The sequence below is a fragment of the Spea bombifrons genome, chromosome 2, assembly GCF_027358695.1.
Source record: "Spea bombifrons isolate aSpeBom1 chromosome 2, aSpeBom1.2.pri, whole genome shotgun sequence".
Lineage (NCBI taxonomy): Eukaryota > Metazoa > Chordata > Amphibia > Anura > Pelobatidae > Spea > Spea bombifrons.
The window spans coordinates 123,343,244-123,487,422 of record NC_071088.1 but is presented as its reverse complement, the minus strand read 5'-3'; the positions used below and the strand labels follow the sequence as shown (position 1 = coordinate 123,487,422).

Genomic DNA, 144,179 nt, shown 5'->3' with positions numbered 1-144,179 from the left:
AAACTTTATTATTATTTAGCCAAAAAAAACAGTTTCGTACTTTCTATATCAGAGCATCATTCACCAAGCGGTGAATTCCAGCTATTACATCTCTAGGGACAGAGAAATCAATTTTTTTTTGGTTTTCGGAGTCTCTGAAATCATTCAAATGGCTTTGACCCTATTTATTGGGACTCCAGATACTGAGAAAGAAACTCCATTAAAAAAAAAATAATTATAATTTATCAGTGGTGATTTCCTCTGAAATTCCTTTGAGATGGAAGTTATTTCTAAAAGATCTTTCTTCAAGTTCAGATATCTTGCCTTTTGATATTTTGTGTTTGAAGTAATTTAACTTCAACTTGTGTTGTTCTGAATTCTTTATCTTGCTGAACCATAATGTCTGATAATATCGAAATTCAGCTGTGTTTGTTTTAAATTCCATTTTCATTTTGTCATATAAATTATCCATGGCCCCAGTTAAACTCTTCTGTGTAATTGCTTTGGGTGCTGAAAGCTCAGATACTCGATCCTGTACTTGAATATGAAATATTTCATGTAGAGTTGGTGAGAGTGATCTTCTTTGAGGTTTTGTGGCTACTTTTCGGAGAATAAAATGAATTTATTGATTTATGGATTTATTTTTATCATGCTTTTCCTCAATTGTGAGTTTTGTCTTTTTTTGTAACCACGATCTCAATTGTTTCACATGTCACCAGATCAATGGCCCATCTATTGTTTTAGATTAACCAGTATAGATAATATTCTCTGACCCAAAATTTAATTCGTAATTCAATTAAAGTAGTTTGGTTTCAAATGCAGGTGAGAATCTTTTGCTAAATGATTCAAATATATTAGCCTTTTTTGTCTTATCAAAGTAAATGAGAGAGCTTCTGGACATTATCACTGTTTATCAGAACATATAGTACCTACAAGGCGTTTTATATAATCACTATTTGTGTGTGTCAAATCATAATTAGCATCCTCCTCTTACTTTCTCCATCTAATCGATGTATGTTCTTTAAATATTTGTTCTTTATCCTCCGGTGTGGAGGAAAAAAACTGCAGTTATATTCTATTACCGTATATGCAGTTATTATGTTTTACACCTCATCAAACCCGTGTAGTGAGAATAAAAATATATAAATGAAAACCTATTGTATAATATCAGATGGGGGGAACTCATCTTAAGTTCCTTTTCCCAGGACCTGCATGGTGATCATCTTGGTAAAGGAGGAGAACAAGAAAGGAGAATTGTGTCATAGCAGGGGACTAATAGATATGCTATTTATCCCACATTTTGCAACAGATCTCATCTTCCCATAAATTTAAACCCAATATTTACATAATGGCTTCTCTAAGCCTAGTAAATCTAAAGAACAGATCACTGCCCTAATGCCTCAAATGGTTCATGGAGCATGCAATCTAATATGGCCACTTGCCACTCTTGCACTAGAAGGCTCTGTTTGCTAAAGGGAGTTGTGGTTTCAACTCTGTCACTTAGCTATTCATTGTGAAGGGCCAACACTGGCAAGTTTCTCCAGCAAAAAGGGCTGAGCTGGCCCTGCATAATGTATAAAGCACTATAAGGGGAACAATTGAAGCAGAATAATGAATACGGATATGCGGAGAAAGAGAAAGCATTTTTCTGTGAAACTGTCTGCATTCTGACCTCTTTATGCACTTCCACAAAAAGGTGTAGCCGGGCAGACAGCCTCTTTCCCTGTTCCTCCAATAGAGAGGGTGTGCCTTTTGAGAGAGAGTGTGCATGAGAGTGTAAGAGAGCCTGAGAAAGTGGAAGAGAACATGAAAGAGAGTGAGAGTATAAGAGAATGTGAGTGAGAGTGTGAGAGAGCATGAGAGTGAATGAGAGTGAGTGACAACAAATTTTGTTTACAAGCGGAAAAAGCCTTCCATATTTCATCCAAACCAAAAAGGCACAAAAGGAAATTTGATGTCTGAAAACGTATGGACCAAAAACAAAACAAAAAATGTGTCTGAATAGTTTTGGTCCATTTTCAAAAGTCTAACGGTCATCAATAATAGGATCAAATATCATTAACCAATCTGTCTTTTCAGAAGCACCATAAAAGCTACATAGAAACATAAAATGTGATGGTTGATAAGCTATCTAGCCCATCTAGTCTGCCTATCTTTCCTAATGTAAATATTTAAATACCTCAATCAGCTGGTCTCAGACCAGTGTCGCTCCACTTATATAGAAATCTAACCATGGGGTCCTAATATATGCCGGTACATATATATATATATATATATATATATATATTTATATACATACACATATATATCATTTGTTCTGCATCACTTCCCATGTTGGCAAGATCTAACCATGTTTCTGGGTATTGACAAATTGCTGGCCTGTTGTCTTCATAGAGAGGAGCTGCAGGGAAATAACAAAAACAAGATTGTTTATCATTTAAGATTAATTTTTAGTTACTCTGAAAACCACTGTAGGTTAATAAACTCTTGACTTTGGATGCTGTGCCAACAAAGGGCCCTTTTCACCTGTTGACTCATCCCCTCGTAATTTGGTGAGGTCTTTACTATATCCCATTTTCCCACGATCTCTCAGCAAATTCAAACCCTATTAAAAAAAACACATAACACATGGATAATAATAAAAGTATTCATGCCAGCCGTAAGCCAAGGTGGCGTTGCCAAATTCTGATCTTTGAAAACCGCAAAACAAGGTATAATTATTTTTTTTTTTACATTTGGCATTAATCAAAGTATTCACAGTTTTTCCGCCCCTGGAGGTTTTTCGCCTTGCCAGATTCTGATCAGGGACAGGCAGGCTATATATATATAGCAGCCATAGCCCCTGCAACCTGTGTACTCAACAGCCGTCTATGAGACATTTTAACAAAATAAAGCATGCAAGGCCATATTCCGGGAAGACCCAGTGTCAGAAGTGAGGAAAGATGGTCTTAATTAAAAGCCTTTACGAGGCTCTCAGTAGCTCATGGCCAGTTTATTTAGCCATTTTGTTTATAAATGATGTTTTCTAAAGAGGTAGATCTTTGCATTGCTCTTTGATCAAATTTAGAATGCATCTTCACATCTTTGTGTTTAGTGCAGAAATTATATCTGTGCCCTACACTATCTTCAACTTCTTGAGAAATTGTGATCCAGACATTCATCATTGAAATCCTAAATGCCTGTCTGTTACTGCTTTCCTAAACCAATTACCTAGAAGTATTGGTTTGTCAACCTATCTTTAGGCTGCTTTATGTGACAGGTAAAGTACCTCAATTCTAGAATTATTTTCTGTAAATCAGGTGGAAAAAAAATGGCACTTTACCAAAAACATCATGTACAATGTGTACTTTGCCCATGGTACTTCGGGGAAAGTTGAATCAGATCTTGGACTCACCATTATTCACGATGGAGTTAATATTATACCTAAATGGATTATCAAGTGATTAGTTTACGTTTTGAGCTTCACCCACGGTATTGGAGGTGTAGAAATGAATCTACCAGAGGTCTTTTTCTCGTTTCTTCAGACGTGTCACCTGCAGACGGCATAAAAAACTGTCTACGAAACGTATTGCGTTTAAAATGGTTCAGTGGTTTTAGATACAATTGGACACATTGCACAGATATTGTGGTTACAACATAACATTTGAGTAACTCACATGACCATACAAAGGGGACTTTCTCCAGGAGCTGACCATGAGTCTTCTAAATATTAACCCATTAAAAGCGTGTGCCAAAATTTCTGTTGCAGTGATTTGCTGATGGCGGCAACCAAGTTCTGCTGTCTTTTTGAAATCCATTAAACATTCCGCGTTCACAGAAATTAAAAATCGTTCCGCTTAATATCTCTACATTTACTATTATCTTTTCTTTATATAATGCCAACTTGTTACACGTTGCTTCTTGCAGTACTTGTATTGAAAGGGTTTGACAAAACTAGAATTGACAGACCCAGACACATCGATATATTAGGTAAAGAGGTCCCTGCTCACAGGTTTACAATCTAGAGGGGATGTATTGTATTTTTATGGAAGAAAGAGATTCTAAAACTGGGGAACTTCAAAAAGCAAAAGACATTAATACACAAACATTATGCTTTTTGGGATATTGGTACTTTTGTGGATGAAGTGCAAATAATAAAAAATACCGTATTTGCTCGATTATAAGACGACCCCGATTATAAGACGACCCCCCAAAATCAAAATATTAATTTAGGAAAAAAACAAAAAGCCTGAATATAAGACTACCCTATAGGGAAAAAGTTTTACCAGTAAATATTAATTAATGTAAATTATTTTCATGTTTAATAAAAGCTATGATTGAGAAAAATATATTTTTTAAATTTCCTTTTATTTGCCAACCTGCCCCCCCCAGTTATGCCACTCTGCCCCCAGAAATGCTTTATACCCCCCTATTTGCCACTCTGCCCCATGATATGCCTTATACCCCTGTATGCCACTCTGGCATATAGGGGGTTAAAAGGCATATCATGGGGCTGAGTGGCATATAGGGGGGTATAAAGCATTTCTGGAGGTATATAGGCATATCATGGGGCTGAGTGGCATATAGGGGGTTAAAATGCATTTCTGGAGGTCCAGAAATGCATTTTAACCCCCTATATGCCACTCAGCCCCATGATATGCCTTTTAACCCAGCATGTACTGGCTGCCTTGGCTTGATAGGAGTGTGATTGCTGTTAGCAGTTTGATATATATATATATATCAAACTGCTAACAGCAATCACACTCCTATCAAGCCAAGGCAGCCAGTACATGCTGGAACCTGGGGATGATAGCAGTGGGATTACAGCCTCCATATGCCATGCTACAACCCCCACCCCCCTTACACATCCATGCTATCACACACACACTCACACTCATTCACAAACATTTAAATACTCATTCATTCCCTTAATCACACACACTTCACACATACTCAAAAACCCTCCCCCACCCCCTCACCTGAACTGCAGATCTCCCACTCGAAGACTTCTGCAGGGGACCGGCTGTAGCAACTTCTCTGGCCCCGCCCTCAGAGGAGGGAGGGGGGAGATAGAGTTCTGTGAGGACGCTGCAAGCTTCCTGCCCTGCTTCTAACAGAAGAGACGCTGCTCGCGACCGGTAAGCAGCATGGCGCCAGCATTTTTTTGGGGTCTGATTAGAAGACGACCCCGATTATAAGACGAGGGGTATTTTTCAGAGCATTTGCTCTGGAAAAAACCTCGTCTTATAATCGAGCAAATACGGTAATGCTAAACCTATGGGAGTCACTTAAACGTTGCAAGACCAGTTCTAATCATTTCCCCTGAGACAGCCTAATATGATCCCCAAATGTAAAAATGTGTATAAAATGTTTATAAAAGCACAACACCTACTATGGCCAAAACATGATTTGCACCAGAGCGAATTTCCCCATAAGGCAGATTTTGCATGTGATTGGAGTGCTGTTTTAAGGCTAGGTTTCCACTTGGGTTTTTGTCCGGCGTTTTTTTCTTGATGAAAAACGCCAGGAAAACTGCCAAGAAAACTGCCACTGCATTTACCTGCGTTTTGGCGGTTTTTCTGCAGTTTTTTCTGGCGTTTTAGCCTTTCTGTGGAAATTGCTTTTTTTGACCTTAGGCAGTTTTTCCAGCCTTTACAAGTTAGAAGTTTCACCCAGCTAAAAGGGATTAGGATAAATGGCAAGTATCTGCCCTCTCCTGATGTCATTTACTTGGTAGACCCTTTTGTCTCTTTTCTGTGGTTTGTAAGGCATGCTTTATTTCGAATGTCTGCTCTTCTGGGAAGATTGGCCCCAAATGATGGTGCAAATTGTTTGCTGTTGCTTTTGGCACGCAGGATCCGGTCGCGTATGTTTGTTTGTAATGGCATGTTTGTTCCAAATGGTGTAAAATTCAATATGAACCAGTCCAGGACTTTGTTTTGTGTGAAACTGTTTGTTTTCAGCCTATTGCTCGTAGGACACACAGATACTGGGTCCATCCTCTGCATTGTAACTGTGGAAAAAACGCCATAAAAAACGCCAAGGCAATAAACCCACATGGCTTTTTCATGGCGTTTTTTCTCTCCCATAGACTTCTATTGGAGAAAAAAAACCAAGATTTCTTGCAAAAAACGCCAGAGTGTCAACATGCTGCGATTTTGAAAAACTGCCACAGAGCCCAAAAAAGCAGAAAAACGCCAAAGAGGACTGAAAAAACGCCAAACAGAAAAACGCCAAGTGGAAATTGCATTTTGCGATTTCCTATTGAATTACAGCTAACATGTCGCTGCAGCCGTTTTTCACAAAAAAAACGCCAGGTGGCGCTATTGGCGTTTTTATAGGCGTTTTTAGCAAAAAAAAACCAAATGGAAACCTAGCCTAAGGGGAATATTTACGCCCTTCATGCTTCCTACCTTGGATCGTCCCTAGTTTCCCACAGCAATAAATGATAGTGTTGGCATCACACAAATGAGGGGGAAGAAGAACTTTGGAAAGCTGCAGCAGAGAAATGATACTTCTTTCGCACATAGTGCTTCACCTGGCAGGTATATCTCTGTATAAGTCATTAGTTGAATCTCATGATAGGTCCTCTTTATTTGTTCCCTGGATAAACCTGTAATCATTGTGTCTAGTTTTGGAATACAAATCTTACCCTCTTCAGTGATTCAGACATCACTGAATGTCTTCAATTCTGCCAAGCAAACGGGGGAGGGCTGGGACTACTCCATGCCAGAGCAAAATACGCAATAATATAGTGTCACAAAACATTTGTTAAGCAAGAGCAACAATGCTTATGCTCGTGTCCATTGCATATTTGTCAAAATAGGCTGCATACAAGTAGCACAGTAAGGATACGGCCATATGGCATAAATGCTGCCTAAAGCCCTGTTACTCTAAAATGTACAACGTAAAAAGATTTCTGCCGTGACCCAAAATCCTCAAGACAGAGCAGCTGAGTCAGCGTTTTGCCCCCTCTTACCAGCCCTTCTATGCAAACAGACAATATCATGTCTAATATTTAAATCATATTTCATGGTAGGTTCTGCAGTGTGCATGCGATATGTGCACGTTTGATCTACAGCAACATAATACCGGTATGTCTCTTCCACAGAGAAATCACTCCAAAAATTGTCTTTCTAAAACAGCATCAACCTAAAGTATGTCTGCCATCCGGTGGTGAAAATAATGAAGTGTACTTTTCACAGACTGGGGTACAATGGATAGGGGAAAGCAGGATATATAGTATGCTGCTGGAGACAATGGCACAAAGATTACTACCCCTCAGCTCCAAATAAAAGACACTGTGCACTTCTGGTGGAACGCATTTGTTGGGTTTTCTGTGGCTTAAGTTTTAAGGGTGAATCTAATGGAATCCGCACAAGTGTCTCTAGCTACTACATCTCTGAAGCCTTAGTGTTGAATATCAAGCTTATGTTATCACATGGACTTTAAGTAAGGATATTTAACAAACATTTACCTAACCATAGTCTCTTAGTCTCTTGTGGCTCTCTGTGGTGCTTATTGAGCACCCACTCTGTATCCATTAATTGGAACTCTTTGGCTCTGAAAGGCTTCATAATAAATCTTTAAATACTCACAAAGTATACAATGTATCTTCTTAATATCTCATAACTTGTATTCTCAACAGAAACTATATGCTTTCCCCAACCTTGATCCTTATCCCATGGACGTCACTATTTCTTTTTTGACTATAATGAAATCTACCATTACTCCATTTTCTTAATCTCCCTTAACCTTCTAACAGATTTAGGCTGGCAAGAGCATGGCCTTCTTCTTTACCAGTAGGTTCTATGTTTGCTCATGTTATTGTTATATTTTTTTATTTTCTCTTCGTTGTAATAGCACTACAGAATCTGCTGGTATACTCTAACTAAAATGTCTAATAATAATAATAATATTTCATATTAAATAATAATGTTTTTTTGTTCCTACAGGCACATGCCGCAGTATGGCATCTCTATGATAAACACTTTCGCTCAGTACAAGGTGGACAGCTGTCTATAGCTCTGGCTTCCCATTGGATAAAACCAATTAACATGACAGAACATTTCATCAGAGAGTGTCAAAAGTCTTTGGATTTTGTCTTGGGATGGTTTGCCAAACCTATATTTTTAGATGGCGATTACCCACAGTCGATGAAGAGCAATCTTTCCTCTCTTTTGCCCGAATTTACGTATGAGGAAAAACAATTCAATAAAGGCACAGCTGACTTTTTTGCTCTTTCATTTGGTCCTAATCTAAGTTTTCAGTTGTTAGATCCAGATATGAAATTTCGACAAAAGGAGTCAATAGACCTGAGGAAGATCCTTTACTGGATTCACATGGAGTACAACAAACCCCGGATATTTATTGTTGAGAATAGTTGGTTACTCTCAGCCATTACTAAAAGGGAGGATGCAAAGTATATGTATTATCTAAAGAAGTTTGTCATGGAAACGTTGAAAGGTATGATACGTATTTATGTGAAAATACATAGTATTCAAGTCACCTACTGCTGTGAGTAAATCAGTACTCTAATGGAGTCAGGGGACACTGGAGTGTAAGCCACTTTCCATCTTTACTCAATTATCAGTGTTCTGCATCTATAATAGAGTTTAACATTCTGCCTCTTTGATAAGATCCACACGGCCTTCCAACATTTAACACAATTACAATACCAGATGGTTTGTCTGGTGTAGAACTGGTATTCTTGGCATGGATTTTTTGCCAGCAATACTTAATGAAGGAGGGTTGTACCAATTGACCATACATCCTATCTTTATTGCATAAACCATTGTATAGGCTCAAACATTGAATGGAGACCCTCTAGCGTTACATTTGTTATACTCTCTAACTAGTTGTTGTAACTCTGGGTCCATTGGTGTTGTAGACATTCTAGTGGCTGGGCATGCCAACTCCCTGCCACATTCAAGGCAATTTAGAGCTAGCCCTACCATATGCACATCTGACTCTGCCTTGTTGCCTCATACACACCACCTTTCCCCTGCCAGAGGTATCCTCAATATTGATGAATATCTAATTGAGATGTTTCTACTGAATCTAATTTAGTTTGAGCCATTTATACGTTTCATTTAGGGGGGGGCTCCATTAATCAAATGCACTTTAATGCATTTGATAGCTGCATGGTCCATTTAGATTTTCATGGTATCTCCCCCTTGCAAATGTATGGAGGGACTCTGCAGAATATAAATATTAGTAAATATCAGTTTATAAGAAATCTATATTAAACCTTCCCATAAACACACAGGGACCTCTTAGACCAAAGGGAGACAATAGGCATCTTTTTAATCTTCTTATAATTTAGTGCCCTCTCTGCCAAAACTACTCTATAGTAACCTTTGATATATAAGTGACAAAGTGACATGAGAGCTATAGCTTCAAACTCTATAAAATGATATTTGAACATATTTAATATTTTGGTAATACCTAAAGTTGTTTCTTTTATTTTTTCCTAGCAATTAAGTATGATAAGGTGAATGTTACTGGATACACTGCTTGGTCCTTAATGGATGGTTTTGAATGGCTCAGAGAATACAGAAATAGACGTGGACTGTTTTATGTGGATTTTATGAGCCATAACAAGAAACTTATGCCCAAATCATCAGCATTGTTTTATCAGCAACTTATTAAGAAGAATGGCTTCCCACCGCTACCAGAAAATGAGGCACTACATGGTACTTTTCCATGCAACTTTGCCTGGGGGACGTCAGCGTACACCATACAGGTATCTCGGAACACAAAGCTGGCTTAACATCATCAGACATACAAAAAATGTCCTCAGTATAAAACCGTGGGAAGATTGCATACTAACTACAATTTTGGTAATTCGTTAGGTTGACATGCTTTTTTGATATTAAATCACGGGAATTAGAAAAATAATTTAAGGAAAAATCATACACCATTTTAAGTAATAATAATAATAATGTACCATTCCAACATCTTAGCTGAGCAGCCGCTTCCCCTCCATTTGTTAAGGACTAGTTAGATCTTTGTTAGCATAGACATTTCTGATTTTTTCGGCAGACCTCTTACTCCCTAGGATTAGTCAACTAGGGTTTAGCTAGCTGTTTGACGTGTATGGACCTCTACGGGATTACATCTGCATTTCTCCCTACCTATTGCTTGTATTTGGAGTTTGCCTTAGTAGTCTCCTTCTAATAAAGTTGGTTTTGTTATTTGTTATTTTGTATCTTTTCTATGGAGATTTGCATTCTTTCCCAATTTGAGTCACTAGTAATCATTGTTTTTAGGTTATTTTGATACAATCAAAGTTATAATATATTTTATATTTTGCATAACAGGATACGCCATAGTCAGATATCAAAATCTAGACTAGAAGTATGGCAATAGCATTCCCTAAAATAATGTAATTACCTGAAAAAAAGAAAGCAAAATCTGAAAATATGCTGTCTCTAAGTGTTTATTATAAACTATACAGAATACTAAAAATCAATGTCACATGTTTTTTTTTTGTTTGTTTTTAAAAAGTTTGTTACCAAGGCAAAAAAACCCATGCAATTAATGTGAACAAAACATTACACAAAAAGCACTAAAAGTAAGATGGGGCAATGGGTAAAAATGACTGTGTCAAACATCAATAGTGCATGAACCAAGCCATCTGGAAAAAAAAACTCAAAAACTTTATTATGTAATTATGCTGGTGACATATTAAAAAGTTGCACAAACATACCATTATTAAATAATATTGTGTTATGTTTTAGCACAGTAATATTTGTATTCATGCAAATACACACAAGGTGACATAGCTGTTTTATTTGTTTAGTCTTGCTTCCCCCCCGAGCAGATAATGTTCTGTGTGCATGTCTTAAAGAACACACAACCCCAAACATTGGCACCCAGGGCGGATTCTGGATGTGGCACCCTGTTTGTGTTTTCTTTGATCTCCCCTTTTCTCATTATCTTTCTTTTTTCTTTATCTCATCTCTCCCATTTATTTTTATTTATCCTCCTATTTTACTCTGTCTCTCCTCCTATATTACTTATTTCTTCCACTCCTCTTTATCTTTCCCCTTCTCTTAATTGTCTCCTTTCTATCCATCACTCTCCTTTCTCCCCATCTCTCATCATTTGTCTCCTTTATCTTTAACTCATGCATCCCTTTTCTATTTATCTCTTGTTTATCTCTCCCTTTTCCACATCCATTTTTCTCATTATTGCTTCCTTCTCACTATCTCTCCCCTTTCAACCCACCTTTCCTCTTTCTCATAGTCTGTTCATGCAGTGCTCTGTTTCAATGGTCCATCGCATGCGCAAGGGAGTAGTAAAACAGAGGCCTGTATGAACAGACTTTATGCTCCCTTTATTTTGGGCAACTTAGAGGGAGATCATCAACTGGCCCTGCTCCTCCAGTCCAGTCCACCTCTGGAGAGAGCTGTCAGGATGGAGGTAGGGTGGCCACATTTTTTCTATTAAGGACAAACTGTGTCCTTCCCAATGTTATAATACACATCTCCTGTATACCACGGGGTATTACCATCTCCATATCTCCTCCAAAATGTGCAAAAAAAAAAAGGAACAGGAGCTCTTCTTCGGAGTATAAAATGTAAGCATAAAATAGTAAGGACTCATAATCACAAGCACATGGGTTATAGTGGCTCAAATATTCCAACTGTCTAAAGCGTTTCGTGCTGAGAGGCAATCACTTACTAGTTTATGTTTGAAGTAAAAAAAAGCTAACATTTTATTATTATAAGAGCTGAAAAAGTTTTTTGCACATTTTATTGTTGCCATTCAGGGACATGCATGCAGTGGATGAGACACACGGACATATCTATAACTGATTCACATATGCACAGTCACATACATATTAAATACATTTTATATTATTATTATTTAGTGTTTTCTATAGCGCCATCATATTCTGTAGCGCTGTACAATGGGTGGACGGACATATTGATTTCTGATTTAATAAATTTAGAATATAATAGGCTACAGCCATTGCAGTCAATGACCAGACATTACACACACAGTCACACAAACAGACAAACTCAGTTACATACACACATAGTGGATTTCTTACCTGAGCTCCAATCAGGAGAGGCTTCTAAACTCAAATCAGGAGAGTTGAGATGTCGCCCCTGATTGGCTGAGACATTCAGTCAGAACTGTCATTGTCCCCTGTCCAGCTGCCTGTCCCACATGAAGAGGGCTGGTGCGGGGAGATAGTTTCAGTTGGGGGCATATGGTGGGGCAGAATATTATGTAGGGGAAAGCAACACCGCTGTTGCTGGCTTGCTGCTTGCCCACATATTGATGCGGCCCTGACTAGTTTGTACCATATTAAACTTGCCTTGTAAAATATGGCAAATCCCTAATCTTTCATTTTCTTTTGCAGGTGGACACTACTCCATCACAGTTCAATGACCCTAGTGTCTATGTATGGGATATGAATAAAACTAAAGGCCTTAGAAAAGTAGAAGGGGTAAAAGTACCAAAGAGAAAAACGCATTGTGTTGATTTCGCTTCCATAAGACTTCAAATATCCATGCTCCGTGGAATACACGTCACTCATTTTTATTTCTCACTCATGTGGGCTGCCATACTTCCTCATGGAAATCTCTCTCAAATCAATCACAAACTCCTACACTACTACCAGTGTTTTGTCAGCGAACTTGTACGAGTCAACATCACGCCAGTTGTGGCGCTGTGGCAGCCAATTGCAGAAAATCAGGGCTTGCCTTTAAAGCTTGCTAAAAGTGGTGGCTGGGAGAATTACCACACCATTCATGCCTTTGTGGATTACGCAAGACTCTGTTTTAAGGAACTTGGCGATTTTGTGGGCATGTGGGTAACCATGAATGAGCCTTCAATGAGGAACTTGACCTACACAGCGGGCCACAACCTTTTGAAAGCCCATGCAATGGCCTGGCACGCATATGACAAAGAGTTCAGAAGTACGCAGAAAGGAAAAATATCCATAGCCCTTCAAGCTGATTGGGTAGAACCAGCTTGCCCCTTTTCAGAAAATGATAAAAATACCAGCCAAAGGATTCTTGAGTTTGAGGTTGGACGGCTCGCAGACCCAATTTTTCTTACTGGGGATTATCCTAAATTGATGAGAGACTGGCTGATGAAAGGAAGCAGCCTTGATTTGTTTGAAGTTCACTTGCCTTATTTTACAGAAGATGAAAAGAAAATGATTAAGGGAACCTATGACTTTTTCGCTTTCACCCATTACACTACTGAACTTGTGCATTGGGAGGAGGAAGACGTCGCCAAGTATGACCACAGTCTTAAAGTACAGTTTATCACAGATAGCACGTGGATACAGTCACCTCACAAATACGCCGTCGTTCCCTGGGGACTCCGGAAAATTCTGAACTGGATAAAATCAAAGTATGGTAACGTCCCAATTTATATATTAGCCAATGGTATTGATAACAGTCAGGATCCAGTTGAAGACAAACTAAGAATCTATTACATGAAGAACTACGTTAATGAGGCATTAAAAGGTGAGATTCTGATATTCATTTTCTTGTTTTTTTTTTTTTTTTTTAAATTCACTGAAGGAGAGACAGATTTAAGATTTGGTATCCAGGACACTTTCTTTAGACTGGGGAGAAGCAATGAGGTGCAATTGGTCATACTTACTCCTCATCCACTTCCCCTCCTACTTAACACAACTTTAGGGTTCAACCCCATCCCAATGTATAGTCAGCTAAGCCTCTGAAGCTGGTTAGGCATGCCCTTTTGACAAAGCTACTCCCCCCAGAAGAAGAAAGAAGTCCTAGTCTATTCTGGGAAGTGCCAAGGTATGATGAGTACATATTATGCACAAAATTTACAGGAGTTGCTGTCATAACTTGGCCATGCAGAGCGGTTGGTACTCCAATCTGATTGCCCTTATCAAATCAGGATGTTAGAAACTATTCGAATCAGGCCTGGACTTGCCATCGGGCACATGCCTGTTGGGCCAGTGCCTTGTAATGCCTCCAACTCTGCTCCTGCACCTGAGGCCACCAGCTCTGTAAACGTGGCCACGTGCTGAAAAGGTGTTTGCGGGTGATGTAAAGGTGCAGCAGCCATTAGCATTAGCATGATTTATCGGCTGCTAGCCAGTGCAATTCTCATGCAAATGATTCATGTAAACCTTTGTGTTTTTTTTTTATTTTTTTACTTTTTTAATTTAAATGACAGACCTGTTTTAATAAGAAATTACAATAATTTATTCTAATGAGACTTGTGTTTAATTGGTTACAGGGCACAGTAATCATGAAATGCTTAACTATGCAATCCCTAAAGAATAAAGGTCTGCAGTAAATAAGATCTATTATTATGTTAACTCATTCCATTTCCAATTATATCTTTTTCAGCGACGCTGATTGATGGAGTCAATCTTCGTGGGTATTTTGTATATTCCTTTAATGACAGGACGGACCCTGGATACGGCTTGTACACCTATCTTGCAAATCAGTATGAGGCCAAGCCATCAATGAGACAGTATAGAAAAATCATTAATAACAATGGATTTCCCAGCGTAAACATGACTGCTCCAACATGTCCTGTGGAGATTGATACATGCTTAGACTGTCACTTCTTCCAGACAAGAAAATACTTGTTAGCATTTGTTGCCTTTATATGTTTTATTTTTATTCTCTCTGTTTTTATGATTACATATTATTCAAGAAAAGGTAAAAGAAGATATAAGTAGAGGGTGTGCTTAAAATTGGTTTTGCACAATCACATGGGACTGTCTCCTTCACTGAACGAAGGATGTTACCCACCGGTAATTATTCTAGAACAGGGGCCCGTTTGCACTGTGTAATACTGTGAACCCTTGTACTGGAAAATCCACTTGTTGTGATGCAATAGCTGGCTTTGTAGAGAAATCTATTTTGTAATCTCCATTGTATTGTTTTATTGGGCCCTTTTTTTTTTTTTTTTTTTTTTAGAAATTCTACAATATAGTCTATTTTAATGAATCACAAGAGAGAAAGGAAATATAAGAATCTATGTAAGATTTGCTTTTTTAGAGCAAATTTTTAGGAACAAAATCATTTACTGGCTGATATTTTAAATATAATATGCAAGGATTTTAGGATGGCTTCTTTTTTTGAAAAGCGCAAGTCTAGTGTTCTGGAAGATGTTTTATGACATGCATTTTAGAGGAATTAAATGAAAATTTAGCTCATTTTAAACTTTGAAACAGGATGTTTATGTAGATAATGTCCCATTTTAGTGTATGGACTGCAAAGACTGGATTTCATGTAAGGCTGACCAAACACAGCCCTATATAGTGGGGAGCACAATGACCAAAACATCCCTCTAGATCGGTGGTTCTCAACCCGTGTATCCTCAGGACCCACATTTGTCTTTGGTCATTAAGTCGCGACCCAAAAATAACCTCAGAAAAGATGAGGGAGTGGAAAGGCTGTCCGCGGCTGCAGCAGGAAGAGGAGCAATCAGAGAAAAACTTTATTCAGCCCCCACTAGGAGCAGACAGCGACTGCAAAGCAATCAAGCGACTTGCTTTACGGTCGGGGAGTAATACTAAAGTACATGCCGGACCGGAGGCTGCCTGATGGCCCTGATTATTGCGGCCGCGGTCCTGACAGCCTGCGGCTCGCGGATTGCCGCTAGAATGTGTAAGGCAGCCCCAGGAAAGTGAAATTTTCCCGGTATGCCTCCACTCCGGCCCTGACCCTCCGCGACCCACTGAAGAAAGGGTCCACTTTTGGGTTGCGACCCATGAGTTGAGAACCACTGCTCTAGATCTACCAACAAAAATTGAAAGATACCCTTTGATTTACATTTTATTATTCAGTTTTGCTAATATATTGAAGAGTATAGAACAGTACATCTGCTTACATGAGCTATAACGTTACTAGGAAATCAGAGTCAAGCATTAAAAAGTGTCCAACATAGTGTCATAAACTCAGGCTGGATAAATAAAAACGGTTTATTCAATTCATATAAAAGTTAAAGTGTGAAAAGGCCATTTCTTTTTATCTTGTCGGGGGGTTCATCCTGATGAAATGTGTCAGGCTGTTAAATTTGTTTTGTGTCTACACACATGTGATTAACTAGTACCTGGTTAAACTCTTATATGGATTAAATAAAGCTTTTTGGATTTATGGAACTCCATCTGTCTGTTGGAAGTATTTTCATTTTCCATAGTGGATTGGCCCCAGTAATATTCTGCTCTCCCAGTGTAAATATAAATCAGTAAAATAAACTGTATTAGGTATATCCCTAAGTGCCGCAACATAACTATGGAGAAGAGACCCATACCCTAAAAAATATGGTTTCCTTATTGTTGCTCTTCCTCCTCTCGTTTATTTTTCTATGCAAGAGGTGAGGCGGGTGTACATGGCTAATCTTCTAGACATGGACCTACATCACCACGGTTCTCTACGGGTCAAGGTAGGGCTGGTGTGGAGGCAATCACCCCCTGGACCTCTCTGATTTAAAGATTTTGGGCTACTGTCTGGAGTATTATTGCGTGTAGTATTTGGAATTTCACCTATAGCCACCATGAAGTCTAGAGTAACAGTTGGGGCTTTAGGAGGAATTTACTCATTGATTAAATCCTTTCTGTAGCCTGTGTTTTTATGCCTTATATTTGTGTTACTGTATTTTGGACAAGACTAAATAAACACATTGGGCATGTTGTCTTCCAAATGTTCCATGGTCTGTTTAATCACTGGTATCTCGGGCTGGAAAAGCCACACAAGCCTTCTCTCTTATGGGTCCCCACCAACCTGCACATTAAGACTACAGGGTGTAGAGCCAGGGACAAAGAGTGTGGAGCATGAAAACATTAGATTTGCACGCAAAAATATATACCTATTACATTAGGCTTTGTCTCAGGACACTTGTTCTTGTTTTACCCCTGTGCTGTATGTAAACATCTAAAGAAAATCACAATGTGTTTTGTGGGAAGAAAGAGATTGCTTACTGAGAGCCCCATGTTTCAGTTTTGCTACATACTCTGCAAATTTTAATGGGGATCTCCCATTGTTGTTTTTATTGCAGCTATCACATTAAACATGTTTTCCCCCAGAAATATTGTATTGCTTCCTGTTTTTAGATAATACAGTATTTTCAGACACATGGTATACTGTAGAGTGCTTGCTCTGAGAATGGGGGTCTAATCATATACCACATGCATTTGAACTGAAAGTGATCCCATTATTTCAATGGCAGCCGCTTCATGCCATTGATTGGCTGCTTTGTTAAACGGTGGAGGATTGATTTTAATCTGTGTCGGTGAGACTGCATGGAACACTAAACTGTACCTTTGAATATGTTGAGCAAATAGTAATCACTTTCTACCTACAAATATGTACTGCAGTGAAATTGGTGATCCCCATAAGAAATGGCTCTCAGCGGTGGAGAAAGTCAAGGTTTAGCTTGCTAGAATTCACAGTCTCTTCAGAGGTTAAACCGCTCCTAGGATGAAGCCCCCTATTCCATTCTTTCCTAACTCTACTCCATCCTTTCTTACCTCTGTCCCATGCTTTTGTTTCTCCACACCTTGGCTCACAGGGCATGCCTTTGAAAATAAAACAATGGCTATTCTAACAACAGAATAGCTCACAATATCAGTGCAAGCAACACTCTTAGACCTTAATCTTGAATACCAGGAAATGTGATTAAATTCCTAGATCATTGTAAGTTCAAACAAATCTGTATAGCTTCCGGAGAATCGTGCAACAAGATTATATTGTAAATAAACTATGTAGCCTCAATTCGGTTACCTGTGAAAACCTGTGAAGGCTTTGTGGTAAAATCATACACAAGAGCAAGCAACATCCAACATCCAAATCCTAAAAACAATGGTGAAATTCATTAATTAATATCTGATTAATCTTAATGCAGGTTTTGGCCACAAGAGAAGCTCATTACAGCTAATGCAGTACAACCAGTAGGGGGTAATTTTACATTTGTGGATGCTTTTTCAATGTATCATAGTGCCAAAAAAACAGCGATTACTATTATATTGCGCATATTCACCCATATTTGTTTTCTTTAAGTTGTTGCTATTAATTTTTTGATGTGAGTTTACCTCCTTCTTATAGCTATATAGTTTTTTAAATATGCAGTGGTATTGCTCCTGGCTATAAATAGTAATTTATGGTTTTATTACATCATTTTCTTTTTTTTGCTTGATTATGATTTGTATGCAACAAATATAGAGATGAAGATGAATTTGTTTGAGTGACAAATTTTCTGGATTTTATATATTGTATATTTTGCGTATATTATTTAGAAATACTTACTGCTGGTTGAGTTTTTTTCCTTTTTGCCTTAAGTTTTGTATTTTTAAAAGTGAAAACATATGTTTCAATTTTGGAATTAATATTAATGTGGTGTGGTAATAAATCTATAAAACTCCAAATTCAGTGGTATATAATTAAGTGTATGAGAAGCATAGTGGCTGTCTTTTTTATTATACAGTCATGTACCTGTTTACACCGGTACATTGCGTTTCAGTCTCACTGTATATACGGTATGTGCATGGTGTTGTTGCAGTTTTTATGCTCATTATATTTCTTTAGAGGTGTTTTGGGGGTTGTAGACACATTTGTATATACTCTAGAATGTACCAGGGGCAGATCCAGAGCCTGACTTTAGGAGGGACACTCACACTAACCCACACACATTCAGACACTCTCGCTAATGCAACCAGACGCTCACACTAGCGCACATGCACCTAGACACTCAACACTAACACACATAAACACACACAGACACTTACACCAACACATACATCCACTCATATTAACACAACTATTATTATTATAATACCTAACGAGACATTCAACACTAACACACACCTAGACCTCAAGACTGGATCGGGGAGAATCGCTGGATGTCGTATATCTTGATTTTTCCAAAGCATTTGATACGGTGCCACATAAAAGGCTGGTACATAAAATGAGAATGCTTGGGCTGGGGGAGAATGTGTGTATGTGGGTAAGTAAATGGCTCAGTGATAGGAAACAGAGGGTGGTTATTAATGGTACATACTCTGAGTGGGTGACTGTTACTAGTGGGGTACCACAGGGGTCAGTTTTGGGTCCTATTCTTTTTAATATATTTATTAATGACCTTGTAGAGGGATTGTATAGTAAAGTATCAATCTTTGCAGACGATACTAAGCTCTGTAGCGTGGTTAACACAATAGAGGACAGTGCACGATTACAAATGGATCTGCATAGGTTGGAGGCTTGGGCTGGGATGTGGCAGATGAGGTTCAACACGGATAAATGTAAGGTTATGCACATGGGGAAGAAAAATCCAGGCTGGGAATATGTATTAAATGGGAAAACACTGGGGACGACTGACATGGAAAAGGACTTAGGAGTCTTGGTTAACAGTAAATTTACCTGTAGCGACCAGTGTCGGGCAGCTGCTGCTAAGGCAAATAAAATCATGGGGTGCATCAAAAGGGGCATGGATGCCCATGACAAGGAAATAATTCTACCATTGTACAAGTCACTAGTCAGACCACACATGGAATACTGTGTACAGTACTGGGCACCAGTGTACAAGAAAGATATAGTGGAACTGGAGAGGGTTCAAAGACGGGCAACCAGAGTAATAAGGGGAATGGAAGGACTGCAGTACCCAGAAAGATTATCAGAATTAGGGTTATTTAGTTTGGAGAAAAGACGGCTTAGGGGGGACTTAATAACTATGTATAAATATATAAGGGGGCAGTACAGAAATCACTCCCAGGACCTATTTATACCCAGGACTGTATCTATAACAAGGGGACATCCTCTACGGCTGGAGGAAAGAAGGTTTCTACACCAGCACAGACGGGGGTTCTTTACAGTAAGAGCGGTGAGACTATGGAACTCTCTGCCAGAGGAAGGGGTAATGGTAAACTCAATAAAAGAGTTTAAAAGGAGCCTGGACGTGTTTCTTGAAAGCAATAATATTACAAGTTATGGATAGTAGATTAATAGGGACAGAACGTTGATCCAGGGATTTATTCTGATTGCCATATTTGGAGTCGGGAAGGAATTTTCCCCCTGGTATGGGGCAATTGGCATCTGCTTCATAAGGGTTTTTTGCCTTCCTCTGGATCAACACGGTAGGGACACAATATGTATATAGGTTGAACCTGATGGACTTTGGTCTTTTTTCAACCTTATGAACTATGTTACTATGTTACTACTATGTTACTAGACACTCACACTAAAATGACCAGACACTCACACTTACACACAAATCCAGACACTAATACACATGTACACACTCACTCTAACATAGCCAAGCACTCAAACACAGTCTGTCACTCAAACTAACATACAAGCACATAGACACACTGACACAATTGGACACACTAAAGTAACCAAACATACACATATTTACACTAACATACCCAGACACACACACTTACACCAAAATATCATGAAACACACACCCATAAACATACTCTGGAACACACATTAACATACCCACACACATACACCCTAGCAGACACACACACACTCACCAACATACTCAGGCACACACACTAACATACACACAAACATACCTTACATTAACCCAGACACACACCTATACACATACTAACATACCCAGAGACACACCTATACACAAATTAACATCCCTAGACGCACACACATACACACACTAACATACCCAGACACACATAGGCTAGCATACCCAGACACACACAACTCACATACTCAGCAAAGCCTCGTCCTGTCTTCAGTGCAGCTCGCACTCCCACACTACTATTGAAGGGTTACACAACATCATGTGACCTCACTGAACACTGTCTCCTTCCTGAAACTAGGGAGATAAATAGGTAAGTCTAGGACTCAGGACTTCACTATTTATCCCTACTGCCACAGAACCACAGAATGCTGCCATTTTTCTCAACTGGTGTAGCTCCATCGCCCCCCCATGTAAAAATGGCATTTAGGTTGTTTTCTATTGAGTTCCATGTAGCTCTTTTTAGCAGTCACAACCTTAAGCAGGGGGTTGGAGTCACAAACAAATCATTTTCAAACCACAGTTAAGACCATTTAAGGTTTAGAGGGGTCATTGATTCAAGCCTCATCTGTGTTGGTCTGAGTAAAGTGTCAGTGCTATAAAAAGACCATATGTTATTATTACAGCTGGATGGAGTGGAATTATTTTTAGCCCTGATCTCTCCCAGTTATATATCTTAGTAAACAATGTTAACAATCTCTGGGTTCCTGATTCTGCAGTTCCCAGGCAGGCCATTCAGACAGTTTGCATAGTCGCTTCGAAATGCAAACTGTTTGATTACATTAGTTTTAGTACAGAGTATAAACAATATGTATACACGGCGATAAATCACTGGATTTCTGCAAGTGTATGTATCTATAGCGTTATAAGCAACAGAAATCATGAGAACAGTAAGTAAATTGTGTTGCGGTCAACTACAACAAAACTGGTGCAAAGGATATGAAAAGTACAAGCACCTCTAAACATGTGGTGTATAAAAGTAAACAGGATTGTGAAAGAAAGACGGCTTCTTTACACTACACTGCTTTGTTAAGTATTAAGAGTGTTTCTTTAGAACAAACACAATGGAACCATTAATATATAACATTTCGTTTTCTAGAGATACAGCTAATTTCTGTTTCCTGTACACACCACAGGTAGTTGTGTTACTGGTTACTGGTTACTGGTTAGGCCCTTTCTGTAGGGGCTTAATTACTGTCCTTTATCATGTGAAGCTGTAGGATGCTTTATTTGCCCTTGATGTGGTAGCAGTCAAGTATGTTACAATTCAACCCCGAATCAAGCATCTCTATGGATCAGCTAAGCATTTGATGTGAATGATGAGCCAGACCCAAGCAAAGCCTTTTCTATGTTGGTTATAATAACTGACTGTTATATCCAGCTTAATGTCTTCTCATTGCTCCTTGAGTATCAATGAGAGGATTAAAAACAGATGAAATCTGTACTCTTTTGAAACAGTTTTGCTTCCTCTTTCTTAGTAATCTGGTAACTAAAGCCAAACCCTAGCTCAGCTTTGCCTCTCCTCCACCTTCTTCGTTAAGGCAAGGCTTACCTGATGGCTGTCATCCAGTTTTGGTGGTACAGTGAATGAGTGAATGGGGGAATGAGTGAGTGAATGCTAAAAGTGTTTAGGGCAGAAATGGGACAGGCAGGCTGTTAAAGGGGCAGTGGTGGCCCAGGCAGACTATGTAAAGGGCAGGGGTGGCACAGGCAGGCTACTTAAGGGGCAGGTGTAACACAGGCAGGTTGCTTAAGGCGCAGAGGTGGCACAGTCAGGCTGTTTCAGGGGCAGAGGGGGCACAGGCAGGCTGTTTCAGGGGCAGAGGGGGCACAGGAAGGCTGTTTCAGGGGCAGAGATGGAACAGGCACATGCAGGGGCAGAGGTGGCATAGACAGTCTGCTTCAGGGACAGATGTGGCACAGGCAGACAGCTTCAGGGACAGAGGCCTACAACGTCAATGTCTGGCTTAGTATATAGTGGTGGGGGTTATGCTACACTAGTTGACATACAATTTACAAAAGTGGGGGTAGGTGCCACATACAGGATCTGCCCTGGGTACCAAATTCTCTAGGTATGCCCAACTGGTATCTACATTATCAGCAATATCCTCTATATCATTATTACCAGTATATTCTTTAAGTGACTGCATAATCTTTGGCGCAACATAACCAGCCCCTGTTGCTAATTCCCCTTGAAGATCTATAAGGCATGCCAGATTCAAAAAGGAAGAAACTGTAACCCAGCAGCCCGCAAGACAGCCAAAGTGTAAGGCATCCACCCATCAGGTCGGCAGGTTGTTTACAATATGCCCTGATAGTCACAAAGGTAGCACTGACAACCTTAACTAAATCTCACAGAGGAGGTTAACTACAACCATTAATGTCTGCCACTCCGGCACAACACATAAATACACAAATACACTAACTGGCAACACTGAGATCTATTGACAACTTGGAGAGGAGTCTGCTGCTCACTGAGCAAGCTCTCTCGCGGGTAGAGGTGGGGGAGGATAGCGGGATGGAGGTACAGGACAGTCAGGCAGCTAGCTGGGTTACAGTTAGAAGGCGGGGTAGGGGGAAAAGCGCCAGGGAGGCTAGTCCTGATCTAGCACACCCCAACAAGTTTGCCCGGTTGGCAGATGAGGGGGATGTTAGTTCAGAGTTAGCAGTACTGCAGCAAGTCACTGCCTCTGACCTCCAGAGCGGTGTCTGCTCCAGTAAGGAGGGAAGGACGAGCACAGGGCAGCCCAGACAGGTGCTGGTAGTGGGGGACTCTATTATTAGGGGGACAGACAGGGCGATCTGTCACAAGGACCGGGATCGCCTAACAGTGTGTTGTCTGCCTGGCGCTCGAGTTCGGCACATCGCGGATCGGGTTGACAGATTACTGGGATGGGCTGGAGAAGACCCAGCTGTCATGGTGCACATTGGCACCAATGACAAAGTAAGAGGTAGGCGGAGTGTCCTTAAAAATGATTTCAGGGACTTAGGTACCAAGCTCAAGGCGAGGACCTCCAAGGTAGTATTTTCTGAAATATTACCTGTACCACGAGCCACACCAGAGAGGCAGCGGGAGATTAGGGAGCTAAACAAGTGGCTCAGAAGCTGGTGTAGGAAGGAGGGGTTTGGGTTCATGGAGAACTGGGCCGACTTCTCTGTCGGATACAGGCTCTACGGTAGGGACGGGCTGCACCTCAATGGGGAGGGTGCAGCTGTGCACGGGGAGAAGATGGCCAGAAGGGTGGAGGAGTGTTTAAACTAGGGAAAGGGGGGAGGGAAACTACAATATAGAAGGGGAAGATAGTATATCTAGAGAGCTGGGGCTTATAAATGTACCTGGGGGTGGAGCGGAGAATAGCTAATAGGGATAGGCTTCGTAGGAGAAAAAACCATACACCTCTAAATTGTATGCTTACTAATGCCAGAAGTCTGACCAATAAAACTGGCGAACTGGAGTTAATAATGTCTGCAGAAAATTATGACATAGTGGGTATAACAGAGACATGGTTGGATGATAGCTATGACTGGGCGGTTAACATACAGGGTTATAGTCTATTCAGGAAGGATCGAAAAAAACGAAAAGGGGGAGGAGTTTGCCTTTATGTAAAGTCCAGCCTAAAGGCCACACTGCGGGAGAATATATGTGAGGGAAATGATGATGTGGAGTCATTATGGGTAGAAATATATGGAAAGAAAAATAATAAAATACTGATCGGGGTTTGCTATAAGCCACCAAATATAATTGAAGCAGCAGAAGATCAATTATTAAAGCAAATAAACAAGGCAGCAAATCACAATGAGGTGGTTATTATGGGGGACTTTAACTATCCCGACATAAACTGGGAAACCGAGACCTGGGAATCTCATAAAGGAAACCGCTTTCTGACTATAAGTAAAGATAATTATCTGTCCCAAATGGTACAGGACCCAACCAGAGGGGGCGCTCTACTGGACTTAATATTAACCAACAGACCTGACAGAGTAACTAATGTGCAGGTCAGAGGGCACCTAGGAAATAGTGATCACAATATAATACATTATAACTTGTCGTTCAATAAGGGAATTCTTAGAGGAGCCACAAGAACTATGAACTTTAGGAAGGCAAAGTTTGATCAACTAAGAGAAGCCCTTAACACTGTAAATTGGGAAAATGTCCTCAAAAACAAAAGCACAGATACTAAATGGCAGATTTTTAAAAATATCTTAAATTCTCACTGTGAAAAGTACATACCATATGGGAATAAAAGTGTCAGGAGCAAGAGAAAACCAATGTGGATAAATAAAAATGTAAAGGTGGCAATAAATGGGAAAAAAAGGCATTAAAGCTACTAAAACAGGAAGGCAGTGAGGAAGCACTAAGAAGCTATCGGGAAAAAAATAAAATATGTAAAAATCAGATAAAAGCAGCAAAAGTGGCGACAGAAAGACTCATTGCCAAAGAGAGTAAAACAAACCCCAAAATGTTCTTTAACTATATAAATAGTAATAATATAATATAATAAAATGAAAGCGTCGGCCCCTTAAAAAGTAATGAGGGAGACGTTATAGACGGGGATCAGGAAAAAGCGAATCTATTAAATATATTCTTCTCTGCTGTATTCACAGAGGAAAATGAAATGCCAGGTAATATACAGCAGGATGAGATAAATGCCCCAGTACATGTCGCCTGTCTAACCCAGGAAGAAGTGCAGTGCCGCCTAAAAAAAATCAAAATAGACAAATCACCAGGTCCAGATGGCATTCACCCCTGCGTTCTAAGGGAGTTAAGTAATGTAATAGACAGACCCCTATTTCTAATATTCAAGGACTCTATAGTGACCGGGTCTGTTCCCCAGGACTGGCGCATAGCAAATGTTGTGCCAATATTCAAAAAGGGGACAAAAAGTGACCCGGGGAATTATAGGCCTGTTAGTTTAACTTCTGTTGTATGTAAACTGTTTGAGGGTTTCCTAAGAGATGCTATTTTGGAGAATCTCAATGAAAATAAATGTATGACTCCATATCAGCATGGGTTTACAAGGGATCGGTCCTGTCAAACTAACCTGATCAGCTTTTATGAGGAGGTGAGCTCAAGACTGGATCGGGGTGAATCGCTGGATGTTGTATATCTTGATTTTTCCAAAGCATTTGATACGGTGCCACATAAAAGGCTGGTACATAAAATGAGAATGCTTGGGCTGGGGGAGAATGTGTGTATGTGGGTAAGTAATTGGCTCAGTGATAGGAAACAAAGGGTGGTTATTAATGGTACATACTCTGAGTGGGTGACTGTTACTAGTGGGGTACCACAGGGGTCAGTTTTGGGTCCTATTCTTTTTAATATATTTATTAATGACCTTGTAGAGGGATTGTATAGTAAAGTATCAATCTTTGCAGACGATACTAAGCTCTGTAACGTGGTTAACACAATAGAGGACAGTGCACGATTACAAATGGATCTGCATAGGTTGGAGGCTTGGGCTGGGATGTGGCAGATGAGGTTCAACACAGATAAATGTAAGGTTATGCACATGGGGAAGAGAAATCCAGGCTGGGAATATGTATTAAATGGGAAAACACTGGGGACGACTGACATGGAAAAGGACTTAGGAGTCTTGGTTAACAGTAAATTTACCTGTAGCGACCAGTGTCGGGCAGCTGCTGCTAAGGCAAATAAAATCATGGGGTGCATCAAAAGGGGCATGGATGCCCACGACAAGGAAATAATTCTACCATTGTACAAGTCACTAGTCAGACCACACATGGAATACTGTGTACAGTACTGGGCACCAGTGTACAAGAAAGATATAGTGGAGCTGGAGAGGGTTCAAAGACGGGCAACCAGAGTAATAAAGGGAATGGAAGGACTACAGTACTCAGAAAGATTATCAGAATTAGGGTTATTTAGTTTGGAAAAAAGACGGCTTAGGGGGGACTTAATAACTATGTATAAATATATAAGGGGGCAGTACAGAGATCACTCCCAGGACCTATTTATACCCAGGACTGTATCTATAACAAGGAGACATCCTCTACGGCTGGAGGAAAGAAGGTTTCTACACCAGCACAGACGGGGGTTCTTTACAGTAAGAGCGGTGAGACTATGGAACTCTCTGCCAGAGGAAGTGGTAATGGTAAACTCAATAAAAGAGTTTAAAAGGAGCCTGGACGTGTTTCTTGAAAGCAATAATATTACAAGTTATGGATAGTAGATTAATAGGGACAGAACGTTGATCCAGGGATTTATTCTGATTGCCATATTTGGAGTCGGGAAGGAATTTTCCCCCTGGTATGGGGCAATTGGCATCTGCTTCATAAGGGTTTTTTGCCTTCCTCTGGATCAACACGGTAGGGACACAATATGTATATAGGTTGAACCTGATGGACTTTGGTCTTTTTTCAACCTTATGAACTATGTTACTATGTTACTAAAGTTGTATAGAGTCAAGGGTTGCCAAGAGCCCAGCCAAGCAGTAGTTCAGGGAGAAGGCTGTGCTTTGACACCCTGGTTTTCCCTTTGACAGTAGAAGACTTATATCTAGACTTTATATATATATATACTGTTCAAAAGTTTGAGATCACCCAGAAATTTCCTTGTTTTGGAAAGAAAAATACATTTTAATGGAATATCTTCATAGGCGTAAAGGGGCCCTTTATCATGATCCAGGTCAGAACAGCCCTTTCTAAACTATTTTGAATCGGTATTAGAAGACAGGAACAAGTCTGTAGTTAACCCCTGTAGTTACGCCACTGAGCCAAAGGGTGAAAATATAAGTATCATTTATGTCTTTAGTCCTCTCTCAAACTACTAGGAATATATACCCATATAAATATGTTCATCATCTGCCGCTCCACTGGCCCCCCTTCAGAGCCATTAACAACTCTGCGCCCCCTTTACATCTACCCTCCTGTCCAAATACACCCCTAACCTCTCCGTTCCTCTCATGACCTGCGTCTCTCTGCTACCATCATTACCTCTTCTCACTCCCAGCCATCATCCTAAACAAGCCATCCGAGAGATCAACAACCCTTAACATATCATCTGGACTCAACCCCATCTCAACTCAACCCCATCCAAGCAGTCCTCTCGCATTGTTTCACCTCCCCTCAACCACCAACTAGACTGGGGCAGTCTTTTTTTTGACAGCATGCTATTGTGTGTGATTTAAAATGATTCCACCGATTGGAACAGCACTACGGAAATTGCAGGCACTATATAAATAGATGTAATGTAATGAAGGATTCATAGAATAAGAATAGAAATGAAAAGATGTGTTACCTTCAGGTTCTTAAATGTGTTCTAAGAAGAACAGAAAATGATGCATACTCACGTACAAAATTTGCTGACAAATCCATCAAATTATACTCTGCATGCTATGTGTCATTGTCATAGTAACATGTTCCAGAAGATCCCTTCTGTGCTATATTAGATGCTTCACACATTAATCTGGTAATACAGCCAGTTAAGTTAATAGCAAAAGGAGGAAGTGATGTCCAGTATCATTAGGTAGACACAATGTGATGTGCAAATGGCCTGGATGAGCTCAGTTAATATGGTTAATGAGGACACCATCTGTGTGTTTTATACTAGAGCTGTGTGCTGTGACTTATGGTGCCAATAAGGTTTTTTTTTTGTTTTATTTCCTAATGTGTCTTAAAAAAAGATCTGTCGCTTTCCTATATCCTTTTAGCAACTTACATAATAGATAAACCCTATAGGAACCAACATAATAAACCTACTTTTTAGTCCGAATCAGAGAGGGTAAAAGACTTGGGGGGGAAACAAGGGGTGGTTCAAGAAAGCGGTAAAAAAAGAAGCAGAGGTTAGTCAGGAAGGAGAGGTTGCGAGGGTGAAAATGGAAAGAGGTAGGAAAAGTCAACAGATACAGAGAGCAACAGCAGATTATAGGAGCTAAGGACAAAAGACAAAGCACTTCAAAGGGGGCATTAAGAAAATGCATCTTAATGAGAGGCTGGCACACAGTTTTACTCGCTTACACTAAACCTAAAAACCTAACACTGAAACTCTCTAAATTACCTCTAATTCTCCCACAGAAGTGACCTGATATGGCTGATCACTGTAAGAAGCACCGACCAGTGGGAAAAAATGTTCACTAGGGGGACTCTTTTTAGTCTCACTCCGCTTACCTGTTAGGAGGTACTACTACGTCCCATATAACGTGGTTTAGATGACCAAAGGCGTAATAATATGTCCTATGGTTTTTGCACAGGCGATAACATTTCCCTGTCAGTACCTCTGATGAGCCCCCTGCAGGCTGATCGCAGGTACTGCTCGGCAGACATGTAACTCAGCTAGTCAGCTGAGACTGAACAATGGTTTAGTAATGTTCTCTTACTGGTCCTATAGTTTTGGTTGTTCTGATTCCCAAGCCGTACAGGGAATCTGGTTATGATCCCATATATCGACCTTGGTGAAAATCTCATAGCACACGCTGAGTGATAGTCCCCACAAACTGTTCTCACAAAGATGGAAGCAGAGCTTTGCTCAAATTGTCTTGGCATGCTGTAGTATTAACATTACCCTTTTACTGGGACTAAGAGACCTAGCCCAAAAACTGCCATGTTTAAACTGAGCTCTTCGGTACAACCCATTCTACTGCCAATGTTTGTCTATGGAGATGGCTGCCTATGTGCTTGACTTTATACACCTCTTAGCAATGGGGGGTGGCTGAAGCAACCAAATTCAATAATAATAATAATTCAAGTCAGCAACATGTAAAATGTATATGTGGCAACCCCTATGGCTTAGCCACTATGCATCCACCAGCTAGCTTCGGGGTACATCCACAGATCGAGAGCCAAATATGCCCAAGGCTATTTAAAATGTAATATTAATGTAAAACTAAGGAAAAGTCTGCAAGGACTCCTTCAATCCACACAATGTACGTAATGAAACAGAGTATATCAGCAATGGTTTGATATTTAGTAACAGTACTTGAGTGTGCATGAAAAAAAGAAGTTTGTAGAACAGCACTGTTTTATTTAAAATATAACATTTATTTATTTCAATACACTCATAATTGTGACAGTATACTACTACCAGACCCCACTGGGCCTATTGTTTCCATTGCCATCATCACCAGGATGGGCACTGGCGCTCCCCATTACACTAAGGGTCCAAATGCCCCTCCACCTTACAAATTAAACAATAGCTCACACCCCCTCCGGTACGAGGAGGGAGACGAAAGATTGACTTCATTGATATGCACAAAAGGGCAATAAAATACATAAACCCAGATAAGCAATCAAATGAGCCTTTCAGGGAGGGAGTCAATCAAAAGGATGAAGGAGATTAGGGAACCAATCATATTAGACAGGCATTAGCCAGACAGTCAACATTTTGGCATTCAATGGCTGCTGCTTCACAGGACAGAGGCATAGTAGTCTTTGGCTGCTGCAATGACTAGCCACAGCAGGGGACACTCCATGAAAGAGCTCCCTTATTACACCTATGCCCCCTCTTGGCTAATATTTTGACCCCTGGAAAAAATGTCTAGAAATGTGGGTCTTTAGATACTACGGCCTCACAGCAATATAAGCTGCTTATGCATTGTTATGGATGGTTGCACACATGGGAAACTTAGGACATCATACCCATGGCTCACAAACCAAAGCAAATCTGCCTGTTGTGCTCTATGATCACCGGTTCTACTCAAGCTTTCTATAATGGGTTTTTACTTGGTTGAGTATTCTTATGGCTCTCGGAATTGCATTAATACCACATGCGACCACATGCGACATGTACATTGAGAACATTTAACATAATAGCATGCCCATGTAATAACACTGGGACATATTAGCAGAGGGGTTCCATAGGCAAGGATTTTATGTCCATGTCATATATAATAAGATTTAAGGCAACAACTGCTAAGCATACAATCTTTCAACCTAAGGTTTTTCTTTGTAAAAAAAAAGACATATGTATATGATGAAGACCCATATAGAGAATTGTATTTATTTTATAGGAAACATACTCCAATTATGTTTTACTCCATTGCAATATATGAAACAAATGTTAATTTGTTCCTTAATAAACATACATTTGTATTTTTGGCAAACAAATTATAAATATTTATCATTAACTATATATATATTACTAAGTACCATCTTCAGACAGTGCATCATCAGTAGAGCTAATGTATGCAGTCCATATTATTGCTATAAAGAGACAGCCCGATTGCAGTTGCCCTGCTATAATACTTGTGGTCACATTTTAAAGCATTTCTACATGAAAACCACATGAGCAATGTAAAAAAAAGAAAAACTGATACAAATGGCTTCCATAGAAAGCATTAAATTATATATTCATGATATAGTCATCATTTACATACACTGTTTTGCCATATAATCTTATTAAAATATACTATACATACTTACAATAAATATTTACATTACAAATTAAATTAAAACAAAGGACAAGGTTTAGTAATAATATATTCCCAGGGAATGTCCGAGAGGTTGGTAAAGTCATAGTGCTGTCTCCGAGAAGAGGTAAAAGACCGTTGGTATTGAGCTATATTTTGGTTTCTGGCCCCCCAGCAACAATCGGATGAAATGAATTTCGGATCCTTAGTGCTTCAGCTGCAAAGAGATGTCCAAAGCATTTGTTGTACCACTCAGGGCAATGCCCTCTGGAAAAAAAAGAAAGAAGATTTAATACCGATACTGCTTTATTTTATCTAGTTGTTGCACTTATTAACGAGAAAACATATTCACAGAACAACAAATAGAATCCAAAAAGCTCTCAAACCCTCAGTGGTTCCATCCTAAGGAAAGGACAAAGAGGTATTTGAAAGCTTATATCACACTACCTTTTTTATCAAAAGTAGAGCTGGGTTCCAATGCTTTAAAGAGGATTATATCTAAGCAGCTACCATCTTGACAACCACAGTATTTAGACATATGTACTTACTTTAGATCAACTCTACAAATGCGTGTCATCCGAGACTTTCCAGATCCACAGGGTTCTATAAGATAACGTTCATCTAGGATGGCTGCTCTCACCCCTCCTACCAACTTGGCTTCTTCATGTTCTACAGATGAAGCTACCAAGGTGCACATGCCTTTGGGCAAATCCATTCTCCAGCTCCTGAAGATGCAAGACATAATTAGTTGTGAAATTAACAATTTAGTTGTGAAATTAACAATTACAACATTATCTTTAAATAAAGCAATACATAATAAAACAAGGACTACGCATGTTCCACTGTCAGAAGCACTGGAACGGCTGCATGGAGACAAAAGACACCTCAAAGGTACAGCTAGACCTTTCGGCAGCACTTATAACCTTGTTTGATTATGTCTGCACTCTCTGTATTGGGTATAAATCCCCTTCCAGTCTGCATTAACATACCTTAAAACCACAAAGTCTCTTGAGGGATGAGGAGCCATGCTGTTCTGCACATACTGATAAACTTCTGTTTGACTATCAATTGTCTCTATCACTTTCGACTGCAGATAATCATCATCCCAAAGGTGTTGCTCCCTCAGAATACGATTAAGCACAATTGATGGTGGAGCCTCAACCTCCACGGCCACCTTCCAGAATCGTAGAGGATTTCCATCTCCAACCTAAAGAACAGGTACACTTATTAATCAAACATGAAATAATGCAATGGGATGGAATAATACAAGAAAACCCACTAAGAATCCAGAACGAATGGGGCACTCATTAATGTATTAGCATACTTGTCATGTGAATGCTAATTAGCCAAGGTGTAGAAAACAGCAACTAGCAATATTTTGTTATATTTTTGTTAACATAATAAATATAGTATTTACAATTCTTACGAAACATTGATAGGTGATTACGTTAATGAATGAAAATGGACAGTGTTTTTCAAACATAAAAGTTACCTTTTTGTAAGCAAGGTCAGTGTTTTCTGTGCTGGATAAAGACACCCAGCCCTTAAATTTATCTTTGGCCTCTTTCAGAAGTCCTTGGATTATATTCTCAAAGTATGTGCTGAAATTTCCCCCATCTTTCTCCATCTGCTCTCCAATCTTCTCCATCGTCATGATGTGGACATCAGCTTCGGCGTATGAATTTCTTGACTGGGATATAATCTCATGTGGAACCTGTAAAGGATGCTAAGTCAATGCACATTCATTTCCAACATACATTAAGTCAAGCTACCTGGTAGCTTGAAGACCACCATGAATAAAAATGTTAATATGCTTACATAGTAATTCAATGTTTCTCACTCTATTACAAAGGAGTGCAATCCTACTTCTAAAGATTCCATCTATGATTAAATTGAATTACTGCAGCTTGTTTAATAACACTTCACCTATCCTGAAATTATTTCCTGGAGAAGCAGTTTCAAAGTTTTACTCCTCAGGAGTTTGATTAGATTTCCTACATCAGGGATAGTTGCTGAGATATATGTATGGACGTATAGCGTGAAATGCCACTGTCATATTTAAAATCAATCAAATTCTTGGTAGCATGCATTACAAATAAAGCTAGGGGAACAAAATGCAATTCGTAGTATAAATGAGAACTTATATATATATACAGATAACCCACCTCAAACAGTTTGTTGCACTCCATTATCATGTGTGCCAGCCCCTGGGTTGCTGCTAGATTTTCATTCAGGTCCTTTTGATCTGGTTTCCCTGTGTTATATTTCTTCTGTATCGCTCTGGAGTTAAGGAAGAATATCAAGAAGAAAATGAATCATGAGCAAAATATTGGTTCTGGCAACATTTGGTTCGGACCTTTTTGTGTAAGGAATCTTTATAACTATGGGCAACGGCCAATTATCAAGCTCAATATACGAATAATGTGTTCAGAACCCTGATCATAAGACATGCAGGGTATTAAGCCACTTCTACTTAGAGCCAAATGTCTCAGACAATATTCAGTTTAATAATGTGGCTAGCATTACAAGATTGTAAGGACTGTATTCTTTAGTAACTCTAGTTAGCGACATGTGTTCAAGATATATCGGTGACATTCATGCCAGTTCAATAGCAGCTCACTTGCCGAATTAGGTGACGATCGTTAAATAACCTATGAATCAGAATTAGAAAAAAAAAATAGTCACCTTGGAGAGTTGTCTTTCTTCAATAAATTAAGGTGGAAGAGAGATGGCGCCAAACATACTGCCAGATTCATCGGGGTCATCTGATTTTCCTCTACCGAGGTCACGTCCCTGAGGAAGCACAATAGAGTCTGCAGAACTTCTCTGTTCTCATCTGACATCAACATGATGGCTGACTGCAGAGCTTGGAGACGCTGGTCCTTGGGGACATCTAAAGAAATTCATGATATTACAGAAACATATTAATATCGTAAACACAGGTGCGTCTCTAAGCAAAAAGTCTTATATTGCCTCTCCGCTTTAAATCAATGGGGACCCCAAAGCAGCTGCTTACTTGACCCATATGGTAGCTTCACCCCTTTGTACACTCACCCTATATGTGACTGATTTATCTTTCATCAAAATAGATGGATTTATTTTTATTTATGTGGAAGGAATCAGAAGCTCTCACTGAGATGTTTCCTTTGAGAAAGACAAAATTCTAACCCTACTATTTTAAAATGCTTTATGTTATTAAATACAGCATTTATATAAGCAAAGAACAAAACCAAGATATTTTTTCCAGTGACTAGAACAGTCTAGAGCAATCCAGAATTAAAAAAAAAAAAAAAAACAGCCATGGAAATGGCTTCCTTTTCCGAAGTGATCCTAACCACGTGTTGGTAGACGCATTGTAACTCTAAGGACAGAGAGTATTGAATATAAACGACTGGACAAACACACACCCAGTATATTGTGATTTCCAGAGTTACTATGATAGAGATAATGCTCCTCAATAATAACCACACTCCGTGTCTAAGCTCATTGTTAGAACAAATTGATGGAAGACTTAAACAGAGGACTTGAAACAATGTACAAGACGCTGATCATGGCCTGAAACAAATCATTTGTACAATGAAGGCTAATACAATTAATTAAGTCAATACAGACAGCTTTGTGGCACAGAACGCTGAAAGAAGAACCGATAACACTGTCCTTTGTCTGTCTGATTGATCTCTTGCAATGGAAGAGAAAGTGGCTGAATTTCACCAAGACTATTTTGCCTTGTCGCGTATGGCAGCACATATAACCAAATTTGCGTTAAATGCTAGTATGGAATGCTTTTGAAACAATAAAAACCTGAAATTCTTAGCCCTCTTCAATATGGAATTTGACATTGCTGCTACCTTGCTTTGTAGATTACTTACATGTGGTGCCTGCTCGTTGTATGGTGGCACAGATCATGATTTATGAATTAAAAATAACAAAAGGGACGGTATCCCCAGATTTTCTAAAACAACTTCCTTAGAGAACTTACTGATATGTTGACGCGTGAAAAGAGTAATAGTTACTTCAGGGCTTTTGTCTGCGTACTTACATTGATATATGTGGAGGAAGGTCTCTCCTAGTTTACTTGTAAGAAGAGGCTCTGGAAGATCCCTGAAAAACTGTTTCACCATATCTGCCACGTCGTACGCGCAGTGTTCCTCGTAGTTTACGTTTTCTGGGTAGGTCTCGTTCATCTGGCGCAGAGCCTGTATTCGAGACTTAACGCCAGACTTTCTAAACAATCCGACCTGTGGAAATAAAATGTTTTAACATTGATCATCTGGCATGGGACGTAGTTAGCACTTGGCAGAGCTTCCTCTCATGCAAAGGTCAGAAATACCCGTAAAAACAAAAAAACACAGAGAAGCAAAGCTCAAAATCCCTGTAAAGAATGTTAAATTATTTATTTTTACATATCTTTAGTTGATCTGTATATCAAACTATTAGGATGTTTTCTATACCACTTTTTCGCAAAAAAAAAATATTAAAACCCTGAGAAGTGCTTTATGCCTGACATTTTAATTTTAAGTGCAAGGAAGAAGACCCTTGTTTTTTTGGCATATCAGCAGCTCACTTTCTCTTTAAAATATATGTAGGGATAATAAATCAGACTTCGCTTCATATACTCACGCCGTCATGGAGCATTTGATGACAACAATGGGAAATCTCCCAGGATCACTGTGATCTCTCTCAAGACCTTAGAGCTAAAATTAGCCCACAAGGGAGCATGGTGAACTCCCAAATCCTCGTTCTAATTATCCTGAGATGGTTAACATGTATATTGTGACAGCGGAAAAGCTAACAAAAATGTTTGCATCTCCTTTTTTTGTGTTATCGTTTAAACCCTTTGAATACCAGAGGGATGGACCGTGTTCTAGAGCTTGAATTTGTATCTCATTGCTTTTGTTAAACTTATCTAATGTCATCACCGCAAAGATATATTACCGCACAATAAAATAATATCTGTCCCAGCTATGAGCCAACTCTAACTGAAAACTCCCATATTGTGCAGGTCAATAATACTTTGTATATGGACTATAAGATAATAATAAATATTATTAATTTCCCTCTGCTTTGAGTATTATAGCTCAACACACCGATGTGTTTGCATTTAAAATAGAAAGCAGTTCAAACAACGATAAACCAATACAAATCCTTTTCTGTTTAAATGTTCTGTTTACTCGTCTGTTTAAAGTTAATCCCTGTAACCTCTAGACTAGCAGCAGCTGACTGTGAAGGGTGAGGATATATATATATATATATATATATATATATATGATATTGTATGTTTTGGAATGTAAGGAATTATTTACCTGATCTAAGCAATTGCTGCGTAGAAACTTTAATGCTTGTTGGATGCACTGCGGAAGGGGCTGTCCGGTTCTCTGTACGTGAACCATTAGAGGCACACCAAATACATTTTTATCCTTGTAATCAGGTCCCTTCATCCGCTTCATAAATTTCGGCACAGACCTAGAGTTGAGATGAGAAAATCATACAATTATTACAAAGCAAAACCTATCACCATGCTCTCAAAATGCTCTTCTATATATATATTACAATTTGTGAATTAAAAAATCATATAAAAAATAAATAACTTTATGATTGACTTTATGAGATCCTGTTAAAATCTGGAGGTCTCTATCATATGCCCTCATGCCTTATCCTTCAATGTAGGCATTTTATGATTATTCAGTGCTCCATTTTTCTTTTTTGTTATGTAGGCCATTGTTGTCCACCTGAAGGTTTGTGAGATGGATGAGGCCTTCAAATGTTTATATGTGACCCTATCTTTTAGAGTAAAAAGTTATTCTCTTGAACATCATGTTCCACTGAATTCCAGAAGACTTGTCGGTTTAGTTTTTTTGTGGGCAATCTGCAAATTACTAAATCCTAAATATTTCATTTAAATAACTAATGAAAAAGTGAACAATGAAGTTTATGCCATCTGCAAAGATTTGGCTTGTTGCTATATGATGTACTGTTCTCCCTCTTAATTCTTTAATTAGTAAATGCAATTTGCTATGTAACTTACCATGTCCACCCATGCTTGTTTGACATGGAATATTTTTCCATTATCACTGTCAAATGGAGCAGTGAAAATTTCTGCAGTAAGTTGAGTTGCCCAGCAGTCTGGTGGCTGATCTGTAGCGAGGCTGAAGTTCCATTCAGCTGATCGGAGATTTGAAAGCTCGGCCGCCGTAAACGCCTTAAAAAAACAATTGTCATGTGTGAAAAAAATGCAATACAATTCTACACAGCCCCCTATTTTTATAGAAGACAGACTGCAATAGTCAAACATTTGATGGGCATGTTGGCTTTGAGGAATACAAGAAAACAAAAGAAATCTATCAGCAGGCAACCAAAATGTTAAAATGTGCAAAAATATGCTACATTTCAAATTATAAAAAGTGCAGCTACGCCTTACTATGGGTTTAAACTATGTGGGATTACTTTAGCCATTTGCATATTGAAATGAAGAAGACCAACCAACTAAATAATAAGTTTATATCTGAATTCCATACCCATTTGTTCTAGTAAGCGATGCTCCAACTCCAGAATCTCTTCTCTCTCTTGAGCCATTGGTTTCGGATTCATTGAGTGATGCGGCATCTCTCTCCAGATCACTTGGGGTAGTCCTTCCATCGGAAATAGAGTTCCCTTCAAATTCTAATGTCAATGTATTAGGTGATAGAAACACTGATGTTCCCGATTCACCTACTGATAAGTCATCATCTTGTAGTTCTGGCATTACATCCCTAGACCAGTGGTCAACAGACTGCTGAAGTCCATTAATGTGTTGTAATACATCATCTAAATGAGGAAAAAGATCATCCTTTTCTAAGTCCATTAGATCTCCGGTGCTGGCGTACAAGTGAGAACCCGGAACATTGTCATAAACGCTAATCCTACTGCTCCTTGGGCACCTAGAAGACACCATATTGGGTTCTTTTGTATGAAGATCAGCTTGCCTGGTCTGAGAGATGCTCCCAGCCTGCCAGTTTCCGCTACCACAATTTTCCGTAGGGGAAAGGCTTTCAATTGAAAGTGCTTTGGGAAAGGTTCCAGGTTTGTAGTCCTTTGGAATATGTACAACCAAGTCTTCTTGCGAATGAAATTCATTTTTGTGAATCTGACCTGCTTTTACTCGGGACCCTACAGGTGCAAACAGGTCGATGTCTCCCAGATACATGCCGCCACGTTTGTTGGATTCAGGCCCGCTCTCAGCCCCTGTTCTTATTTCTGATCTTGATCCTAAGCTTCCAGTTGCTTGTAAGTCCACAAGTGAGTCCCTCATTTGACCACTTCCTACATGAGCACAGTTCATAGTATTAAGGGATGCATGCTCCAGTTGCAAGACAGGGTCGCTTATGATTAATCCTCCAGTTTTTTGTGAACTTTTTGATTTCAGGAGTGTTCCTTTAGGTCGGAGCGTTTCCATGCATTTCAAAACTGTTTTTATTTTAGTATGTGAAGGTTTCTCATGTTTAACATCTGCAACATCTTTTGGCCAGTAAGGGGGCACTGAATTAGAGTCAGGCATGCACATATTTTCAGAACAGTCAAAGGTTTCCCTGGAAGCACTATTCCCTACATATGAGCATCTACAGTCACTGCCACCACTACTTCCACTGTGGATGGAACATATTTCAGGTTCACTGAGATCAGTCAGAACACTTTCACTACTTGTAGTATTTTTCATGTCCCCAGTCGATCCAAGTCCTTTAGAAGGTCTAAAGAGTGAATCAATGTCCTCCACCCGAGACCATCGACGACTAAGTCTTTGGAAGGTCCATTTGTCACTGATAGCACAAAGGTCTTCTTCATCGGAATCTTCACTCTAAAATGGCATTAAATAGTTTATTACATGCATCTGTCATTGATCCCAGAGTTGCAACACCACAATAACAAGCTCAGTCCTTCTTGCACGGCAGTTTGCCCTAGCTTTCCTACCAAACCAGATTAGCGAATAAACCAATTTGAACCATAAATTTAGTTTTAAGACTTGCATTTGTATATGTATTTCTTAATATGTTTAGGGACTAGTGCATGTTAACCACTGAGCAGTGTCCTTACAGCTTGTTCAGAATACTTTTACTGTTGGGGACATCCAGGTAAGAACAGAAGTAATGTATTTCAAGACACAAGGCTGTGAAATGCTAATGACTATTTTTTGTCAGCATGAGGACAATGTCTGTTAATCAGGAAATCAGTCAAATTACACAGCCCAATATTAACACGGTTTGGCTAACATTGCGGCATAATTAATTAGTCAATTAAAACGCCAGACATCCCCAGTGTCCTGAAAACAAAGGCAATGCTTAAAACATGAGCTTAATCTTTAATTAAACGTTTCAGTAAGTTTTGCTACTGGAATAAAAATATCTCTTTCTTGCAAGTAGTGCAAAAGATGTTACTGGTGCTTACTTTATCCGATTATTTGTAATGCACCAACATATATAACAACATATCCCAGTTATCCTAAAGAGTTTTAGTTCTGTCTATAAGAACTCCAGAAATAATGGCAAGAATGGGTTTGATCGTATTGCATTAACACAACCTGGGTTATATATTAAAGCCACAAAACATTCGAAACATTGTTTGCTTTCATTAAAAAAAGGGCTTTAAGTTATTTTAAAGTTGTAGTTATAAATGTTTAAATACACAGTATATTTTTCAAGATACACTACATGGAGACATGTCAAAATAAATCACAAAAATCTATGTGAACGGAATAAAATGTGTTTCATTGGGGGGAAAAATACTGTATATTAGGTACATCTTATATATATATATATATATATATATATATATATATATATATATATATATATATATATATATTCTATATACACATTTATTTAACCGAACCGACTCTAGGTACATAATGACATTATGCTAGTGTTAACGTGTTATAACTTATTTTGCATTCCCTTTTCAGGATGCTCGGGGGCACAGTTTTCCTGCGTCCTCTTTGTTCCCTACTGTGTCCTACAGACGTCTGCTGATCAAAACGTGAAGTTGAAAGGGTTGGTGTGAGCAGTGCAAAGGAAATAGCTTCCCCCAGGCTGCTAACAATTAGGACATCACATTTTAACTATATTACTTTCTACTTACAATAATAAGTTCTAGCAAATACATTTTGAAGGTTGACGTATCCCTACATAGAGAAAACACTTTCATTTTGCCTAGAGTACTGCTCTAAGGAGTTTAACATATGTTTTGTATGAGGACGATTTATCTTTCTTGTAAAAATACAATTTGCACTGTGCCAAATACAGAATTAAAGATTCAGGAAAATGTTCTATAATTATATGTTATTTTGTACCAGTGTATAATATGCACCCCCTCCTTCTATGTGCCCTACATGGAAGTTAAAAATGACAAATATATATATATATATATATATATATATATATAAATATATATATATATTATGGACAAATTGTGTCTATTAAAATAACATCAAATGGATCAGAAATACAGCGGAGATGTTCATGTTGTGAATGACTATTGTAGTTGGAAACGACTGATTCTTAATGTATTCTCTCCATAGGCATGCAGAGGTCTTCTATCAGCAACCATCAATCCAAGTTTAAGTTCAAAAGGCTAATTGATCATTAGAAAAACCTTCATCGATTATGTTACAAAGCCCAAAATTTCTTTCTAGCTGCTTTCTATGAAAACAGCTAAGTGACCCCAAACTTTTAAATTGTAATACATATAATATATCATTTTACAGAATTATTTTATTAGAATATGGATATTTGTAACTAATTATGTAGAAATATATTTTTTGCCAAAAAAAAAATAACTACTACAAACACCTTGATGTTTTACATCTATCTATATTCACTTCATTTTAGAAAGTTACATTTGTAGATACCCTATGGTGCGGCACTTGCTATGGACCATTCCAATGGCCTGATTTGAAAGCTACAATAAAAACATGTTTCATGTTCTGAATACACTGCTTACCTTCTTCCTTTGGAAGTTGACATCGAGTTTCATTGAGGCACACTTGTTCAGTGTGTTCAGCCGTCTGGAAGTAAAGACATACCCTTGGATTAATAACTGGCTCACTGATGACAATGATCTTTTGGGCTTCTTAGTCCTTCCTTCCTTCCACGCTTGTCCTCCCATTTTCCCAGAAAAACACTTGCGAATAAAGCTGGTATCTCGTGACTTTACAGTAGTCTGGCTAGATGCGGCACTGACATTTAGCGAAAGCGTCTAACCCAATGTTGATTTTGTAACATTGTCTTGAAAAGCATTAACTACTGAAGCGGCAGTTTGTGAATGTATAGTGTATTCGGCATGAGCACCCTTTAAATGTCAATAGTGGGAGGTGACTTGATTTGCATAGCCTCCAATTAAAACTGCGCTTGGGCCAATGGTCACTAAGTCTCCGCCCCCGTAAATGAAGATTGTGACATACACTTAATGTACTTACAATACATTACAAGTCTGAATACACCGTACAAATCCACCCCCATCTCCCATCAAAAGATTCCTAATTTGATCACAGTTTGAGGGTCATTATTTATGCTTTTCTAAGCCCGTTATTTTTTTCTCCCCTCCAAGAGCACTTCAGGTAGTAATCTCCGACTACTGTACTGATTAATCCACAATCTCCAGTATGATTACAGCTGCACAAAACCCACCGCTTAGCTTGACACTCATTTAGCTTTTTAACTAAATGGACCCCAAAATTCATATTTTTCCTTTTGGCCCTTTGAATCTGCCGCTAATGACAATTGTGGCTACTTATTTCTGTAACTGATTTTTTATAAAGAATCTGATGGCACTTACGAACCATTTGGCCCATCTATCATGCCCATTATTCCTGCTGTAAAAACGTCAGATCTTATGATGTCCTTGGCCTTGTCAGATTCAGAATAGTCATATGCCCATCCGATGCATTAAATTCCACCCTCTCGGTAAAGTAAACCTTTCTGACATTAAATCTAAGTATCTGACACTCCATAACCCTCTTGCACTAATGTTTCTCTTTCTGTAAGGTATATATGGGTGTGAATACATGAGATATGGGCGAGGTTATCATATCAGGGTCTTATTTTGTGCAAAATCAATACTTTTATTTTACAGGTCCCAGAATCTTATCTAATTAACCTCGATAAAGTGGGTAATAGGTTTTTCCTCTAAAAATGATCTATTCGGACAAAAGCGCTTTCATTTATTGTTACATAGTAACTAGTTGTTATCTAATAAAAATCTAGATTGTAAACTTCTTTGAGCATTGCTCAAGTTGCCCTTTGTCTCTGTAAGTCTACATTATAATGTTGGGTAGTGTTTGCCCACAGTGCAGCACCGCAGAATATGGTGGTGCTATAGAAATCAATAACTAATGACAGATATTGATGCGCTTAATATATTCTTGTATTTACAATGAATGATATGGAACTCACACAAGAGAGAAGTTTTTTATGAACTAGGAAAGCAAAAAACAGCCCCATCCAGCTCAGCAAAGCTGGGGATAATGAGAATAGTAGTCCAACATCAACTGGAATAATCAACCCTGATATATTCCTATAATGAGTTTAGGAGATTATAATGTAGATGTTAATAGGTTTTACTGACCAATATATTTTAGTAAATGCATTACCAGGAAATCCCTTGGATTTGGGAGACTGTATATTTTTTAAAGGTGTAACTAACATCATCCTAATTGTTTTGGCTGCAGATCCACTTTGCATTACATTGTGTCATATAAGAACAGCAAGATAGAGTTTTCTTTTTTAAAACAGATATCCAAGATCAAGGGACACAATCTTTGGCAACAGAAAGACTAACGTGGATAATAATTTTCATTTTGAGTGAGGCCTGTTGTCTTGAATTCTCTTATCAAGCCCTATTTTTGCAGGTGCCCTTATCAATAAGACGTTAATAGTCCAGATAAGGTGATTGTGTGCACACACAATGGTGAGGTTTAGCAAAGTTTCACATTAATTTTCTATCAATGGACAACTTTAGGATTGGATCAGGAATCAGATAAAATTGTTTCTCCTTCAATATTACCCAACATGTTTCATTTGCCCGAAGTGAACAGAGGGCCAACCGTGCCTGGGATACATATACAATAGATCGCAAGCTCACAAGACCAAGACCTTCTTCTCCTTCAATATGTGTTAAAGTGATTGTCGATTTTAAATTGTATTTGTTAAATATATTCACTGCCCCGTCTTGTAACAGTGCTATGGAAACTGGGCAAACATAGAAAAATGAAGAGTCGCGTAAGCTTTCAGGACCTCAAGGTGGTTTTTGTATAAAGAAGAAACCTCTGAGCTCCTGAAAGCTTATGTCACTCTTCATATTTTCATACTTTGACCCAATAAAAGCTATCACTTTCAACTAAAGACTCCAGTACAAATAATACAAATATTACTTTTTATAAAAAAAAAGTGGGGAACTGCTGGAGATAATTTTTACTCTGGCTGTTAAAATGTATTTTCCATTTATCAATGCAAAAGAAAGGGTTCAACTTGAAGGCCGCTTTTAATGTGGTCCTCAAGGTGATACGAGGAGGCATAAAGAGAAGGTCTTTAAAGAAAAATGTATGAGGACACGGAATGGGGGGGGGGTTTCTTAAAGCAAACGGTCTTATCAGAATAATTTTTACATGTAATAAACTATTGATTTCCATTAGCAGAGTATATTGTTTTATAGTAAAGACTATGATTTATTTCTAAGCTCCTTAGGCACAGTGCTGACTAGGTTCAGCCACAGGAGATAAGTACACATGAGTAAGCATTCCATTTCCCGCGCACGTGCGTATACCTCATCATACACACATCAGCGGATACCCAGCGCTACTGTCTGATTGACATCAGGTGGCAGATGCTGGAGATGTAACCAGGCAGCATTTCTCAATGACACAGTGCTCAGTTTAATGTGTCTTCTGATCCATGAAATAATCAAATGTTCAATTCTGCTATTGTGTTACCTTGGTATTATCTTTTTTGTGTTACATTATAAAAAGCTGGCCCTTGGACTAAATGCTTTATAGATGCAGCTTAGGAACCCCACAGAAATGCTGAGATCACATTAGAAGTGCATTCAGATCCAAGCAGGTGGGACAGATTTGTCACAATGTTGCATCCCCAATGTACGTGAGAATGTATATATATATATTGTATGCATATAAATTTGGATGTATGCATATAAATTTATTATGTTAGATGGCTCTTCTAAAGGGCTTAATAAAGCAGAACATGTATTGGTATTTGGATTGTCATCATATAAAACCATCCACTTTCTCTCTTGGAGCTAAACATAAAAAGATGATATAAATAGCTTTGTGCTAAATATATATAATCAACCGACAGAATTCTACGTAATTTGGGATATACGGCATTAGGTTCACCAAGGGATTTAATTTTAAGTAAGTGAATTCAGTACGATACACTGCTAATGTATGCATTATGGCTATATGGCCCCTTGTATACTTTAGTATAACATTATCTAGTTATGGACCGGTGGCTACAAATAACCAAGACAGGTATGGAATTAGAACACTGGATTTTTTTGCACAATATACATTTCTAACATGTTTTTGGTGCCAAAGAAGCATTTAAACCCCTGACACTCAAAGGGCTATTAAGAAGACATCATCATCAATACAGGAAGCCGGAATGTCACTATTCAGAGCCCACTGCAGGTTCTTGGCTGTGTCCGCACCACAGGGGGCAACTTGACTTGTGAGAGTCAAAAGGAATTATAATGTATGCAGACATCTGTCTACCACCATGGCTGACTTAAACCTTCCGCTTCATCAGGAGCAGGAAGCAGTATGGAAGTATGCTTTTCCATAACTACACATACCAAAAGAAAAGAAAATTCAATTACCGGTATATGGAATGTATTTTGCATACCCTGGCTGGGTTAACATACACCTAAAATATTTAGGTACTCAGTACAAATATATTTTGAATAAATAAAATGTAGCTGCCAAGTGCAAGATTTTTAAGGCCATTACATCTCGAAATCCTCAAAAAATGCTAAAAGTAATGTTTATATAGATTTGTAACTTGTAGCACTGGAGATTATTATTGTGTGAATCTTCTGAAGCCATGTGATAAGAGCAGGAATAGATTCTTTAGCGCTGTTACAATAGGCAGTAAAAATATTTCACAAAGTCAATTTAAAATGACAATAAAATTTACAAGGAGAAAATGGCAGTGCTCTTGGAAGCTTGGGAACCTCTCATTTATATTATGTTTATATATTTGTTGCCAACTTTATTAGGGTAAGAAGCGCAGACAGTTTTTGTTTTTTGTATACATTGTACAGCCAATACACTGTTTCTTGCAGCATGCTTACACCTGTTTGGTAGGCCTCGTATTATACATTTGTATTATTTGAGCCTGTGACTAGCTTAGCGCACCGACATTTTTTCTTTTCCCTATTGGGAATTTGTGTTTATTAATGAATTGGGAATGTGGCCCTGGTTTTAGGATAAAGGGATCTTGAAGTGTTTCAGATACTTGTTTCTATTTGACGAGCAGTATAAGGTCCTTTAGTTCTTACAGAAAGCATGTAGAGTAAAATCACTGGCGCACACAATAGTTCATTGGGCACAGGATATCTCTGAACCAATGAAACAAATAGCAGATAAAAGGCAAATACACTTCAACAAAACATTGTAGAAAAGGGTTCATGGTAGAAAATCTGATGAATGCCCTATATGTCACCAATGTCTACCACGTGCTCTCCAGATATGGACACTTTGCCTACCCCTGATTGAATGCTTTATGACAGAGACCAAGAACTGAATAAGACTTTTGAGTTTTACTATGGTGGGCCTAATGGGTCTTATCTGCTTCCAAAATCCTGTGTTTCAATCACACTCCGTGAAAGTGGCCAGGACTGCCTCAGGCAGTGACATGTGGGGCTTCCACCATGGGCCCAGTGCTGCTGCATAGCACTCGTGGTCTCTGTGTCACTGAATGAAGCAGAACTCTAAGGTATGACATCATATACCAACATTCCACTTCTCCCAGGGATGCAGGGACCACATACATTTATATGCAGGACTTTATCTCTGAATATTATAGCCAGCTTGTAATTACCACTACCCCTACAGTAACGAAAGTCCACTCACCAGCCGAAGTGTCATTACACCGTATTTGCCTACAATTACAGGACTCAAAATCACCAAAATATGACTTTTGCTCTAGTCTATAAGGTTGTTTGAGCAGGCCTCTCATCACCTTTCATTTATTGTTATGTGATGCACTACTTGTTATGTTTTGCTTGCCAATTGTACATTGTGGTAGAATATTATGGCACTGTATACATTAATAATAACAATAATAATAATAATTAGACACATAGTTTGATGACAGACATTATTTATTGTTTTATATAGCGCCATCAAATTCCGTAGCGCTGTACAACGGGTGGAGAGGACACAACAAGTAGTATGTAACATAACAAATTGACTTACAGAGACAACAGGTGAGGAAGGCCCTGCTCAAACGATTTTACAATCTAGACATAAACCTAGTCCTAAATCTTAATCAGTCCTTGGTCCCGTATTAGATTCACGGTAACCATATACTTATCCAATGCATGCTTAAATTCCCTCGTTGTATTAGCCTTTAACACTTCTGCTGTAAGGCTGTTCCACTTATCTACTTAGCTACATGTGTGTTGTTTAGGCTCTGCTGCATTTTTAGTAATAAAACCACTTTACTCTGTGTAAACTCTCGTCATTTTCTTGACGTGTAAACTCTTAAGTTAATGGACCCGTGTCAGAATTAGTCATTTTTATTTTTAAAAGGGCGTGGGAAGACGATTAAACAGAAGCAATTTTTAATTAACAGAAATAGGTTAAAAATTTAACAGATCCCACATATTTATTAAATGAAAAGGCAATGATTTAACATTAACAGACTACCTCACAGCTATAAATCACATTATCTGTTTGTTTAGGGCCCCTGAGTATACTAAGGGCCACATCCTCTCATATAGTATATATCGTGTTTTGTAAACATTCTCCTAAAGAGCAGGATGCCTGGTGATGAATTCACGGCAAAGCACCCAGACATGTGCCAGCCATAAAGAGCTTACATTCTGTTTCGCACCTGGTGGGGGGATTATGAAATGTGGCAGGAATTAGGGGCGGTTGTGGGGGGCATGGAAGTAGGTGAATATTAGGGAAGTGCAAAAAGTCTCACCTCAAAAGTAAAAAGGTGGAGAAAAATTAGGATTCGTAGTCATTATACGACTAATCCTACATGTCAATTATACAAATGTGTTAGGTAGCCCTATTCCAGTCAATCCTGTGCGTAGTTATGTCTATTATTCATGGAGTCTGGATGATCACATCGGCCATTTTTATTCCAGAACACATATATACTTCACATGTTACTGGGCAGTGCTATATAACGCAAAAAATGATAGTAAATAAAAAATTGTCGGCACTATATACATAAAAGATAATAATAATAATAAACATATTGAAGAAAATCTGTGGAATGTATGTGTGTTCTGAAACATAAAAAGGCCATGACGCTTTGTAATATACATATATGCCCTGACCATATACTAAGGCCACATAATAATAGATAGTAAAATAGATTTGCTTCATATGGTGGAGCCCTAGGAATCAGAATGGTGTAAAGAAGATATGAGATGTTAAACTCTATTAAAGAGTGAAAACATGATAAATAATAATATTGATTATTTTTTGTAACCTTAATTAAAGGAAGCAACTTTTATGTTTTATTTTTATTCATCATCATTATTATTATTTATTCATTTTCAAAGTTATATACAAAACCAATAACTTACAGTACCCCATATAAACACCTACTATACACCCCACTTATGTAGGGTATTTGACACATACTTTTTTTAGACTTTCTTTTTGTTAAATCAGATGTTTCAGATGATCAGTTGTGTAAAATTATAACTAACTGCTGGATCCAGGAATCGGAATGGAACAAAGAAGTAGACGCAGGATATTTCAATTATTTAAAGAACTATAAACATAAATATCTTAGTTTTTTTTAGAAATAAAAGTTGCGTTATTATTTATTCTTTTAAAGTGATATACACATCCAATAACAGTTATAAAGGCTGTGACAGATCTCGTCTCATTACTAGACATCCTGCCTCGTCGAGTAATGTTTCCAAAACATCAAACAGGAAACAATTTGTAAGGACAAGCTTTTCAGGCCTTCTAGGAGCCTAAACAAATGTATAAACACATTTCCAGCAGGGTGATAATGTACCGAGGTGATATCACTCATGTATTCTATGATGTAATAAACCTATCCAGGGTGTTGCTTTAAATTTCTCCTTGTCTAAATCCAAATTCACACTCAGTTTTTATATTTTTCAACGATATCTATACTTTATTACCATTTGACTTAAATCGGCTTTCCTGCAGCTGATTGGCTGCTTCAAGTGGGCAACAGTGGCACACAAAAGGGACCACAAAAGGGACAGGACACTGCAGCTCTTCAGCTGTAGCTTCTCTTAAAGAATTAAGAGAGATTATTTTTTTTTTTACTGAATGCTCATTAAAGCACCAGATTGTTCCTTTAAGACCACAGATAAAAGGATATGAATGTGTAATAGTTAAACATGTTTTGATTCTCATTATTACATAAAAAAATCCTCTCAACACCGAGTTTGTGCCTTGTATCCTCGCCGTTCTGTTGGCCAGATAAAATTGTAATATAGAACAAAAATCCATTGTCCCGAATGTAGTTAAGCAAGCCTCTATCTCTATCTGGGAGCTCTGAATTACAAAGAGGTAATCTAGGTGGTTGTATTATGCTAATACCCTTGTCAGAGCCAATAAGTAGCCAGGTGTGAGCCCAATTAGCACATACTTAAGTGCTTATCCCATCATTTTGCAGACAACCATATTTTTATAATTCCTACAAAAATAACATTTTGTAGACTAGACTCCTTTTTATTTTGTAAGACTATATATATATATAACTATATAGTCAGTATTTATACATCATCATTTTGATTCCTACATTTTTACCTGTGAATCTTATAAACCGACATAAACACAATTAAGTGTCTAGTTGGTATGCTAATTCCTACAACAGCTAACATTGGGGGGGGAAAAGAAAAGCGTTTGCATATCTAAGCCTGTGTATAAGAGCAAAAACAAAGACTACTGAAAAATAACAACAAACAAAAACTGGGCTTGATTGTTCACTAATGTAATTTGCCTGCCAAACCAAAGAGAAGAGCCTTGTTTTAATGTTTATTTTTAATTGTAAATCAGGAGAACATAGACAGAAAGAAATATAAACTAATTTAGTTAGACATTGGGGGTGCATAGATATATGTCATGACATCTGACTTCCTTTATGCAAGGAACAATGGATCATAAGGTCAACTACATGAGCATGCCGGCTGGTGGAAGGAGCCTATGTATAAATCCACCACGTTCTAGAAGACAATAGCCCAACATTTTCCTGCGTGGGGTATTCTCGTACATTGACGATATAATCCCCTGGCAATCAGGTTTATCTAAATTAGCATTAAGCAAATTTTACTTGTAAGTAAAAACATAATCCAGCGCTGCACGTTCCAATGATAAATGCTTCAATGAAAACAATTCTAGGTCATTTGGAATTTCCCAATGGCTCTTGGAGAAGTTAATGTGGCATCAATGTGCAACTCATCCGGCCAATGATTTCATAATAATTAATAGTTAATCATTATTCATAGTTTTTAATGTCTGTTCTAGATTGGGTTCTATGGGACTGTTCTAGAGTTGTTTAAAAGCACAAATTGTTAAAGTGCACCATGTAAAAAGGCATGTGTGTAAAGCTACATGACACCTTTCAGTATGCAGTTACAATCACTCGTATGCTATACAGAGCACTAGGGGGTATACAGGTCAGGGGCAAGTGAAACCCCAACACATGCCCCATACTTGCTCTGCAGTGCTGCTGCTTAACGATCAGATTTGTGATCTCGGTAAGTGTGAATTATGTCGGGCACTAGGATAAATTGTCATATACCAGCATTCCACTTCTACCCGAAATACATAGACTACAAGGGTCTGCTTAAACAGTAAACTCTTCTGGGCAGTAACCTACTTTCCTAGTGTATTCATCCCTATTGTAGCCCTATAGAAATTTATGTATGACTATTATACTTATTACTATAGTTATCATATGACTGCACTTATTGCACTTCCCCCTTATTATACCGTAAACTGCAGAGCTTTGCTAGTGTTAAATAAAAATATATATATATACATACTGTGGAGCTGCTCTTTAAAGAAAACCCGCAATGAGTGCGTTTTGTACCAAAGGTGCTGATGCACGTAGACAAAACATTCACTGCCCAGTCTAGCATGTTAAACGAGTATACCCAAACACAAGTCTCACTTTATTCTTTCATCCGAAGGCTTAAACACAGTAATGTTTCACATGCAGTTTCCTGTTTCTATGGCAACTGCCTCTCAGTACCCCATGACAATTAAGCTTTCTCTGAAAAGTTATGAAGGAGGCAAAATTGGAAATAATTATTTTTGGAAAGGCGTTAAGCGTTCAATTGTACTAGAAACGGTTTTTATATAAAAGTTTTGAATTTAGGAGAGTAGGTTAATGGACATGTTAGCATAACACTGAGCACAACTTAAACCTGATCCTATATATATTTCCCCTCTAGTATGTGCATATTTACATTACAAAAAACATTTCAAATACAATTTTGGTGATATATTTTACTTATAAAGCTTTGCGTTACCTGCAAAGTGGTTCTACATGATCTCGGTCAAGAAAATCATGATCTCTCTTCACAGATGCAATATCAATTGGAAACTGAGAATCTGGAGGAAGAAATGTGTCCAAGTCACATAAAGTGAAAACTATCCAACTCCAGAAACAGCCAGGAAAAATACATGACAGCAGGGAGCATGAATGAACAGTGATTCTTACACGCAAAATTATTTAATTTTCCACCGGAATAGCTTTTTATATATATTCCCTACAAAGGTTCATATAAATAATAAGCACCTCTCGAGGGTCACCCTTACGAAAAAATTACTGCAGTTTTTCTGAAGTAATACTGCAGTTTTTTGGACACGAAAAAACTGCAATACTGCACTTTTACTGCTGTATTACTGCATTTGTACTTCACTGTACTGCAGTTGTACTGCAGTTATTTTTGTGCAATAAAGCTGCAGTACATTGAATAACAACTGTAGGTTTGCAATAAAAAAAAGTGCAGTAAATGTGCAGTAACACTGCAGTAAAAGTGCAGTATTGTAGTTTTTTCATGTCCAAAAAACTGCAGTATTACTTCAGAAAAACTGCAGTAATTTTTTGTAAGGGCAGGAACAGGCCACACTTTTTGGATATCTCAGTTTGAACACATGCATCTCAATTGCCTGGGGTTATGCCCCACTGTCAAGGAGCTATTACCCCCAGGGCAGGAATGAAGCATGTGCCATTCTTCACACATCCTAAAGCTCTGACGACATGAATAACCTTATTTTATTAGCTATGTATAGCCTAATAATAAACATACTTCATGTTCAACATCAATACACGACTATGATATTAAACATGCAATTGATTAAAACAGTGGAACGCTATAGATGCCAAACTTTTATTGTAATATGATGCACCAATATGTCAAAAGCCACCTTAAGGATGGAAATACAAAGTATTCTTCAAGGCCTTTCGTATCTTGTACTAAAATGTAATAGATGGATGATCTCAGTTATAACATGCGCAGGCAAAGTACAAAATACAGACACAGTAGCATTAGTAGAGATGAGATATACACTGTCTACAATGTATTACAATATGAGGAGGACATTTGGAATAGAAGATAATAGAGCATAATATAAAAAAGTGGCAATTATTCCAATTAATTCAGATTAACCCAGAGAAATTTACAAAGCAGAACACAAAACTAAAAATTGTTATTAAAAAAAAATGAAAATATAATAATAATATAATAATAAATAATAAATAAAACATATATATATATATATATATATATATATATATATATATATATATACAAGATATCAAACCTTTATTTAGGTTTGGTTATTGGCTTTGCATTTATTGAATTAAAAACTGTCATTTGTTTCTTAATTGGCTTTCTAATCTCCTTGTAACAAAACAAGATTGCACAGATTAGGTAAACCTCTGCATTTATACCTCCACCCGATCTCCTCATTACAATGAGCTGAACACATGGATGGGGTTAGAGGCATTTTGCAGCAGTCATCAAGCATATCTGTTAATTTGTTCAATGGTGGGGCTGTTTATTAATAAATTAACTTATAATATCAATATGCAGAGAAGTAAAAAAGGTTAAACTGCCAGGTTTTGAAATATCGAAGTAAAATTTGACACGAAAGACACATTATTAAACGAAAAACTCAATGGCACTTTCAACACCTGCTGCATCGGTATAGACAGTAGAACTAAATAATAGTCTGTTTGGGGGATTACATAAATAATTTCATTCTACACACATAATTTAATTCTATTTATAAAACATTGGGTGGTCCTGATGAATAGACTCGGCTGCGTTTTAAAAACCTATTATAATTATGGCTTTGAAGATCATAAATATCTCGTTTCCATGTAAGTAAATGAATAGAATTCAGTAAAGATGAATGGAATCTGGTGATGTCACAGCTTAACTCTTTGAGTACCCCAGCGGTGGGGTAAACACGGCAAGGCAGTGGCATGCTTTCAGTGCATATGCCGTAGCAGTTAAGTATGTTTAGAACCAGTGGTGTTACCTTCATAGAGTTGAGCATATTGAGGAAATCCGGCGGCTCTTAACCAGTCACAAGCTTCTTTTGCTTCAAGTTCTACAAAGAAGAACATAAATATATGACATTAGCTTCCACGTTTTTGGTGTATAAAGAAATCGCCGTGTCTTTTGGAACAGACAAGTTATGTATTATATTAGGACTTCTGGACAATGACACACAACCTATGGTATTCCATTTTTAACTGATTGTCATCACAATCTGCCTTTCAATTTGCCAGCCATGGTAACTAAAGTTACCTACTACTGTCCATGCACATATGGGGGGCATTCTGGACTGGCATGAATTGTTTCCCAAAGCATGTTAGTCCTTGCACCAGCTGTAACAGAGTCATGCCAGAAGGATGATCCGGTTCCTTTATGGACAATCATTTCATCTACGGACAACTTGGCCAGGCATACTATCAGTGTCTTTTGATGCAACTCCTCAGCATTCATTAGATCATAGATCAGTAAGCGAGGGTTCTGGGTGACCTGGTTCCATCCATGTTAGAAAATCATTAATTTAGTAATACGAGCTATCCATAAAATCAGGCGACTTCAATACAAAATCCCAATCCAAATAAATGAATTGCCATATTAGTTCATTATATACACATAGACAAGTACACTTGATTTTTTGTTGTTGTTGCACAATTTACAATTTCTCTGCTCCGCTTTCGTTTGTATTAACATAATCCCTCTTTCTTCTTTGGCCCAGCATATGTAATGGAAATTGCCGATGGGTTAACGGCAGGGGTAGTTTGTTAAATACAGTAGGGAAAATTGAAGATTGTTTAACAGTGTGTAAATGTGGATACAAACCACAGCAGCATCATGCTAGTATAAACATGATCAGAGCAGAAAGATCTTTTAACTTTCAACTAAACATCTTAACAATAGTTAGCTTGGCCAACATGAACAACCTTCTTTTGGCCGAAGGCTTTTATTGGAAAGTATCCACTTCAGTTCATTAAATTCTATTTACTTATACCAAAGTTTCATGCCATGGCCTCTGTTACCCTTGCAAGATAGAAGAGCACATACAGTTCTAACTTCTTATTCAAAAAGAAGAAAAAAACAGAGTTCGGATAGGCTGGCAGTTTTAAAGAACACATCGGCCCTCCAAGTTTAATAATGTGTCAGTCAGTTTATAGGATTACACTTTTAGGTTACTATAAATGAACCTGAGCATCTGTTAGAAATTATGCTGCTGAGGCACACATACAAGGCCTAATGCGATATTATTTGGAGTTATTAAGTACAACATTTTGCTTCTGTATTTAGCCCAAAGAAGCCAAAGGGATTTTCACAGTAATGTTGATTTAAAGTCATGTTTATCCCAAAATTTTCCAAATTAGTATCTCAATTATAACTCTAATGCAGCCAAGTACTTCTAATATATATTCCTACTCAATAAGAGTAAGCCTTGGGATATATGTAACGTAAGTTGACACTGTCCATAAGGCAAAAAAGGCAGCTGCCTAGGGCCCAGGCCTATCTTAGGGGCCCAAAAGCTGCTGTCCCTTGTGCCCACTAAACGGCAGTGCTATAAGTATTCCCATCGGGACGATCAGCCCGTTGTCTTGCTGAGGTTTGGGCCCTGAAAGCAGAGATTAATACATTGAGCTAAGATAGGGTCCATACCATTGCTCTTTCTTTTTCAAAGAATATTAGTTTCCTGACTAGTATTCCCCAACGAAGTTTTTGTTGAATTTATGCAAATTATCCTCTTTCCATTTCATGTATCTATTTGCAAAATGTATTTGTTTAATTTTTTTTTGCATTTTTTTAATAAAAAGAAAAAAACAATAATAATAAAAATAAGGTCCCTTTAAATGCAGGTCCGGTACGTGTTTTAGGATATACATTTCATTTGACAGGGATATTTCTAGCATTACACACGTGATTGTAATTTTACACTGTACTCAGCGAAGGTTGGGTGGTAATTTTATTGAGTTGCCCAAGGGGTTTACACACTTCTACAATACTTTGGCAGCTGCGCCCCTGCTGTTCTGCCACTTAGTGTATTCTGTAACTGATATTTGAAAAACAATTTCCAAACTATTGTGTCATAATTGGATGTTTGAGACATACTTCATTATTTTAGTTAATCGCCACAAAGCAAGAAACAGAGGGATGGAAGAATGTTAATAAGGGGTTGGATACTCTTGGTAACACAGCTGGAATGAGACCCCACAGAACCGTATGGACTGCAGGAACTACTACATTTAACAATATACTATTTATCCACAGAAACGGAAAAGTACCATTCCCTTCAATTACATGGTAAGTGCTTTAATAATTCCTATCAGTATTTAAATGGCTTTGCAAACTTGATCCGGATAGGAAGTTTAAAACTAATCCTCCTGTCTAACACCCAGGCTGTGAGACACTGAGTCGTTTAGTAGAAAAAAACACCATACGGTGATCAAATAGAGAAATACGTCTACTAAAACTAATGGGATTTACCTAGAACTCAATCTATAAAGTTTTGTTCCTTTGGCAGTGCAAGCTAGCTGAGTATGAAGTCCTACCATGGTCAACTGGTCACCTCTCAACAACTTTAAAGCGCACATATGAACAAAGTATCTATCCTATAGTATGTATAGAGTATATAACAGGGTAAAACTATCCAAGAGCAACTGCCCAAAGACGCAGGTAAACAGGGGCACAGTGGGGAAACCGGGGCACGAGCAAAGCTGGAGGTTCCAAGTCTTTTAGTAACTGTCTGGAACGGAGGTTGGAAGGTTTACATTGATGACGCACATCTACCTACTATAATAGCCTCACGTATTGTAACTGCTATTAAAAACATCAAACTGTATTGGGACCTTAAGCCTATTCCATGTGTTTAAATCCCCTCAGTGCTTTAACACTTCTGCTGGAAGGCTTTGCCATTCCTCTACCACCTTATTGGTGAAGTTATATTGTGGTAAAACCATTCAATGTCTTTCACATGTCCAAAAGATCAGTGTTCTATAATAGTCTTTGTTACTGACATTTGCATCATAAGCATGTTTGCTTTCCACAAGCATTGGCCAAATAAGATAAACGTTCAAAAAAATCACAAAAAAGATAATTCCAATACTAATTTAGTCTTTCCTATCATAATTTTAGAAATTGCTTTTTGTTGTGCAATATAATCCTATATTTACATTTCTACATTAGTAAATTTTTTATGGTTTTAATTTGCTATCCTAAATTGTACCTTTATTCTATTTCTGCCATGGGTCAGCTTTTAACACATTTGATATAAGATGTTATATGTTTACAAATCTGTTTCTATGGGATGCATGTTCCCATAATGCACTCTTTACAGTCTCTTTTGGCAACTACAAATACACTCTGATGATGAGTAAGTACACAGAATGAGAAGCTCTTCATGTATATGTATACAAAAAATCCAAAAAAAACCCAATCCTATGCCAAACTGACATTTTGTGGTTCAGATTTTTCACTGGAAGTGACTTGCCTAAAGATTGGCAAGTATTGTACACAATGTTTATATTACATTACAGAGCACCAGGAGTTTCCACAATGCTATTACAAAATGGAGAATACAAAATTACCAATAACATTAAATTTGACACGGTAAGAGGTCTAGGAGAAGAAGGACAGGGGAAGGCTGGCTCCATTGGCTGCTTGCTCCCCGTGGTATACATATACAATGGCACACGTATTTACATACACATTATCACACTTACACAAACGTACACACCCACCCTAACATACATACACACTCTCACTAACACACACTTACATATTCTCATTCTCTAGCACTCTCCCTCTAACGTACACCTACACATACACACTGATGCTAACACATACAGACATGCTCACTTTAAGGGCACGAATAAGGACACAGCTAAAGTGCAACTGTTCCCTTGTTTACGAACGCTCGCTTCGAGTGAACGGATACATAACAGCATGATGCCAGCATGTCAGTTCGACTTTTGAGCGTCTTTTGAGTGTTTAGTGTGTTGTGGTGGAAATGGCCTGATGATTGCAGTGCAGCACATGCATTGATAATTGAAAAAAGGCAGTGCCTCACTTTAAGTCACACATAGATACTCATTCCCTCCCTACCTAACCCCCTTACCCTCACACTCTCTTAATCACCCTCTTACCCCTTATTTTACCCGGAGCCTTCTTTCTAGCTGTTCACACACACTGTGCGAGAAGGCGGTCACCAAACATCATGTTTTCCCACATGTTCCAATCTTATCTTTGTTTTTATTTACTATAGCGACACTTGTGACTAGTTGGAAAACTAGGACTGTTGGGAGTTATATATTTCTAAGCGGCTAACATGACAAGATGACAAGAATGGCTGGGCTACTAAATTTTAAACTCCTTTTTAATCTAGATGTATGGATTGCCGAAATATTTATGTGTGTATCTTTCTTGCTTTATGTGAGTATGCAACTTTTTTGGTGAGAGGGTTCCTTTTAAATGTCAGAAACACACAAAAGATCATAAAGTTACTGTAAATGAGCGTTTAATATAACCAATCAAGTAAAAAGAACATTCCTTGAATTTTTTTAGAATCCATATATCCCACTCCCGTCGCCTACTGGCTGTCTAGCTTTATGGTGCCAGCGGAACAAGAGAAATTCCCTGAAAACATTTCAACAAGTGATAATTACTTGAGAAGAATCTAATCATAATTGGAGCCGTTTCAGATTTGGCTCCATAGTGTTACTGGCACTGGAAAGTCTTGAGAGCTGACTTCACTAAAAGTCATTATGGGGGCTGCCGCAACAATGCTACACTTTCCATGATGACAGGTTGTAGTGCTATGCGCCAGGGTGTGCGAGATCTCGCCAACGCTTTGGAGAGGGGGAGGGGAGGAGGCAAAAATGTTCAGAGAATCCCTACAGCAGTGGCAAAGAAAGAGAGAGTTATTATTTATTGATATATCTAGCACCTTCAAATTCTACAGAGCTGTACGGAATATAAAAAGCAGTCCATCATATAATAATTTGTAACCTACAGAGAGCCCAGCTCAAACCATTTCACAATCTAGAAATGAGCTTACAGTCTAGAATTGAGAATTGTGTGCAATCAGATGGACATTAAATGGAGATCATAGGAGATCCTGGGGCAATAAAGGACAAATTAGTACAAAACCTTAATCTATTCATATCACCAATTTTATAACACACGTGTATTTATGCAGACCAAGTGCAGCCACTACAATTGCCCATCCCTTGCGTGGGTCCTCTATTTCTGAAGGTTGCACGATGTGGATGAGACAGAACCTACAGAGGTCTGTAACAGCTCAATAGGGCAGATGCTCCTGCCTCACACAGACTTGTCACCATAGCTCTAGCTGGCCTAATACACCGCTGCTTGTTTGGAATCTTCATATCTCTGAAGTACAAATAAAATATAAACCATGAGAGATGAGATAGGAACCATATTCTTTTGCTATAAGACATAATGTAGATGTTTGGAAATAAATACACCAAGATACATAGTAACATACAGGAACGTCATTTATATATAAGTTTACCATAAGTATTGTGGTAAACTGGTGGTCTATGCAAACTGGTGGTTTCAATGCTCTCACCTACCCATCCTCGGCAGGCAGGTGGTGCTGAGAGGGAGAAGGTGGTCATCCTTGAGAACTGAAACCTTGGAAAAGTTACTGTATAATAAATCTACAGTCTCTGGTGTTTGATTTCTACTTAAGTGCCACCCACTTCCTTACATTACACCAAAGCATCTAATCCTCTAGTTTTAGATGATAACTTCTTCTCCTAAATGTTCTTCTCCTGTACACTGTTAAATCCCCCTATATAGTTAAATGTTTCTATCCCATCTCTCACTCTTCTCTCCTCCTTGAGATACATATTGAGATCCTTTAGTCTTTGCCGATTTTTATCCTGCAAACCATTCACTGTTCTAGTATACCTGCTCTGAACTCTTTCCAGAATGTCAGCATCCCTCTGGAGACAAGGCCTCTAGAACCACACACAATAGTCTAGCTGATGTCCTAGCAGAGATCTGTAAAGTGGCAGAACCACCTTCCCCTCCTGCTACCAATGCCTCTAGCTAAACTCAAGAGCCTGTCTGCTTTGCCGCATTGTCTGCTTACACTTAAGTCCTCAAAAATTATTATTTCCAACTCCCTCTCTTCTGTTGTCGCTGATAGTATTTTGCCTTTTGATTTTTATGTCCCAAGTGCATTATTTTACACTTATCTACATTAAACTGCAGCTGCCGCATTCTTGACCTTTCTTCTAATTTACTTAAATAATAAGTCATTTGGATTACTCCATCATGAGTGTCTACCCTACTGCAGACCTTTGAGTTATCTTCAGAAAAGGCATACCTTACCTTTGATATTTAAAAGAATGCGTACTGATCCCTGATATACCTCACTGGTGACAAGGCTCAGCTCTGATTATTCACCTTAACTATTTCCGCCTCCTGTCACTCAGCTTCTCCATGCAACTATTTTAACATCCAAACGCTGCAATGTATTTATTGAAGGACAGTGCCCAATGGCTTACTGAAATCTAGCAATCTACTGCACATCCAAACCAAAAAAACCCCCAATAATTTGGATGCATCCTATGGTATTATTACATCTACAACATTCTTTGAAATTAAATTTGTAGAAATCAACTTAAGCGATTGTGCGAGCCACTTAAAACTAGGAAGCCATGTAACTCAATTGCTCTTATTTAGTGCCTATACATTAATTTCCTGTATGGTTTTGATTTGTAAGCAGAAATATTTATTCTCTAATTTCCCCAGTGTACAAGTAAATATAAGTAATCAGCAGGAATTTCAGTAAAATACATAAACCAGTCATCCTTATGACTTTACCAAAAGATAAATAATTCCAGACATTGGATGTGATCCATTTTCCCACACATGCTACAATGTTTTGTCATCCATATTGGGTAATAACATTGTTTTTTTTTTTCTTCCTTGCGTTTACAGCCAACTTTCTTAAACTTCTGGCTCGTTCAAAGGAATATGCACTAAGACTATTGTAAGCTATATTTATCTTCTACGTCATGTTAACTAAATATTTAACTCTTCTCAGAGATGACATCCAAGATTTTCCATCTAAGCATTTATCAATAAAGTGGTTATATATATATATATATATATATATATATATATATATAATTACTTGATCAATATACTCATACATAACAATTGTATTTTACAAGTAATGAACTCCATGAAATTATTGTTAAATTACAACAATTATCACGTAAAATAAATCAACTCTGAAAAATGCAATTTCTGCAATTTACCCACACTGCAAAGATGTTGTGTACATTTAATATGTTGTAGCCAACGGCTTCGTCGTCTGCCTGATCGCTAAATATACAATGAACAACTAGAAATTCAGTAAGCTGCCATGTGCGTATATAATGCAAAATGGTCCTTTTGGTAAGTGCTTAAGTACAAACTCACATGATTAATAAAATATTTGGTACATGATTTACATCAAAACGTGCTTTTAACAATTTTAAAATATTACAGAATATTAAATAAACAACTGATCATAAGTGTTGTTTGTAATTGTTTGTGATTTAAAATGAGAGAAAAAATTGTAACAACATATATATATATATATATATATATATATTTAGATAATAAAAGGCTCAAGACCTTTGAAAATAGCAATCACATCAAAAGAAGCTGTACCACATACAAAGAGTTGGATTTTTAACACCTTAGGGGAAAAAAATATCTTTGTATCCCAGAATAACAGTTGTCCATTAAGAAGAGGGAAATCTAAGAACGATAATTACATTTTAGAATACTTAATAGTTCTTTCCAGTGTAACGGTTAGATATATCAAACTGTATAAAAATTACATTTAATTTCATATTAAATAGAAAAAAAATAGACCGCTTTTTTAGACTATTTTTCTGTTTACCCTTAGAATTTCCCTTTACGCTATGGTATAAATTATATTATAAATTGTAGACCCAAATTCTTAAAGTTTAATTCTTCACAATTATTTGTGGGTACCAACAACTATATATATATAGGGTTAATCAAACTAATTAAGCAGCGACTCCGTGGTCTGCAACAAATTATTTTAATAATTAATCAGTTATTTTAGCAAATATGTTCCTAGAATGCACTATAGAAATAAACAGATCTAACGCAGCTGATTTAATTACGAGTACCTTTAAAAGAATATTATTTTTTCCATTCCCTGATGTGTCAAATCTTCTTAGAAATCAATAGCACTTCCTGCGCTGAAAAAGTTATTATGCACTCAGCTAGTCCGTCTCTTTCGATTCCGACCGGTAGTGTGCACAGCTGTGTACTACATCATTAGACCGTGCAGAATGCTCTCTCCTTCCTGGACGCTCCTCCCATGGCTGTGTAAAAACCTCACCGCGCAGCTGAGGTTCCATAAGTTACTGTACACATCCAACTTGTAGCGTGATGAAATATGTGACCTCACTATGATTCAAACCCTTGTATCTGAACAGTTCCGCCTTAAATAGGGCGAGAATGAAAAAGTTATCTTGACTTGTTGATGATCAACATGCTTACTGATATATATTACTTATGGTGTTCTAGATAGTAAACGCTTCAACAATTTGAGTGCCAAGGGATAGCTTGGGAATATTGTTGTATTAAGGTGACAACCGTATAAACAGCTTACACTTTATCTAAGGAGAACAAACCATATATTATTTTTCAGGGCAAGTTAAGTTATTCATCAGTAACTACTTAAAGGCAAGCTCCGCAGGCCATCCCGATATGGTAGTAAAAATACAAAATAAAGCATTACAAATAATAATAATTTTCCCCATACATTCCTAACCAAATACTTAATGTAATGAAAAGTATGAACTTTTCCTAAAAGTACTTTCTCCCTTAGCAAATCCAGCCATGTAGAAAATATCCAGGTACATTGGCCACGTAGGTGACTGTACCACACACTGCCGGCTAGACACAGAGAAAATACACATTTATACAAGCACAGTAACCATTTTCCACCTCTTTTGAGGGCTAAAACTCTCATCACTTTCATCATCATTCTGAGGGTGCTGAGAATTGTGTCAAGAAGCTATTCAGCCCATATATTAAATTTAAAAACATAAAAAAACACATGTATTTGATATCACAGCAACTGATCCCTGTATATTAGCAAGATTTGGACTAGCCAGTCAATCCCACAATAGATCAGCAGGCAGTTTGTCTGCACTCCTAGTTTTTTACTCTAGTTACGATGTTAACAAGTAGTCAAACTAGGCTACTACATGAGATAGTGTAGATTAGCCATATGGGATCTGGGCTTTGATAACCACTTATGTTATGTGTGGTAGATAATGAAAGGGTTAAATCGTTTTAGGGTATCTTTATTAGGTGCAATTTCAGATGTGCCCATAGGTGGCGCCAGAGGCTTGATGCACCTATGCAGAATTTCACCAGTGGCTGTATGCTTGTTATCTTGTTTTTTTTTATTTTTTGGCGAGTAGTGCGCACATCAAGCCAGTCGTCGTTGAGAATGGTGTGTCGCATACGCCCAATGTTTCTTTGGGTCATCTTCACAAATTTTCCAGGTGGCATGAGATTCATCGGCACATAAAGAATTACCAACCACCAAGTAAAGGGCTAAAGGTTCTACATGTAGAAGTTCTCTATACTGAAGCCAAGATCAGCTGCAATATTTTTATCATAACGGGAAAACACTGATGCATTGTAAATATTGAAAAATGGAAACGCCTGACCCTATCAGTTGACAATCTTTAATAAATAAAAATGTAAATGAAAATACAAAGTATAATGTGTCTGAACTGAAATAACTGAGGCAGTATATGGTCCATTAGGCACAGAGCTGCCCCAGAGGTTTGGTCAAGGAATCTATGTTGGGTTATATTCATGAACATGTTTTGGACTGAGCTGGCTTGGAGGTTCATCAGAACTATATTAAATGAATAAAATAATAATTTGAGCACTAAGGTGGTAATGAACAAACCCGTAGGTTTTCAGTATCTGATTGTGTAAAGACAGGCAGCTCGATCATCCAGTTTGTAAATCCCACCGAACAAAAGCTCAGTCAGGAACAACAGATCCTACAAGTCTTGAGGACCAAACGTTGGTTCCACAGTAAAAAATTAATTATCCAAGCAACCAAAATATTAACAGTCAATCCACAGAACTCAAGTTCTGATTTTGGTCACTTATAGGTATAAATAACGTATGTAGCCAGAAATATTCTTTTCAGCCTCGTTATTAGGATTAACGACAATAGTTTGTTGTATTTTATTACTACACTCTGCTCGCTCGTCTTTTGTTCAAAGGAACAGTGATACATTTTCTGTGCAGATGGTCAGATTGTAATATTTTCTGGGAACGTTTTTCTCTGTATCAGCTGACATGGAAACTTGGAGCAGCTTAAAACCACCTGGTTGTTTATCACGTTTATTTTTAGGTGTTGTCTTTTGTCCAATTTGTCTGAAACTGTGTTATGTCTTTTAAGCTGGCTGTTTTAAAGTAGGTTTTAAAAAGTAAGTATTTTAAATTTAAGAATGCATTTTCTGCCGTTTTTAATGATTTATTATAAATTTACCAATGATGGAAAAGCGGAGAATATTCTTGGGCAGACTACATGATGATTTTTAACCCCTTAAGGACAATGGGCGGTCCCTAAACCCAATGAAAACAATGCATTTTGAGCCCGTACATGTACGGGCTTTGTCACTAAGGGGTTAATACTGGATGAGGTGGTTTTCTGAGAGATGTACATCGTGAATTAACATATATTCTTGCAAAGCCAAAGTATTAACAGTAAGAGGGCCATTAATGTAAATTTACAAAGGGTCGTAGATTTAAAACCATGTAATCACAGCAGTGCTGTTAATGTACTTTCTAATTCTTTTCCAGGACAGCTGTTAATTTATAATGATGTGGCGAATGCTTCTTGACGGACGTGACATTTAGATGAAGGGGTAAGTGATTTAAGCATTTACTTTCCACAGACCAGTATTCCCATTAGGACTTCCAATAGGCTTTGCTGCTGTGAAAATGGACAATAGGAAACACAGAAGCACAGCCTTGGGACCCCCAGAACAGGTAGGGGTCTGTAAATATCAGCCGTTACTTGTGTCCAGAGCCGGCCTTAGGTGTTCCGGCGCCCTGTGCGAAATACTCCTCTGGTGCCCCCCCCTCTGCCCCTTCAAACTACCCCCCCTGTGCCTTCAAACTACCCCCCCTGCCCCTTCAAACTACTCCCCTCTGCCCCTTCAAACTACCCCCCCTCTGCCCCTTCAAACTACCCCCCCTCTGCCCCTTCAAACTACCCCCCCTCTGCCCCTTCAAACTACACCCCCTCTGCCCCTTCAAACTACCCCCATCTGCCCCTTCAAACTACCCCCCCTCTGCCCCTTCAAACTACCCCCCCTCTGCCCCTTCAAACTACCCCCCCTCTGCCCCTTCAAACTACCCCCCTCTGCCTCAAACCAACAATGTTTTCATTTAGGTGCAGGGGGGGCGGCGGCGGAGGAGGAGGAGGACCCCGCGGCGGCAGCGGAGGAGGACCCCGCGGCGGCGGCGGCGGAGGACCCCGTGGCGGCGGCGGCGGAGGACCCCGCGTCGGCGGCGGCAGCGGGGGAGGACCCAGCGGCGGCGCCCCCTGGAGTGTGGCGCCCTGTGCGGTCGCACAGGTCGCACACCCCAAAGGCCGGCCCTGCTTGTGTCATAAATATGGCAGATGAAACCCACAGGATTCAGGCCCTGCTGAGTTCTCTTTTAAGTCATTGTCTCCTGACAACTCTCCCTTTAGTAAATAGAGCCCTATGACTAATTTTATCTGAACTTTACTCCAGAGTTCCTTCCAAATTCCACTGAAAGCCCACATAATGGAGACTAAATACATGTATTCTGTATTGTTATCGTATACGTCATCAAATGGGAAAGACAAGACGTGTATCCCCAGCCAGGGCTAAAGTGCCGGCTAAAAATGGGACTTAGTTAACAAAGCCCCTCACTACATATACTGCAACATACTGTGATGTCAGATATTATGAACCGTATACAGAGCAATTCTCTGTAAAAGTGCTAAATATAGAGAATTCTTTGGAGACTGTCCATGGTTTCCATGGTTACTGCACTACATTTACCTTATGCAAAAAAAGTGAAAAGGTGAAAAAAGTGTCAACACAAAGACATAAAACTGTTATATTTAATAAAAGGTTTCTCTTTAAAAATATTTTTCATTTGAATGATGGCCTTTAACGAATAAATGCAAATAATTTCCATGTTTTGATAGAAACAAATATTGTGACGTTTAATACATAGCTTTTGTGTAATAGTTTTCATCATGTTAATTAACCAAAGCAGATATTGGTAGCTGTTGACCGATAGGTAAGCACATGCTAAATAATTCATTTAGTTACTTAAAAGGTTACTTAATTTTGTTGAGATAATTTTTTTTTTAAATCATGTTTTGTGGACACAATTTAAATGTCCTAATTTTTTTTTATTTAAAGGGACATTCCATCGCATACGCTTTAATGCATATAATAGCTGACAGATCATGTGCCCCCATGCAAATGTGCCTTCAAGCAGCCAATCAGGGGCGAGTATTGTTGGAGCATAGCTGCAGCTTCTCTTTAAGGAAAATACCTTTTAATTTTTAAAGAATGCATATTAAAAAATACTCATACATTCCTTTAATATGCATTCTTATTGGTGAGCTTGTCTGGCACATTATAACGTTCCTTTAATATTTTTTACATCCTTTTGGCATATGTACTATGAAAGAGTTTCTGCTGGCCTGTAATGCAATGTTTAAATTGACAAATGTAACATGTAGATACAGTATAAATATTTTATTATAGTTTCTATAGTACATACTATGGCGCACAAATTCAAATTTAATCCATTAAGGAAATTGAACGTCTGCCTAATGTGTCCTGGATTAGACAAACCTGTACCATTCTACCAGATGTTCCTCGGCAGCATCGAGACAATGCTAAGCCCTACTGTAACGTCTTGTGGCTCTGGAGGATGAGCCCAGATGTGCGCCATGAATGTGGAGACAGACAGAGGGACAGAAAGAATGAGCAGAACTGACCACATTCCTCAACTCTTTCTCAAACGCAAGAAGATCCATAGGCAAACCTTCCAGAAATTCTTCTCTCTTACACTCAAGCGTGGACATGTATAGTACAAACAAACCGGTTCACTGCCAGGAATGACACTATTTTAACTCCACTAGCAACAAAAAATATATTTCAAGACTGCAATAAATCTCCAAAAAAGCATGTAACTAGTGAGTAAGGTCTTATAGGACACACGGGAAAAAACCGCTGATTACCCCTTAGTTGTCAAGGGCACCTGCCATAAAAGATGATAAACCTTCCAAGCCAGCAATATAACAGAGAATATAGCAGAACACAGAACAGAAACATAAAGACATAGAAACGGCTAAAACGACAGCAAGCTCTTCTGTTCCTGAGCGAGACACAGAGAGCGCGACCTTCTTAGGCTTAGGACCCCAGAGACGAACTCCCTCCCAATTACTGTCTAGGTTTTTAGTGAGTAGGCTATGGTCTGGCTAGAGATGTGAAATATCCGGGAAATTTTATAGCCATGGAAAAACCCATTTTTTTTCCCAGAAAAAAAATTTATTTTCAGAAAAATTGGTGTGGAGTAGTTTTACAAATTGAAAAAAAGTATTAAGCTTGAAATACAGCTTATTCAGTTTATTCAGTTAATAATAAACAACATTTTTAAAATTTTTAAAACTTTATTTTTCGTTACAAACCGTATATGTTAATAACATTTCAACTCTACGTGAGAACCGGATGCTGGTCTCACCATTTTACCGAGAGGAGGAAAAGAAAAAACCTATTGACTGGCCAGACACTGTGATGGGGAGAACAATAATAGGTATCATTTAGATAAAGGATATACAAGTAGCCTAATTTTTCAGACAAATTTAACCTCTTACTTAACAATTAAGCCCAACTAAGAAGACTGAGCCAATCAACTTCTGTCTACCAACAAGATGGAGCCGCAACCAAACTAAACTGAAGCCGTTTCCCCTGCAGCGCCCCCTAGAGACAGAAATGCATATTGCTCTTATTTGGGAATTGCATTCTAAGTATTTGAATTGTATTCCAGGATCTGCTTGTCTTCAGGTGAGAGAACATGCAAGGTATTTGATGTAGGTATGTGATGAAGGCTTGAATACCATAACATGCTATTTATCATTGTGGCTCTGGAAAAAAAAACGGAAAAAATTGTTTTCTTCCCATTTTTTCTGTTTCTTTTTTCCAGGCCTTTTCATCTCTAGGCGTGGCACATTTCTTCTTCTGCGATGGATGACTATCATGGAAGCTGTAGCTCCACAAAGGCTACCTATTGGTTTCCATGGGTATAAAATATCTGATTAACGGTGTAATACTTTGTGAGGTATTTTAACTACTTTTTACTTTTGTAAGCTCTGTAGACCAAGATAAAAATGTGCAAGTTTCACCTTATGGTCATGCAATGATAAACAATCCTTTACCAGAATTGGCCAGAAGATGGCAGCGTGATGCAAGTAGGATTCCTGCAAAAGCTTTGGAGCCTTACTTATGTCGCACCTTATTCATAAATGCAGTAATGGTAGCAGTTAGTGATTATTTGGTGTTTATTCTTTTAAACACTTCAATGATGTAAAAATTGCAAAAAAAAACTAAAAAAAAATTGGAGGAAAACATTGAGAAATTTGATCTAGAACTACTATTCTGATGTATATAATTGGTAACAAATATGTGGGGAAAAAAAACTGTTATTGAGTATAGCTAGGAGAACTGGTATGGGGTAAATCTACAACAAACAATAGCTTTATAAATTAGGGGAAGCCAACAATGCAGTTTCACACTCGCAGTATTTTCAAAAAGAGCAATCAGCATACGGATAGCTAAGCGTTGTGGAAGTTGGGGAAATCCATGTAGGCAAACTCTGTTATATTCTACTCTAACAATTAATCCCCAATCATTTATATCTAAATAGAAATAAAAAATAATAGTAAAGTAAAAAGTAACACTTTTCTTTTCTCATATGTGAACCAGGATGTAGAAGTATAATATGTTGCCATACCTAATATTGACAGTAATATTATCGCACGGGGTTTCTGGAACAATTAGTCATGAAGTCATGGGAGCAGAATAAAAACAAGTATCGACAAACATGTTTTGGTAAAATAATGGCATGCTTATTAACAATATATATACAGTATATCTTATATTTACAGCTTAAAAAACCCTCAATTTTACAGAAGGAAATAGACATTTTGGGTTCCTATGAAAACAAAGCCGAATTGTTAAAGGTTATTTGTGTCTCCTGAAGACCCCTAAAATTCATGACTCGATGATAGCTCTCATCTGCTATAAAATAAAGTAATAAAACACACAATTCTGTTAAAACGAAATGTTGATTTTGGTTAGCAAACAGCTGAAACGATGTCTGTGTCACATTTAGCCACCACTCCTGACACCAGGAGATAAAGAACCAAGTTCTTTCCAGTACTTCTAATATTATGAATGGTTTAATTATCCCCGATTATCATTATCTTTTATTATCTCTTATTAGCTCTTCTTGCAATACCTATATAAAAACATAAAAGGGAACTTATATGAAAAGTTATTGCAAAAGTCCGCAGAGACAGGTATTTACTTGCAGCATTGTAAGATTGATCATATTCGGAAAACACATGGAGATTGTGTATTAAATGGAGCGTGTAAAAAACTAAACTATAGTAATCAATCCTGAACACGAACTGAACCGATGTAAGAAACCATTATTCAGAGAGATTTCATCAGAAAAATAATGCATGATGCAAACGAAAGCTAAGATGTGATGCTTCAAACGATAAACGATATTCAACCGATAAAGAATATCCTACTAATTCAACTTCTTTTCTGTCTGTCTGGCCATACAGCACTTCTTATAACGCAAAACCTCACTAAATACAGCTGATTATACGCTGTCACAATGGCCTCAACCTTATGTTCTAAACCTCAACTGCTACCAGAATCACCTTAACTCTTCCTATTTCTTTGTCCTGATATAGGTGGGTTCCAAACAGCAGCTCGAGACCCTGTAAACTTCAATTTCATTTAGAGAATTGCTTCATATATCACAGTCAAAATGTCATCCGTTTGGTTAAACACTTCAATATTATAAAGTTGTAAACCCAAAAAACTAATTGGGAAAGCAGGCCCTGTGGGTTCTATTGAGTTCTATAGACGCTTCCTCTGTTTTGTAGTTAAGGTATTCTTTGGAAGCAGATGGTAAACGATACCGGGACATTTCCGTAAAGGCAACAGGGAAATTAATTACGTGGGCCAAAAAAAAAACATGAAGATGATTAGTTTATAAGTATAAGGAAAAAAGTAGGATCTTACAAATCAGCCTCAGGAACAGGCAGCAAGGGGCTTTGTGGCGGAGATTCCACTAAATGTCCCACGGCCACCAATGACTTAAATAACCTTCCTTTCAGACGATGGGATCCCGACCAGACGGTTTGCCTAACCTCGAGGTAATCTGAGTTCCAGTGTCCAGACATTGGCTCATGTCATGTGTCTGTCAAAGAACACCAACGTCTTTTTTTGTATTACAGCATTCCTCTAATGGGGTATCCCGTATCCCAAAATCTACAAACCGAGTATAATACCGAGAATATAAGTATGATTCTCAGTACTCCGCTGCATGAAGCTGATATGTTAAGGTATCGTTTTAATGTATATTTGATGAACAAAAAATGTCTCCTGTTTGCATACATAGAAAATTCATGGGCAGTTCAGACAGCTTAAAATTTGGTCAAAGCACATAAACATTTATGTATACTCGTGAAAGTAGACAAAACAAGTATCAACGGCAACAAATGTGATTGTGATACCAGAGGATCAGTCTAACAATGTCCAATTCATTGAACATACACTGCAATAATATATGGACTTTTCAAATAATATACATTGTAAAAATGTATAACCTTCTTCTTACGGAAAGTATAAAACTATCGGTCCTTTCTGATGAACGTTAGCCACCTTCAGTTTAACATATGTAATATATTTGGACTCCGTCTAGACTTCTAAGAATGCGAATGTGTATTCGGTAAAAGTAATTGTGGATTGCTTGGGCTCTTATTATTGTAAATCCAGATGTAAACCAGGACACAGTCCTGTAGACAATACAATATACCACATTTTAGACTAAACATACGTCACCAAACATTGCATTCACAGGTAATAAGAATGTGCACTGTAATCAAACATATTAAATACACCATTCCTCTTATCTGAGCCCGGGAGGATTTTGGTAATTGTTTTGGAAGTCTGAAGAGGCATCACTGTAAAGCTCTGGGTTTCTCCATATTTCCATCTACGCTAGTGATCTACTAAATAAAATCTGATCTGTTATTCTTCCGAATACTAAATCTTACGGCTGCTTACACCAAACAAAAATAATAATAATTAAAAAAATATATAAATATATTTATATTAGAAGACTGCCTTATGTATATACAATATATCATTTTTCTCTTAACTGTCTTGCAATACTACCACAACAAGAGGACCTAGTCTTAAGCTAGAGAGGCAAAGGTTTCAAAGTTGATGCATGGAATAGCCTTCTGGCAGAAGTGGTAGAGGTTAATAAACAGTGAAGTAGTTTAAGCAAGCATGGTATAGGCATACGGCTAATCTAGGTATAAGATGAGGCCAGGAACTGAAAGTTATCTGTTACTTCTGAAAGTGTTCAGAGGTTGGGCAGACTAGATGGGCCAAATGACCCTTGTCTGCGGTCACTTTCTTTGTTTCTCTTGTTACGTCTAAGTGTTTGAGTGTTGGACTATTTGAGGGGACACCGCTTGTAAATGCTGTATTCAAGCCACATCATAATGACATATTCCACAATAATCTTTGAGAACTGTGTATGTAGACTAAGAATGTATACAGCCCCCCACCTCAGGACTATGTCCTCTGACTTGTGGCTACTGCATATCACGAAAGGCCTGGTAAGGAAGGAATATCTATTTTTCTAGACTACACAAATCCGTGCAGAAGACATTCCACTGGGATTACTAAAATGACTAATGACTCGCTTAAATACAAGAATTCCGACAAATGTAGCATGACATCCAGTTAAGCAAGGTGTAGGAAGCAGGGATATCAGCAAAATGGCCTATGAGATGTAAAAAGTCATAATTTAAAGGGTCATAAACAATAAATTTAGGCCAAAAACCACATTAGGAGAAGTTAGGAGAATTTGACTGCTCCGTTTTCTTTATATTTTCAAGCACTCATTTTTTTAAATGCTCTAAAATATCTCCTCCTGCCTTGTGACCTATTCCAGAGGCAGACCTCGTAGGTGGTGCAGTAGAGCAGGTAAATATGTTCCCCCTTCGCTGATCTACTTGGAGCGAATCATAGTGTCTTTGGGTGTCTGCGTATGACATCATACCCACATCCGAGTACCCCCTCTGGGCTTCTCTTATGGGGCCCAGTAACCAAAGCAGATAATTGTGCCTCCTGGGTGGCTTTTCAGTGAAGAGGAGAGATGCTTGGCTCTACTTACTCCCCAACTCCAATCTCACTAGTGTTTATGGGCTTCATTTATCACTGGAATGACTTTTCAGTCTGAAAATACCTTATGTCATAAGATTATGTCACAGCTTATCATCATGTGCTTACAGAACATTTACAAACCATTACATTGCCATCACAGTCTTATGTCAGCTTTAATATTCCATGATGTTCAGCCAAAAGGAACTTCCTCTGAGGACTCCAACTCTGGCAGCACATGCTGGTTTTTTTTTTAGTTCCCATAAAACAGAAAATAATGCATCGTCGCCACTGACACTTAAATCCGTTGTAGAATTCTTAGTATGTACAGCACGTCAAAAAGCAGAGGGTGCCAAGGACACCCATGCCCGGATCCCCATAATAAATCCAATTTAGTAACTGAGCCGTGGGGGATGCCTTCCTAGAACTCTCTTTATATATACTCATTTTTTGGGGATATCGTCATCCGCTACAATGACTTCTTGTTATGCAACCCAACAATAGCAATCTTTAATTTAAACAGAACGCACCATTATCACGATCGGTGTCCCATAGTTTGGGTGTGCCGGTGGGGCCGCGCAGTAATGTTTACACGAACCAAAATACAAAGGAACCGAGGCAAAAGACACCAAGATGCAAAATACTCCAGATTCAGATAAGGCTGACATTTCTTTTTGCTGCTAGGATGGTGACATAATGTGTCTCTCAGCTACTGTTCCCAAACAGAAGGCAGCTGACGTGTCTGGCAACAGAAGAGACCAAGATGTTTACAAAGATAGATTAAAATGCCACAGGAAATGTTTTCATACAAAAATGGAACAGCTTATGAATGCTGCATTATGAATGCGGTATTCTTTGCTGAACAGATACAGTTCTTTGAGTGGGCAAACTTTGCGTGAATACAAAGGCATGCCAGCTCATACCTCATTTATTCCACTTCTACTGGAGAAAGCCTTTTCTTTTTATGTCCTTCTAATAACAGAGTTTAGCGAGCGTTTGTGGCCAAATTACTGCCCCATACAAATTTAAAGTGGCAGACGCACTGCTGAAAACAGGAACATGACTACAGTCACATACACAATGTGTAAAACCACAAGCATAAATATTGGGCATTCCATCATACCATATAGCCATATAGTGCTTATGGCTGGGGTGTCTTTGCTTTGTTTAAAAACATCCCCTCCAACACTTCAGGTGTCCAAATTGAGACACCTGTATTGATGGGTGTGGAGAGTGTGGCTGCACCCAGGAGACAGCGTGGCCTTTGGGGGCTCCAACTGCCCACCATAGCAGAAGAGCAATTCATGATGCCCAGCTGCGGAACGGGGTGATGAGCCACCTGGGAGCTGCCATGGAGGTCTGTACCGCAACAGTCAGATCTCTACTGATTTTACTGCTCCTAGATGTGATAAGGGGATCTCCCCAACTGGCCCATGAACCCTACTGGCCACAGACTTGGGACAGTGGGGCAGATACACAGGACAGCAGGATGAGGCTCGGACATGAGGACTGTCCTACAAAAACTGGTAAGCAATACAGCCATGTTAGAATGAGGTAGGACTCACTAACATTAGGGTACTTTGTCATTCATGTATACTTGAGATAGATGTTTTAAATAGTTTGTGTAAATTGTAAGCTTGGTTCAGAAGGGCTCTCCTTACCCATTTTCTGTCCAAAATGTTATGTGATGCACTACTTGTCCTGTTTACCCATTGTACAGCACTGTGGAATATGATGGCGCTATATAAATCAATAAATAATAACAGTATGCATCTGCTGGGTGTGTGCTGCTTCCTTCCTTTGTTGTATGTTCAAATTGGGCATTCAATCCGCACCCCAAAATATGTATTTATATGCTTGTTAGGATGTGCTTCGCTTTTGTATTTTTTTAAAAAAAACAATGCTTAATCCAAGCCATTGAATCTGTCAATCAACGCATTTCCCACTCTTAGTTTTGACATAACTCCTGTATCACCTCTCCATATCTGGTGTGAGGTTGTAGACCTTCAGTTAGCCAAGAGGAAGCATGCTGCCATCAGCTTCATCCGAAGGACGGTTATCACACAAAGGGCTGTGATACAGGGAAGTATTTGGTATGTTTCGAATAACCGTTTATGAGTTAGACATACTTTTAATCTAAAGGTTTCTTTCATACAACACATACAGGTTTCTTAGATCTCTGGTACCTTCAAATCCCCTGATGGCTTAACATTGATTGGTCGCGTTTCCCAAGTCCTATATTTTACACTTCTATAACCTAAATAAGCTTCAGCATAGGGAAATCAGGAGATAATACTAGTTAAACTTAATTCAGACACAAATCTCATTTTCTGTAAGCTATACATTTAAAGTAAATAATAAAATATTTATTGCCCAACAAAAAAGCACACGGTTTTAATAAACGAGAATATAGTAAAAAAAAAAGAGTAGAAAACAGAGTTCTATCTTTAATGCACAATTAAAAAAGGTAGATTGCTATACCGGTACAGGAAAAGTGAAACCGTCTATGACTACCAACTATCAACCTCCTAAGAGATTATAGGCAATATATACATTATGTCGGCATTTAAATAATAAGGTATTGTGATTTATATAGAGCAATAAAACTTAAACCGTAGTTTGCAGGCCACCAAGGGTGCCTGATTATAAAATAAAGCAAAATGAGTTCTCTTCTATTTAGCTATTTATGTTACTATTTATTTTGTAGCTTTTTTTTGGTCAGCGGCTATGTGGATTTACAGATTATTTAGGAGGTTTCCATCACATTCTCATACACAAAGTAGTACCAATGACCCAGTCGTACACTTCTGAATTAATAGTAAAAAAAAGTGGCTATTATAATATATCACATTTTAGAGGAGCAAGTAATCTATGACATCAGAGTCATCATAAGTCTTCATTAGAGGTCATAAGCTCACAAGTGCATGGCTTCTCCTCCTGTACCAATAAGACATAGAATAGATTAAGTATAATCTACCATTAAAATATTGTGTACTTACCTTTAAACACAAGCCGTGAGTAGCATAATTGATATTCTGTTTTGAGTGAGTGAAAGTTTGCATAAAAATCAGTTTTTACTGCCGTGCGCTTGGATTTGAGCCCTGCGTCTGGTCTGGTGGATGCTTTTGCTATTCTTACTCTCAACAGTCATCCTCAATAAATCTCTCTGAAGTCATAGATTACTTATTCCTGTAAACAATAAAGTACAACGAAACCCCTGTGACGGGAGCTGGTAAATGGAACACGAGACTCGGGTTTCCATCGAAATAGCCTGATTGTAACAAATGCACTTCGGCTAGTAGGAGGGTAAGATGTACTACTTTTAGAAATGATATATACACATATACATATACACACACACACAGTAGTGTGCAAAAGCTTTGGGCAGGTGTGAAAAAATGCTGTAAAATAAGAATAGTTCTTCTGAATATGGACATGTAAATACCAGAAGAAAAATCTAAATCAAATCAGTATTTGGTATGACCACCCTTTGCCTTCAAACCAGCATCAATGCTTCTAGGTACACTTTCACGCAGTTTTTTTTTTTTAGGAACTCTAGGGTAGGGTGTTCCAAAAATCTTGGAGAACTAACAAAATCGTGAAATACACCGGCTCCTCTAATATTTACCAGCAGCACCAATATCTGCGTGTTTCTCTCCATCACATATACGTTACACCATAACAGCAATTGAAAGGTGATATGGTGCGCTTTAAAAAACAGAAATAATAATTTAGCCAATATCTTCTTTTAACCCTCAACTTGCTGGAGAGATCTGGGATCTACCCTTTCAAATTTAATAGGAGTATTTTCCACTCCAACTTAAATGTGGTTGCATTAAAGTGTTCTATTTTTGCTATATTGTGCTATATTTGTTTTGTCTCTTCTTTTTCATGTTTGTGTCCTTAAATGACTTTGGCTGTATGTTTGGGGTCATTGGGGCCTCCCTGATGGTACTGCTTGATGGATAAGTATCTGCTTGTACTTCTCAGCATTGAGGAAACCATTAATTCTGACCAAATCCCAACCCCATTTGCCGAAATGCAGCCCCAAACCTGCAAGGACCATCCACCATGTTTTGTGGCGCACAAACTGCCCTCTGCTGCAGCCAAATATTGGGCAGAAGATCTGGAAACCCATGTCTGCCTGGCAGGCTGATGCGGTATAACTACCTGATGTCTTGTTGCGGTGCTCAGTCTCGCAGTGGTTCATGACCTTGTTAGTGAGTTTGGCTGCTCCTCACTCAGTTTTATTCCTTCTACTCAACTGTTTCTGTTTTAGTTAATATTTGTGTTTCAACCTACATACAGTATTAAATTCATGATCATTCACACCTGTTTGGTACAATTGTTTAATCATACACCAAACTACATTACATGTCTACTATTATTACATGTCTTTTGTGTTATTTGCATCAGGGGAGAGAAGCTTACGTCTTGGTAGATATCGTGGTTCTTATATGTCACCCTATTATAATAATAGTTTTTTTGTAATGTAGGTCATCCGGTGTGCATACAGTAGTTACGTTACTACAGGCACGATTTCACAATAGCTTCAAATACAATTGTCTATACTATTGTCTCTGTACCCAGGTAAGGGAATTACGGAAACTGAATCCCATCTAGATTGTCTTAGTTCCACAAAATCCACTGTTATTAAAAAATATCAGGTTATGTTGAAATTACGTAACAACTTCCTAATCGTGAGACTTTGAAAAGTAACAGTTACGGCTGTTGCGTAATCACTATAGTAACTGTAAAAAACTCTGTACAATTAAGGTATAGTTAAACATCCCTGACGGCTCTACTAAAGAAGAATACATACGCTGTAGAAAACATAGAAGCAGAGTTTATTGGCAGATAGGAACCACCAGGCCCACCTTGTCTGCCCATTTCAGCCTTTGCCACTTGTGATGGTAGGCTGTTCCGTTTACCTACTACCCTCAGTAAAACTTATTAAACAGTAAACTCAGTAAACAGCTTATTCTACTATTACCAATTATACATTCACGTAATTGTACTAGCAATACAGTCACAAACACCAAAACCCCAAACAAAATATCACAAATTAAAAGGAGTTTGAAACTAGGCCACCTTTTTTTTTTTTTTTTAACTCTTTGTAAACCATGCCCCGGTTATGAAGTGGTTAAAAGCACTAAACCCAAAACAAAAGCAGCAATAATTTAGCTATTCAGGTCACACTTACCATCCAAGAGGTTTTTAGCGGCACAGAATATCATGGCAAACGATTGCCTGCAATAAAAACAAACCCCCCGACGAACGTAAAATAATAAAAGCGTGTGCTCGCCAGCTTCTCTGGTGCGTTATTTCACAGCAAGCGGCCAACAATAGTGAATGCATGGTGCTGTGCTCCCTCTGACCCCCTGCTGGGCTGGAGCACTACTGGAAACGTAACCAATGAGCTCCACTCATCATGTAACCGCCTTTGTATCGTCCTGAAATGAATTATCACAACATGAACTCCTCCGATCAGTAACAATTATCTGCTTGTTTCCAGAAATGGTTCCACTTCATGGTCAGATTTATTTTCCTGTGTGTGTTTGTTGCTGCAGAGAATAAAAGTGCGCAATGGTGTAAAAAGTGCACCTGTTATTATAAAAAGAAAAAAAGGTAAAGAGCAAAAACATTTACCTACGCATTGTGTTACATACAATAGAAACCATAACTGGAAAATTGAAAGTGGTGCTAAACTTTATGTAAGAAGTAAGGTTTGCAGAACTGTTCGCGCAAGAGCGCCTTTACTTACACGCGGATATTCACTTCTGCAGAAGCCATAACGTGCTGACAGATCTTCACACACACCCTTATTATTTTACATTCGTCGAGGGTTTGGTTTTATTGCAGACAAACGTTTGCCATGATATTCTGTGCCGCTAAAAACCTCTTGGATGGTAAGTGTGACCTGAGTAGCTAAATTATCTTTGCTTCTGTTTTGAGTTTAGTATCCATTTCATAAGCGGGCCATGGTTTACAAAGAGTTAAAAAATTAGCCTAGTTTTAAATTTCTTTTCATTTGTGATTTTATTTATTGGTGTCTCTGTAACGCTAGTAAAATGCATGATATAGACATCGTTGGCCACTTCAGGCTGACACGAGCATCCGCAGGTAACTAAACAATGAGTCTTCAAACGTTGCTTTTAATGTAAACAGCTTTCGCGTAATTATTTTCTTAAAAAGCCAAAAAAAAAGCTCAGTGTCGCTTTAAGACTAGTCTCCATTCCATACGGCTATGACAGAAATAACCAAAAAGATTGTGGGCGCCCAACAATCTGGAACCCCAATGGTAACAAACACGCAAGCAGCTCCAAAACTACAAAAGGTGGATGACAGATCCGCTTCAACCCTAATGATCTCTACATGAAATGGGCATGTAAGCAGGTTTCAACAAACGTTTTTTCATAAAAAATATAAAAATATATATAAGTGCTGTAATCCACCTTCTAAAGGTAACTGTCACAGAACGATTCTGAAAAGTAACGATTATCTGTTCCGTTTCCAAAAATGGTTCCTCTTCAAGGTCAGATTCAATTTCAACTGAAGACTCGATTTACTACAGCACCAATGCAATGGGCAGTTTAATACAATTCCATCTATCTATCTATCTATCTATCTATCTATCTATCTATCTATCTATCTATATATATATATATATATACAAAAATAAGACAGAACACAAAATACGCTACAAGAAAAAAGGAAAAATTAGGAAAAAACGTGATACGAATTATACTACAAATTAACAATCCGTGTGTTAAATACAAGCAGCAGATAAAGGTAAAATTCTTATATATTAAATAAATATATCTTTCATTCCTCCACAAATTAGTAAAGCGAATCCATCATATAAGCAAAGTAATAGTGCCTCACAGGGTCATAAATTGCTAACGACCCTGGCTATAAATAGACCCCAGGGCACAGAGCTGGAAGTAATATCCACGCTAACAAGCATTTACTATGCTGAAAACAGAAGAGCTTGCAATCATGCATAAAACAGCACTCTGCGAGTCACACAGAATGTGCAGTAAAAAAGAGGATTATGATGATAATATGGATATAAAAAGGTACTATATTACAGTCACATTATACCACGAATAACACAAATGAAAATTAAAAGTGTTTATTCGTTTATAACACATTCAGTTATGTCAGTTATGTGGCAATTCATCACTGGCCGTATCAGAGCGTGCTTGCACTCTCTTTGAATAGTAAATACCTTTGCATTATTCATTCACTCGCTGTAATACAGAACAGCTTTTAACAGAATATTAGTAAAGCAAATATGTGTGTAAGTTAACCATGGATCGCAGTATGTTCTCACAAGCACTTATATCTCACCGATTTGTAACAGCCTTAGAAAACAAATCTGTGTCTAGGTCTTAACCCTTTCCTTATTGGTTGTGGGCCATATGGAGGTATTGTCCAGGTATATCCAGAAACAGTGGTCCAAATGGCCACTGGGATGTACTAGTATGTCCTGGCTTTATTGCATCAGTAGGAAGCAGCTGACAAAAATATATTAAAGACATATATAGTGTGTATATAAATACGTATCTGGTGATAAATAAATACCACCACAATAGTATTATGTTTCGTGTATTGTACCAATACCACAGAAAAAAAGTAAAATATATACTAAAATAAAACTGTTGTTTCTTCTCATAATTCTTAAATAAAACAAGTCGTCTGACAGCCTAGATTCTTCTTTGTCAGTACCACTGAATTCTCTTAAAGAAGAGTTTATTTACATAGGTATGTAGAATACATAAAACGTTCATGTGCCAACTCCCATCAAGTTCAGCCGTTTCCAAACAAGAAGAATGCAAAAAAAAAAAAACAACAAATGAGAGTTGTCACAAACCGATGGAAAAAAACTTGATTCCAAAGGCAATCTGACCAGGATCAACATTACCTATGCTAAAGTTAACAATTATAATTGTGAATGCCGAGTTCACTAGAAAGACATTAAAATGAACTGAATCAGCGAAAACATCTCTTGGCCGGACATTCAACATCTTAACCGCAACGCATTAGAGCCAACGGCTCAAGAAGTGGAGGCAAGTGCAAAAACAAATTGATTTCTCCAATTCTATAAGAACAGTTTTATATCACTTAAGCACTATCATGATTTGAACGTAATAAGTATGTTTGTGAAATGACCCGATATGTAACATAAATCTGCACAGTGCTCCTTAATAGTGTAGATATAGTTTGTGGTATACTATCAAAAGAACACATTTTTTTTTGCATGTTTTATTACCACAGCACACACTTTTAGAAACAGAAGTAATACAATATGTCTGATCCCACAGCCAAAAAATAACTCATAACAACACAACTCATGTACACTAAAGTAGCCTAGTGTACATGAGTCCCCCAGTTTATTGGACACTTTAATGCATATGGTAGAGCAGAATGTGGTTTCTTATGACCTATGTGGTCGTTTATTGCTTAGGCCGTCTGTGAAGAATCTCGGTGGTTTAAAAGGCAGTGGAGTCTCACTGATTCAGCTCCGCGGTATATATATATGGACATCGTAGGATTAGCCAGGACTTGTAAAATCTAGGGTACATTGACAATATATGGCCATATAGTGTAACAAAATCACCAATATTTATGTTTAAAATGCATTCTTTTAAACCTTGCATGGCGATGGCATGGATGGGTTATGGCACTGTGCACCCAAGGGTACTGGTTACCCGCCACTGGGCAGCTGTCACCAGGGAAATAAGTGAAAAGTTAAGAATTTATTGTTTAGCTGAAAGATGGGCATTATGTCTATGTACACGTATACAATATTTTTAAAATGTTTCTCAAATTTTGGTAATAATGTAAACTAAATACTGCCATCCTAATTCCTCTTTCGTCTATAATAAAAATCCTGATGTGGTAGGGTTATGAATGCCGCTGCCAGATCAGTATTTTAAACAATTGCACTGCATGAGCTATAAAGGATATGTTTAATAATTAACTCATGCTCAGCTAGCCCGGTTATATAATTATGCCTCGTTAATAGAACAAACCCAGCCGCACCCCATCTGTCAGAGCCAAGGTAAGGCTGATATGGAAACGTTCACACGGGGAAGAATACTGGCATCCAAACACATTTTCCAGTTTGTGTCATTTTTTTTCAGAAACACTGTGCAAATTACAGCCTCCGAGATGAGTGGATTTATCTTGAGTGATTGGGAATTTAAAGTAGAAATAACCGGAGCTGTTGACGACCGAAGCCTGCAACGATGAGATTGTAGCAGATGCTGGAGCGGGAGGATCTGCACTTTTTCACACAAAAAAAACAGTGAAAACTGTAAGGCCCCTAAGACTTTTTCAAGAAACGGAATAAACATGTCAAAAAAGCAATGTAATGCAATGCAATGTCTTTATGGGGATTGCTCCACAAGGTCTGACCCATGGAACATCGCCAGGCCCTACTATGCCATAGGAGTCTTCGCTACCCAGCAAATATCTGCTTGTTGCTTGTAAAAATATAAGTGGTCCAGTTTCATTTGATTTGCCAGATCTGCTGCCCAGAACATCCCATTGAATGTTCCCGGCCCGTTGGTCATAGGGATAATAATGAAATAAGAGCTGGGGGTGGACAGTTACTCCTCTTTAACAACTGTTTTAATTACTGTGGGTGGATGTTGGCCATATTAAATCAACATTACCAGATGGAAGTCATAACATTGCTTCTAGGAACAGGCATTGTATATCCTTATGATGACCTGGAATAACTCCAGCACAAAGGGAAAACCTGTTTCCTTTAATTCATTCGTAGGGCTTAATTTTACTAAAACAGAGCACTAAAGAAAAATATAACTAAATCAGACATTTCCCAGATCATTTGTTTAAAATGGTAGTTTAGTTAAAAAAAAACCTAAGCAATCAAATGTTGTTTGCAGATGAAAAGAATCATGATATATATATATATATATATATATATACCGTATTGGCTCGGATATAGGCCGCCCCCGTATATAGGCCGCACCCTAAAAGTTTGGTACTTTTTTAAAGAAAAAGTTTTTTTCTTTAAAAAGCACCAAAAAAAACATGCTGCCACTCTGTCCCCCCCCCGAGATATGCTGCCACTGTCCTCCTCCTCCCCCCCGATATGCTACCACTGTCCTCCTCCCCCCCCCGATATGCTACCACTGTCCTCCCCCCCGAGATATGCTACCACTGTCCCCCCCCGAGATATGCTGCCACTGTCCTCCCCCCCCCCGAGATATGCTGCCACTGCCCTCCTCTGCCCTCCCCCCTCCTCGACCCACCGGAGCAGACTCCCGGGTGTCTTGCGGGGCCGGCGGGGGACATCTACGCAATACGCGTATGCAACTTCCGGTGCCGGTACCGGAAGTTGCATACGCGTATTGCGTAGATGTCTCCCGCCGGCCCCGCAAGACACCCGGGAGTCTGCTCCGGTAAGTCGGGGGTGGGCAGAGGTAAAACGCATCGTGCGGACGGTACGCACGATGCGCTTAGACAATCTCCCATGCCAGCACTCCCCCCGTGGGAAGTGCTGGCAGGGGAGGCTGTCTGAGCGTATCGGGGAGTAGGATGCAGGTCCCCTGCACCGCTGCGGGGGATCTGTATCCTAACCCCGCTGCCTGCCCGGCGCCCGGGACTGCATGTCCCGGGCGTCGGGCGCTAAACCCCGAATATAGGCCGCACCCCCACTTTAAAGACTTAAAGTGGGGGAAAAAAGTGCGGCCTATATTCGAGCCAATACGGTATATATATATATATATATATATATATATATATATATATATGTTATATTTACACCAATAATGAATCTCACCTAGAGTTTCTACAAGTCTCTTCCGGATAAATAATAATTATTATAGATCTTCACTGACAGCCCAACTATTGCTGATATCTTAGACTGTAAGGATGAATAGATGGAAGCTAAGCGACAGATTTTTTTCCATAATATATTTTTAGATTTTATTATCTTCTCCTCTGCTTACAAATACCGGTGGATAAGACCTTACTAGGATTGGAGATTGGCACGTAAAACCCCATGCGTCCATCACCTGTTTATATGGCCACACACTATAACCCCACTTTTTCAGCCACCTACATCATCAGGGACTGGCCCACCAGGCGTTTGTCCAATGTGCCCAACGGCCAGTCCAGACCTTCTGATACAAATGCATAAGAACGATCTGATTAGAAATCACGCATAACTGGTTTTTTTACTGGTAATAAATAGTATCTGATTGCTGCCAAACCCCTCATTTCCTGAGTTTTTACAACTTTGTTAAACTGTAGGACTAGATCTCTCGCGTGTTTCTAGTTAATATATCTAGATATACCATCTAGTTCCAATATTTCTTCTATACATTATTGCTTCCGATGTACTTTGCTTGGATAACTGGCTTAAGCATTTATAACTCTGCTCCCAGTTTGACAATGTGAACACTAATAATAAACACCTTAGGATGAGCAGAGGGTGAGACTAGCCCTCTTTTCATGTTTCCAAGGCAACCGAACGAATGGGATTTCCGAAAAGGAAAATCTTGGACAAATTTCATGGAATACGAAGACAGACAGATTTAGTTAAAGTTGACATTATTTTTCCACAAAAACTAATTTTCCATCGGCGCCAAAGTCTCGTTGCATTGTCTTAGTAACAAATGCAACAATGTATTTATGTTGCCATCTAGATTGCCGTGACTCACCTATGAAGTTGCTGTGCACAGTGCTCCGTAGTGTAAATGAGCCACTGGAGGAAACAGAGATCTCGCTTGTAACGAGCCCATTGTGCAGCAGGCCTCACAAGGTCTGCCCCCCCCCACCGCCGGACAACAGACTGCTGCAGAAATGAAGTTATAAAACTGCCTGTTGCAAACAACAGAATGGCACAGTCTCAATCACCTAGTCAGATCCTCTGACTAATAAAAGTCTGTAGATGAATGGACTTCATTAGCATAGCCATAAAGAATCATCATCGTTTTCTATGTTTTACAGGAGTATGATTCAATAACCTTAAGTAATCACAGATCAATGTTATTTTACTGGATATAACACATTGTATAGCACTTCATTTGGTTGTATTGTTGCCAATTCTGTATTTTTAGCCTATATATGTTTGCACTTAACGATCGGAACTCATTTCTTTGAGTGTTGGGCAAGGGGTCATCATTTGTCTAAAGGGAAACTGTAGTCTTAATGATTGTAGCCACATTTGGAAGGAGAGATGCTGCCCGGTGAATGGCTGCATTAAATGAAACCCTCTAGGGATAGAAAGCAGTGGCTATAACAAGCTCTGATTCACACAAAGAAGATGCTGGTAACATTTATGTGAATACCTGGGAACTTCGTTTCCTAGGGTAGGGGTTTGTTGAAGGGGCAGATCTAGCCTCAGGAAGCCTTTAGTGGGATGCGAGTGGGCAGAGAGGAGGCAGATAGTGGGCATGGCCAAACGCCACATCCCTGCCAGAAGAAACTGACCTGGGGGTTCCAGGTAATACCCAGACATGATGACTTCCCAGGCATGATTATGAAAGATCCAAATCCAGCAGCTCCATAAAAACAGCCAACGTTTTGACCTTGATAAGTCTTTCTAAGGTCTCTGTTATTATTTTGCCCATAACACTCGAATTAACGAGAAAGAACTTGCTAATACTACAGGTAGTTTGGAGAGTCTAGTGAAGCATGAAAAAAATACAATAAATTTTACAATATTTTAAAAAAAGTAGCTGTGTTTACATATCCGCTTCCTTTAATCGGGTCTAATGCCATGTGGAGCCAACAAAGAAGGCCCTCCTTGTCTCCTATTTCTGCTTGTTATCATTGGATTACAACTACTAGCATCCTCAGAAGAAGTAAAGCTAGAATATCATTGGCTTGAAATATGAAAAAACTGGTTGGAACACATTTCTAGGATATTTTGCTATTATACTTAAGGTCTATACCCTATAATTGAATTTGACAGCAATAATGTGAATATCATTCAAATGAAACAAATTAAAAACAAAGCAACATGACAATTGGAAGCCATATTTATTATTATCATTATTATCTTTTATTTATATAGCACCAATTTACACAGCGCTTCTTACAATACATATATTCAAGGGATATGACAAGACGTGAATTGACAGACTAACACAAACCGATACATTAGGTGGGGAGAGCCCTGCTCCCAATCTTACAATATTGCAACCTAAACCCAGTGGCATCACAAAGTATCAAATACAGTTATGACATCATTAGTTTATTACCCCATTCCTTTTTGTGCAAAAACATTCTAACCCTGCTGGCCTAGGCTTCTGCCTTCTACCAGCCCCATAAGAGATAACCAACAGGAACCGTGACCACATTTGGCATTAGGGCAGAAGTAGTGTTGAGTTTCAATAAGGTCGTGGCAAGCTGACAAACAGTTTATTTTTATGAACAACCTAGGTAAAGGTGTAGGTGGCAAAAATCACCTTCTTTCCCTGAAACTTAGCACGCATCATAAGTGCTCCTCAAGAAACTGTGGCCAAGTGGGCCACCTAAACTTCACTAAAACTCAGCGACAGCCCCAAAAACAGGTGACTTGAAAAATTTGGTTAAGAAATTCACTCCAGGGCAGAATGTTTTAAAACATTGCTAACTGCCTGAATCCATAACAAACAAGCAGAATACTTCATTTATTGTAATATCTGACATTTACTGACTCCAAACACTACTAACTGCTTGAATCCAAAAAGTTTTTATTTTTTTTTAAATTTCACATATTTTTTAAATACATTTTTTACAAATAATATGGTGTTTAAACAAATTTCCCTGCAAGTTTGAGTCTAGCACACGCATTACACTCGTACACGTTAGTTTAAAGCGTTACTAGTCCACACAGTGTTGGGTAAATGGAGGATCAGACTCTCAGCTTGTTTGCTATATTTTCTTACTTGTCATAAGCAAGTGGACAAGTGGAAAATTCCAGCCCTGTATTTATATCATTTAAACAGTCCGTACTTTAAAAACCATGATTCAAATTTGCCAGTTTTTTTTTTTAACATTTTTGTAATTTATGTAGAATTTAACCATAAAAAACAGCACCCAATTATGATTCTACTATAATAATTATATAATAAAAATCATGTAAAGTATAATATTTCTTCACCAAACGTATCAATTATTGTAAATTAAGAAATAATTAAATAATAAAAAAAAAATTATTGTTATGGGGCTGATAACCAACAAATGTATGAACAGACTACCTGCCTGCAGCAGCAAAATATATTTAAAAAATATTTTTCTAAAAAAAATTCCAGGCAATATTTTTGGAAAAAAAAAAAAAAAGATTATAATCATGTTAGCTGCATCTAACGAAAACGAATATGTTACACAGATTACAGGACACTGCTGAAAAACCGTATCGAAGTAGAATTTGAAATATTTGGAGACGACTGTCACTAGGTTAACTCACCTTGCTGGATTTTTAACAGGAGCTGTTGTCTTGCTAATATCCTGCTCATCCTATACGGGGACCTCCTCTTCTTATCAAAACATACATAGCATTCCTGGCCTTCAGGTGTCATAGAAATTAAACGTTTACAGCCTTGCGCTGGTGATGGGGGTTCCTGGCCCCACATATCTGCTAATGTCAAGATGCTACTTTGTTTCTCCAGCCTTTCCCTTCCAGGTTTCTGGTTGCTATAATGAAAGCTGATAACAGCAAGAGAAACTCAGAGGGGAAAGTCGTCAAGAGCAAGAGGAGTGCCAGCAGCTACAACTCAGGATTCCAAAGCGCTCACATGACACCGGGAGACCAATCAGGGCTGGCTAATGGTATAAAGTACACATAGTTAACGCAAAGTTTTTTTTTCCAGGCATGTGTAATCCTCCCAGTGCACAAATCCTAATGACATGCCTCCGAGCTGACTAAGCACTCAACATTTGTGAGCCCAAAAGACAAGTGTGAAGCACCTATTCGCAGCAGAATTCTGACCGGATAGCATTCCTCTCCCTGACTCTGCCATGCATGCTGTACAATCATATATATATATATATACTGTATGCAAAGTGACAAAATGTTGCAGAATCTTGTAATATCTTTTCTTATTGTACTAATGACAAGCTTTCAGAAATCTTTCCTTTATCAAGTCAAAAGAATTTCTGACAGCAAAGTAAAACATGCAGGTTAAGTCTCACAAGTATATGTCCTGATATTCAGGGGGATTAAAAAAAAGTGGTCAAAACAACAGGATAATGCAGATAATACACACACACATATATATATATATATATATATATATATATATATATATATATATATATATATATATATATATAAATATACACACACACAAATATAGGGGGAGTGTATATATATATATATATACACACAAATATAGGGGGAGTGTATATATATATATATATATACACACAAATATAGGGGGAGTGGGAAGGGGGAGAGCAGGAGTGAGTATCTACATTTAACAACATGAAGAAAGGGCAGGTTATAGAAAGCGTTGATAATATGCTATGAAACTCAAATCCACATTAAGTGCACTATTTTTGCAGTTATAAAAATGGGTAATTTTTGGTTTTGAATGTCTTTCTTTCTTGGAGTGTTTTTGAAATCTCCTTTCAGTATTTTCATTTTGAGGTCGTGTATGGAGTGACTTATATACACTCGCGCAAAACACTGTGTTGTAAGATAAATTAGGAAGAACATTTTTTTTTTTAAAATGTCCAATAAACAAAACATTACTAGAGTATATTTATAGGAAAAACCTCAGAATATTTAGATTTAAAAAATAAATAAATAAAAGCGCTCTGGTGCTATATTACAGCTAGGAGTAATATGTAGAAAAAATGATTTTTTAGTATGCTTTTGTATACTATTTATTTAACTATTTAACAAATCCTACCAAAAATACATATGCTTGCCTGTTTTTTTTTTTAAAGCACATATGTCCCATAAAAGCTTTGATGATGTAATTGGGAATATACCATGTTATCCTACACATAATTCTATACTGTTATGTTTGGATCTACACCTATGATACACCCGTATAGAGTACACTGATTCCAATACGCTTAGAGACATTTTTGGGGGCTGCTGGATGCCAATGGCTGTGGATTACTCTTAGTCTAGCCAATTTATGACCATAGTCCACCTACTTTTGGCCAGACTTGTCCATGTTCTGCCCACCATGACTTTTTATTGAATTTTGTGACCTGTTGAAAGCTTGTTATAATTACTTGAGCTATGCATTTAAAAGAATAATAGACATTATTCTGTTTTTATACATCTTACTATGATAGGTCTGTAGATCATCAGGCAGAAAAGATGGATATAGTTCTCAAAATGGGTATACGCTTCTTATTGCTTTTTATAATGTACGTCCAACGTCTGTACAGATTCCAAGGTTTTTTTTTTTTTTTTTAAATTAGTCTTTAAAGATAAACTGACCATCAGGGGACATTTTTGAGCAGTGGGTTCATTGCTCTGAGTCAGTGCTCATTTCCTTAAATCTGATTTTGTAACTTCCCTCCAAATGTTATTTTAACATGGTTTATGGAATAGGTCATTTATAATGTCTTTTGGGTTCCCCATTTAGTCTAAAAATACCAGACTTCACAAGTTGTCCTTGCCACAACCCATGTCCGCTTTGAAGTAGCTAATAGTTATTTATTCGGAACAAACATCAGCATACGCAATTATTTCACGTTTCCTACAGATGTGTTTGACATTGCATCAGATAAAAACTGCTGGAATAATACAGCTCTGACTTTTAAAACGACTCTTTATTTGTCCATCCAAAGGAAAACTCTAATAACTAGTAAAATGCCATCTAAAGCAGATTTTAAGGTAATTAAACTATATGTGTGTTTTTGCATGCTGGACTTTAAACTTAAAGTGAACCTTCTTAAAAAACATACATTAATCAAATTAACGTAACAAGCTGCCTATATGTTGTGTTAAAAAAACAGGTCAGCAAATATTTTTTAACAGGTTTATAAATTGTTAACATCCATTCAGATTAAAGAATTTTAAGCACTTAGCTGAAACCCACCACCCCTCTCCTGCCTTCTGCTTCAATTAAAAAAGTTTCTTACAAAGATTTAAAATTAGCAGCCAATAAACAGGAGCTTGATGGGAAGCAACATTTTCTTTTTTTGGCACAGGAAATTACTTGTGTATGTGATATATATATATCTTCAACAATGTCTATTTATGTTGTCGGCCCTACATATTAATATTTATCCTGTAGTGATGACAAAGTCATTTTAGTACATGTGCCTACTTCAAACTATGGATTATCTCTATCACTATATCTTTAGCAAATGAATGGACCTTTACTACTCCACTGTTGTTGGTATAGACTGCCACCATAATTGGGGTCCTAATGCATCCTTACATTATTTGGGGAAATATTTTCAATTCAATTTTCACTAAAATAAACTTGAAGTCCTTCCCGATTCGATGTCGTGCCAGCCAGAAAATAAATTACATTTCTGTGCCACTAAATTATTAAATGCATATTAAAATCCAGGCTTCCATGAAAGAACAAGAAACGGCAACAGAAGCTCCTTTATCCAGGTGTTTTTCTGAACCCAATGAAATTCGCTGCGTGTCACGCTTAGATAAAGTGTTCAGCGTTCGAAGAGTCAACACATTTTTTCATAGCTCCCAACAGTCCCAACTGACTGTTTCAACTGCTGTACTGACTGCTACCAACGATGTTTGCCTATGTGTAAAATGGATGAAGCCCACAAGTTATGTAAATGTGGGTGGTCCCACTTAAAGGGACATGCCAGGCTTTTTTTTTTTTGCACTTTAATACATTTGATGGCTGCATGGTCCCTTTAAATGCTTTAAAGTTTTTGAAGAACGTCCCCATATGCATTTGCCCCTTTGCATGCCCCCAGCTTTTTTCCATGCGGTCAATCGTGATATACTGGCATTCTCTCAGCTCCTGACAAGAATCGTCGGACCATGGAGGAGAATGAAAGCTGCAGGGCTACAGCTTCCACCTCAGTAAACTACCTCTCTAAGAAAGAGGACATGATGGTTGACAAAACAGCCAGAAATGAACTGGCATCCAGGGTTCCATGGCCGCTGTATAGAAAAGCCACATTACTCATGAAATAAGTATACATAACAGCAGGGAAATGATTCATTCTAGTACTACCATATACTTTTAATCTTAAAAGTTTCCTTCTTCAGTGACCCCCTCAACGCTACCAAATATTTTAATGAAGAATATCTGTCTAATATCCGTTTCACTGAAATCAGAGAGAGCTGAATTGTGCAACAGATCTATATTTTTACATACTGGATGGTAGCACAGATACAATCTCTGTTTCAAAAAACCAAGAATGTTGCCTCAGCTTAGTAATATCCACATAAGGAAAGCCGGAAGGTGCGCAAGTTCTCTTACACTTGACTTTTGCTCTGACTACACTTTTGCCAGTAACAACTGCAAAGGGCAGAACAGAGAACATATTTGGCAATTCCTTCAAGAAAACATAGCGAGGATGCTTTTGGAACAACTGTTTCTGCATAATTATAATATCTTGACATTTTTATCTACATTGATAATCTATCTTAGATGACATTCACTGACAATGTCCTGAATGACAAAAAGTCAAATGTCCTCAACGATGTTCTAAAGTCAAGCTAACCACACAATATAACAAAACAAAAAGTGATTGGATAGCTGAATACTTCAACCTTTCTTAATCATTTAATTAGGGTTGAACAGCATGTCCTTATGCTCTGTTCATGGGCTAAACTGGGAACAAACAGCTCAGTGTGTCTGATCTTTAAGTGGGAGTACAGTATTTGGTCACCACCACTCCCCATGTATAGTATGCCTACTCCCCGCCAAAGTTATTCCCACTCCCCATTCCATTTATAATGCGGGAAAAGCCTGGTCCAGTTTGCTTCTAAGTTCTTTTATTTAGTATCCCTTTTTAAAACAGCCATCTGTGGCCAGCTACGCTCTGACACCAAGCAATTTGTTGTATTATCCCTGGGCACCCAAGCAATAACATCCCACGGATGCCCTTTGCTCCACTCACCTTATGTTCTTGGATAAGGCCACTGATGAAATATCTTTATGACATATTATAGTCTTCAAGCTCATTGGCATGCACTGTTTTATAGTTTGGCAGAACACTGAGTCAGGTTTAATACTCAACTCACAATAGAATGTGTAGTAAATATGTCCAGATTGACATTATCTAGTGGGTCTTTATATATCCATAACTCTCAATAACACAGCTTTTGCCATCGGATCCATCAATGTTGTACAACCCCAAAATATTATCATGGAAAGAATCCACTCTGAGAGCATACCCTAACCCTCGGCTTAGGTCACATCATCTCATCTCATAGGCATATCGCATTAGATTGAAAAGGATTGAAAAGGTTGGGGTTCATCCAAGAGAATCAGGATATAGCACAAGGGCAGCACATTAGAAAAGATCATTTTCTATTTTTCTAAAAAGTTAAATTAACATATATTAAAACTATTATGACAATGATACATAAATCATTGCTTGGAGAAAAATTTCTTTGGAAATACCAAATATATATTTTTACAGTGGATATAAAAAGTCTACACACCCCTGTTAAAATGCCAGGTTCTTGTGATTTTAAAGAATGAGACAAAGATAAATCATGTCAGAACTGTTTCCACATTTAACCCCTTCAATCCCAGGGGTTTTTGGTACCTTAAGTCTCGGAGCAATTTTGCCATTTTTGCGCTATGTCGGTTCAGCGATGATTCTCTTTTCCTGTGAATAGTGTGTCCATTTAAACTATATAATGTTTTTTCAAGGAGAGATAGAGCTTTCTTTTGATACCATAAATTAGAAAAAACACCTAATTTGTCATAAATTTTCCCTATGAATCCTCCCAAAATTAGGTAAAGTGATGGAAAATCACCTCCAAGTTTATCAAGTCAGGTGTCCTGATTTCAGAAATACGTAATTTATATAGATTTTCCATACTTTCCCAGCACTTATAGGGAACATACTGTAAGGTGTACATTATTTGTAGAATTTTTAAGCTTATGGCTTAACGGGTTTGGGGGTTGTGAACAGGGGCAGGAGGGCTATACTGGGTAGATTTTGTGTTAGGGCAATGGGATGTAAGGTTTTTTTTTTTCTCTTTTATTATTATCTTTTTATTTATATGTTTTATTTTTTGTATTTTTTACATAGATATTTTTTTTTAAAAAAAAGAGGTCTTAGGGACCTCTTGAACATGTTATTAATGCCAGTGATGTCACAATGACATCACTCAGCTCACTTTATTTTTTTTTTTAGTTATTGTTTATTGTATTATTTTAGTGATTTTTTTTTTATAAATCACTAACCTTTTTTTTCTCTGTTTCGTTTTTCAGCATGGGAGGAGGGTGAGAAACATGGTTTCTCACTCTCCTCCCTGCGATCCCCCTGCATCTATCACATTGTGATCACAGTGTCTGTGCCTCAACCGGATATCCCTGCAGGGGAAGGGAATGCCCGATTGCGCGATCTGCATTAAAAAATGTTACAGTTTTCCGGCTTTCGTGCCGGAAGCTGTTAAATCAGATCTGGAAGCAGAAAGTCGGTGATGCCTGATTTCCCGTGCAGCAGCAGGGATGTGGCCCTGTCGCTGCAAGAAGCGCAGGACGTATCGGTACGTCCATAGGGGATTCTTGGGATGCGGTTTTTGGACGTACTGGTACGTTCATAGGGGACTGAAGGGGTTAATGTGACCTATAACGTGATCAATTAAATTGCAAAACAAGCTGAAATCTTTGAGGGGGAAGAAAAACTAAAAAAAACTCACAATAATCTGGTTGCACACCCTCTTACAACTGGGGCTGTGTTCAGAATTAACCAATCACATTCAAACTCATGTTAAATAGAAGTGATTACACACCTGGTATCATTTAAAGTGACTCTGATTAATCACAAATAAAGTTCAGCTGTTCTAGTAGGATGTACCTGACATTTGCTTTGTTGCATCTCAGAGCAAAGACCATGGTCCACAGAGAGCTTCGAGAGCATCAGCGGGATCTCATTGTTGAAAGTGATCAGTCAGGGAAAGGGTACAAAAGAATTTCTAAAGCATTAGATATACCATGGAACACAGTCCAAAAAAGTGCTCGGTTAACAAAGATTATGGTAAAATATTTACAGAATTTCTATTATATACATATCTTAATTGGTCCTTGATCTTGTCTTATATTTATGATACTACTACATCTATCCCATGCACAGTATGTTTACAATGTCTCATTGTATTAACCTTCTCCATGTTTCTTGGAAGGCCATTTAATTTATCCCACCTGAAATACTTTTTCTTCTACATTATATGTAAGCTTCTGACACATTCAATTTAGGTTATGACCTCTTACAAATCTCCACTTACAATAAACTTTCTTTGTACTTTGTTAACCCCATTAATGTACTAAAAGGTTTCTATCATGTAAATAACTCATTTAAAAAACATGTAAACCAAATACTAAAATACAAGCTTACTGATAAGAGGTCCCATTGAACAATGTTGCAATCAGTTTTAGAAGGCAAAGACTAAAACAAAATGTTCTCATAATTATCTGTACATCAGCTTCCACTGTATCTGTGAATGCTATGTTCAATAGCATCAAAAATGTATTATGTATTCAGACAAGTGAACTGTCACCACAGCTACATTCTTCTGGCCACACACATGTTCTACCTGTAGAGCAAGAACAGGACTGGGGTATTAAGTGGGCCTTGATACTTATTCACTGCCGGTGGCCCATAGATCATAACCAGCCTCGCAAATAGCAGCACAGTCTAGATGTCAAACTGTAGCTTGCAGCCCCCCGCTGCGCACTACATTGTTATATCAGTGACAGTGGGTGGGAGAGGTTTTTTGTACAGTGTGCCCAATGGCCAGTAGCGTATATATATATATATATATATATATATATATATATATATGTATGTGTGTATGTATCAGAGAGAGTGAGAAAGAGAGAGAGAGTATATGTGTGTATGTGTGTGTGAGATAGGATACAATCACCTTGTTTCAGGACTCTACAAAGTCTTGGAATGAGACTGTCTGGGCTGAGACCCCATAGCTCTGACTGAGATGTAGCGTAGTCAACAGTCAAAAAACTTAATAGGCAGAATATATAGGAAGTAAAAATGGCAATTTATGGGTTAGATTTATAATAATAATGTCTGTATAGTAATAGCTGTCTTGACACTAGTATACCCCAGCCAACACCCCATTGTGAATGAATGTCCCCACGCCCTTGCAAATGCCCCCAGCCAGCCCCACGTTGTGTATGTATGCCACCCAGTCAGCCCCCCCCTTTAGTATCATGTCAGATTGCACCCAGATTGAATACACAGTACCTGCCTAGCACCCAGACTGGAAGCATAGGACTTCCCTGTGGCATCTTTGCCTCCCTGTGCCATGCTCCCCCCCCACTTACACATCCATGCTATCACACACATTTTCATTCATTTACTCACCAATATACATCACTCATTCACAGATACTCATTCATTCCTTCATCCACAGATACTCATTTGCATTAGGGCTGCAACAACTAATCGATAAAATCGATAATAATCGATAATGAAATTCGTTGGCAACGAATTTCATTATCGATTAGTTGAATCGATTATTATCGATTATAAAATGAGGGTTTTTTCAGAGCAAACGCTCTGAAAAATCCCCCTCATTATATAATCCGTTTAGTCTGACTCACCGTCTCACAGCAGCAGCTCCTACTTACTCCCCCTCCCTGTAATCACTGTGACAACTGGCCCCGCCCCTTCCTTCTCCAGGCCAGAACCACATGGCTGTGACACTCATCTAACTGTAAGTATATGTATATATATATATATATATATATATATATATATATATATATATATATATATATATATATATATGTATGTGTTTGTATATATGTATGTAATATATATATATATATATATATATATATATATATATATATATTTGGGCTACTGAAAGTTAGGGGAGGTGGGGGTTAATTTAGGGGCAGTTATGGTTAATTGGGTGTTTAGGGTTAATTTAGGGCCAGTTATGTTAATAGGGTGTTTAGGGTTAATTTAGGAGCAGCTGTGGTTAATGGGGTGTTTGGGATTAATTTGAGGCAGTTGTGGTTAATGGTGTGTTTAGGGTTAATTTAGGGGATGCTGTGGTTGATGGGGTCTTTAGGGTTAATTTAGGGGATGCTGTGGTTAAGGGTTAATTTAGGGGCAGTTATGGTTAATGGGGAGTTTAGGGTTAATTTAGGGGAATCTAAATCCTGGGGGCAGTGAAGTGACATATCTGGGGGTATAAGGCATATACAGTATATAAGGCATATGTGGGGAGGGCAGTGTGGCATGTCTGGGGAGGACGGAGTGGTGTATCAGGGTGTATAAGGCATATCTGGGGGTAGAGTGGCATATCTGGGGGTAGAGAAGTGGCATGTCTGGGAGGCAGGGTGGCATGTCTGGGGAGGATGGAGTGGGGTATCGGGATATAAGGCGTATCAGGCACAGTGGCAGATGTGGGAGGCAGCGTGGAGTGGCAGATGTGGGAGGCAGCGTGGCATATGTGGGAGGCATTGTGGAGTGGCAGATGTGGGAGGCAGCATGGCGTGGCATATGTGGGGAGGGCAGGGTGGCATGTCTGGGGAGGATGGAGTGGTGTTTCAGGGGGTATAAGGCGTATCAGGCACAGTGGCATGTGGGGGGTAGAGTGGAGTGGCAGATGTGGGAGGCAGCGTGGCGTGGCAGATGTGGGAGGCAGCGTGGAGTGGTATATGTGGGAGGCAGCGTGGAGTGGTATATGTGGGAGGCAGCGTGGAGTGGCATATGTGGGAGGCAGCGTGGTGTGGTATATGTGGGAGGCAGCGTGGTGTGGCATATGTGGGAGGCAGTGTGGCGTGGCAGATGTGGGAGGCAGCGTGGAGTGGTATATGTGGGAGGCAGCGTGGAGTGGCATATGTGGGAGGCAGCGTGGAGTGGCATATGTGGGAGGCAGCGTGGAGTGGCATATGTGGGAGGCAGCGTGGAGTGGCATATGTGGGAGGCAGCGTGGCGTGGCATATGCGGGAGGCAGCGTGGCGTGGCAGATGTGGGAGGCAGCGTGGAGTGGCAGATGTGGGAGGCAGTGTGGTGTGGTATATGTGGGAGGCAGCGTGGAGTGCTGTGGTAGGCAGCGTGGCATATGTGGGGAGGCAGCGTGGCATGTCTGGGAGGCAGCGTAGCAAGCCTGGGCTCAAATGTGCATATATTGGGGGGCTGGTTGGGAAATAAAGACAAGAAATGTATTATCAAAGTTTTTTTATTCTGATGTTTGTATTTAACATCATTTGTTTAGTAAATTATTTTAAATAAATGAAAAATTTACATTCATTTTTTTTATCCGATTAATCGATTAATCGAAAAAATAATCGGCCAACTAATCGATTATTAAAATAATCGTTAGTTGCAGCCCTAATTTGCATATACTCATTCACAAATATTCCTTCATAACCTATGGTGACATGACTCCGCTGGGTTACAGCATTCTTTTGGCAGTATAATAGACGTTGCTCACACACACTGTGCAGCGGGCCCCCTGCAGAAGTGATCACAGGGGTAGCCTGGCCCCCTAGAGTGGCTAGGTTGTAATGGTTGCTGCCCCTTTTGCCCCGTGGGCCAGACCAAATGAATCATAGGGCCTTACACGGCCAGCGGGCCAGACGTTCCCCACCCCTGCACTAAAATAAGATGGCACTTAATAAATGAATGACAATTGCAACTGTGAGCTCATACTTTGGAGTTTGAATAAACCCAGCAATTCCCCCACTCCTGCCTCAGTATATTCCGTTTGCATTCTCAATTTTAAAATTGTCTAAGTATTAGGCCCAATTCACAAATGTTTAAATATCTTCCAGGAACAAACGTTGCACTGTTTTATCTTTTAGAACATTCTATATATATAGAATATATTCTATGAATAGAAACGAAAGTCAAAGAAAATGTGTATATAAGTTTAGCAGATACCAACTGGACACAAGGTCTTATATTGTTATACGTACTTAGAAGCCACCAGTGGCATTTAACATGGCATGCACATGTATGGCTTAGGCTAAAGTACATTTGCTTGGATGTTACACAGGTTATAAACAGGAAGCTGCATAAGGAAATGCGCTGGGTATGGTCCATTTACAGTTTATAAACATTTTCAGTTTGGTTTATAAAACAGAGAAACATTTACACTTGGAAGTAAACAAAAAGTGGATAATTCTACGCAAATTAATATGGAGAAGAAAGCCATGCAAAGTGAATCATAGATATGTGGGAGACGGTGTGACTGTCCCGTGACAGAACTGTGGTTAGCAGTGACTCAATACTCAAGAAAGCCCTTTAGACTGAGAATTTGTCTAGGCCTCAAATGTAAAGAATAATTTTATATTTGCTTTCATGCCTTCTCATATACTTTAGAGAATCCTGTTCCTCATACAACTTTAACACTCCCCAAACGGTCTATGATCCCCATTGCCTACAAATGCGGGAGTTACGCATGTTAGTGACCACAAACCAGGCAAATAAAATGGGGCACTTGAGATGTGGCATATTCAGACAGGGACGTTTGGTGAGGCTTACTGAGGTTTGCCCTACAAAATGGAGAGTGACGGCAGGGATTTGAAATGCTCAACCCTTGTGCCAAGTAATTATTTAGTGCAAAGACCCCCAACACGACCATAATCAATATATATTTACACATCAAAGCGTGTATCACAGACACAGCCAATAAAGGTTTCTCCATACGACAGACTAAGCACGGGTCAGAGTGACGATTTTAGGGCTTTCACATGAGACAAAAGTAGAGGAGCTTGACTGGAGCTCTGCCTACGCCTGACGCTCTATTTCTTCTTACTCCACCCTAACACCAATATTCAAGCTCAATTGTTGTGCATTGTTGCCTACACATGTTTTTTTGAGTCGGTACGAAACATAAATTGCGGCTCTTTTAATTACACGCTTCAGCAAATAGTTCCTCTTTTCTAGTTCAAGATTCTATATTTAAAGAAAGGCCCAAAGTTGCATACGTAATTGGAATTGTTACATTAATATACATCATTCAGTTTCTGTCCAATTGTTAATTACATTTATTTATACATTTAATTTATTCATTTTAAAACTTTCAATATTTATATTAGGGCTTATATTTATAAACTTTTAAAACTATAAAAAAAAATAACTTACTGACAATTTATTGGAGTTTATTTTTTTTTACACAGTAAACATATAATAAACATAAACTGAAAAGGATTTTGCATCATACATCTGCGGATTCTGTGAAGATTTAGTCATTATTTTCAACGTCACTAATTCATAATAGTTTTGTATAAAATGTCAGAGCACATCCGCTGACAAATTAAATACAGTAATCCAGTCTCAAGAAGATATTCTAATGATAACCAACTTTTAGCAATCTTTACCTAACAAACTTTTAAAAGAACAGTGCGATTTCATATCAGTAAACATCCTAATAAATGTAGTAATGTTTCTTATATTTTCCCTCAAACATTCCTATACTCGCTCATACTACATCATACAGATACTCCATACACATCAACGGGACTCACTGAGGCTTCAGGCTGGAAGGGGCATAACAAAGTTTCACTGCATTAAGGGCCATGTGGCAAATAAAATATATCTTACTGCAAGACAAAGATTCTGGTCTACCCCTTTGAAAAATGGGAGTGGTGGCAAAGCGAGGTGTTACCTACATATAAGTATATAATTGGGTAAAGGGGTGTTAGAATACATGCAGCCGACGGAGAGCTCAGTTTTAATTTAATAAGTCAACAATAAATCACATGTTGCTCATGATATCATTTTATGAGGAATCTGTGTCTGATTATATTATTGCACCACCTATAACTAGTAGTTAGAGATGCAAGAAAGGCATAGAATTAAAAGCTATAGAGCAAATTTATTAAAAATTATGCATTTTTGGCTAGCTGTAATATAATAGATTGCAAGCTTTCAAAACTATCTAGGTCTCTTGTTAAGATATATTACATTAACATGCTTAAAGAAGTGACCTAGATATTTCCAAAGGCTTGTAATTTACTATACGCTAGTTAACCAACAAAGGTATCATCTTTACCAAGTTTGCTCTTCTTTCTGTGGCTAACAGAATACCATGCTTTGCCTTTATCAATAAAAAGCTGTGCAAGATTCATAATATCCAATCACTTACAGTGGCACCTAGTGGATATCACAGGAGCAGCAACCATATGGTTTCTTATGAATAAAATGTTTTTCAGTGACTATATGGGCAGTAAGAAAAATATTTTTTATGTTAAATATATGATGATTCCTTTAAGAAAAATAATTGTCAGTACGCATCAACAGCAAAAGATAGCTTTTTTTCCCTACAATTAAGACCACTAGACGGGAATTGTTAGGCTCTTAATTTCACAGATTGCTTTTGTTTTAAGGGTAAATGCAATTTTTGCAACTTGTCAGCAATTTTAAATTTTCATCATACATAAATGAAAAAAGTAATGACCTAGGTTAAAATGTGTAATTAAATAATAACTTTAATTTACAGAGGGATTAATGGGATGCTGTAATTGTCCTAACTCATCCTTTACACAGTGGTACAGTTAAAGGGCAGTCAAGCTGTTTTTGTTTTAAGCATCAGCATAGCTGGGAACTCTCAGGGTTTGCTTGCAGTATGTTATTGTTGACTGCTTGAATGCAGGTGGCTCAATTAGTGTACTTTTAAATAATGACAAGTCAAGGTTTCCATGAGACTGAAATTGGAGCCATTTGGTTAACACATTTGGTGAGTCGCTACATAGAATCTGACCTAGGGCAACCAGCAGTATAAGGGGCAGGGGCTGTCCTGAGTTACCCTGTAGTAATATCATGGCTGCTTGTACAGCGAGCTATAAGTCAAGGCTATGGACAAGGTAAGGCTGTGGAGGATGCAAAAAGAATGATTAACCATTTCGCTGATTGAGTCTGTGCATCACATGTAAATGTCCTCAAAAGGGCACAAAAACAAGTGGTAGAATAGTTTGGAAACAGGGAAGCATAGCCAACATGTTTGCTACGAGGACCACAGAGATGGTGGGGAAAAAAGCAATATTGCTCAGGGCATTATTAATATTAACAAAACGAATAAATGAAAAAAGCAATAGCATATACCCTTGGGCTTTTCATAAGGATCAATGGCTCTTAAGGAACCAAACCCCTTCATAGATACTTTTTTTATGAGCTCAGAATGATTGGTGGCACTAAGAAAAGTCTCTGGACAAGGTAAGGCTGTGGATACATGAATCAGGCAGTTTTATGTGGATGTGATAGTTTTATTGGGTCTGACCGACAAAATCTATTTTCATGATTTAAAGATTCAAACATTCATCAGTGCTTGTTCTCGTCTTTATTCATGATTAGCATATGACTAGTTCATGCATGTTTATTAGCCCCTACCACTTCTGCTGGGAGGCTGTTCCTTTTATCTACCATCCTTCTAGTAGGAAATAATATATTTTAAACACAGGTCATTAATCCCTTTTAGGTTTTTGAAAAAAATTAATCATAGACAACAATAATTCTGGGAACAATCAAAGCTTTATTATGTAAAACATTGTATGGATGATGCAGGGGGGCAAAAAAGGAGCTACCTCTGGACTCACAAAGAGTCGTTCTTCAGCAAGTAGGAGAGGAAAACCCCCTTTTTCCGGAGGAAACCTCTGGGGAACCATGGCTTGAAAAACTACCCTTCCCTCTGGGCACTAAGAGGTTAAACAACAAACAGAAAAAAGTATTATTTGGGTTGATTGATCTTAACATGATGTTATATATATATATATATATATATATATATATATATATTTGTGCTCTTCATAGAGTTCACAGGTCTCTTGCAAGTATCCTGATGCTCTGCAAATCTCTTTGCCTGGTAGTAGACACTCTGCAGTTCACTTTGCCAGGAACTCAGATGTCTTGTGATGGCTCTTCAAAATGGCACTCTGTGTGTGGACATCCAGTGTAATAAACATAGCTTACATTATGATATCACAATGATAGCTGGCAGGAGAGGCTGCATTCACCACACACCACGTGTGACCCTTCCACTTCCAGAGTGCTGTGATAGGAGAAAATGCACCTGAAAGTCCAGGAAGCACTGCCAGAGTGCTGTATATGAGCTGTGATAGGAGAAAATACACCTGGAAGTCCAGGAAGGAGTTGTTTTGGTATAGAGCCTCCATATTGCTGAAAGTGTGTTCAGCAATATGGTTCCTTTGTTGTTCCTTTTTTGCATCCCATTCTGCTCAAATCTCAGTGTCTCAGGGTGAAGGGAAAAAAGTCACACAGTCTAGAGTGGACTCCTTCCTATTCTCACAAGTAGTGCTTTTAGTTTCAGTATATTATAGTTGATATGCCTACTTGAACACAGGTTACTCAATTAAGTGTACTTTTAAATAATGACAAGTCAAGGTTTTCATGAGAACTGGTATGGCAGCTATTTGGTTAACATATTTGGCAAGCACATCTTCACGATGGGCAATTAAAGATTGATATTTCGAAATCTAAGAGTCGGGTGATTTAGAATGTGATAGTATATATATTTATTATATTTATATATTTATATATATTTATTACTTGTAACACCAGTTTGTCTTATAAAAGGCTGCAATGGGTTAGCGAAAACATTGACCACCACTTTTTGTTGATATTAATTAATGCTTTGTTTTTGCATAAGACTGGAGAGTGCCTGTTCATTTCTGTAAACCTCCATGGCACATTTCCAGTCCAGTGCATCACGGCAAGAAAACAATCAGGACTGCTCTGACTTTCCTTTTTATATACATATTGATTCCATGTATTATATATAAAGAAGAAAAGAAAGATGACCTTTGTAGTAGAGGCATTTAAGCTACCAGATAAATAGGCGGAACTACAAAAATACCTCTTTCTCTAGGGCCCCGCAATCTACTGTTATGGTTCATTTGTACTGACTAATGGTAAGTGATAATCTGCCAGAAGACATCATGATAGCACATGACTGCATGAGATACGAGTAATAGAAAAACAAATAAAACTTGCATTATTTCAATGCTCTGCTGCACCTCAGCTTTGTTAAAACTTGTAAACTGAAACACGCATATTGCAGATCAATGTTTAATTCTTCAATTTGGAAAACTAGTATTGATGATGACATCGTAGGGTCATACATGTAACCTATGGTAACATAACACTTCCACAAACACTCTAATATAAATGTGTGTGTTACCAGTGAAAACCGAGTACTTTTCTGTGCTGCGTATTTTAAAATGGTTCTTAGAAGTTTTTATATTGTCTTAATGTGATTAAAATAATAAAATGACAGATAATCTAAGATTAATTTGCTGAGCATATTAGAGTGTGTAATTAATGTTTGTTCTAAGTGAACTGCACCTTTACATTAGAGAGTACACAGTATTATCATATAGCCATATACAGGGACTATATTCTGCAGTATAATTTTAGAGAGGGTGGTAGATAAATAAAACAGCCTCCCATCATAACTGGTAGAGGCTAATACAGTAAGGGAATTTAAACATGCATGGTAAAGGAATAAAGCTATCCTGAATCTTATGTTAAAAAGAGAGGGTTTGCTACACTGTAACTTACCAATTGATGGGAATCAACCTACCTTCTAGCTTTAGATCCCTGTGGTCAAAACCTGATAAATCAATACTCAACTACTATCCCCAAAGTGGTTATATTTATATCGTATTAGATTAATGAGGGATACAAGCTATTTACAATGTTTAGTTCTGATAAAGCCCACATCTTTCAATAGAAAAAAAAATGTTCTTGACAAGTGGCCACATTTTCCTGGAAGTCAGACTTAATTTATTGTAATCTAAATAAAGTTCCATTTAGTGCTTGGCTGCTGCTTGTGGGCATTCAGCCCAAGTCCTCTGTTCACTCAAGCTGCAACTGAGGTCTGTTTGACAGAGGACTAAGAGTAAAAATCTCCAGAGGAATGTCCTGCTGGCAGAAAAAAAAACCTCAAATCATCTTATGAAAAGATAAACAAAACCAACACACCACTTACAAACTGGTATATTCTTAGTTCTGGCCCCATCAATGTGACCTTCATTCCTTACATGGAGGCAGATAGGTTTTTACGCACGGCAACCCTTTGTCTTCCATAGATGTGCTTTGGAAGACGTCATACAGCACTTAATGTGTTAATCTCTGTAACAACACAGGCCAAAACAATCTGAGCAGAGTTTCTCAAATTCACTTGTATACAAAATACATTTACATTTCTAAACAAATGTCTGCACTAAGCTGCTTCTAAAAAATCCTCTAGGTCAAGTACTATGTTAGGGAAAGGTCTACGTTGTATTTATTTGGGGATTAAACACATATTTGGGATATTGATCTGTTATTTTGTCAGCCTAAACAAAACACACATGATCTTCCGTACTTCCGTGCCAGAAGCTGTAGTAAAATGGGAGGCAGGGGGCTCGTTGGGAAGATCTAATTCTTGAATTCTTTGCTTACAATGTTTGTAATGCGTCACAAAAAAGAGAGGATGCAAAGCTTTGCGTCTCCTAGAACACGATGGCTGTAAAATCCTTCTCATGCAAGTGAGCTCCTATTGGAGTTGGGGTCTTTGATGTGACAGTGAAGGTACCTTTTTTCCAAGGACTCCAAAAGATGGCATCCAAAAATATTTTTGGTCACGTTAAAATATTTTTGCAAGGATCACTAAAGCAAAACCGGCACGAGCTGGCATCAGACATATCGCAAAATAACAAAAAACTGTCGTATCTGATAGAATTTCCATTTTGCCAGCCCAAAGCTGATTTTCACTACAGCCACCTGAAAGAAAGGCACTACGGACGTAAGCAATGAGCATTAAAACCTGCCTTATGGTCATCCTACTGCTACTGCTACTGGGAAAAATACAAATTTACTTTTTATATAGCTTTCCTACAAAGCTCACGTACAATCTTGTTATCGGCTTGCTAAGGTATCTTATGCAGTTATAATATTATGTATTAATCACACAGAGCGCTGGCAATGCACAGAAGACAAGTTATCCCTTGTCCTTTATTTGTAGATGGAACAGAACCTTAAATCCACCACCTCTCGGCAATATATCATATCTCTCGGGTTTCTCTCTTTTGGGATCCTCTGTCCCTCTCCCCCGACGTTCCTAATTTCTAGTAGCTCAGCATGTTTGGAAGGTATGTGTCACAGTGTCCAAAAATCACAATAATATAATATGGCACAAAATATACTGCACGCCGAACCTGCAGTGTCAGAAGGCAGCCGCCAGGAAAGTGAGTGGATTTCACATTAAAACTACACAACTTGCTGATATATAAAGAAAATGACGCAAGCGTTGGCAAAATACACAAAATAAATACAACCTATTGAAATAGTTTTTAAAATTTAGAAATAATAAACATTCATCCCATGACAGATCTCAAGGATTACGCCGGGGAGGCTGCACTTTATAGAGGAGGACTACACACTATGACTGTCAGGGCTGTATTTAAAGGCCACTCTCCAGCCCAACTGCACCTGAGTGAAGGTTTGTGGAGACTCCTTCCTGTTGCTTTACGTTGTTATATGACAGGGGCGTCCAGCCTGCGGCCCTCCAGCTGCTGCAGGACTATATCTCCCATAATGCTCTTTCAGCTAAGGGGCTGGGAGGATGGGAGATGTAGTCCTGCAGCAGCTGAAGGGCCGCAGGCTGGACGCCCCTGTTATATGATGTCATATCCTGGTGCTCTCCAACAGCAAGAGCGCACAGGAAGCAAGGGAGCAAGGTCTGTGATGGCAGGTGCGCAGACCTCCCCAGGGCTATGGTGAGTATTGATGGGGCCCAAAGGGCAGCTGTTGTAAGCATTTTCACTGCTTTATAGACCGCTACGTATAGTACGCCCAATAACCCCTACCACACACCTCCAAGGCCGCTCAGGTAATAATGTAACCAGCAGCTGCCTGGTGGATGCTAACAACAGTATACTACTACTAGGCCAGACGACTTTTAAACGCCAGTCTAGTAAACTAGCAATTAAATTAAAAGGATACTCAAGCGATTTAATGCATACGATGGCTGCATGGTCCCTGGTGTTCTTCTAGCAAATGCATTTGCCTCGCCCCCCCCGCCCCAGCTCTTTTGCATGGAGATGTGATCAGCCAAATAATCTCCCTGCGCGTGATATACTTACCTCCCGTCAGCTCCAGCGCTGGCTCAGTGGGGCATACTCACAGGGTACATTAATATGCATTCTTCTTTAATGGGGGTGTCAGGGACATTAAGCTGTTACATACACACACACATACATATAGCTATGTATGTAAATTAGCAGGCATAGGGAGCACACGTAACAGCAGCTAAGGAAATAAATACAGAACATCACATATCACCTTATCTGCATGTCTCCGCATCCTAAAAAGGGATTGGTTTTGGACATATTCCTGTTAGATTTCATTTATATAAATGTTTGGATGTGCATTTATATATACATGCAAAGAACCAGCTAAGCATATATCGTTTGCTAGTGCAGCACCACTCCTATCAACTATCTGAAGGTTTCTAACATATTGTCCTCATGAATCCCTTGTATTTCAGGATACCTACAAAAAGTTAAAAATGAACAAACAAATGAAAACTATGGACAATCATTGTCAATAATAATGTGTTTTTAGTTGTGAATGCATTATAAATGTTTCTGCAGCAGATCAGTCGCACTTTTCTTATGAATTCTGTGCATTAATATTAAGATTGAGCTGCAAGAAGATCTGCAATCTGTCACAACCAGTACAATGATTCAGCCCAGAGACTGGCATGCCAGTGACGTGTGCATTGTATGTGGCTATACACCGTCACGATTAGTTACAGGACACTAATGTCCACGTCTTAATAGTCTAAATTCGGGGCAAATGTGCATGTATATTGTTCTCAAATTAATTATTACAAATGATGGCTCCAAAAAACTTGCAAGCCCACATCCACGTGTTCTTTGGCTGGAGATCAAGGGAAAAGTACACACTGCTGAGTGCACAAGGTCACCAAAATACTACCTACTTCATAGCATTTGTGTTGTTAACACAAGAAAAACATGAACAGGTTTCTGCTTTTTTTTAAATGACTGATAAGACATGTGTATGAAACCTCTAGCAAGCCAGGGTGATAAGCATTGCAACTCTCATCATGCCCAGCTGGCAGGCAGAAGCATTGGTTAATTATCATGACTGCAGTTCATATAGAGTGTATATCAATGGCATGCAGGAGGCCAATGTACTTGGGTCATGTAACCCTTTAACAATTCCACTGGTGCAGACTACAACTCCCATCATTCTCAACCAGACTGTGCCTGTTTGTAGGTGAATATGTATATATATATATATATATATATATATATATATATATATATATACACACATGTACATACATACAATACATACATACACACACGTGCCAGGATTGGCTGGAAGCACATTAATAGAACATTAGCATTCTGCTGGATGTTGAGCGCTGCAGAGCTGAAGACATGAAGTTTAACATCTCAAGGACACCTTGCAGCGAGATGGTGAGTCTGCATTGCAAGTGATGATTACAGGAGTCATCTGCAGTCACCTTGTCACTGTGCATCCTGCATCAAGAGCTGAGAGAGCAGCCATCCCAAGTCATAGAAATGAAATGCCAACACAGCATAAAATAAAGCGAGCTGCCTGCTCCTCACCTGCTAGACGCTTCTCTCGGATGTTTTTCCACAGCAGGTCCCAGGCTTTGGTAGTGGAGTCCTTTAACTGCTCGCTCAGAGACCTCCTGAGGACAAATCTGGCTGATCTCCTCTTGCTTGTCATTGTAAATCCCAAAGCATTACGACCCCCTTCCTCCAAAGTACTGCAAACTGAGGCTCGGATCTGTAAAAAGGGATTCCCAGCAGTGCTCCTACTACCAGCAGCCAGCACTTCTCCAAAGCATTGCTGTGCAGAAGGAGCCCACACTTCATCTCCTGCTGACACTTTCTCCTCTCCTCCCTCCCCCTGCCCTCTCCGGGTCTCCCTTACACCAGCAGCCTCCCTTCCCCTAGAAGAACAGACACAGTCCAGGAGCAGATGGACGGTAATTCAGCTCTCCTCCCTGAGTCTGCTGTATCACATGGGGAAGCGGTGCTCCTCTTTCTCCTTCACTTACCTTGCAAGCCATGCTACTCCCTTTATTGACTTACATTATCTCTCCAAACAGAAGCAGAGGTTGAATGCCTATTTTTAGCTGTAACCATTTCATGGCAATGGAGGAGCTATACTGGTCTTCTGCACACCTAAAGAGGTTTTCACCTTCATATTGTGTAGCAGAATTAATACACACATTGTGAATAAAACTCAACAAAATAGCTTTAACAATTATGATACCTTTACTTTGACCCAACACTGAAAATATACTCCTAGGATGTTTGTTTTGTATTAGTTTATTTTGTATATAAATAACGGTACATTAGGTGCACAGTGAAGTTACATTTTCCTCTGTAATGCATTATAGTCGTATAAATGCTGCTGGTTTTGGATCTTTGGTAAGACGTGTCAGGCTTCTAGAGGAAAATCACTGGCTTGGCTCTCAGTTGTGGCAGGATTGCACACCAGACCTGAGCCAGAAACAGCATATCATACCTCCAAACTATCCTGGTTTTCTCAGGACAGTTGTGATTTGGAGGAACTGCAAACAGCCAGCCTGGCTTCTTCCCATAATGCATCCTGGTGCCATGTGTTCTCCAATGAAGAAAAGACGTAATTCCCCAGACCAGGCCACCTTCTTCCGTTGCTCTGTGTTCCAGTTCTTTTGCTTGCGGAGCTTTCTACAGTGGACAAGAGTCAGCATGGGCGCCCTGACTGGTCAGCCCCATACACAACACCTTTCTCTCAGAACCAGCATTAACTTTTTCAGCAATTTGAGCTCGTCTGTTGGATTTGACCACACGAGCCAGCCTTCATCCCCCAATATGACGTCATATACTGGCGCTCAGCATCATTCGCCATCACACAGTGTCAGGGAGCTCTGAAGCAGAGGTTTCAAGTTACAGACCTTGTGCTCCCATAATTTTGGACTGGTTTGAGAAAACGGACCTGCACCCGAAACCCACAACTGCCGATATTGTGGGACACTGAAGTACTGGGACACACTCCCTTATAACTACCTGTGGAAAATTGGGACAGTTGGCAACTATGCCCTTGTAGCCCTTAAAGTAGCCATTTTTATGTTGTTTTCACTATACAATATAGCGTTTCTGAAAATATTGTTACACAGTATTTGGCTATGGCTGGCTTTAGGTTTTACAGATCATAAAAAAATGAGTCTCTCTTTAGCAAAGAATATTATTTATGTAACCAGAACAAAAAACATGAAAAAAATGATTATCATCACACCTATCAATTTCCTGGGATAGGCTACCTGCAGCTTTGTGAAGGGGTGGAGCTGACTGCAGGTAGGGGCGGGTCTAGCTCCTGACAGCCTTTAGTGAAGATGGAGTGGGCGTGGCCTAACAATGTTCCCCTGACAAAAAAAAGGAGAAACTGGCCCAGGGAAACAGGTCATGATTATCACAGCCACATATCATGCCAAATGCGGCATGAAACACGACATGTACAAGCAAATCATTGGGCCAAAATTCTTGATACGGTTTATTTCCCTTTGGTTATTTTATATCTAGTGTCCTGAAACTTTGTCCAAAACTCCATTCCTTAGGGTTAGGGAGGTATGTTCCATTATTTGTGATCTCTTTTTCTGTGAGCTTTAAATGTAATGATGTATACAACAATGTAGCTTAGCACTGAAGAAAAGTGGGTTTCATTTAATTTTGTTCCAGTAAATGTTTTGTAGGTAGCCATGTGATATTTTGCTCAAACACCACGCTAAGGTGATTCTTTTTGGTAATAAATCCTTTGTTCCATGGACTTTCGTTAGTCAGAAGGCTAGGTGATTAAGACTGACCCATTTAAGTGTTTGAGAAGTATGATAAATCATGGTATTTGGATAGTAGATTGAGCTAACGGAGCTGGAACACATACAGATGGTTAATAGCCACCTCTCTGAAAGCATTATGTAAAAACTAAATTAGTTTTAACCCTAAAACACTATTTTTCATGTAATACTAGTATTAAAAACGGCCTTGTCAAAGAAGACTATACAGTTGACATTTTATTCTTTCCTCTGTAGATTTAGATAGAACGCACCTTTTTTTTTTGTTTTAATGACAGTAGCCTATCTGTGCCTGATTTTTTGTCACATGGCAATTAAAGATTCCCTGAAAAAATTACGAATGAGGGCATCTCTGACATGATTAAATAATTATTTCAGGGAAGGGTTTGGACATTCAGCAGGTCTAATAACGGTATGCCTAATGCGGCAGGTAGTTATAATTGTGCTAAATTATACCGAATTTATCTATTTTTACCGTTTTTTTAATTCTCAAACATTTGGGTTATTTTGGTGTGTGGATTAGTTAAGAAGAATCTAATGAATGCAACATAACTGTCCAGTTCTGGATGGAGTGTTTTGGGTCACTACAAGTCAAAGAGTGGCCTAAACATCTGCTTAATCTGCTTATACGCAGCATACCTTTCCTAGCTTCCTTTTCTTCCGCTAATGTCTTTAACCTAATGGCAATGCTAAATCAGGCAGCCAGGGGAATGCGGCGGGATTGTTTATATGACACTACAGTTTGATTCACTGAACTGAGACAAAATGAGAACGCTGGAAAATAATTGAACACTTACAGGATTTAAGTGCTTGGGACTCATTCTTGTTATAGTTAGTGTATATATATATATATATATATATGTATATATATATATATATATATATATATACAAATAAAAAATATATCACATAGTAGGCACACATAAGAAGGTGTTAATAATAATAATTATGCTAAAGACAAATACAAAATATCAATATAAAATATAGATTGCCACTGCAACTTCCATCACCCTTATTATCATGCTGTATGCAAGTGAAGTGTTGGACTGTATGTGTCCGCATATGGTGTCCATGTATGTGAGGGGAGTGTCGGTGCACGGTGCTTCAATGAGTGAGTGTGTGTTAGTGTAGAATGCCAGACTGTGTGGGATGTAAGAATGAGCATGTATGTGGGGGGTCAGTGTACAGTGTTAAACTGTGCATGTGTGTGTCAGGGTACAGTGTTAGAATGTGTTGAGTGAGTGTGTTACATAGTTACATAGTTACATAGGCTGAAAAAAGACATGCGTCCATCAAGTTCAGCCTTTCCTATATCTGTTAATTTGTTGCTGTTGATCCAAAAGAAGGCAAAAAACCCCGGCTTCGCTCTTTCCAATTTTGCACTTACCAGGGAAAAAAATTCCTTCTTGACCCCAAAATGGCAGTCAGATTTCTCCTTGGATCAATACTATGTGTGTTAATGTACAATGTGGTATGCCAGTGTTAGAGTGAGTGTGTGTCAGTATACAGTATTAGACTGAGTAGAGTTTCCACAAGCAGTGTGTTGTTCGAGTGTCAGTGTATAGTGGTAGCGTATGGTGTTAGACTGGGTGTGTGTCTGCATATAGTGTTAGAGTGCATGAGGCAGAGTGGCATGCAGGGAGCACAGAACTGAGCAGTTAAGAAGCTGTACAGAGTGTAGGGGGCATGGACCATTGCGTGATCCTGCAGTTGTAGTATGGCTAGATTAAAGAATAGGCTCAAGAAGGGTAAGTGAGTCCCTCACACTATATGGCCATATATTGCTTAGCCCGCCACTATGTCAAAGTGCCCAAAGTTTTGCCAGTCTAATTTAAGCCTATCTAATTTTTCATGGCTATATTGCTTACCAAACAGCTGAATCAATGGGACTGCACTGTATTTTAACCCACTCATGCAATTTTGTGTGTTTGGGTATGTTATTGTGTATATGCGTTTGTCTCAGTATGCTATTGTAAGTGTGTTTGCGGTATGCTATTGTAATTGTTGGTATGTTAGTGTGTGCGTGTGTCTAGGGATATGTAAGTGTGTTTGGGTGTGTGAGTGTAGGTGTCTGGGTGTGTGTGTGTATGAGTAATCAGATATGGAAGTGTGTGTTAGTGTGAGTGTCTGTGTGTGTGTGTGAGTGTGTTTAGGTGTGTCTTTTAATGTGAGTGTTCCCCAGGTCAGGATCTGGTTCTTGTCTGCAATGCCGTCGCGTAACGTCTTGTGACAGCAAGCTTGGCGAGTCTCAGATGATGCCTTCGATACCTCGAGTACTATCTGTTGCAATGTCCAAGGTGTTTTATCCTGAGGGCAGCATCAATGTTATAGCTATGCCTACCGATAAGAGTGCCAAGGAAGCACTGCACCCAGCGCCAGTGACCCCAGGCTCACCCCTGTCTCTGAGTCAACATAATAGGGAGGTCTTCTTATTTCTTTTGTAGGCTGAGAACAGTGCACTTTAAGTACAGGTACCAGCACCCACCAAAACTCACACCCTTTAAAAAACCCAGACATAGCAGGCTATGATTTCTTCTAGGACCTAACCCACCAATTAAATCTCTACAGACAGACATATCAAACATCAACAGCCTTCTCTATAACAACAGTCCATACATTACTCTTTACAAGACTGGGTTTTGAATCAACCATCCAATACAATTGTATATATTCCTCCACTAGGGAGGTGGCAGTGAGAAGTGTCAGAAGAGTGGTGCTGCTTCGGTGGAAGGGGGTGTTTGTGGAGGGTATGCCAATGTGGCAATTGGAATTATTTTGAGGTATCCCCTGGGAGGTTCCATAATCTTGAGGTTGGCACAATTTCCCTTTCAGGTGATAATTCTCAGTTGAACTTGAAAGGGTCACTTAGTGTCCCTGAACCTACTAGGTTCCACAAAAGTATATTGCAACTTCTAAAAGCTGAACATGAGAGCTCAGTCTGCTTATTCTACATTTCAGCTGTGGAGCTGCATCTTCATTGTCATCAGTCAGGACTCAGCTTGAAACCACTGATATCATCTCAAAAAAGTAAATTAATCAAGTGCAAAACCCTGCTGCAAAGAAGGTTCTCAAAACAAACAACCTTTCCCACAGAGATGGCAGAAGGTTCCGTGTCAAAAGTAATCAGTTGTTCATTGAGCTGAGATGGTCCCAAGCCTGGCCGAGGAGAATCCCAGGTTAAAAGGGTTGCCCCTGAGGGACTGTGTATTGAAAGTACACAGAAATTCAGTGAAGCTTGTCTGTGTTTAGTCTAGTTGGGCACCTGGAGAAGCTACATTTAAAAAGGCTTTCTACTCCATATTTGAAAGTATAATTCAGATGCACTTGTCAGTCAATCAGTGTCCAATGCATTCCTATAGCATTGTGACGTGTATTATTTTAACCAAACAGGTATTTTAGTTTATTCATTTGGATTTATTGAGCAGAAATGTCAATCTCTTAAGTAAATAGTTTGGTAAGTTCTAATTTAAAAAGAAGGCATTTTTCATCAGTTTGGCAAAAAATTCTCACCAAACTAGGGGTAAAGTCTATATTGAAATTGGTATACGTGTTTTTTTCTCATGAAACATATATAATATACAGTATAACAGTCTCAGAGTTTGGCCAAATAAGGGGGGACACAAGAAGAAGCAGCACTTACTGAGATCATACCTGGTGTAATTCATGGAGAGAGCCAGTTTAGAACCAGTTGGACATTTATTATGAATATATATATATATGTAAAGGCTGCTAAACTTGTGAGGAGATAACAGACACGTATAATAAAATGAATACCAGCTGACATAGTTTTCTATAGATATTGTGATAAAATGTATAAGTTATGATTGATTTCGTAATACGAGTCAGAACTTGCTCTCCAAACAGGGCAAGGAATCTCCTTTGAAACCGATCACAATAATGGCTTACTTGCAATGAACATCTTTAACTAAATAGAGAATAAGAATTCTTGTGTACATATCACAAGTTGAACAAAAAACCTACACGTGAATATGAAAAAGGCAATGCTTTATCCATATCTTGTCATGTCTTTCACAAGCAGACAAATAAGGTGAAAGGAATGATGGAGAGTGTTCAACAAGGAGACAAGTGAAGTCAAATAAAACACCTTCTCTAATCTATTTTCTTGTGATGTGTTCTGTGCTCCGAGATTGTAGATAACCAGCGTTCCTGGAAAGCTGTATTCATGCAGGCAAAGTGAAGACAAATAAATATGGGGTTACATTTTTTAGTTACACATGTGTCATTGTTTTCTTGGAATCCATGTGAAGCAATGATCTAGGTCAGGCATGTCCAAAGTCCGGCCTCGAGGGCCAATTGCGGCCCACGTTCCGGACTGATAAGGCCCCACAGATAAGTTGCCCAAATATAGATCTGTTTTTTGATATTAAAGGCAGAGTGATGTAACACCTGTTTAGATTTGTCATCCAAGTCACAAAATGAAAAGTATGCCGTTTACAATAAACTTTGCATAAAATAGTTAATTTGCATTTAATTTTAATGGTTCAAAGAATGTCAGGCAAAATGGTCGGCCCTTGCACATGTTCGAAAAAAGTTTGGACATGCCTGCTCTAGGTGATCCACGCTCTGGTGATGACTATTACAATCCCACTTGACAGTGTGTATCGTTCATGTCAATTGCATTTGTAGCCTGACTGCCTTACTCCTGATAGCGGAGCTTAGGGTACCTATTCTTAGCTGTTCATATCGGAAGGAAAATGCCTTGATATGATTTTGACAACTCCATTTTATGGCAAAAAGTCTAAAAAAAAATATCTGACACATCACACAAGCTGCAATCAACTTTACATTCTAATGCTCTCAAAAATATAACCGATACCAATGGCTCTGGAGACAGACAGAGTTTTGGTTGTTTGTAATGCTGTTTAATAGGCTAACATATTATTGACCAATATGTATGGCAACATACAAGACCTCTGATGTAAGCATGGGCAGTGTATGACATCCTGTTTCATACATAGCATGTTCTAGCTGTTTCAAAGGCTTTAGCCTCATTTTCTTTTGTATGTTAGTGACTACTAGGCTGGCAATCCATTGGCCTTGAGCCTTAGATATCATGAATTACCATCTATATGGGAACGCAACACATGCCTACAGTCATAGCCCGTTTGAGGAGACAAAGCACCATTAAAAATTACCAAATACCCGATGTCTTCTTCCAACAGACAATTTTTTTAATAGGTTGTATGCTCGCAAGAGTAGAACCCTCTCCCCTTCTGTACCAGTATGTCTTGACATGTGTTATTGTCAGTTTTGCATATTGCCAGTTTTAATGTTATGGTTAATTCTAACTCTCCCTATTGTAATTGCGCTATGGAATCTGCTGACGCTCTATAAACGGTAATGTAATGCATCAGGCATAGTGTTTGGATGCATCATTAAATTCATCGCAGAAAGCACTAATCATAACAAGTATTTATAAAGAGGAATAAATAACATATAAAACACAGATGTTAGAAGCAGTACATGGATTTGTAAAGCTGAGCAAAGTGATTCCTATGCGAATACTGGTAAGATTAAGATGTTTAGCATAGATGAGGAGATAAGGAACGCAGGTTATAGACCTCTATATTACACACACAAGCATTTGCACCCAGGCTCTTTCCTGCTATAGGGATGTCTGTTGGCACATAACATGCCGTGTGGGCTGGACAACTATTTTACATATATATAATTTAGATCCATCTTTGCTATACTAATAATGGCTTTGCCATCTCTGGTTGGGCTACCTTGTTTTCATGAGTTCATTTTAAAATATTCTGCACCATATATGACTAATAATAAAATAGTTATTCTAACTTTCTAACTTTCAGATTTCATTGTTTTCATGAATAAATCTTTTTATTTATTCTGCATGAAACATTATGGGGAAAATAGGTCACTAGCGTAAAATGTGAGTTTATCAAAAGCAAATCAGAACATAGCGTGAACAAGCATATGAAACATTTATAAGCGTGTAGTAAGCTCTAAAAAGCCGCATTATGGTATTATCTGCACTGGACCATTAATAACACATCTGAAGGATATTGTATGAAAACATGTTCAATGAATACTTAAAGGTTAAAGGCACACTCCGGCCATCACATGCAGAAATATACATTACAATATGCAATGATAGCTGGGTGGACCCTTTACATTTCTGTGGGCTCCTAATTATAAATATATGAAGGGATTCTGCATTTACCACTTTCCACAACGCCAGTCATAAGGATAATATATGTGTCACTAGAAAGTAACAATAGGGCAGACGTGTTGAAAGAAGCCTATCAGCTACTTACACTTGGACATGTGACACTAACTACGTATTAAGATTAAAGTTCTACTGACTGTGGGAAAGGAAAAGTGGGTGATAGTGCTTCTTGGCATCTATCAATTGAAAGAAAAAAGGTAAAGAAAAAAATGTTATCAAAACCAAAATTATGTGAATTATATTTCTAATAATGTGTCAAAAAGCTGCTGTATTGTAGATTGTATATATTTTCAGATCTCACTAAAAAAATGTCATCCAAAAATAGGTTTACATAATAAATAAAAATAAATAATGATCATATTTTTTCATAGATATCCCTCCTCTTTATGAAATTTGTTAATTACCACTTTAAAGTATTTCAACATTTAAATTTACCAAATAGGGTTTGGGGCCCAAAGACAAACTATCTCCTAAAGTACATAAATACACCTTCTTGTCTCCAGTATATAATAAAAATCAAATTCCCATCTGTTTCCTACAAATCCCTTTAGCCAATGTCTGTCTATGATTAAAGAGCATGTTTAACTGGGTAGTCCCCCCTACAGTGGAGGCCATGGTGTCTCAGGGCCTGAGTAATGGGGGCAAACTCCCATTTTTTGGAGTGTAAGGACTGATAGGTATATTGTCAAAAAATGATAATACATTTTGTTGATTTTGTGCTGCTTTCATCAATTTTTCTTTAATGTGGTAAAAGTGTACTTGGGCAGGGAAATCGCTTGGATTTTCTCCAGTTACTGAACTTGGCTTGGGTATCCGGTATGCTCTGTCTAGGTCCAGAGTTGTTTTGGCCTGGAAGAGCTCCTATATGAAGTCCCGTAAGCTTTCAGTACCTACTTTCTCCGGAATACCCCTTACTCTAATGTTATGTCTTCTGGAGAGGTCCTCTAACGTCGTAAGTTTGAGTTTTAGCTTGGATACCTCTTGCCGCAGCTCGTTATTCAAGTCTGATTAAGTGTTATGGGCCTCAATTAGTTTGTCTGCTTTGTGTTCCAATTGGCTTGTGTATTCTCCCAGCACTTGAATGTCTCGTTAATTTATTTGGACATCTCCAGGATATTTTGGTTCATATCTCTCGGCTCCTGTGACATTCGTTTTAGTGGTTTTGTGGATACCGCCAAATTCTCATATCTGGCTTACTGCAAAATCCCCCTCTCTTGCCTTATTCCTCACGCCCTCAAGCTCTGGTCTTTCCAGTGAGCCTTCTTCTTCTAATGGTCACCGGGCTTCCAAGGTTTTGCAGTAAAGTAGTTATTCAGTCTTTTTGAAAACTTCTTACCCGGGTTAGGGACATTGTCCCCTTTAATTATAAAGCTGTCCACCTGCTCCAAGCTGCTTGAATTGCTGCTAATATGCCCCCTAGCATTGGTGCCCACTGACAGTGTCTCCATGCCAATCCCAGGTTGACCCTACTCCTTACCTTTTTAACCAATAATAAACCCAACAAGTCTAAGTCAAGTCATAGATGAGTCATTAACATTTGTTAATAGTTAATAGCAAATACAATTATGGGGGTGGTGCACATTTGCTTGTTTGTTGAAACGACCAACTAATTTTGTGATTCAACAATATTTTTTTTTAAAAAAAAAGCCTGTTTCAATATCTTTCCAGTCTAAATGTTGCCTTGTTGGGAGTCCCTAGTGGAAGCTCCATCTCATTCTTTTTATTAATTTTCCAAAACAAATAAACGGATTACAATTGATATTACAGAAACATTTTACATTTGAATCTCCAGACGATGAAAACCTGAAAACTGCCTGGTCAATGGAAAGTGTAATCATTGCGTTCCCAGCAGTAATAATATGGCTCACCACTTGAGAACAACATTGTTTATTTTCTGGTTTTAACTTTACAAATAATGAATCAATCTCAGATCGTAAAATCACCATTTTTCTGTGTACCATAGTCAATGGTTGTATTCTTCTTTTCTTGCACAACCGCTTACCAACAAAGTATACTCATAGGCAAAATCTGCAAACTACACCACTAAAGCCACAATAAAGATGATGAAGTATACTGGCTACATAATATTACCATTTAATGCAAGCTTTACTCTTTGGAAATACTATCTTGCTTAATTCTGCAGTTTATTTGCTATGGCATTTGATATGGGAGCTATACAGAACTTCACTGGGATATTTAGAAATGTGGATCATTTCATAGAAGAGATACCTGCGACATTTGTAATTTGCTACGCATTTTTAATCTCTGGCTACTCCTTTGGGTGTATACATCTGGAGCGATTTTAATGAAAACGCCCATTTTTTATATTGCTGCTAAGGTGAGTTGTCTAAACTAAAAAAAAAAAAAAAATGTTTCTTGCTTTAGTGTGATATAGGGATATCACTCATACAGCCAATACGTTTTTTTAGTTATAATAAGAATATTTTATACTCTACTATAGTGTGCAATTTAACAACATTTTAACCCACTTAGAGCCTTTCTTCAAGCCTAAATAATGCGCCGAGAACACAGGAAATGAATGATAGATTCCCATGCAACCTTCACAGAGGGATCATGAGAATTTTTTCTTTAAAAAAAAATGTATAATATGCCGGGGCTATGTCTTTATGGCAAGTCTAATGTCACAGCTGGAACACAATTCTGAAAAGCTGAAAAAAATAACATTTTACAAAGTAGTATTCGAATCTTAGAGTTCAGAACTGGATGTAAATACGCCTCATTTTTAGAAAATGAATTAAGAAAATTAAGGAATTAGCTAACTTAATGCAGTAACATCATAGAAAATAAACATGTTGGGGTTGTGCCATTTGTGGCAAAGATGAAAAATGCATAATTGTGTTTTATAATAATTATCTGCTTTAGAAAAAAAAGCAAGACAGGTTCATGACTAGTTTATATTGTCTATGCCAGCTTCTAATGCATCATTTAAATGAAAGTGGATTGTAAAAACCAGTATAATAACTCAGCCAATGCCCTTTCCACTAAATAGTATTAAACATTCTGAAACACCGTTTAAAAATAAATGCTGGTTTTAGATGCGGTAGTAATTCTTCCCTCCTCTCTGTCACTCGGATAATGCAGAGATTCATTTCATGACTTCTCATATGTGCTGATCCACTTACTAATCCATTACGGAATTCTGCTTACTGTAAGTAGAACAAAAATCAATGCCTGTGGCTATTTTGGATAAGTGACATTTATGACCAAATAAACATCGCATCTCAGTCGTCTCTGAAGGGCCCATTTTTAAAATGAGAGTGACTCTGCCACATTTCATCAATAGAGCACATTAAACTGCCTAAATGTTGTGTTAACATTTTAACATACCATAAGTCAGTTTTAAAGAGATACCCTATCAAAAGATTTGCATTTCCCGTCTGCTAAGATCCTATCCCACAAAGATGATAGATTTTATTGCAAATCTTTCTTTTTTAAACTTTATTCCATGCTATGTTCATTAATGCTGTAGTATACCCACCAGCATGTCAGGTGTCCAAAGCTGGACACCTGTGTCCAGGGGCACCTACCATACCCTTTTGAGGCAGTGTAGCCCAACGCTGGGTTACTACATACTATTCTGACGCAAGGCTTTGCCACATTACAAGGAGAGCAGTTAGAGTCAGAGACTACAGTTAGCTCAATTGATTTTACAGCTCAGTGGCGCCATTAGAGGAGATCAGAGGATCTGCCCAACCTGCCAATGATCCCCATTGTTCACAAAAAACAGGACAGTGGGGCTGCTCAGCAAGACAGTACAACAGTGCCCAGAAATTGGGAATATCTGGAAAGGCTTTGGAGGTATGCTAGGGTTATTTTTGTCTGTAAATTCTTTTGCTCTTGTCGTAATTGGTTATACAGTTATAACAGTTAGATTAAACTTTCATTTCCTTATAATATTATGTTGTTGTAAACAGACTCCCTTCATCATAATTCCCCAGGAAGGTCATGTGACTAATGGGAATAAATAACAAATGATAGTTGGGAACAAGCCAGAACAGTTAAATCACACGATTTTCTGGAATACTGAAGAAAACAAAGCAGCTTCTTCATATCAGTATAAAAGCACTTAAGCGCTTGCAATGAAATGAGTTGATTGTATTGGTAACATTGCGTTTAGGATTGAAAAAATGCAAAATCATGGGAAATAAACCATTAGATAGCTAGAGATAAAAAAAATATAACTTTAATCCATTTAGCGTATATATTTGAAAACAAAGCAAAATACAAAGGCATATATGTTAATACATGTTAAATTAGTAAATTATATCTCATCTTGCTTTTAAAATGGAGACCTGGGGAAGCAGAGCAACCCCCTGAGAGCCCGGGTCATACCTGGACAGTTCCCGGTTATACAAATTACCGCTACATACTAGGCGTTAAACAATGTGTCCCTTTGTACAAATTACATTGTAACTTAAGTAACAAAGAGCAATTAGACTGAAAACATTTGATCCATATAACATTTTCTAACACTAGGATGCTTTTAATGTTGTTACACATTCAGTAACCGTTTATCTAATCATGGTACAAAGTACTTACCAGGTGTCTGTCTGTCCAGAGCCTTAGGGTTTACCTACAAAAGAAAGTATGATTGAAAATCGGTAAACATTACTTGGATCTCACACTGAGATGCTGGTTTTAAGTGTCTGCTTCGTTTTACATAATTATTCAGTGAATTTTCTTTTCAATAAACAAATCAAACTTAAATTACATACCGGTATTTGACTTTTTCGAGATTCTACATATTAGAGTAATATAATGTTATATTTTACAGTTTAAAAATGCTTTGTTTTATATCATGTGCAATGTTGTATACATTGTGTCACATTGTTACATGTGTAAGGTTTATGAAAATAAAACACAATTACTTAGAAATAGGCAAAACATACACTCTGTAGTCAAACAGATGCCAGGATACAGAATCACAGTCATTTCTGCATCTGGGTCATGTCTCAAGTGATTGAAGGGATTTCAGCCTCCCTTCCCTATGGGCTCTAACATAATGACTGGTGTTTGTGTAATCTTCCATAAATTCTCCCCTTAAAGGGGAAGTTCTTAGCATAAAAGTCAGTGCTGTATGCAGTAATGCTGTTTAGCATTACTAACAATCTGGTTTTATCTTGTTTTTCCAATAAACTTCCTTTATCTGCAAACCTAGAGGCTGCCATATCTTGTTTGACTTCCCATTCTCAGACACCACACTAAGCTGATTCTTTATGGCAATGCTAATGAAGTCCCTTTCCCCACTTTCATTAGTCTGGCTGCATAATAACGACTATCGTTTAAAACATGCAGTACGATAAGGAGTCAGGGTGTTTGTCTAGTATATTGGAGTATGTCAACATTGCTAGAACACATAAAATGACTATATGCAGCTGTCTAAAAACATTATAGTTATTATTATATGGTAGTTCCCCTATAATATAAGTGCCAGGGTTCATAGAACCTAAAATGCTTAGGCATCACCAATGTATTTTTATTTTATATAACAATAAGTAAATAATAGCTAAGATACAATGAGGAAAATGTATCATTGTTATTACCTAATTCGTTAACTAATTATATATGTGTTTCTCTCTCTCTCTCTCTCTCTCTCTCTCTCTCTCTCTCTCTCTCTCTCTCTCTCTCTCTCTCTCTCTATATATATATATATATATATTCACAGAAATGTTCACATACTTAAATATTCACCTTAGGCATATTTTTATAAAACAAAGCCCATCTGTCAAAGTTGTGTCATTTTGCAACATGGTTCACAAATGAATAAAATGTGCATGGGAAACGTTACATAAGAAGTCCTGTTTCTTACGTATAAGTCTTTCACGAGATTTCCAATGTATATTGTTATAGGAAGGCACACAGCCTTTGGCAATATTGATAGGAATGTAGTTCAAGAAATCACGTGACTGTTGAGTAAGTGAAATGTAATGGTTTTCCTACAGACAAAATGAGTTATTTATGCAAATATGTCATGGCTATTACAAGAAAACTACAAATATTCAATAATTTCTGACTGTACTTTATAACATTTTGCTTCTTTATGCATTTTTTTCCCCCAATTCTCTTCACTGCTTTTTAGAGATCATTATTTTCCGATCTTTTTGTCTTAATGAAAGTGAAAACCCCTGCTGTGATATCTCCTCCCTGCTTCTCATTTTTTCCTTCATCTTTTTTCATTTTATTTTTGAATTGGCACCTCTTCTTAGGCCAAAGGCTTCAGTTATCATCACTGAATGTCAAGGAGGAAAGTGTAAAACAATCTTTTTAACCACCCTTTCAGAGACACTATTCACCCACCAGGCACCCAGAGGTGAGGGTAGATTCCATTATACCAGGAACAGGATGGGTGCCATGGGGGTGTAAATGACTGTGAGAATGACTGTGTCTTCCCTAGGGTATTTTTTTTCATATTTTAACCCTTTATTTTCTTCTCATTAGATTTGGTTGAGAAGGAATTTGATCTAGAAGGAATCTTCCAAACATCACACCTAGTTTTTATATTGCCAGAAAATTAAAAAAAACAAGGGTTTGTCTTATTTTGCTAAAAAGGTATTTTCTCTAGATGTTTTTCATTGTTGCTCTATTAAATTATGAATATGAACATTGTTCTTGTACCAGAGAAAATTCAAACAGATTGCTCTTATAATTAGTCATTATAGGTTTACTGTGCTGTGGTCTAACATCTGGAGGATTACTGAGGAGAAGATTATCTTTTATTTTTCTCTAGTATTTTCCTTATTGAATTTCATTTTTAATATGCTACAACAGATTTCTTTGAGGAGAAATCTTTCATCCTTCGTATGTTTTTGTCTCCATGGGAAATAACAATATGGGATTAAGAATGTGTGTAGTTGTATGAAAAATGTTGCTTTTCAGAGATTTTAATTATCACACAAAAGAAAAAAACCAAACAATCAAGACTGAAATAATCATAAAAAATGTATTTTCTTCTCTATCTGTATTGTGAACCAACAATCTGCATATTTAGCATTATCACTCTCCTAAATTGAGATCCATATTAATATCATCATTATGAATAATAATAATGATATTAATATGGATCTCAATTTAGGAGAGTGATAATGCTAAATATGCAGATTGTTGGGCTTCAGAGAGCCTTTTTTTCCATTTCTGATCTATATTCACTAATTCAAGATCATTTAATGAAGCATTCAAAGAAAGGTCATTTAAGATCTGATAGGAAAACATTATATATGCTAATCTATTATGCTAAAAGCAGGACTACAAGATAAACATAAGGGAGCAGGTTATTTGTAGAGAATGCAGAAGAAGAAGCTACCTAAAATCCCTCTTGACCTTTGTACCACCAGCACTGATATAATTCCGTTGAGTGCAATCAGTCTGTCAGTCTTTGGTTAAAGCCACTTTAAGGGAAAAAATAAGGGTCTGATATATACGGTATATATATATATTAGTGTTATTCTAACCAGCCTGATTTTCAAACATGTCGATGTTCTACATATAATGCAATTGTGTGTAATGGAAGTTACAATGCACAAGGTTCTGAAGGTCTAGAAGTCAGTTAGCACTGCTATAGAGCACTGAATATTAGAACGGAGGCCACAGAACTCCCACCAGCCTTCCACAAACATATCGGAGAACAGATATGCAACTGAGATATTCAGGAAGGGAAACAAGAAGAGAGAGAAGACAGAATCGTGTGAACTGCCTCTGCCAACAAGATTTTGATGGAACACAGATGGAAAAAGAAACAATATATGAGACTGAGAAAGGTTTCAACAATCTCCAAGATTCAATGGAATATCCAATACATATAAAGGATGGCATTTGAACAGAGGAGTGTGATGAGATACAGGTTTGTATCTCAAAACCATATTGTATATGTATATTTTGTATTAAATAAAAAATATTTTCAAATAACTTATAATTATTTTACGATGGGGTTTGTACTGGTAGGCTGGTAAATGTGTAAACCAGTATATATCGATAAAACACGGCAACATATCTGCTATTTTTTTGGCAGTATACAAATTCCAAATTTGGTGCACTCATAAAATGCTAATACAATTCATTAATGGTGTCAATATGGTCATTAAATTACCGTATTTTTCGCTCCATAAGACGCAGTTTTTTTCCTCCCAAAGTAGGATGAAAAATCAGCCGCGTCTTATGGAGCGAAGATGCAGGCAGGGAGGGGGGGCATATACTCACCAAAAGCGCACCGGGTGCCGCTCATCAGGGGGTGCCAACTTGCCGGCACCCGGCACCCCTCCAGAGACGGACAGTAATGTCCGCCGCTGGAGGAGCAGGCTTGCAAGAGAGCGGTATCGGAGGTCTTTAACAGACCTCCGGCTCCCTTGAGTGATTTTAAGCCGGTTCCCTTGAACCGGCTTAATATCACTCAAGGGAGCCGGAGGTCTGTTAAAGACCTCCGATACTGCTCCCTTGCGATCCGCGCGGCAACTGCTGCTGTGGGCGCGGCTTCAGTGCCGCCGGGATCTGACAACAAACCCCGGCGGCACTGAAGCCGCGCCCACAGTGCCCTCTGACCCGGAAGAAGACAGAAGAAGAGGAGCGAAGAGGAGGATTGCTGTAAGAAGAAGACTGCTGTAAGAAGAAAAGAGGTAGAAAAGAAGGTAGGAAATCATTCAGTAAGACTGAGTGACAGTGAGAGTGGATTGGTATGTGTGGAATCTGTGGATTGGTATATGTGTGGATTGGTATGTGTGGAATCTGTGGATTGGTAATGATGGTTCTTAATGCTGCTGTTGTTCATGTTAAGTTATTCAGTTATTGTAATAAATATTTTAGCCCATTTTTTAGCTCAAAATATTTTTTCCTTTTTTTTCTCCTCTAAAATCTAGGTGCGTCTTATCAGCAGGTGCGTCTTATAGAGCGAAAAATACGGTATATCAAAACAAAGACACAGAGGCATGGGGATAAAAGGCCACATTCAGGGATGTAACTAGAAACCACAGTGCCCTGGTGCAAAAAATTGCCCTTGGACCACTCAACTTACATAGTTACATAGTACATAAGGTTGAAAAAAGATTTAATTCCATCAGCTTTAACCCTTCTACCTAACCTTCCTACTCTTGAACCAAAAGAAGGCAAAAACCCCTAATCAAGCTACTTCGAATTCTGCCATCAGGGGAAAAAAAATCCTTCTTGACTCCAAGAGGCAATCGGATTTCTCCTTGGATCAAAAAGCTCTAAAATATTAATTCTATTTGTAGCGCTGCATGTCATGTCTTTCTAAAAAAATATCCAGACCCCTTTTGTCCATGCACCAAGCAACATGTCCCACAGCACCCCCTTTGCCCTAAACAGCTTTTGAGTGACCCATTTGCCCCAAACAGTTTGTGAGTGCCTTTGCCCGAAGCAGCTTATTAGTGCCATCCTAACCCCTACCCCTACAGCCTGCCTGTTCCATCTTTGCCCCGGCTTGTCAGTGCCCCCAAACAGCTTATCTACCATCACAGCCCTCAAACAGCTTGTCTGTGCCATCATTACCCCAAACAGCTTGTCTATGCCCTCCAACATACACTCTGGCACACATACACCGATCAGCCATAACATTATGTCCACTAGACCTCTAAAGGTGAGCTGTGGTATCTGGCATCAAGACGTTAGCAGCACATCCTTTAAGTCCTGTAAGTTGCGAGATGGGGCCCCCAATGGACTGGACTTGTGTGTCCAGAACATCCTACAGATGCTCGATTGTATTGAGATCTGGGGAATTTGGAGGCCAAGTCAATACCTTGAACTTGTTGTTGTGTTCCTCATACCATTACTGAACCATTTTTGCTTTGTGGCAGGGCTCATTATCCTGCTGAAAGATGTCAAATGCCAATAAGGAACACACACCCAGCCATCAATGAGATGTAAAAGAAAACGTGATTCATTGGACAAGGCCACCTTCTTCCATTGCTCTGTGGCCCAGTTCTTATGCTTAGGCACTTTTGGCAGTGGACAGGGGGGGGGGTTAGATTTTCCCAGGGAGTGATGATAAAGGTAAGACACAATTTATGTGGGATAATATATCTTGCATTGTTAAATGTGTAACACCAGAATACAAGCATCTGTATATGAAAATCTGTGAGTAAACAGAGATTAAGTTAAAATATAGTAGCAAGCTTTCTATTTCCACTCCCCTATGCACTCACAGGGTAGAGGGAACACACACTCCTCTTGTCTTTCATCTCTAAATAACCAGACTTGATAGTGGGTGATATTGGGATATTTCTTTCTGCGTACAATTATTCCACCCCATGGGGTTGCTTCGCTGATTCAACTATACATTTTGCATAATTGTAATGATCCTGTATGCTAGCAGGAATGGAACTTACTGACTCTAAATTGACCCATAGATGCAGGAGTTCCAAATCAATTGTTAAAAAGAGTAAAGGAAATTGACGTTATGTGCATTTCTTAAGCAAATGAGGTAACCATTCAAAATAAAGACATTGAATTATGGACAAGATAAAATAGGAATTTAGGACCAGTGTGTTTCTAAACCTGACAGCAATTTCATATAAAGTAATACACGCTATAGACATGCACACACGTATGTTAATGACACGGTCTTCATTTGCTTATCTTGTTAAGTCAAATATTTTTATAAAATTTGTGTGTCTCTGTAGTATTTGGATTGTCTTGCACACTTGAAGCATTATCCAGCCAGATAAAGAATGTGTAGCAGTGTTACTCACACATCATCACACAGGCGATGCTCTGAAATATTTACCAGTGGGGACCTGCTGATGATGTGTGAGTAAGTAAAAAAGACAGTTTAATTTCCTATGCGCAGATAGCACGGATGAACTGACCCACATGTCAAGAAAATACCTAAATATAACAGGTACGTTAGAAACAAAAAAGCAGAGATGGGACCAGAATGTGACCCACATTTCTTATCGATGCCTCTGCACATATGCTAAGATATGATGTTTCATTTGTTCTTTAACTCGACATTCTTCCATTACATGGCTTAATGACCTTTATGCCTTTAAAGAAACAATAAAAAATATCTAATACGCAAGACAATATCTTTTAACTCTTTCACAAGAGGTAACTATGATTGAGCAAAAATTCCAGCTAGGTAGGGCCACACATTTAAGTTTAACTTACTTATTTCCATAATAACATATATCATTATAAACAAGTAGATACTGGGCTACATTTACCTAAAGAGATCACACACCAGCTGCAGCTTTACATTCATTTTGCCTATAACCACACCTAGGTACTTTTTATGGTTGGCTACCATGAGTTCCCCCACTCCATTTGGTGTGGTTTCCTTAACCCCTTAAAGACAATGGGCGGTCTCTAAAGCCATTGAAAACAATGCATTTTGAGCCAGTACATGTACGGGCTTTGTCATTAAGGGGTTAAGGTGTCGGCCACATGTAGGTTACACACTAGTGGGCAGGGAGTAAGCAATCAATGTAGAGGGTGGTGAGTGGGTATTACCCAATGCCACTCTCTTACCCTTCTGATATATATATATATAAAACACAGTTCCAGAGTCCCAGGGAAGCTGAGCTTCAGCCAGAGACTCCTGGTCAAATGCAGAAAGTTCCTAGGTATGCCAGTTACCGACTAGAGGAGTGTGATATGTCATGTTCTTTGCCAAGATGGCTGTAGTTCCTAGTTCTTTTGTTGGAGTATTTGAACATAGTTTCTATGCCTTGGCTCAAAATAATATGGCTGTATACTGCAGCTCTTGAACTGGATAACTCTGATGATGTTCTCTAGATCTTCTCTAGTTATAATTTTAGACAGAGAAGCTAATTGTGGCGATTCTGTACATGATTATATAAAATATATGGTGCAATATATCCTTTACACAAACAGGATTGTTCTGGCTCTATGACCTGATGAAAAGTGTTGACACCCTCTTTCCCATATTGACCTACGGTGGAACATGGTGCAGACCCACTGGGAAAGACCTATTGGACTGAAGTGTTTTTTTTTTAACCTTTGGTAGCGTTACTTTGGTCCTGTAAAGAACCTTTTTCAAGTTATTCCTTGTACATAAATGTGTGGGTGTCAAGAATATATTGTACTATGTATTTTTGTCTCTTTCTCTTGTTTACGTGCCCTACAAACTGTATCACTGGTGGCAATGTACTTGGAATTTAAACATTCTGTATTTCTAACGCAGACAAGAACACCAAAATAAAACCACAGTGTTTTTTCAAGCTAAATATAACTGAGCGCCAGATGTGTTTCTTAACCCCCACAGCCCTGTCTTATAAAGTAGCAGCAAAGATTTCTTCATAAATTGAAATATGCTAAGAACACTCATTTCTGGATCTACTTACAAGTATCTAATGATTAGGCAACCGTAAGTATTCCCTGGGAATAATAAGAAATGAAAGCTGTTCATTTACAGTGAATAAAATACTGCAAGGTCAAACTGTACTGAAATTTTCCCATGCCAAATCTTCCAATGTCAACAGTGTGGTTAATTTGTATGCACTAAAACAATGTCAGCCGTACGTCCAAACGACATGACTCACCAATTCTCCATTTCCTGCCTATACTTCCTTGGCTCTTTTTTAGAAGCCCTCTCCTCGTGTTTGGTGAGAGCTTTGTCTAGTAAACTAAGTACATTTCCCTTCTGTGTTTTAGGTCAAGTTTGCAAAAATATTTATAGCAGGATGGTAATTGTTACCATATGGTATTGTAAAACTGACCTTGGAACAACCCTGACTTAGTTATGATGAAAGATGTTTGTTCAGAATCTTGCTTGGCTAGATTACTGGAAGAAAAGTGCAAGCTGCTTCAACTTGCAAGACTTTCATGACGTCTTTTTTCACACTTCTACGCACAACTGATTTAGCACTTGTGCATTAGCCTAACAAATACTCAATGAACGGTCATTTACTTAAAATGCAAAGGAAGGGAGGATGTAACATTTGAGTACCTCAGAATGATATATGGAAAATCTTTGCTACTTTGGCAAACTGGTTAAACAAAATGATCAAAACAGGATTGTCATGATATAGCAAATTCCATTGGACTAAAGACTACGATCTGAAAATTAATAAAAAAATAAATAAAATAAAGCTGCAATTTGGCCCTGGGTCAACTCCAAAGTTGGTATGATAGAAGGACACAGCATTATGTCTTGACTGATCTACATTAGTACATAAATGAGTGCTCTACATACCATCTCAATTCACTATTAGTTGTACCCTGTAAAAAGCCATAAATAAGGGACCTCTGTAGTCTTGAAAATGCATGTTCTATGTGATAAAGTATAGAAAAAGTGATACCAGCGCCTACTCTTAAATATATGTGCAGCAGACACTGATGTGTATTCCAAAAAAAACAACCAAAAATCGAATAAAATAATATAAAGAGTTGCGCATAAATACTTATGTGGATATATTCCAGTTGTCTTACAAGACTTATTTCAGCATAAAAACATATGAACCTAAAAAGAACAAAAACATACACATGTGTGAATCTGTATATGATAATATGCCTCTGTATGACTTACACTCACATTTAATTGCGCACACTCCCACCACGATGAGCACTGTGAGACAAAACGCGGTGTGCGTGTGCCTGGTGGGATTGCTCTTTCCCTTTAGATGCAAGGACGCTGATAGTTTTGTACACCACTCTACCGGTTGATTATCTCATTAAGACTCCTTTGCATGCTGGAGGGGAAGGACTGAAGTCCTGCAACACTTTAAGTATTAGAGCCCTGACTCAAGTAGCTCAATTAGCTCTGTTTCTCTCTCTCTAGGTTCACACATTCTTATGTCTGTTTTTGTTCTTTTTCGTTTCATATGCTTTTATGCTGGGAGTGCCCATTGGCCACTAAAAATGTGTAACAAAACTCCGAAGACTTTTAAGAAGCTAACCTCTAGATTGTAAGATTTTGGGATACAGTACCTCTTTGTTCATTGAACAGAACTGCGGAATATGATGATGCTATATGAATCGATAAATAGTAATAAAGAATGCACACACCCATTGTATTATGAACATTCTAATTCAGAATACTACATACTGCCATGTTACATTAAACTCCTAATTGATATGTATAGATAGATAGATAGATAGATTAGATAGATAGATAGATAGATAGATAGATAGATAGATAGATAGATAGATAGATAGATAGATAGATATGGTCTCACCATTTCTTTGGGAACATCAGAGAAGGTAACATGTGAAAAAGAAGCAGTTGCAGTGATTGCATCTTCGATGTCAACGTTGAGCTGTTCCAGCTTCATCATCAGCGAGATCATAGATTTATTCCACTGGGATCTTTCTTCCTGTTAAATAATAAAAAAAAAGTTGTGTTAGTGTTTACTTACGCTAAACTCTGCGTTGGATCAAATGGCTTGACACAGCTAGTAGCTACAGCTTAAGCCACTCACAAAGTTTTCCACTGTGGTTTATATTAAAAGGGTCTTAACAAACAAATAAATCACAAATTAGGCCAAGATAAATAAATCATATAATAAAACAGGTCAAAATAAGAGTAAATTAAGTTTTGTCTGTTTTTTTTAAAAATAGAGATCATATATAGATGTTAAAATAAATAACAGAGTAATTGCTGATTATATTAATGGAAACCACAATAGTAATATATATATGTCGGGTATACATTTCTGATATTTCATCAGAAAACTGCTTTAAAGGTCTTCAATAATAAATCTATTTAGTACGGTAGCAGGCCCAACTGCTTTACAGGCCTAAAACACAGAATGTGACGAGAAAGTGCCAGTGTGGAAAGTTTGCTGCCAATGCATTTGACCTAAAGTGTTGGAATCAGTCATGAAAAGTCATTTCAATAAGAAATTTTTGTTCAATGATGAGGTCAGAAAGTTACTTTTTTACTGTAACCACACACCAAACATTCTGTAATTATAGGCCACAAGCATGTACGGGTTATGAGAAACTTTTCCAAAGATTGCTTCTGTCAGCTCCAGTGACCTTCACTATCAAAGGAACATTGTTTTCTTCTATTCACATAGGATCCTACATTTTATTGGGATATGTCAGGCAACAGTGAAATTTTATTTTCCTGCTGAAAAAGCTCAGATTTCAGACCTCAGAAAAACTTGTCCCAGGCGGCACTTTTGAAGAGACACCCCAAGCGCCTTTTTTTTTTTTTAGCGGAGGAGAGAGAGGGGCGCCGAGTGGTTTTCGCTTATCAAGTTGTCAGTACCCGCTCGGCGCCCCTCTCTCTCTCTCCTCTGCGAGCCCTCTAGCTCGGTCTTGGTGCTGGCTTGTAATGCTGAGCGCCAGAATATGACGTCATTTCCGGCGCTCAGCAGTGAAGCAGCGCGCACCGCGGCAGAGCAGGGAGACTCGCTGCAGGACTGCTGGAAGGTAAGTGAAGTACAAAGGGGGGGGATAGGGTAGATAATAGGGAGGGAGGAGGGTAGATAATGAGAAGGTAGGGAGAGGAAGGGTAGATAATGAGCAGTAGTGTCGGCGGGGGGGGGCACAGCATTTCAAACTTCGCCCCAGGCGGCACGAAGTCTTGGGTCGGCCCTGGGTGCGTGGATGCATTAACAGGATATGCGGGAGTGTGCCTCCCTAAGCTCCAAACATTTCATATTGGGGTATTTATTAACTTGTGATTTATGTTTCTTCTGGGGTTGAGCAAGACTCCTGGGCTATTCCCAGTGTTGTGTAAAAACAAATGTATGATATTCTTTGATATTCCAAGGTCCTGGGCATTAAAACTATTAATATGGATTAATTATCATTTATGGGGCACAGGTCAAACATCTGCTTGACTTGCCCCATTTTCTGTCCATCATCTCCTCCTGTCAGTTTCCATTGACTCTACTGTCCTATTGCTCTTTCCATCACTTGTGCTCTTTACTCTTTTTGTTCCTCTACATTCATCTCCGTGTCCCTCTAACCTTTTACATATAATGGTATTGCAGCATTACCTATTACTGTATAAGGCTTGGATTGACAACACCTCCAGCCTACCTTTAACATGCATGCTATAAAGTGCCCGGTACTGTCATTATAATAAGGTAACAACCTGTATTAAAGCAGTCTTGCTTACAGGGGTACTGCCTTATATATATAAGTACTGCCTTATATTTCACTAGCGAAATGAGACTAGGCATAAGATGCAAAGTTTACATGACATGAGTTGGAGAAATGCCATAGGGAGGTATCCAAGGATAACAACATGGAGAATAATAATATTAAGGCAGAATGAAATTATGTACCGGTAATTTAGGTGCAGGGATAGCAACTGTGTAAAAGAAGGAAACAAATCTTAAAGGAATCGTAGTTGCATATTGGAAAGGCAAACAAATGTATACTAGCTGAACACTGAGCTGCCACTTCTCCTTCAGCCTTCAGTGAGAGCTCAGCTCCAGCTGACTTTAACCCCTTAATGACAAAGCCCGTACATGTACGGGCTCAAAATGCATTGTTTTCAATGGGTTTAGGGGCCACCCATTGTCCTTAAGGGGTTAATGCCATCGCTACAGTGCATGTAGGAAGCACACTCAAGTATGACTCCATAGAGGTAACCAGGGAGGAGGAAAATGATACACGCAATAAAATGCATCGCTCTCCAACATGCCATTACAAAAAATAAATGAATAGTTCTTGGGACTAGACTTTCTTTAATGCCTTTCTAGAGTTTTAAATTCGATCTTACCTTTAAGGTTGAAGGTAAGATTGTTTAACTTTTAAACCAAACACCTGCAAAACAACTACACTTGATCTGAATGCTATTAAGAAGACGTTATCTTTTAATAGATTACTTACAAAATAAGCATGTAAAAATTATAGTGGAAAACGTGGACAGCATATATCCTTCCTAAACCTATGTCAGACAATCACGAATATAAATCTTTGACAAGAACATCTATGAAAACCTACAAAAAATTATTGTGGGTGGTCATGGACATGGACTTTTAGAGGCTTATGTTGATAATAAATATTTCATATTTGTGGGAGTTACAAATTCCCCAAATATTTCCTCCACATGTTAAGCAATTGTAATAAATACTAATGGCTTTCAAAACACATTCCTCCATACCTCCATTTTTTTGCCAGATCTTGCAATAAATAAATACTATGCCTATCTGGCAGCCAGTGGAAACACACAGGGCTGACCACCTCTAGGTCCGTTTTAGAGTCAGAAACTGAAAAGTAGCAATAAAAGGAAAAAAAATGCAAAGATCTGTGAAATGCATATAAATCTTTACATGTTTGCATAAGTAAAATCTACTAGTATAGCTTAAATAAAATTGTAATTTCTGTGATACTTATGGCTTTCCTCAAGGAATTTTTTAAAAAAATGTCACGACTTACTTACGGCACATTTGTGTGGGTTTATAAGAACGTCTGTGTTAGCTACACTGCAAAGCTAAAGAAAATAAAAATAATGATGGTAATGGTGACTTAACATAGATCTCCGCAGACCCAAAGATTCCTTATGCACTAGAGACGCAGGTGCCCGCTACGTATGCCTTGCACTGGTGAAATAAAGCAGGAAAAAGATATATATATATATATATATATATATTTTATTTAAACATGCTGACCCCCACCGCAAATTATCTTGCACCTGTCCATTCAAATTCAATGCAGTGGTCGGCAAGGTTTGTGATGTCCATCGCCCTGTCGGGGCCCTCCAGAGATAGACTGACCTGTCCGCTGCTGAAGGAGGAGGGCCGGATGGAGAGAGCGTGTGTATGAGCAGATGTGTGTAAGGGCAGGCGGGCGTGTTTGTGTGTAGACGGACAGTCATGTATTAGGACAATATTATATATTTGTGTATTTTGACAGTCTTTTTGTTGCTATGTCTGTATTGGGCCTAAATGGAATAAAATGATTCATTCGAACAACTAGGAGAACTATTTAATTTTGTTTTAAATAAAAAAAATGTTGTACTGTCCCTCACTGAGTCCAGTCCGTGCCTGTCCCTGTTCTAAAGATTGGAAACCAGCTCTGTTCATGGTAAATTCAGAGCACTAGTAATTTCCTGGTAATCTGGGAAAAATTATATACCGAACGTATACACCTACTCATCCATTCGAAAAAATGGATACATCAGCAGGTTCCTTTTTTGCACACTAGGAAGTAAAATAATAAAAACCAAAATGAACCAACTAATGCCAAGAGTAATGAAAATCCATGTAGTGTCACTACCGAAAGCGAATTTTAATAAATCTGGTTTGGTTAATCTTAATCTAACTGCATGTGGACTCAAAAAGGCATTTAGATCTAGGATGTGTATAACAGTATTTGAGCACCACCTTCTGGGCAAGGGATGATCTTGTCAAAAGTAGAATATATTTTTGACAAGATATTTTTGTGCAATACAGCTGGAAACATACAGAAAAAAGACTCAAATCACACATGGGTTTAACTTTGTTGATGTCCAGCGAAAAGATTGAAAAGTGGTCTTATCACCATTGCTACCAATGGAATTGTCTTTAGTTTATTCTAAACTTTTTTGGGGGTAAATAAATGTACTGTTACACCATTACTGTTAAGATTAAGTACTGCTTGCTCTTTTACATAACCTTTCCAAAAAATATGTTTCAGAAAATATTACCAAATATCTTATAGGACCATCAAGGTCAAAGGTACAAGGGTTGTTGCGATTCAATGTCTTCTTATACGATAAAGACTCAACATACTGTTGAAATGGCTTAATGGCTGTGGTATAAGATGTGGCTACAGGCTCAGGTTTAGTGAGACTTTTCATATGACCTGATTACATAAATTACTGTCCGTGAGTGACTAATGGGCAGGTTGGCCAAGGGGAGAAGGGGGCAATTGCACCTCAGGCCACTCCAGAATCTTCTAACCGTGCTGGCCCAATTTAGGCAGGGGGCTTAGTCGGGTCACATGACACCATATTACCTGACCAGATCAGGGGGAGGAAAGAAGGGTATGGATCAAAAAGATGGACTGTCCCCTTCATCATGGGTCCTTGGGAGGTAGGCATTTATTTAGGAAGCACTGACATAATTTCTTTGCAATGTAAATAATGTATCGGTTTCCCAGAAAAGTTGTTCTTCAGGAATGTAAGTCACTTTATTTTGTTAGGTTCTGTTAAAATTATTTCTTTTTCCCCTTAGCAAAGATGGAAACTTGTGATATCCTGATTTACTGGAGTAAATATAGCTCTAAGTTTAAGGCATGCCAAAAATGTAAATTGTGCTTTATTTTTAAGTTTCAAAATTGGCCTAGAAAAATAAAGGGGCCGGCATCAATAACTGTACTCAGGAATGATTAATAAAAAATAAAAAGGTTTAATTTTTTGCAACAGGGTAAGTAGGAATTTACATGTGAACAAAAACGTGAAGTTCACTCACTGTCAGGGTCAGCAAGATAGCACGTGAACGTCATTCTTTAACTGAACTAAATATAGGTGGGATCATTTCAATTCAGTTCAATTCATATTTTTTAACCGCTAACATATCTTTCAAAATAATGAACTTCACGAAGGGACAAATACACAATCTAGGTACCAAGACAATGGGGTTCTAAGCACAATCCTTGCCTTATGGAAAACTTGACTTTGACGTAATGCTCATCCTGCCTTTCTAACAGTGAGTAACACTTCAACACTTGGAGGTTCGTGTACAGCCTGTAGGTTGAAAGGTTTTGTAGATCTACATGCCTCATAATTCTCTTCTTCATATATAAAGCTCTAAGTGTTGGGCTATTTACTAAACTCTGAGAATTAGCTACTGCGTTAAAGTCTACAGTGTAGGTAAGATTAGGCTTAACATTTTTACGTTAACAGTTGACTTTAAGATAGATGTGTATTTTGGTGTTTACAATAATTATTCAAAGCCCTATTAAAACTAGGTCACCGATGACATACCTGGTAATTTTCCATGGTAGGTTACCCTCTTGTGGGGTATTGGATTTGTGGGCTAGCCAGGGTGGCACTAGCTGTGTGAACAGGGCTAGCTAAATGCAGGGATGTGGGCAGAGTTATCACCAGACAGCCTTTAGTTGTTGGGTATAAGCCTGGCCACACACCGCTCCTCTGCCCCGGAGACCCAGGGAAGCAGGGCCGTACCCAGAGGCTCCTAGTCAAAACCAGAGAGTCCCCAGGTATCCCAATATCTCATGTCTGACAGTTTTAATACATGCCAGAAATAAAAGTTTCCCGTGCCAGTTTGTGGAGAAAAATGAACAATGCTGCTACCAAAACACCTCAAAAGATTTTTAGTTTTTTTACACAATTATCAAGCAACAGTGTCTTTTTAAACAGTTTTGTTTACGTTATATGCATTTTAAAATATGAAATATTTGGTAACTGTTTTACTCAGGAAACGTGCAATTTCTTTCTAATTGGGAGGATTTGTTACTCTATTTACTACTGAGAATGCCTCTCTATATGGGTGAAACATGTTAAGTTTTAAATATTTTAACCTAATTATAAGAGGAAAAAAATACTTAAAGAATTCAGAGACTATTTAAGTATATATGTACTGCCAACTTTTATGTGAAAATGTGTTTAATTTTTTTATGTGTATTAATCTTTGTCTATTAAAGCAATTTCATGTTGCGGAAAGTGGTTGTTACAAATTAGCTCTCAAATCTCTAAGACATAGTTTTTAATATATGTTGATAAGAGTGTGGAGTGATACTAGGCCTCAAAAAATCTCTTTTGTGGTAAAAAAAAGTTATGGAATTACAGTGGTCATGCAGGTATACTTATATTTTTAGTGACACCAACCAAATAAAAAAGTAAATAATAGAATTTCACAAAAGTTTATTTTTGTCGGGGAGATTAAGCTTACCGTGAGCTTCTTTCTTTTCCTTTCCTCCTCAGCCATGTCATTCTCACATTGTATGTTCCCAAGCAATTGATCCCCTTGGCCAGGTAGGTGATTACCATTCCGATTTCTAGGATGCGATCTCCTCCGTTTAATTCCAGTGAATTTAAGATGATAGGTTGGTAAATCTGTGAACACGTCGTCGTCATCATCAGCAGAGACTTCCTCGTCAATACTGAGTTTTCCCTCTGTGGTTTCATCATCCAGAATCTCACATATCTTCGTTTCCAATGAAATATCAGGGAAGGTGATTGCACTGGGCTTATGTTTAATAACACGAGTCCTCCTTAAAGTGGTATTAATGTTTGACAAACTATTGTCTACTAAGGATCCACATGGCTTATATTGGTACTCATCTTCAGTGTTAACGACTTGATCAACCAATGCATATCTACCAAGCCCAGAAGCTGAAATGCTGCTTTCTCCCAGGGATGGCAAGCATGTAAAAGTAGCTTTAGATAACAACAAATTATCACTAATTTCTAGTTCTGTGTTCTTCCCATTGCTCTCGATATGAAAGCTGTCACTTATACCTCTTCTGGATATAAAAGGATGCTGGAAAACCGAGGAATGAATGGGAATACTTTCACATTCTAAAAACGTTTCCATACTGTAACAGGATTATTCATGTCCACTCGCCATATCAGATCTTAAAGGACGTTGCAGGAAAAAATACTTATTGTGGGTTGTTCAAGAGATCCATACCATATGAAGAATCTTCAAATCCCATGATTATCTTCTCCTATCAAAGGAAAACAAGACACGATAGTAAACGTCTCAGACATTTTAAATCAATTGAGAAAACACATACAGTATCCTCCCTCCCTTTCTCTCTTTCCTCTTTCTTCCGTTCTCACTTTCCCCTCTGCCTTTCATGTCTTTCTTCCTTCTCTCGATCTCTCTGTCTCTCTCTCTCTCTATCCCTCTTTCTGTCTTACTTTTTTGTTCTCCATTTTATTTTCTTCTAAACTAAGGAAAAATGTATAATATGTGATATTTTACTATATGTACTGTATATGAATAAAATTTTAGCAGAGTGATAGGAGATGCTTAACAAGGGCTATATGGAAAAAAAACTATTTTGTTAAAACAAAGCTGTATTGATCAATTTTAGTAAAAATAAGGCTCTAACTTAAAGGCTAATTTTAGTTATAAAAACATAGTAGAGTCAATTGAAGTCTAAAAAAAGAATTGTCACACATTACTGCTTGGTAGACAAGTTAAAACATTTTTCATGATGAACTGTTGTTTTTAGTGTTCTACTAATTGTACTGCGATTAGAGTGGTTAAATTAGGAAAGCCTATCAATCGTGATAGAGAATTAAGTACAAAATGTATAATCACTGTTATAGTAATTGATCAAAGTTACCTGTATAGAGTCATTTGGTAACACTAAAATTATTAACGAGACTGTCTACTGTCCCTAACATTCCACCTAAAGAAGAATGCATATTAAAGTACTAGACAGACCCCCCACCACCTCACCCACCATCTCGCTGGAGATGAGTATATTACATGGAGGGAGGTGTGTTTGGCTGATAACATCTGGCTGTTGGATGGAAGAAGTACAAATGCACATTGGGGATCCGCCAGTATCCCTCATGCTTTGCAATATGGAAACCCTGAAAAGTTAAAGGGGCCATGTGGTTGTTATATGAATTAAAGTGCATATGATGGCTGTAGTGTCCCTGTAAGCAAGTGACCCATTCCTATGCTAAATCGATGCAGAAAATTTCATTCATAACAGCATATCCTGTGTATGATTCATTTTAAGGTTTATTTTTAAGTTCATTTTTTCAACCAACAGCATAGCCATTGTATTGTATGTCAATGGTTGTTCAGGGCTCTCTCTACCTAATGTATCGGTTTGTCTTAGTCTGTCAATTCTAGTCTTGTCATACCCCTTGAATATATGTATTGTAAAAAATGCTGCGTAAATTGTTGGCAAATAAAATATAATAATAAAAGATAATAAAATATAATAATAATAATAATTTCTCCATTCCTTATTGAAGGTTGCACTGATATCGTGCCACCATCCAAAGCAAGAAGGTGTACCTTCCTTCCTGGATCCCACCTGTGGTTTTAGTTTAAGAAATAGTTTATGCCATTCATCTGTGACAATATTTTTACTGTCTCCTGTGAAGCTATTGCGAGCTCTCTTAGGGTAAAACAACATGATGGCAAAATCCACCTCAGGCATTTTAAAAGCTAGCAGAGGATGCATTTCTATTAATTCTCAGAGAAAATAGCAAACCGAGTGGTTAATAAGAATATATATATATTTGAGGTAATGTGGCAATTCCCATTTCATGTTTAACCAGGTGCATTCATATGTATTAGGTATGCCGTTATTGTCACAAAACTCACAAATGTGGGCCAGAAATGCTGTCATAAATGGAGCATCTTACAATATATTTACATAAAAACAGCACAGAAAGCTTTTTCGATGTATAAGGCAATCAGTATCTGCCTTTGTGTCACAAAATATGTCAAAGTGTCCCCAGCAAAAATTATGAATAATTCCATAGTTTAAAAAAATTGAATTGTCCTAAATAAAAAAAATAACTGTACTTAACTTAAAAAGCTGATAATAAAATAGAAGAACAATTCTACAAATTGACATTACCATACCTATAATGATATTACAATTCAGAATATTGTTCCAGCTTTTACATTCTTTTTACTGTAGTCAGTTTTTTTTAGTGGGATCTGGATAATTTATTTTCTTCCCAATTTCACCAAAGCATAAAAACAATGATAAGAACACATGTTTTTGTTTTGTGAATCTCTTGCTTTTAACAGGGTCTTTAACAATCTATTTACTAATAAGCATCCCCTTTGGAATTTACAAATCAGAATTACCATTACAGAGTTCATTCAAACGCATGCACACCACATTGTTCATTCAATATGCATTTTATTGTGAATACTAGTATAAAACAACTGACAATGTTAAAGAAAAAGACAAAGAACAATTCTTCAATAGATAATCATGTATTTTAAATATTTTGAGGTTAAAGCAGCACTTTATGTAGGATATTTATGTTTATATATATATATATATATATATTATACAATAATTATTATTCTTTATTAAGCGCTAATACATTCTACAATGCTGTACTATATATATATCTATATATCTATATATCTATATCTATATCTATATAGATAGCTATATATATATACCGTATATATATATATATATATATATATATATATATATATATATATATATATATATATATATTCCATAACACATGTTACAAGAGAAAGTAGACAGAACTGCTTTATAAACTAGAAAGGAAAAATGAATAATTTACCTGATCAAACAGCATGATCCTAGGTTTCATTGAACTCATTATCTTATCTGGAATGGTATATCAATGTCAGAACAGGAACAATGAGAGCGTTGGAGCAGAATAAATGGTACTGTTTAAATCCATCCCCGATATAAAGTATTTCAGCTCGCATGCTGCAGAAAAAAGTCTGTCAACAAAAGTATGTGTGAGAATTCCCCGAGGCACAGGCTGCCTGTGCTAGCACTAGTCAAATGATTTCAAGGAGACAGTAACAGAACGTAGGGGAGGGTCTCATAGGTGTCCTTTAGGAACAGAAGCAAGACATGATTAACCATTGAATGCCAAAGGAACGAATAAACGAATAGCCCCTCAGCATCTGTATGTCTAGCTTGACTAGTCCTGTCCATTCTTGCGGCGCGAAAAATTAAATTACCAGGTATTCAGATATTGGGAGTTCTATGTGACAAAAGCCGGAGTGCCTTTAGTGTTGGACTTGAAAAGGTTAATATATATATATATATATATATATATATATATATATACACACATACTTACAGCCTACTCTAGATTTTGTGATTAAGGCTGAGTTTGTCCTTGTGCAAAGCTTTTACACTAAGAGTTAATCATTGTCCTTCTGGAGTGTGCTGGAGACAGTAACTGGGGTGCCAAACGTTGCCTCTGTTCTACAATTTGGCACTCCAGTGGTTACTTAATTGATGTTTATTCACTAAAGTGGGAGTTTGCGAGTTTCTACTCACTGTAGTCATTGTGAAATCAGTGAAAAGGTCGCATTATAAAGCCTGAGTACATCTTTCTCCAAGCCATACTTTTAACCACATCCCTAAACGAAATCGTGCATCTAAAATGCAGAGTAAACCCGGTTATTTGAGAATCTCTCAGAGGTTGCCCTTCATAATGCATTGTGAAGAAGGGAAGCTGAAACTGCAACTCTGCTGCAAAATGTCCTGCCCACTCTTGTTGCAATGAATAAACCCGTTTTATTTCCGCACAAATCATCAGTTATTCTGTGATTAGGATACATGGCTAGGTTTTTATTTTGCATAGGCGATGCCAGCAGTCCCGTTCTCGGTATAGGAACATGTTCATTTGATAAGCCAATAATAAGCCCGTTATTATGAGATCACTGAAACTGCTCTGCAAACTGTAACATCCCTCTTCTACTATTCATAAAATAACCTAATTTAACCTGGAGCACCTGGTTTCAACTTTACATTCCTGCTCAGATTACAGAGGAACGCTTGCACATCGACTTGGGAAAATGTCTGTCTTTGTAACGTTATCACGTCTGTATCCCACAACACCAATAATGTTTGCAAAGCAATGAGCTGGCTCTGAATGGCTTCTTGCCCATAAACCATTTGAAATATGTGGTTTTTGGATATGGTATGTTTGTGATTTGCTGGTCTGTTAAAGGGCCATTCCAGCCATCCTATGCACCGAATTATCACGTGTGTTCCATGATGTGGAATCCCCTCATAAGCATGTCCTGAACCCATCTCCTGACGCGATACTTACTGCCCGTCAGCTCCAGCTCTGACTCGGGAACGGGGAGCTTTAACGCCACTCTCTGATTGCCTGCTTCAAGCAGCCAATCAGCGGAATGAAATGTTGGACCACAGAGGCGTCGGGCCACAGCAGGCCCTTTACAGAAGCAACGTGAGATCTGTTTAATTGCATGCAACCAAAATGTTTTGCAATGATACATTAGCAAAGTCTAGGTCTAAAGGTATGTTTTAAGTGATTTTTATGTGTAGTACTCACAACTACATGCTGTTTGCTGTTATTACTTAAATAAATGTCAATTAGTTCTATAAGGTATCTAGTATTGTAAAGGCAATAGAAAGGATCATGTAATTAAAATGTCTATTACATTATCTCCCTTACGGAGAACACACGAGGAGACGTGCAAAGGCAATGTTCAATCGCTCTTCAGAAGGCCTTCTGCTATCTCTGCCACCATATCTCCCATATTCTATTTATAACATGGCAGCCGCGCACAGGCCCAGGTGCACCAGTTTATTTTTGCTCAGTATCATTCGAGTTATTCTAGTCCCTCGCCAAGCTGTATTATATTTTTCCTGTTGTGTCGAAGACAAATGGCGTGTTTGTTCACATTTATTTTGTAGATTTTGTTTGAAACATTCTTGTGGCACGACAAAGCTTTTCATTCAACAGGGATTCACTTGTTTCATTTTGTAAAAGATATTAATATATTGGTTTACAGTTTCCGAAGTAAATCATTTGTTGCAGAATGTTTACACTTACTGCTAGTCTGGGGGTAAGCATGAGTGTTGACTTTTAATGTTGCGATGCCTGCGTTTGTAAATGAGGTGACAACCCATTTGGCTGGATAAGCCACAATGTAACAAAATTCACACATAACGGTGAGAAGGCGAACCACAGCATAAATATCCAGTCATCTTCCGTTCGGGCATTGGATGTGATGTCGAATGGGCTCCTTCAAGCCAGTGACGTCTTTACAGAATGTGCTGCCCTGAAGTAGTCCAGCTGCTGTCCTTTTTGCAGAGCGCCAGGATATGATGTCAAAATAAAGTTTGCTTATAGAGGTGTGATGTATAGACCCCCTGGACAAGGAGAGGACTTTCATATCTGATAATATTTTATTATTTTTTAAAATAAATCAGTGATCTTGTTACATTAAAATATAATGCCAGTCACTCTACCATAGCCCAACGGTAGAGCCAAATCGGGAAACCTGTGTTGGGGTTAACTCTTTTGGCATTCCTAAAGCTTGAAACTGAATTAATAAAAGTACGTTGTCAATGATTGATTTTCTTCTTACCAAATTCTAGAGTAAATACATTTCCTGCTTCAATGAAAATACAAACCATTGTCATTTATACCACTTTATACCACCACTATTCCATTACAAACAACAGTGTTCCTTGTAATAAGACCTTGAGTAAGTAGGAATAAGAAAAAAGAATCCGCTCTGTGATTTGGGTTATGTATTCTTGTTTGTATTGAGGATTAGTAACTCATATTACACAATGTCCTTTACACACAAGTCATTCTATCTCAACAAAATTGACATCAGATCAAAATATGTATCAAGCCCACTTTGGGATGGGTATTATTTAAAATATTTGATACTGTAAACAGAGAGTGTTTTCATTTTCATGTTTGCTCTTTCAATAAGCCCTGGCGGTGCAAACGGAACCGTTTCATGTTCCAACCTGAATTTAGCCATGAGCCAAAAAAGTGAATGAAATCAGTCTCCTGCTTCCAAAGGCACAGCTTGAACAAATGCCAGAAGTCTGAAATGGGAGAGATCACTACTATGTCACCAGAAATATGGTTTTGTGGCAAAATATTTACTAATTATCAAATCAGTATAATGTTGCATAACATACAGTATAGGTTTTGCTGCAAAAAGTTGCAAGAGTCTTATAAACTACCAGAATTCATGTATTAAAAAATACATAAAATACAAAAAAATAATAAACCAAAATTAATATCTGGTCTCCATTAACAAATGGAAGGGTCACGGGTATTGCCTTTTGCTGAGCAGGCAACAAATACCATTATGTAGCGTATAAAATGAACTGCTCAGAAACATTATATGAAACAAATACTATATTTATTTAGCTGAAGCATTAAAAGTAATTTTTTAACGCAAGAGATAAAACAGGCCAATATATTTCAGCTAGCATGTTGATTCAGAGGTGGTCACAGCTACAGCACACAGGTGTACGGCAAACTAGGATACACTAGAACATTACAATACACTACTACCTGCATTCAGGCATTAACAAAGAATATAATAGAAGTAAAATGATATCTTTTAGAGCATCAAAAGCTACTCTTTGTGGTCTACTCGTGAAAGATTATTCATGGGGGTGAGAAGTTATTCATGCGCTGGACTCCTCTTTGCCTGACACCTTCTTATGATGGTGAGAGTCTTTACTTAAGGTATTAACATTTATTGTGTCATCAATCAAACATATATAGAGTCACATAAGCTTTTGGGACCTCCAGTGCTTCTTTTTCAGAGAGAAAAAAGATCTGAGGAAGTGTACAAAATGTATCGCCTTCAACTAGAGACGCCATCTTTTCTGGGACCAATACATCTATTGCCATTATTCTTATTATGATACTGCATATAATTGCCTATTAAAGTGGAACTGTCACATCTCAGATGTTTTGTAGCTCTCACACACATGAAACACATATTCTGGGCATTTAATGTAAATATTTCTTTTTTTTTTAATGATAAAACCTAAGGTTTAAGTAAAAAAAAATATTAATATCCTATACGTGGATTTAAGATTCAGGATAGTAGATAATCTGGAGTAGAGGATTGCACTTTAAAGTATATAATCATATGTGTTGCATTCAATTTATCAGGCTATTAACCCTTTAACGACATGGTTATTTTACACTAGTTTACACTGCAAGGATGCAAGTAATTTCACCATTTTTACTATGTCTTTGTTCAACTGTAGTTCCCCCCCCCTCTCATTTATAAATTTTGGGGGTTTATCTAGGAAACCTAAGACTTTCTTCTAAAACTCAATTATATACGTAGTTACATAGTACATAAGGTTGAAAAAAGTCCATCAAGTTCAACTCTTCTACCTAACCTTTCTACTCTTGGTCCAAAAGAAGGCAAAAAAAATCCCTAATTAAGCTACTTCGAATTCTGCCATCAGGGGGAAAAATTCCTTCTTGACTCCAAGAGGCAATCGGATTACACCCTGGATGAAGAAGCTCTAAAATATTAATTCTATTTATAGCCCTGTATATCATGCCTTTCTAAGAAAATATTGAGACCCCTTTTGAAGGCATCTAATGTACTGGATAACACTACCTCCCTAGGCAGTGAATTCCATACCTTAATTGTCCTCACTGTAAAGAATCCCTTCTTTTGTCGTCTATGAAACCTGCGCTCTTCCAGTCTCAGAAGGTGACCTCTTGTTCTTTGTACAGGTCACTGAAGAGCTCTTTATATCTTCCAATCCCCTTTAATAATGTTGTAGCCCTCCTTTGCACTTTTTCTAGTTCTATAATGTCCTTTCAAGGTGAGGTCTTACCATTGACCTGTAAAGAGGCAAGATGATATCCTCTGTAAAGAGCAGCTGCTTGCTGGCATTGTGCACTGTTGCCAAGTCTGTTGTCTACCATTATCCCTAAGTCGTTCTCATTGGTAGTTTTCCCCAGGGCTATACGCTATGATTTAATATAAAAATGTGGGTAAAAAAATCATTTTCCACAGTATCACAACTAATTTCTTCAACAGAATACAGAAATACAGAAAATAATTCTTAATTCAAAAATAGTCCCTGGATATAGCAAAGTCCCACATACATAGATATGTCACGTTTTTTTTAAATGTTATGGGGTATTAACTGTAATATGTACATTTCCATTTTTTTCAAACTTTTTGGAATTTTTTACCAATCGATTTAACGGGTCGATGACTCCATTTAACCCAAGAAAACAATGTATTTTTGAAAACTAGACAAGCCCGGATATTTGCTGCTGGCCATTTTGAAATGCACCATTTTCGACATCTTCAAAAAAAACTAAAGCGTTTTTCTCAAATAATTGCAATTTCACAGCTTTTTTTCTGTGTGGATATGTACACATTCACATAAAACCCCAAAGCAATGGCCCACATGCATGGGTCTGGCACAGGTATGGGAAATTACATGGACCACACACATTTCTGGATTCCTATTTT

General features: G+C 38.2%; 3 protein-coding genes across 4 annotated transcripts in view; 1 reads left to right on the top strand and 2 right to left on the bottom strand.

The window, feature by feature from the left end:
* The window catches only part of KL (klotho), a 22,898-nt gene extending 8,021 nt beyond the window's left edge, over positions 1–14,877 (top strand). The window contains exons 2-5 of the mRNA XM_053456363.1: positions 7,914–8,424; positions 9,435–9,703; positions 12,335–13,451; positions 14,313–14,877. Of these exons, the coding sequence (XP_053312338.1) occupies positions 7,914–8,424; positions 9,435–9,703; positions 12,335–13,451; positions 14,313–14,650 (2,235 nt within the window). The 3' untranslated portion in view covers positions 14,651–14,877. The remainder of the gene's footprint in view (positions 1–7,913; positions 8,425–9,434; positions 9,704–12,334; positions 13,452–14,312) is intronic.
* A 15,501-nt stretch (positions 14,878–30,378) lies between these two features.
* STARD13 (StAR related lipid transfer domain containing 13) lies at positions 30,379–106,009 on the bottom strand. 2 transcript variants are annotated; one of them, XM_053456362.1, is made up of 14 exons: positions 105,886–106,009; positions 52,582–52,653; positions 50,562–50,643; positions 40,788–40,851; positions 37,334–38,649; positions 36,844–37,017; positions 36,122–36,281; positions 34,858–35,056; positions 33,504–33,711; positions 32,984–33,098; positions 32,311–32,532; positions 31,808–32,025; positions 31,367–31,543; positions 30,379–31,085 (listed from the first exon to the last, which is right to left on the bottom strand). In XM_053456362.1, exons 1-14 carry the CDS (start codon positions 106,007–106,009, stop codon positions 30,968–30,970), a joined length of 3,249 nt encoding a protein of 1,082 aa, XP_053312337.1. In that variant the 3' UTR covers positions 30,379–30,967. The 2 variants fall into 2 exon arrangements, with proteins under 2 accessions (XP_053312337.1, XP_053312335.1); XM_053456360.1 differs by lacking the exon at positions 105,886–106,009 and adding an exon at positions 85,581–85,831.
* A 21,326-nt stretch (positions 106,010–127,335) lies between these two features.
* LOC128473834 (uncharacterized) lies at positions 127,336–135,758 on the bottom strand. Its single transcript, XM_053456060.1, has 3 exons — positions 135,114–135,758; positions 128,493–128,630; positions 127,336–127,374 (listed from the first exon to the last, which is right to left on the bottom strand). The coding sequence occupies exons 1-3, from the start codon at positions 135,756–135,758 to the stop codon at positions 127,336–127,338; spliced, it is 822 nt and encodes a 273-aa protein (XP_053312035.1).
* Between the last annotated feature and the right edge of the window lie 8,421 nt (positions 135,759–144,179).

Excerpts from the sequence above, each read along its gene's own strand:
- STARD13 (XM_053456360.1), bottom strand. The coding sequence starts at position 85,746 with ATGTGGGGCCAGGAACCCCCATCACCAGCGCAAGGCTGTAAACGTTTA. Across the intron at positions 52,654-85,580 it reads CCTGTTAAAAATCCAGCAAG|AACTTGAAGCAAAAGAAGCT; the intron begins GTGAGTTAACCT and ends TCTTCTTTGTAG. Across the intron at positions 40,852-50,561 it reads CATGTAGAACCACTTTGCAG|ACGGCTGAACACACTGAACA; the intron begins GTAACGCAAAGC and ends CTTTACTTCCAG.
- LOC128473834 (XM_053456060.1), bottom strand. The coding sequence starts at position 135,758 with ATGGAAACGTTTTTAGAATGTGAAAGTATTCCCATTCATTCCTCGGTT. Across the intron at positions 128,631-135,113 it reads GGAAAAGAAAGAAGCTCACG|GAAGAAAGATCCCAGTGGAA; the intron begins GTAAGCTTAATC and ends ATTATTTAACAG. Across the intron at positions 127,375-128,492 it reads CTGATGTTCCCAAAGAAATG|ATCGTAGTCTTTAGTCCAAT; the intron begins GTGAGACCATAT and ends ATTAATTTTCAG.